The sequence below is a fragment of the Canis lupus genome, chromosome 1 (genome assembly GCF_003254725.2).
Source record: "Canis lupus dingo isolate Sandy chromosome 1, ASM325472v2, whole genome shotgun sequence".
Taxonomy (NCBI): Eukaryota; Metazoa; Chordata; class Mammalia; order Carnivora; family Canidae; genus Canis; species Canis lupus.
This window is the reverse complement of record NC_064243.1, coordinates 4,686,355-4,828,212: the sequence shown is the minus strand read 5'-3', so window position 1 is coordinate 4,828,212 and position 141,858 is coordinate 4,686,355. Positions and strand designations below refer to the sequence as shown.

The following is a 141,858-nucleotide window of genomic DNA, read 5'->3' as shown; positions in this document are numbered from 1 at the left end:
TCCCAGACTGCTCTTTCCCGGGGCTTCCAGGGAGGTTCTTCATCCTCACCCCTGCATCTGTTTGTGCTCCCACAGCACCTTGTTGCCTTGCGGGATGCGTATGACTTGGCCGTGAAGTCGACTTCAGTGTAAGCCGTTTCCACATGTAGTCCCTGCACCTGCCCCGGGGTGTGGGGATGTCCTTCAGGATGCCCTGGGCTTCACCGTTGCTGGACCAGGTTCCCATGTGAGTTTCTCAGCTCAGGGCATCTGCACCTCTCAGGTGGTGTGATTCACACCCTCCACCTGCACGTGGCCCAGACCCCTGATGACTGTTTCCACCTATGACCCAGAGGGAGAGGCACGCTTCTGAGCCATATCCCCTAGCAGATAAACAGAATTTCCTTAACGCTGCTCACAGATGGGACAGCCTTCCCTGGTTCCCCATGAATGTCAGATTCCTTCTGTGCGCTGAGTGTGGGGGACCGGCAGTGGAGAGAGGGCGCCTGTGGTCTCATCACTGCAGGTGAGGCAGTTCTGAGGGCCTGTCACACCACGGAGTTTCCATTCTGGTTCTCAGCTGTGGCTTTGAGTTCCCTTCTCTTTGGCTCTGGAGAATTTTCAGCCTGGATCTGCATTTCTAAGTGTGTTGTTATTGTTGTTTGTTTTGTTTTTTAAGATTTTATTTATTTATTCACAAGAGACACGGAGAGAGAGAGGCCGAGACACAGGCAGAGGGAGAAGCAGGCTCCATGCAGGGAGCCCGATGCGGGACTCGATCCCAGGACCCCAGGATCACGCCCTGAGCTGAAGGCAGATGCTCAACCACTGAGCCTCCCAGGCATCCCTGTTGTTGTTTTATCAAACATTTTTCTGTTTGGAGCATGGCCACCCTGTGATGGCAGGTCAGGGGTGGGGTTGAGGGTCTCCCATATCAGCTCCACTCACTATGTCGTGTTGACCAGAAGTCCAAGTTCACAGGTCAGAGTTGGGATTTTTCAATTAATAGAACAACCAAGTCCAGCTTGAAAAGCAGAAACCCAAAGATGCTGTCGGGCGTCCATAGTCTATTCTCCAAGCCTGCCAGCTGCAGGGCTCCACTGGGCAGGTGGAGGGGCAGCCTCTATGCCTCCTTTGGATCCCAGAATCCAACCTTGTGCCAGGCCCCATGTAGGTGCTCAAGCAACAGGCAGCTGCTCCTTGCTTGTGCCGCCCAGACGTCCCCTGCAACTCACATAATTTCTGGAAGTAGGTATGTCTTCAACCCCCACTTAAAAATGCAGAGCCTGGTGCCCACTGACATTAGTCACTTGCCCAGGGTCACTTACTGGAAATGGCAACGCTGGGAGTTCTGCCTGAGGTCTGTCTGGGTCCAGAGTCCCTGTTCTTGGCCACTAGGGCACTCTGGAACCTCCTGAAGGTTTGCTGAGCAAAGGAGTATGGAATCAGAAGGAGAATTATTCTGCATGGCCTCGGAGGTAAAATAAAATTCATGGATAGAAACTCCAAGGAAACTGATTCTGACTCATCTGAGAAATTTTTCTACCATTTAAAACACCCTACCCAGGCCCCCTTGCTTGGTATTGAGTTCCTGGGTGCTCGGGAAGCTCAGGTATTGAAGAGCAGGCTGGCAGGGATTCTGCTGGAGGAATTCCAGCAGTTAGCTGATCTGATTAGACAGATGGCTTGAGGTCCTTTCCGACCCCTGGATTCTGGGACGCTGGGACTCCAGCTAAAGCGACTTTCACATCTATTCAGAGCCTGCCATTCACTGGACTATAATGCCTCGTTTGATCTAATTGATGACCCAAATAGCTTGAAGCGGCTCTAGGCGGGTGGCCCACCGCTGTGCAGGGTATCCAGTTCCCAGGGCTGCGTACTGTGGGGGTGTCTTCTCCCACCGCGGGTCCTGCAGGGCAGCCCCCCCCCCCCCGCAAGCCAGGATAAAGGAGCTGGTGGGGGGGTGGGGGGAGGGTGCCCAGCCTGTCCCCACGTGACAGTCTTATGGCCTCACGGGGAGCAGAGAAGTGAGAAGGGGAGGAAGAAGGAGAAGAAAGGAGAGACGGGTGGGGTAGAGAGTGTGGGGGCCCCGGGAAAGAGGGAGGGACAGAGCCTTTAGAAGCATTTTCTGGCAATTGATTTTGATCAGCTCCTTATGCGCCTGCTGACCCAGGGGCTCAGGCGACAGGACGACAGGACGATGCCCACTCCTTCCCCAGTCCAAGGACACTGGTTAGCTCCCAGCCCTGCAGCCACAAGGCAGGACATGAGCCATGGGGTAAGTTCGAGCAAACCCTCAAGCGCGAATGTCCACGGGGCTCATCAATGAGTGGGGTTGCTACATGGGATCCAGCAGCCCCTGTCAGCCCTCCACAGAGCTCTGTGTCCTATGGCTGAGCCCCAGGGATAGGCCCCCCTCTGCACCCCTCATCCCATGCTGGCTGTCATCACGGCTCTCCATGGGGTGCTGTCACCCTGACAGTCCTGCCTTCCTGGGAGCCCCGGTCTCCACCGCTACCCCACCCACTGAGGGGGCTCAACGCTGGGAATGCACTTTTCCTGCCCTCTCTAGAACCCCCCAGCTTGGTGGCCCAAGATGTGGGCACCCTGTCCCAAACCCCGAGGGTGCAGAACAAGCAAAAAGCAGTAACAACCACTAACAAGTAACAGCACCCAAAAGACCTCTTTTGCTGGTTATCAATATAGGGAGGGAAAAATACAGAATGACCAACAAGGATCTGCTGCCTTGTACTCACTATCATCCCCTCCCTCTGAGCACAGCGAGAAAGAACCTGGGTTCATGCCCCAAGCTGTTGGGGAAGCCTGCACCCCAGAGGCTGGTGGGGATCCCGGAGGAGCCGAGCAGCCCCCAGCCTCCCAGTGCAGACCAGTCTTCAACCACCAAGGTGCACCTGCCGCGTGGGGAAGGCAGTGGGGAAATGGTGCCGTGGTGCCTGTCTCAGGACCGAAGCTTCGAGGATTAGCATTTTCAAGAGGATATCACTCTGTATGGATGTTAGAGTCCCTCAAAATTCATACCTAGAAGCCGAACCCCCAGGCAAAAGCATTAGGAGCCAGGGCTTGGGGAGGCAATGAGGGTGTAAGGGTGAAGCCCCATGAGCGGATGGGTGCCGTGGACCAGGCTCCAGAGGCTCCTCACCTGCGAGGGCCTGGCTGGGTGGATCGTCAGGACGTTGTAGGTTGTTCGCTTGGCTCCCTGCACACAGATGCAGTATAGTGAACGGCTCACTGTGCGCTCTGGACAAAGCCTTGCATTTTGGGGGGACGGGAGCCTCCCCCAAAGCTCTGTGGGCCGCCAACGGCTGGGACTCAGTAATGCTGCAGACGGGGTCATCCTTCCTCCTGTGTTTTCTCAGGCGGATCCTCAGGGCCCCGCAGCCTTGCGTCTCTTTGGCCCCGCGGCCTGGGCTCTACTTTCCCCGGCTTCCTGCCCTTTGACTTGGACAAGGACCAGACCCCAGAGCATCTCTCCACTGTTGTCATTGGTGTCCACCCACACGGCCACTTGCTAGATAAAGCCTCCAGACCACATCATTTCACACGGACACAAGAATCTGGGCTATGTGAGCCCTGGGGCCGCAGCAGCTCTTCCTCCCCCCGCCTCGCCCCCCGGCCCCGAGCAGCAGCTCTGCAGACCAGAGCTCCCCCCGCCCCAGCAACAGGCAGCAGCGGGCAACTGGAGGAAGGGGCTCCGGGCCCAGCATCCCAGGTTCAGAGCTGGTGATGCTGGGGGAGTATCTGACACCGAGACCGGGTTGACATGAGGTCCTCATGTCGCCATGTTGTGTGAAGACAATGACCATCTCCAGCCAGGAAACAAGTCGGGTCCCGGGCACGTAGGCAGCAGCGACCCGGACCGCAGGGCTCATGCCAACACCGTCTCAGGCTCCAGGAAACCACCAGTTGGCACTCACCCAAGCACACGTCTGTGCCAGGCCCTGGGCTGTGTGACAGGCTCTGCGCCCCGTGACCCTCATGGGGACAGCGCCTGATCCCGGACGGGAGTCTGAGGCTCACGAGCATGCGGGTGACACGACGTGAATCCACCTGCGCAGGGCAGTACAGGGCCATGAAGTCCGGGCACCAGATCCGGTCTGGCGGTGGTTCACGGCCACCCACCGGGCCGGCGGCCGTGCGAGTGTCCTCGTCGCCTCTGCGGGCCTCTCGCCCGGACCCCAGTGCGCTGCTGGTCAGGTCTCGGTGTGACGTGGGGCGCATCTCCTCTGAGAGCGACCAGAGGGGCGGGATGGAGCCGGCGAGGCGGGGGCGCACAGGTCAGCACCCCTGCATTCCCCTGTCCCCTGCCCCGCACAGACGGGGCTGCTGAGGTCCTGGCCCCCGCCCCAGGGGCCCTGGTGGCGATAACGTCCCCGGGTTCCTCTTGGCCTCACACCAGCCCCACAGCTCATTTTCCCTCTGGAAAGCTCACGGAGAGAGAACACATTCCCACAGGCGCAGGGTAGGGGCTGCGGCCGCTCATTCTCAATCGGCCCCAAGCATCAGCTGCCCAGAGGAGGTTTTCATCGTCTGTGACTTTACTTGGTGTCCCAGACAAAAATATTATTCCCTTATTGCTTTAAGGAGGAAAAAACGTCTCCTTTTTGGTAGCGATTTAAGACTTTCTGTTCACCATCTTGAGGTGCTTGTAAAGACCACGGCCTCGCCTCCCCCCACGGTGCCTTGTAACCCGCGCTCCGGCCCGCGCCGCCTGCGCACCTTCGGGAAATCCTGCTTCGCGAAGAGCGCGGTTTCTCCAAGCAGCGTGGCTTTGGGTTAAAAGGACAAAACACACAAAGCAACAATCGAGGATTTCCGTTGGGGAACCTGGGCGCTGAGCAGCGAGCCAACCCCATGCACAGGCCCGAGCGATGACGACTGCTGACAGCGGGAACATGTGGCTCCGTGTCTCTGGCCCCGGGCACCCAGCACCCGGCACCGCGCCAGCGGCCTCAGGCTCGCAAGAGGAGTCCAGCGGCCTCGCCTCTAGCTCGAACACATCCCTGCACGAGCCGGTGACACTGGCCCCCTGCTGCCCGCCCCGGGCTTTGCGTTCCCAGACCCAGTGGCCGATGCCTGCATTCCCAGCCCTGTCCCGGGCTCCGCAGCTCACTTCCCCCGTCCAATAAAATGCTCACCGCCCGACGCGGCTCATTGGAGTCACGCTCAGGAGGTGAGCTTGTGAACTGCCGGCGTCTGTTGGGTCCTCCGGACTGGCTCGATGCGGGGCTGGCCGGCGACCCCCACAATGTCCCCATCCTAAGTCCTGGAACCAGTGGTTGCTTCCTGATGTGATGGAAGGGACTTTGCAGTTGTGAACAAACTAAGGGCCTTGAGATGGAGAGGGCCCTGGAGGCCTGGCCGACCTACGGAGCGACGCAGGTGTCTTTCCTTCGAAGGGAGGCAGAGGACGATCCGCTTGTGAAGACGAGGAGGTGGGTGTGCAGTGGCCACAAGCCGAGGAATGCAGCAGCTGCCCACGGCAGGAGGAGGAGAGGAAGGGCGCTCTACCCCGGGAACCTCAGGAGGAACCAGTCCCCACCCCTGCCAGCACCAGGACTTCTGGCTGCCAGAAACGTAAGCAAATAAATGTGTGTGGTTTCAAGCCACTCAGGTGGTGGTACTTCGTTATAGAGACTACAGGAGACAAAGCAGGTGGATTTCAGGATAATCTCCCTGAAATGTGTGTTTGCTTCTCTGGAGGGTAGTGCTCAGGGTGGGAATTAATCTGCAGATTGCCAGGGGGCAGGAGCACCCTCACCCACCCCAGCAAACCTGCCTCGGTTTACCAGCATAAAGTTGGCTCCAGCCTCCAGAGAACTACATCAACATCACTTTAAACGGATGGGCATTAGTCTGTTTTTAAAACGTCCTACTTGATGATTTTTCTATACCAGCATCTGGCGAACCCACCAGATGATCATTAGAATCACATGGGGAAGGTTTATTTTTTTAAAAGGCAGATTCCAGAGCGAGCCCCAGAGACCTGATTGGGAAGGCTTGGGGTGGGGCCTGCACGCTGGCTCTCCTGGGAAGTCTCATGCTCAGCCAGCCTGGGGGCAGCTCCGCTGAGCATACTTCCACCTTTCTGATTGGATTGCCTCCCCCCGTTTTTTAATTTTTTTAAGATTTTATTTATTCATGAGAGACGCAAAGAGAGAGACACAGGCAGAGAAGCAGGCTCCCTGCAGGAAGCCCGATTCAGGATTCGATCCCAGGACCCCAGGATCACGACCTGAGCCGGAGGCAGACACTCAACCACTGAGCCACCCAGACGCCCCTGCCTCCCTCTGCTGCTTCCCTAGACTAGATAACATAAGAAACCAGTGTTTAGTCCCAAATTCCCCTTATTTCTTTTTTTCTTTTTCCAAACGCCCCTTATTTCTAACACTCACAAAATCTGTGTTGAATCGGGCCGGCTCCAGAGGCTTGGTTTCCTGCAGAGATGGGATTTCGTAATCAGTTCCAGGAACTGATAACAATCAGGGCTGGGAAAGCCTTCACGCTCAACTTAAATTCCCTATTCTTTACGTTAAGCCTGGCTTGTTCATCTGACATACGTTTATTGAACATTTATTATGTGCCAGGCACTGGGACTATAAGAAGTGAACAGATAGAAAGCCCTGTCCTTTGAACCCACAGTTGGCTGTGGCACTGGCCTGAAAGGCCCCCCCAAGGATGGGGGAACCAAATCCACCCTCTTCTCTGGTCGTTTCCAATGCATCTCTGACCCTGATGCTCTTCTGTGCATTCCCCGCAAGCTGCCCTCTTCCTACACAAACAGATGATTTCGGGGGCAAGGAAACTACTCTGTGGGTGCAGAGTCCTTACACACCTGTCCAAACCCAGGGCAGACCCTAATGCAAGCTACAGACTTTGACAATGGTGACACATCAGTGTCAGTCCCTCCATTGTAACAAAACCCAGCACTGGCAGCAGTGGGTGGGCATGGAGTCTGGAAACTCTGGACTTGGCTCAGTTTTGCCGTGAATCTAAAAGTGCTCTAAAGAATAGTCTTTTTTTCCCCCCTAATGACATGGCTCTAAAAGCTCACACCAACTTCTATAGACAATGGGAGTTTTAAAGCCAAAAGATCTCGAGATCGGTGGTAGGTTTTGGAAGCCAGCTGCATGGGGATTAACTGAGCCAGCTTGGAATTTCAGGACCCGTTAGGACAGCCTGGAAGCAGCCCCTCCTGCCTTACCGCTCCCGAATCATCTACCTTAGGAGCACGTGAGACCTGCAGATTTCCTTCTCTGACCTGGGAAAGCGCTAGGCCACCTTCTCTTATCACTAAGTTTTGCTGTAACAGATTCCAGGCACCCTCCTTCTGGGAGTGGAGGGAGCAGCTCCCCAGCTCCCCCCACAAGGCAGGGAATTTACCGAGAAGATTTCAGGGTAGAGCCCTGGGTAGGACAGCACCAGCACCCCTAGGGAAGGCTACTGTGCCACCCCTATGGATGACCGGTGGGCCCCAGCCGTGTTCCCTCAGGCATCCAAGCCGGGCCTTGTGGTGCCTCGTGGTGCCGGGAGCCTCTCTCCTTGACACTCTTGTCCACTCAAACACCCGACTGCGCCACTTTTCATTAACTGTCTCAGCTTTTCTTTCCCAACCCATTTCTTTGTTTAGGGCCCGATGAGCCTTCTTTTATCGATTCCCGTGTTATTTCTTGCAAGAATCAGAAGGCTTGTTGTCAATTTCAATTTCCAAAGCTGGTAGCAATTGAGAAAAGTGCTTTCTTCAGATCAATACTTCCTCCTGTCTTGACATTGAGCTATTAATAATTACTTCGTGTATGATTTCACTGGGAAAAAAAAATAGAAGCCAATAGAACTGTAATACACTGGCTATAAAATGAGCTGGTTTTCTCTGAGACAGTTTTTATGGAGAAGCCACAAATGCTCAAAAGAAGCAGAGAGATACTCTAGCTCACTGAATTCCCATTATCTACCGAGATTATCACATCACCCCAAATTAGGTCCATTCTGCGAGAATCCCTTCAATGGCTCATTCTGCCCACAATGCGTGATACTCCCTTACCTCTCTGTGACTTCACGTGGGGGATTTTTCTGGCCTTCAGCAATTTACTCAGCATTATAAGTTATTTGTGATCATTAATTGACTGTTGGCATCCCCTCCTAGTCGACCAAAAGGCTTTCAGGTGGTTCCCCATTTTTTTAAAGATTATTTATTTGGGAGAGAGTGAGCAGGAGTGGGGGAGGGGAGAGGGAGCCTGAATCCCAAGCAGACCCCACACTGAGCACAGAACTTAGAGCCTGACACGGGGCTCAGTCTCACAGCCCTGAGACCATGAGCCAAAATCAAGAGTCAGATGCTCAACCAACTGAGCCCCCCAGACCCCCCACGGTGGTTCTACTCTTTCTGTGAAATTCAGTTAATCCACCAGGGGCTGCCCACTCCCACCACAACTGCTCCACTGCTGGCCCCGCCCCCTCAGCCCCCATCAGGATCCCCCCTAGAACTCCAGACCTAGGTGTGGGTTCACCAGGCTCTCCTCTCCCCCTCCCCTGCCTTTCTGCCCCAGCCCTCTGTTCCACACCACACTTCATGAAAGTGAAGCAGAGTCTCCCATGGTTCTAGATCAACGACTAAGGGCAAGATGGGTCAACGGTGAAAATAGCACAGCGGCTGTAAGTCCAAGGGGAAGAGAGCGCCAAAACCCCCACAAGATCCTCACTCCTCCCATCACAAAGCTGCAGGGCCGCAGGATGGCTTCTCACCCCAGTGGTGGGTTCCTGTCGACCCCCTGGGGTTTGCCTTCTGAATACACCCTGAGGGGATTAGAGAACAGGCTAGGGAGGGTGTGGGTTCCCCTCAGCATCTCATCTCCCCTCCCTCCCCGAGAACAAGAACTAGACCCATTTCTGAGGCATCCCCCTCTTAAGGATGGCTGTCTTGACCTCACAAAGACTGCGATAAAGCTTCAAAACTTAGCTTATAAAGGCCTAGAGGCTGGGCCATCCTCTTTAGCTCATGGGTTTGCAGGGAGGGATGTGGGGAACTGGGACAATGTGATTTGTTCTTTCAATTCCATACAAAAAGTCTACATTTTAAAGGAAACTCCCATCATGGGAAGAGAGGTCAGGGAGGACTCCACGCCTGTTCCCCTGGCTTGACTGTCTCCCAGCACTGAATGTTCTGCAAGCTTTGGCTGATGGGTTCCACCGGTGTGGCTCTGCAGTTCTGTCCCCAATCCCCGCCCCCGTGAATGGTCCCCACCCCCATTCCTGTGCTAGCCTGTGTCATTTATACTCGCAGCACCTCCATGGATGTCATTTCCCAAAAATAGTACCATCTTATTTAATATTGTCTTCTCCAACTCTATGCAAGCTATTTCTTTTGTAAGGAAGGGCTATCGTTCATAGATAAATAGACAGGGACAGATGATGGATAGATTGATGGACCGATTAATGAATAGCTAAGATAATAGCTTCCTTCTCCAAACCAAACACATTCCAGCTATTTCTTAGACCTTCTGGTTTATTAGCTTATTAGTTAAAAATAAGCCTCCTGTTTTCATCTTCAGACTCAGCTGTTCACTCAAGATGCATTGACAACTTGGTCAGGGACCTCAGGCCTAGATGTTCCAAGGAAAACCCACACTAGAATTCATTATGAGCCCGCATGGACCCTGGGAAACAGCAGGAACATCTGTCTTCTGACGCCCTTGCCAACGGACCTGAAAATTACTTGCACCATTGACCTCAAGTAGAAAGTTCTTCACCCACCCTTCCCTGAACTTTCCAAGTGACCATATGGTGCTTCCCGTCCTCCTGTGATCCCCTCCCATTCTGGTCCCCCCTATGGGGAGGTTACGGTCCTAGGAAGCTCTGGAGAACAGAGTCATGAAGACGGATCCAAGTACAAAGGTATGGCCAAGACACAGATGTGCATACGTACGCTTCCAGCAGACTCCTGCACACCAGCTAATGTTGGACCAGAATACATGTGCTTAGTCATAGCTTCTCTGTCCAAAAAGGATTGCAGATACATCACCACAGCCTTTGCTTGTGGTTTGACAGTTAATATAGATCTCAAGTATCCTCAAGCAGAAAAACCAAAAACCGAACCAAAGCAAAATAAAGTATCAAAGACCCCAAAGATACTTTCGGTGAATCGCCTGCTTTCTTTCCTGCCTTTTTCTAGTTTCTTTTTCCTAACTGTATCTTGAAAGTCCTAAGAAGAAGCTTCACAATTCCAATACCCTTGATCAATGACACTCTAACGACAGCCAGAATCTTGCCCTGTCCTCATGGAGAGAGAAAGATTTTTAAAGACACATAATTTGTCTCTATTTATATTTAGGCTTGCAGCTTACTAAAAGTAAAATAGGAGATTAAATATTTCAGAAAGCTACAAAACATAAGAAAAGCAGGATCTAGAGTAAAGTCAATTTTTACCTAGTCAACATATTTGAGAAAAGAGTGCCTTGAATTTTAAAGCATTTTAAGAATAAGCAATAGGTTCAAACACAGTTGACTCCTGAACGAAGAAGGGGTTATGGATGCCAGCATCCTGAAAGTCAGAAATCTGTGTTTAACTCTTGACTCCCCAAACTTCTAATAGCCTACTACTGACTAGAAGCCTTCCCAAGGACATACGGTTGATGACACATATTTTGTGTGTTATATACTTCATATACTGTATTTTTACAATAAATTAGAGAAAAGAAAGTTATTTAAAATGTCATAAGGAAGAGAAAATGCATTTACAGTACTGTCTGTACTTAGAGGAAAACATCCACGTGTAAGTGTCTCCATGCAGTTCAAACCCATGTTGCTCAAGGGTCCGCTGTACTGCAGTTTTCTCTCCAGATGACATAGTCTATCACAGAAGCTGTGTCCGTGTGGGGTCATAATTACAAGTATGATTGTAAGTTTCAGAAAACATGAAATCAAGCCCCTTACATGAAAAAACAAAAACCAGCAATGCACCGCTGATGTCATTTGAAGATAAGTAGCATGCACTTCGAATGTGAGAGCAGAATTGCTTTGCTTCCCAACTCACGGAACTGTACCAAGGATCTGAGCAAAAATAACCTTGATTTTTATAGACTTGTATTTTTTTCCCAAGGCCTTGGCCTGTAATCTTATTAAATTTAACAGTTCAAAATAAGTTTCCCTGGGAAACTGAAAACGGACTCTTGGAAAACTTTGAAAACCTCTACTTTTAAAATATACTGTCATTCATTTTCAATGGCCCAAGTGATCATTACGAAAAATCAGAACTACAGAATGTAGCAGGATATAATTATGAAATAGATATCCACCCTTTGCACCCTCTCGCAGAGATGGTCACCATCAGTTTTGTGTGTATGCTTTCAGTTTTTAAATACATATCTTTGTTTATGTAATGTGTACACACACGCACACACACAGATGTGGGGTTTTTTTTCCCCTTTTAACAAAAGTTGAATTATATGCTAGGAGACTAGATCTTAATTGCTCCCACCACGAAAAAGGAATGATAATTATTAATTCAACAGGGGTGTCATCTAAGTTGTGATGAAAACCATATTGCAATAGATGCATGTAGTGTATGGACATGTGTTTTATCTTAAGCTGCACAATTTATCTGTTACATGCCCATTATACTTCAGGTTTCAGAAATGAAAACAAATTGAATGGTAGTAGGCCCTTTGTTCTGCAGCTCGCTGTTTTCAATGAAGGATTTATCGAGGACATCTCTCAGGGGTGGTGGGGTACCAGACACAGATGCCTTGAGGGGAGGGTGAGCACCTGGGGCTCTGACTCCAGGGGGAAGAGAGCAGTGGGGGTGGGGAGACCAGAGTCATCCCTGCAGACACGGATCTGAGGAGGCCCTTAAAAGGGCGCTTCTGGAAGTGGTCGTGCCTTGGAGAAGAAAAGCTCCCTCAGGTTGGAGCCCAGGCGACCAGGCTGCTCCTGGGTCCCAGCTGAGCCAACCAAGCAAGGTGCACACTCTGGCCCTCAGCAAACTGGATTGTAAATACTCCAAAACAACCAGATTGCTCTACTTTTAAAGTTCTGTGTTGTCAAACTATTTAGATAATTGGACCATTTTCTGCCCAAGAGGCTGCATACATTACTTTATTATGGGAAGCAGAACATCGTAATAGTTTGTTTCTTAGTGAGGAGGTTGCGTCCGGAATCTGCTCCTGCTTCTGGGGTGCTGGGAGCTCTTCCCACTCAGGTAGACGTGCCTCAGGTCTCTATAAATAGCTTCGCCTCTTTGCCCTTCCCCTGCTGCCTGTGCTGGCTGCAGCCTCACCTTCTAAATGACTGTGGTGCCCCTGGCTGATGAGTTAGAGGGTATCGACTTTTTCTTGCAAAGAAGCCGTCTCCTCCAGAATTAGAACTTCACCTGTCTGGGTGTCTCCTCCATTTCTGTCAGACTCCTCCAAACAGAGCCTGAGGAGCGAGGGCCTGCATCCAGGGAGGGAGCCTCCGGCGTGTACCCCTGCGTTCCCCGCACACAACCACCTATTCCCATCACGGGTCTAGGAGCATCTTCCAAAACCAGCTTGGAGGGTCCCAGTGGGACAAACTGGCACCCCAACTGATGCCACCCCCATTTTTCTATGCTGTCACGCCCCCAGGGGGCAGGTCGAGCTTCACCAGGAACCAGAAACACGGCTTCTGGCTGTGTGCTCTGTCCCACCCCACAAGCTCTGGGGCCACCGCCTCATCATCCTGGCCTGATGCCCAGGTCCGGGTGCGAAGCCGGGGCCCATCCCCAGAGCTCACAGCCTGGCTGGAGGGGTGGAGAGAGGACAGCTGAGGATGTGGGTGGTGAGAGGGGCCATTGAGGAGCTTCAGAGAGGGGACCCCAGGACCAGCTGCCGTGGGAGGGGACTCGGGGCCAAAGGCACTTGACATGGTCCCTACGGTTAGCCCCGCTGCCTGGTTTCTTCCTGCCCATGGAGACTGCGGAGAGCACAAGTCATAGTGTCCTTGGCTCTGAGGGACACTCCACCCCGACACCCTGTTGTCGTGCCAGGGTCACACTTGGAGCCCATCGTTCTTTTGTTGTCCTGTGAGCCTTTGCGGCCGTGTCCCTGAGGAGCAGCACCTGCTGGGGCTGAGTTCAGGGGCAGCGGTCTCTCCCTGCCGCACCTGCAGCGCTGGGCACAGGCCCCGAGAGCTCCGTCCTCGGGGCAATCGTGCCCGCAACTGGTGTGCTACACGCAGGTGTCCACGGAGCACTGCACCTGGGCTCGGCCTCCAATGGTGTCCGTCCCGTGGCTGCTCCCACTCTCTCTGCCCGCCTCAGAGACTGGTGTTGGGGTGCGGGGCTGGCGATCAGGATGAAAGGCATGACTTCACGGGTCCCGCACGCTCCGCCAGGGAGCGCTGGCCTCCTGCAGACGCCCGGCCCGGCCCGGCCCGCAGCCTGCCCCCCCACCCCCCATGCCCCTGCCCCGCTGTTGGCGCCGCCACGGCCCACGCAGGCTGCCTGCCGGAGGAGGGGGAGCAGCCAGCTCAGAGGCCCCTGGGGCTCCCTTGAACCATGACCTGTAGGTGGATTTGGACGAAGCATCTCACCTCTGCCCGTGGAGGCCAAGGTCAAAGCCGGCTGGCAACCAGCCTCAGGCGGCGCATTGGACCTGACCTCTCTCATACCGGCTAGTTCCAGCCACAGGGTTTGCCGTGAATACATAAGCCAAGCAAACCTGCAGCACATGCTCCTGCAGTAGAGCGACAATCGGGATACCGTGGCCGCGGTCACCAGCAGGTGTGGACACCCCATGCCTGCACCCACTCGACCCCACAGCCCGAGAGCAGCACCCTCAGTGTGCAGACAGGCAGATGTGGGCTCCTCCTCGGTTTAATTCGCGTGTCTCACAGGGGCCAGAGGCGACAGAGGGGACACGTGGGGATGGCCCTTCCTTCTGCCAAACTACCATTGCATCCAGGTCCCTGCCACCTGCTCACTGTTATCCTAATTTGGCCCCCAAATAAGAGCAACTTGACCCTGGAAGGACTCAGATCTTCTGGTCTTTGTTTCCTATTTTACCGACTTACTAATTATATGTGTTTGAAATAAATGCATAGGTACAGACTCAGTGGTGCTGTCGGAATTCCACCCACGCGCCCACCCAGTCCTGTCCTCGCCCCGTGTGTCCTGACCTGAGACCCCTGACTCTTGGGGCCGCTCCGCCCTCCCTCCTGTGAAGTGGACAGGATCCAATGCTTCCTTCCCTGACTCCTCACTTCTCAGGACGCTTACGTGGCATCAACATCCAGTCCAACTCACCACAGACAAAAACGGAAAGGTCCTTCCTCTTCCTCTTGCTGTTCTCAGGGAGACCTCTTGCCACCCTACATGGTGCATGTCCTTGAGCTGCCTTCTGCCCTCTGCTTCTGGCAGGGACTCATGGCTAGGATATTAAAAGTCCTTCTGGAACTTTCTGAGATGACTGACAGATGTCCAGTTGCTCACGATGGTGCTGGGTTCTCACACAGGAGAAGCTTCTCTCACAGAAGAGAACTGCCTTGCCAACCTTGGGGACACCTTCTGTCCCCCTCTCCTCCTCCAGCTTTCCCTTCCGAGATGATAGAAAGCTCACGCTGTTATTTCCTTTGCCTTTTGCGCACCATGTGGATCCACTCTGCCTGGAGGCACTCAGCTCAGGTGATCACACCTGAATCTTGTAGCCCCTGCAGCGCCACCACCAGCTGCTCTCATCATGAACCCCAGGACCCTCGTCGTGAACCTGCTGCCTCGTTGTGAACCCCAGGACCCTGTGCCCGCCTTGTTGTAAACCCCAGGACCCTCACCCAGCCATATGTGGGGTCCCCAAACACTGCCCCCAGCCCTGACCAAACCAGCACCAAAGTCCATCCGTTTTCCACTCCGTGTGGCTGAAGTGCATGCTCCTTTCTCTACCTGCGAGGCCGCTACCCAGGTCTAGGCCCTCAGGGGTCCCCTTCCTGACTGGGCTCAAGGGGCTTTCACACAATCAGACCTGGCAGTGATCCCCAGAGGTGTCAGCCCTTAGGTCCCCAGCCACACTGTCGGCCCCCAGGCCCAGGGGCGGCTCGCCCTCCATACTCATCTTCAAAGATGAAGCACGGTGTACCTGTGCGAAGTGGGAATTACAGCTTTCCCATATGTTGCCTTGCCTTACCTCAGGGCCAAGGACAGTGGGAAAGCCCAGGACAAACCACAGGCCTTGGAGATCCTGTAGGTTAGGTTCCAGACCGTGGCAATCAAGGTTGCCAGGAAGCAGGTCAAATGAATTTTTGGGTTTCCCAGTGCGTGGAAGACGTATGCACTATTCCACAGTCTAGTGAGTGTGCAATAGCATTTTGTCTAAAAATACAATGTGCATACCTTAATTTAAAAATATTTTATTGCTAAAAAATGCTAACCATCACCTGAGCTTTCAGTGGGTGGTAATCACTGGTCATCAGTCACCATAACAAATATAACTTAGGGGATCCCTGGTGGCTCAGCGGTTTGGCGCCTGCCTTTGGCCCAGGGCGCGATCCTGGAGTCCCGGGATCGATCCCACGTTGGGCTCCTGGAATGGAGCCTGCTTCTCCCTCCTCCTGTGTCTCTGCCTCTCTCTTTCTCTCTATGTCTATCATAAGTAAATAAATAAATATTTAAAAAAGAAAAAACAAATATAATTTAAAATTTTGAAATATTAGGAGAATTATCAAAATGACACAGAGACAGGAAGTGAACAAATGCTGTTGGGAAAAATGGTACCAATAGATTTGCTCGACACAGGGAGGGGTGTCACCAGAAACCTTAAATTTGTAAAAAAAAAAAAAAAATGCATGATCTGAGGAAGTGCAATAGGACAAGATGTGCCCACATTGAGCCTGGTGTTCTGGAAGGGGACCTGGGAACACCCTTTATCATATGTTGTTCCTCTACCTTGCCAGAAGGCTCTGCGGCCCGCCCCCTGCCTAGGATTATTATCCTGGGTGACAGGGCAGGCTCGGGGACTCAGCCCAGCTCACACATGCTGGCCCACACTGGAATCAGACTTCACCTTGGACCTTTGATCCCAGGCCCAGTGAAGTGAATCACAACCAGACTGGGAGCAAAACTCTACAAGGTCGTGGAGCATCCACACAAGGGAAAACTATTCTGCCGTAAAAAGTAAGAGACTCCCTTGGGCAGCCGAGGTGGCTCAGCGGTTGAGCCCGGACTTCAGCCGGGGGCGTGATCCTGGGGACCCGGGATCGAGTCCCGCATCCGGCTCCCTGCATGGAGCCTGCTTCTCCCTCTGCCTGTGTTTCTGTTTCTCTCTCTGTGTCTCTCATGAATAAATAAATAAAATCTTTAAAAAAAAAAGAGAGAGAGACTCCCGACGCGCTACTACATGGATGAACCTCGAGGACGTTACGCTGAGTGAAGCAAACCAGACACAAAAAGACAAGAATGTGGGTGTCCACTTGCAGGAGGTCCCTGGCGGGTCCACAGGGACAGGGAGCAGAGGTGGCCAGAGCCTGAGGGAGGGGGGCTCACGGTTCATGGGTCCAGAGAGTCAGTGTGGGGTGATACCACAGGTCTGGAGGTGGATGGTGGCGAAGGCCATACAAGATGGTGAGTGTACTTAACGCCACTGAATTGTACACTTAAAATGGCAAATCTTACGTATATTGACCACAAAGGAAAAAAACATGGGTCACATTGACTTACTCTTCAAGTACAAGCTCTGTTTCTTCTGCCCTTTGCCTCTTTTCTCCTCAGACCTCGCTGTAGAAATTGGCCCCGATGTAGAAAACCATGTGGGTGGGAGGCATGGTCCCAGGTGCACAGAGTTTCTGCAAAACGAGTGCTACAGAAACACAGTCCATCAGAATTGCTTTTACAGCCTCAGAGTTGGCCTTCCTCGGAGGGAAGCCTACGCATTAACATGCTCCCAGGAAGGGGAGACTCTGGAGGCCCACCCCGGCCCTCAGCTGGTGCAGGCGGAGGCCTTCCCTGAGAGCCCTCTGGGCTTGAGGGATTCCCCCCAGCCACCTCCAGCCGAGCTGGCCACACCCCTCACTGGCACTCAGAGGGCCCCCAGCAGGGGGTGGGGGGGCAGCACAGAGAGGGGGGCCCCAGCACAGAAAGGGGAGCCTCAGCCAGAGAGGGTCCCCAGGACAGAGAGGGGCCCCCCGAATAGAGAGGGGGCCCCCAGGACAGGGGGGCCAGCAGAGAGGGGGGCCCCAGAAGAGGGGGGCCCCCAGCACAGAGAGGGCCCCCAGCACAGAGAGCCCCCAGCCCAGAGGGGGGCCCAGAGCAGAGAGGGAGCCCCCAGTGCAGGGGGCGCCCAGCACAGAGGGGGCCCCCAGCACAGAGGGGAGCCCCCAGTGCAGAGAGGGGGGCCCCCAGCACAGACGGGGGAGCCCCCAGTGCAGAGGGGGTGCCCACAAGCCCGGTGCCTGGTCGGGGAGGCTGCGGCCAGAGTGAGCACCCCCCGCCCCCTGCGGCTTGGAGATCGCAGGGCTCCCAGCGCTTCGACCCAGGATTTTCAGAGAAAATACCAACGTAAAAAGGCGGCCCGCGGGGAGCAGGTGAGCAGGGCCTCAGGGACGCAGACGCGGGGAGCTGGGGCACAAGGGGCCGTGACCTCGGGGGCGGACCTGCCGGGCCCTGAGGCTGGGGTGGGGGTTAGCAGCCCCTCCCCGAGGCTCCCTCATCGCCCGGAAAACCAGCTCGGAGCACCCAGCGTCCGCGTCCTCAGAAATAGGGGTGAGTCGGGGGTGCGGGGCTGGGGAGAGGCCGGCAGGGGAAGCTGGGAGCTGGCGGGTCCTCCTGCGGGGGGGCCCCCCATCCCCCGTCCCAGGTTTGGGCCCGCCCCTGCCTCGGGCTTCTCTGGGGGTAGCTTGCTGTTCCCCAAACCCCGCACCTAGCCTGGAAGTCGCAGAAACGCCAAGTGCCACCTCCACCTCTATCGCGAGCGCGACTGGGCAGCAAGCCATCATTTTATTTAAAGATGATCTTTTATATAAAAACGAACCAAATGCCCTGCAGGTCCGGGGAGAGTGCTTGAGGACTGTCAGGGTCAAACCCCAGCCGGGGGTGCCCTGGGCCACCCGATAACCGCCTCCAGAATGAAGGGTGTCGCCAGAGGTGGGGAGCGGCTATACCCAAACTTCTGGGGTGCACCAGAAACCTTGGGGACGGGGAGCAGCCTCTGCCCCTAGAAACCCTGATTGCAGACCTTGGAATGTGCATTTTGAAGAGGCTTCTGAAGCTGGTGGTATGGACAGCAGAGGGGAAACGCACTGTTGCTGGGTTTTTGGAGTCCAGCAATCTTGTTCACACAGAGCTACCGCGACGCCAAGGTTGCAACGTCACACCTGCCAGCTCCAGCGTTTGCTGCCGAGACCCTGCTTTGCATGGACCAGCGTGTTCTTAGGATTGGGTCCAGGACCGACTCCCAATAGCAGTTACGGCCCATGCTGCTTGTGTAGACATTGCAATCATCATCCTAATCTTAATCGTAAACAGCTAAACTTTCGGGGCGTTTCCTACGGGCCAGGCATCATTCTTGACACAAGAGGTTCCTTCAGGGGTAGACTGAAAACATGAGAGGACAGCTGACTTTGGGGAGTTACAAATAGGTCGAGGTGTCTTCCACACCTGTCACGGGATGCCTCCCCTCTCCGCCCCATACAGGGCCTCGCCCGGCCGACCCCACCAGCCCCCTTCTGCTCTGGCCTTCGTCTTAGGGAGATCCCTTCGGCAGCATGAGCCACGACGACCACGGCGCTGATTTAAATGGCTGATGTGGATTAAAATCACGCATTTCAGAGGGAAACTCTTGATCTGTGCATTAACCCCTGGCAAGTTCCAGACCCGTTCAGCCGATTTAGCTCATTCAATCCCCTGGGGAACATTTATATTCCATTTTGCAAGAGAGAAGATGGAGGCAGACAGTAATTGCCTCCTGAAGTTATACAGCCAGCTAGCGTGAGAAGCCGAACCTTAACCCAAGGCTCCGGCTCCAGGCTCGGGACCCCACAAGCTCAGCTGACTTAGATTCCAAAGCCCGTTAATTTGCTTGTCCTGACACACAGCAATAAAAGGAAGCTGGGCTAGAAAGAGGAAATAATTTAAGGTGGCCATGAGAAAAGTCACTCCTCTTGTGAAAACCTACCCAGATGACAAGCGGCTTTGGAACCACATGAAGGTGAAGACTGGGGTGTTTCTCCCAGTGCTTCTCTCTAGAAAGTTCTCTAAACATGTTTTGTTTCACTGTTACCCAGAACTGTGCTGACCAAACACCTTGCACTTGCCAAGGCTGTTGTAATTTCCAGTAAGTGCATTTCTTTCCACAAAATGACTCTGTAAATGCTATCATTGTGTACTTTTCATATTAAATAAAAAATCTTTAGAAAAAAAGTTGATGATTTATTCATGACACAGGCAGAGGGAGAAGCAGGCTCCCCATGGGGACCCTGTTGTGGAACTCGATCTCAGCACCCCAGGATCATGCTCTGAGCCAAAGGCAGATGCTCAACCACTGAACCACCCAGGTGCCCTCATGTTAATCAATTTTAAAAATCAGAACTGCCCATCTGTCCTGAGTCTTGCTTGATCCCAAGGCAGCAGTTTGCCCCTCTCCTGTTTCTGCTACAGGAAGACAGGACGGAGAGATGAGGGTGGGGACCCCGAGCCTCAGTACCCCACGGGTTTTTCCCCACCTGCAGCCCTGGCTTGGAAGGCCTTTTGGAAGCATCGAGAGTTCGGGCACTGAGAGCAGGCAGGCCCTGGGGAGACACGGACACACGGCGGCCTCTGCGGGGCCTGGGCCTCCTGATGCCTGTGGCCAGGTGCTAGCTGCGGGTCACGGGCTGTCCCCCTCCCACCGTGCTGGATTTACTGGGAGCCACTGGTGCTCGGCTTCGTGGCCGTGACGTCGACTGCAGGTGAGCCGCCTCTGCCCTGGCTCGGGAGGCACCTGCATGCCCAGGGCTGAGTGGTTGGCAGCGACCCTGCGGCCAGAGGCCCTGTGGCAGGCACAGCCACACTGTGAGAAGCCCTCTGGGCAGGTGTAGAGCCAGGAAGGCCTCGGGGTCAGCTTGGGCTGCTGCAACACAAGCACAGACTCCAGGGTCTCATGGACAGCGCACATCCGCTCCTCATGCACGGATCTCGGGGCTAAATGTCCGAACTCAAGGGGCCAGCCACTTCGGTTTCTGGTGGGAGCTTTGTTGGTGGTTTGCTGCCTTCTCACCGTGTCCTCAGGGCAGAGCCAGGGAGACACAGGACAGGCAGGGAGGAGGCTGCGATGGGGAGGCGAGAGGAGGTGATGGGGGGAGGGGAGGCAGGGCCCAGTGTTGGCCCTCTGGTATCTCTTCTGATGAGCCCACTAATCCCATGACTCCAGTGCCACCCTCACGACCTAATCATCTCCCAAAGGCCTTGCCTCCTTGCACCAGCACCCAGGGCATTTGGTTTCAGGACAAGAATTCATCGGGGTGTGGGGAGGGGAGGCTGGGGGAGCCACAAACAGTCCCCGACAGAAGCTCTCTACCAGCCGCCAGACTGGTGACATGCATCACCCTCTGCTGTGGACATTGTCGAAGGACCTACACCTGGGCCCACGTGAAGTTCTGCTAGACGTGAGGCAGGGCCCAAGCCCCCTCCACCCGGAAGCCCTGGGTTAGCATCAACCCTGTGTGACCAGGGCCTAGGGACTGTCCTCATAGCTCACAGTGAGGTTATTAGACAAAGAGGGGCAGGAGCCTTTGCAGAGAAAGGAGACCAGGAGACACTGGGCAAGAAGCAGGCCTCATATCCCCCCCCCAAAACAGCCTTGCGGCTTCAGATGGCTGAAAATGACCAGTCACAGGGCTCTCCAAGTATGCCACTCACCCACGCACGCTCTCATTCCATCCTCGGCACCCCTGATATACGACACTACAAACGTCAATGTGTTCACAGATGGAGAAACTGAGGCAAGAAAGGTCTGCCATTGTCACAGCGCTGATAAATGGTGTTAACTCAGAGCTTTAGCTCGTCTGATCCCTGAGCTTGACCCCTAGACCGCGGGAGTACGGGGACGCTGGCGGACCCAGAGCTCGTGGAGAAGCGGAGGGAGGGGCAGGCATGTTCCGATGTTCCGAAGTTCAGAGACCCCCTGGCACTCCTGATCAGCTGCCCCCTCAGGAAACTCAAATGGGAACCTCAGCAAACATGTGCACTCCCCGGTCCCCATCTTCCTGTGGGATCTCTTGGGAAGCTCAGCTCCAACGCTTTGTAGCAGGGTAAAGTACGCTCCACCCGGAAAATGCAAGGAGCAGGGCTAAGGCCAATGTCAGGCCTTGGGCCAATGTTGAAGACTTGTGCTCGGATTCCAGAGCCCAAAAGCTGAGACAACTTACACGTGTTCCCATCCAGGGTGGCATGTGTTCACCCACAGGTGGGGGCCCAGGCAGGAAAAGTAACGGCTCCTGTATGTGGTCCTTGGATTCAGAAAATTCAAGCCAGGGGCACCTGGGGGGCTCCATTGGTGAGGCATCTGCTTCCGCTCAGATCATGATCCCAAGGTCCTGGCATCAAGTCCTGCATCATGTCCCTGCTCAGCAGGGAGCCTGCTTCTCCCTCTCCTTCCACCCCTCTCCCCTGCTTGTGCTTTCTCTTTCAAATTAATAAATAAATAATCTTAAAAAAGAAAAACTTCCAGCTAAACTCCCCCACCACCCCCAACTGCTCAAAGAACAGCTTCTGAATCAATTAAAAAAAAAAAAAAAGAACAAAAGCTGTTTTTCCAATAATTTAACATCCCAGGCATTCATCCTGAGTGTTCCCGGGAAGCTGGGCAGGCTGGTGTTGAGCATGCTGCTGAGGCAGGCTTGGAGGACTTCTGGGAGGTGGCACCTCTGTGAACTGCTTGCTACTCCCTCCCTGTAACATCAGGGGGCCATCTGACCTCTTTCTGACTGGCTTTTATCACACAGTCCGTAGCCACCCACAATTTCTGTGCAGTTACGGCATGCCCACTGGAACTGTACAGGGCCTACAATCTGGAGTCGTTTCATCAAAAGATAATTTCAATTATAATGTTATCAAGATACATGGTGAAAACCAACTTCTGATGCACCAGCTGTATTGATTTGGGTAAAACCTAAAAAGGAAGAGCCTGCATCTGCTGAACCTACTCCTCTTTGAGGACACAGCTTAGGAGAGTTTTTTTCTACTCTGCGTGTTATTAAAACAAAACACAGAAATCATTTATGGAGACCTTTTCCTGCAAGTAGGGCATTTGCTCAACCAGATAAGCCTGAAACAATCTCACTTGTCACATTAAAAATGTTAAATACTGACACAACAGAATTTGTTCATTGTATTATATACAAGCATTATTTTGCAAGGGTTTGAAATTAAAAACAAAACAAAACCCACAGATAGTTTAGGAGTCCACTGGCATTTCATGGAATTTGCCGGGTGGGATGGGAAGGGAGGGCTCAGTGTCTGTGTGCGTGTGCATGTGCGTGTGTGTGTGTGAGAGAGAGAGAAAGAGAGATAGATGAGGTGGTCAGACACAGGGCATAAGGCTCAAACTGCTGTTTTCAGCAATAAGAACACCATTGTGTCGGATAATTACACGTTGCATAGTCTCCATGATAAACAATAACATTTGCTTCCATTTTGGTCTAAATGAAAAGGAACATTTTCCCTTTCACAAGCCAGCTTTGCTGCCCAGCCAGATGGCTCAGAGCCCACGCTAATGAGGGGCTGCCATCCCAGGGTCAACCCGCAGGAGACCTCTTTGCTGTCACGTTGCAAAAGCCAATTGTTTTAGGAACACAGACCGCAAAACCCCTGCCCCTCCCTTGCTTGCTCACCCTTCATTTCATGCCTGACTTCATGGAAATCTTGCTGCAGAGAAGCTGATTAGTGGTTCGCGGGTTCAAAGAGACCATTTCCACTGCAGAAAACCGCTGTGCAGAGCACAGCCCTGGAGGAGCCAGAGTCTTTGCTCAGAAGACAAGAGCCGGTTCTCCTTTACTGTAGAATCTACCAGTCCGAGGGCTGTGCATCAAACCTCAGTTTTAATGTAGGTCTGCCACAGAGGGGACTTCGTAGGTTTTCCCTCCTGCCAAAGACTACAAATGCAGGGTGAGGCATCCATATGCAGGATCGGAGGGCCCTTACGAACCCTGCCAGTAGTGACAGGTTGGGGGGGCACTGCAGGTGACCACAGGCATTCACACAACAGTGCTCAGGACCCACAGAACGCAGACCAGCTGGCACCTGGAGAAATGCATCCAAATGAACACAAGACTGCAGCCCCTTTTTGTCTGCACCCGGAAGGCGCAGGGCAAGGAAAAGATAAATAGCTTGGAATTCATCAATCTGGGATTTTTAACCTTCAGATCACTTTGTCGTCTTCAATTTGTAAGCCATCAACCATTTCCTTTTCCTCTCCTAGCGTCTTTCTCGATTGACCAGCCGGTTATGTGTGGCACACCAGCTTCCTCCTGGGTGTGCCGTAGAAAGGAGTCCCTCCCCAGGGGATCCCTGGCTGGTTCCCGGCGGTTTCATCCACCTGTTCCAGGAGGGACCTCGTGTCTCAGCTCCTGCAGGAGCTTCACTAGGGCTCGAGGACACCTGCCAGCATGGCGTGTCACCTAGGGCTCTGTATTCATTCATGGACAGGCCGGTCAGCCTCTGACCCTGCCCGAAGTCCATGCCTAACCTCGGCACTTGCACTATCTCCAATCCTCAGGGCAAGTCAACATAGTGCAAACAAGCCTGCAAGTCCTGCTCCAAAGGCAGATGCACTGGGGTGAGCAGTCAGGTGCTCCCTAAAACACTGTCCAAAAACTTCTTCAAATGCAAACTGCTAAATGCTGTCCTTACACATCCTCTCCTTACACATTATGTTTCCTAAAGATGCAACTTTTTTTTTATTGTATTTAATTCCAAATTCCAGCCAGGCAAGCTGTCCCCATGGGCAGGCTGGGGAAAGCACCTCTCTCTACCCCAGAGCCTCACGCACTCACCTGCTCATGCTCATGCTCACGCTCACACACGCATGCAAGTGCACCTATGCAAACACCTGTACTTGCTTGTGTGCACTTTTTGAAATGCAGCCACGTTTGCAGGGAGGCCAGCTGGAATCCCTTGCTCCCAAGGCTGAGCACCAGCAGCTCACACGTCAGGAGAGCACAGGGACAGCTCGTGGAGGGGTTGGGGGGGGCATTTGCAGGGAGGACCGTCTCCTCCTTACGACAATGTGGAGGGGGTCCATCCAAGGCCACGGCAGCAGCTACTTCTCTGCCTCCTGCAGTTCCCTCTGCGTGGCTCGGAGGAGACTCCGAAGCTTCCAGAACACATCAGAGGCTGCTCTCGGGGGGCTGCGGGCCATGCTCCAAGGGTCGGCGCACTCCTGCACCGCGTCCCGCAACTGCCGCTGCAGTGGGAAGGGTATGGCCCAGCTCCCCAGACTCGAGGAGAACCAGTGGCGGAATATCTTGTCGCAGATGACCTGTGGGAGGGCAGACAGGGCGGTTAGAGCGCGCTGCACCCCGGCCCCACCCTCCCCTGCTGCAGGGAGGCCTCCTCCCACAGCGTGGGCCTGACCCCAAAGCGGCCTCCCCTCCAGACCCCGAACCACTCAGCACAGGGAGTCGAGGCTCCGTCCAGCCCCGGAGCAGAGGGGAGGGTCTGGGTGTCCGTAGAGACAGGGGAGCAGGGAGTCCCCGGCAGCGACCCCTGGGCTGCGCCACTGCGTCTCTGAGATGGGCTCGCTCACCCCTAAGAGGGTCACCACACGCGATGACCACCTGACAGGGTTGGCCCGGGGCCTGGTGACGTGCGGGTGACGAGCGGCCGGCACACGCGACCGCCCGTTGAGACGCGCGTGGAGAAAAAGGCTGTGCTGGAAGGGACTTCGAAGCCCTCTGTGTCAGGAGCAGGAGTGAAGAACTAAGCCGCCACCTGGCAACCCGGGACCAACAGGGTCTGGAGGCCCAATGCCACAGATCTCCTCACACCCCACGGAAGCCGCGGCCGCTCCCCCCACCTTTCCTGGGTCCCTCTCGCCGGGCCCGCCGCACCCAGAGCTTCGGAGTTAGGGGGCTTTATGGTTCTGTGTCACCCTGGCCCGGACCCACTGAACAGAGGCCTCAGGGTGGTAAAGCTCCTTCTCACGGAAGACAGGTAACTAACTTCGTTTCCCAATCCCTGCAAGGGCGAGGATTCTTTTTAAAAAACAAATGATCTTAGTTGTGCAGTGATGATACATCCGCTAAAATGTTAAATGTTCCCAAGGACACACCACACAGTCCTGGGCCTCCACGTTGCTCCTGACCGTCAGACACTCTGCGCCGGCCTCTGGGAGGCGACCCCTTCCTTGACTGTCTTTCTAGAGAGAGTATGTGACACACAGGCCTGTACATGCTCCTCCTTCTCTCCCACTTTGCATCAAAGGCAGGATATTACACACCGTTCTACGGCTTCTTCCCATTTAACCAAATATCGGCTTCCACGTTGATTCTTGTACAGATTTCCCAATTGCTCGAATGGCTGCACCTCATGAGTGTGGATAGATCATAAATTATTTAACTAGCTCCCTATTGATGAAAATTGAGGTCGTTTACTAACTTTTGTTATTATGAGCAATGCTGCAATAAATATTTTGCATAAATGTCATTTTCACTTTGCACATGCAACTAAATTTCTAAAATGGAATTTCTGGGCCAAGGGGTATGTGTGCATTTTTTGTTTTGGTACATATTGCCAAATTGACCCCATGAAAGTTGTACTGAGATATATTCTCACAGTAAAGTATGTTGACAACACCTGTCTCCCCTACTGGCCACCAATACGTGCATTGTCCTTCATTTTTGCCAACCAATGGGTGAAAATGGTTTAATTTGCCTACTTCTTAGCAATCAGGGTGAAAGCATTTTGTGCTTCCTTTTCAGTGAATGGTCACGTTAATGTCCTTTGCTCACATTCCCATCAGATTGTTAGCCTTTTTTAAAGATTTTATTTATTTATTCATGAGAGAGAGAGAGAGAAAGAGAGGCAGGCAAAGGGAGAAGCAGGCTCCATGCAGAGAGCCCAATGTGACACTCTATCCTGGATCTCCAGGATCACGCCCTGGGCTGAAGGCAGCACTAAACTGCTGAGCCACCTGGGCTGCCCTGTTGGCCTTTTTCATATTGATTCATAGACACTCTTTGTTTTGTAAGGACATCATCCCCTTGCTTTGACTGACTTCCTGGAGAGTGGACTCTGAGATGGAGGTTTGCAAGCAGGGATTTATTGAGGTGTGTGCCTGGGAATTACACCTCCATGGGCCTGAGGGAGATGGAAATCGTCCTGCCTTCCTTACAGAGGCCAGGGACTGGGTTTTGCGGATGCCCCTGCTCCCACTGACCGATCCACAGACGCTGTGCCTGGCACCTGGAAAAGCCATGGCAAAGGACCTTCGGTGGGGAAGGACAATCCTGGGGGCACTGTCTGAGCCTTGACAGCGGCTGGAGCACAAGGCCCCCCTTGCCCTCTACTCTCCTGACCCGTATGAACAACTGCAAATATGTTGCCCATTTTCTCATTTAACTTTTTTTTCTAAAGATTTTATTTATTTATTCATAAGAGTTTCTCATTTAACTTTTAAATATTGCTCATATTTTGGGGGGATTTTCTTTTGTTTTTTTCTATGTGGATTTCTTTCAAGATAGTTAAATCTGTCACTTGTTCTTCCTACGGCCTCTGAGCTTTGGTCCAAACTCAGAAAGGCCTTCCTTACTCTTGAATAATATCTAAAATTCTCCCAGTTTTCTTCTGGTACATTTAGGATTGTATTTATGAATAAAGACTTGAGCCCTCTAGAATTTAGTCAGCAGTGAAGCAGGAGCAAATGCAATCATTTGTTGTGCCTGGTTACCCGGTGACCAGCACTATTCTCCCTACAGCCTGGCCACCTCCTGCCGGCCCGATAGCTACCTGTTTTTATGTCAATCTCTGAAATTTAAAAAAATTCTATTCCTTTGCTCTTCAATCGGGGCAGGGATATATATATATATATATATATATATATATATATTTTTTTTTTAGTAGAATTTTAACTTAGAAAAGTAATACATTAGGAAGAGATGGGGAACCCAACATTGGCTCAGCAGACCGCTCCATCCATTAGACCCCCATTGTTGGTCATTTGCTAACAACCCATAGGGGCAGGCAACAGGCAAAAATGACCACCGCCCCCTCCACCAGTCCCTGCCCCCACTGAGCACATCCAGCCTGAGTGGCATGGAAGGGGTGACTAGGCCACATGAACGGGGTGCCACAGCACAGAAGGCAGTGGCAGCTCCAGAAAACAGTGTCCCCCAGCCCACGTGGTGGCTGCTGCTTACCTGTAAGTTGCTGTTCACTCTTTCTGCTCCACACTTGTTGACTCGCAAATCACACTTTGAAAAACAGTCAAAGAAATTACAGTCTTCATCTCCTGTGCAATTCTGCTCGAGAATTTCCCTCATTTTGGGTTCAAAAAAGGCCATGTCCACATCAATGGCCACCACCTGTAACCAAAACAGCACATGGCCATCAAAAGGACTCCAAGGCTCAGGGCAGTGGGAGCTGGCGCATCTCTGTTCCCCACTTGCAGTGCAGGTGCCAGCAGGTTGTGGGATCACAGAACCCTACCTGCCAGAAAGAGGAGCCCAGGCCATGCTGCAGGGCTCTTGCCTTATTTACACAAGCACGTGGCATTGACCATATTGCAAGGCTTTTGTTGCAAAAAGGACTTTTGCTGGTGAAAGCCTAGATCTGGAACTATAGCTGGAAGTATCATTTTTCAACTTTAAATACTTTTTCAGCTTTAAAAGTAGAATCTCTGAGGGGCACCTGGGTGGCTCAGTCGGTTGAGTGTCCAACTCTTGGTCGGGTCATGATCTCGGGGTCCTGGGATCCAACCCCGGATCCAACCCACTCAGTGTGGAGTCTGCTTGAGGATTCTATCTCTCTTGCCCATCCCCTGGCTCTGTCTCTTTCTCTCTCTTTCACACAGACACATAGACACACACACACACACACACACACACACACACACGTATAAATGAATCTTTTAAAAAAAATAGAATCTCTGAAATGGCTTAAAAATAAATTCCCCCTCCATTGCTGTATCACTTGGGTCTCTGACCCTCAAGGATCATCATTATAAAAGCTGTGAGACACAGATAATTTATCCCCATAAATATAAGCAATGAAGGAACTGATGTCCCAGAGTCTGTAAGTGTGATGGTAAAAGTGGGTGGCGGGACCTATGCTGTCCACTAACAGCGTATCTGTGACCCGAGTCAGCTGGTTTCCTACTGACTGGTTGGATGGACACATGGCTGCAAAAGGCAGCATCAAACCTCTTGCATGAGAGTTGATGCCTGTGGACCCTGATCCAACAGCATCGAATACTAAATACCACTGTCAGTGTGAGCACGTGATCGACTCCCTGGAATTTCAGATTTATCTTCTTGGCTTCAAACCAACTAGGCTTCAAAACCAGTAAAAAGAATACCATCTACATTATGCAGATTTTCCTCCACCACCTGAATTTTTAAAAATAATAATAATAAAAAGGATTATCTCAAACCTGATAAAACCTGGAGTTTGCCCAAATCAAGCAGTTCATAGCTTCAAGGTATTAAAAAAGCTTTCTGAAGACTTGATGAATTTTCTGGAGCCGGTGGCGTCTCACAAGCCTTCACAGGCCACCCTCTAAACGTGAGCCCTTCCTTCTGCCTTGGGTAGCATCTCAAAGAGGGCTCCCTGGCTGGGGTCCATTTCCTCTGCAACTCGGCAGAGTTAGAAGCTACATTCCCCAGTTTGGGATTTTTGTTTTTCACTCAGGAGGGATGCCAGTCGGTAGTGAACTTCCTTGGGAATGATTCAGTAGAACAGAAGAGAGAAAATAATCTCTTTCAAAATATATGGAGAATAATGAAAATGAAGAACAGGGAAGTTTTCTCTACTTAAGAGCTTTGCTTAGTTACTAATTCAGACACAGCAAACAGAAATTACAATTTTAATCCATTTCTCCTATTTAGCCAAAAGAAATAGCTACGTTGGCTATTTACCTTAGCTAATACAGGAAAAATATACTAAGTCTGTGCTCATGAATCTATTGTCTTTTTTTAAAGATTTTATTTATTTATTTATTCATGAGAAATACATAGAGACAGAGGCAGAGACACAGGCAGAGGGGAGAAGCAGGCTCCCTGGGGGGAGCCCGATGTGGGACTTGATCTCAAGACCCCAGGATCATGACCTGAGCCAAAGGCAGATGCTCAACCGCCGAGCCACCCAGGCGTCCCAGATCTATCGTCTATATAATTTATTGTCAGGGCTCCAAGGTTCCCTTCTTTCCATCCTTTCTGGCAACCTCCCATGGCCCCCACATGTCCTTTCAGCTCCTGTGACTTTTCTCTCCCATTTCTGATCTTTCCCTTCTCATCTCCCAGGGAGAGCCAGATTTATTTTTTAATTTTTAGCGTGCAGTGTAGAAGGGATTACAGCTATTGTAAGCATTAGCTCTACGCATCTAAAATAAGAACAGGAACCAAGCCCACCAAAAAACCTGCACAGGGTTTCTTCAATCATGTTAGGAGAATCAGCACATTCTTCCTGCAGGATTCCTGCAGGAATCACCTAACTCACATCTTCATCAGACTTTATGCTGGCATCCGGCTAGAAGGGGCTGATGAGAACTGTTTCCTCCTAAGTAGGAAACACGTCTGGCTAAAAGGAGCACCTGCTGGAGATGGTTTGGGGGCATGAAGCAAGGATGTTTCCCAGGTATTCCTTTACAACCACTGGGTAAATTCTCAGGACCTATAAGTGGGGACGGGGACTTACAGAGAAAGTGAAGGACTGCAAGTCTCTGAGTCGCAGCCCCAGAGTGTCGGACCCAGTAGGTCTTGAGGGCAGGGGAGGGCAGACAGAGGCAGATAATTTGCATTTCTAACAAGTCCTCTGGTGATGCTCATACTTCTGGGTTTCACTTAAAGTCGTGAAATCATAGGTAAAGTTAACTTCTTGAATGTCCACGTCTGTGAGGAGGTCAACAATGGTGGGGTTGGCCAAGGGGGATCTCTGTCCTTCCTCCCCCACAGCCACCCCCCTGCCAGAAGAGCTCAGGCAGAGGAAGGGCCTGTGTGCCCCAGCACGGTCCACAGGGTGCAGTCTGGGGCCAGGGCAAGAAGTGCAGCTATTATTTCACTGGACAAATATTTCGCATCCATTACGCACAAGACACTGGAAGGCATAACTCTAGGGCAGTGCACAAGCCAGCAACGTGCCATGTTTCCCTTTCACCAAGGAAGACCTGTCAGCCCCGCCGCCTTCCTACAGCCTTTCCAAGGGAACTCAGCCCAGACAGCTTCACAATCCCCTCAACTGTTGCTGTGCCTGTTGAGTTCCACTCACTGACACTCCATGACACTTGCTGTCAGATGAGCCCTGGTCCTAGAACTGCCAGAGCGGACACACCACACTTCCTTTCCCAGGGCCCTGGGTGCCCGGGTTCCCAGGACTTCTCTGAGAAAGAGAACAGTGGTCCTTCGTGTCCATCACATAAACTTTCTGCTCATGAATTAGGGAAGCTTGGCTGGGACTTCACCTCGGAAAAATATGCTGGCGGGGTCCCTCCCCTTCACAGCTTGGAGCATGGCTAGGGGTCTTGTGGAGCTCAGGATGTTGCAGATGGAGCTTAACTCTTCCAGAGCTCACCACCCAGCGTGCAGACCCTCTAGGAACTTCCCAGAACCTTCTGGAACCTCTCAGCTCTTTCCCTTCCACACTTGGGGCCACCCCAGCTTATCAATCTCTCTGGAGCAGCCAGGGACAAGGCGTCAGGACCAAGCAGTTTGGGCAACTTGCTGCCCCGCTCTTCATGGTGACAGAGGCTAGACTGGAGAGGGGTTTACACAGGGGGCAAATTTTGTTTCCTAGCTTTCAGGCTGTTGTAAGAAGGCATTCCTCTGCTACCTGCTGCCGTAGGTAGTACCAGTAGGTAGTACCTGGCCGGCAGTAACAGAACCCTCCCCCACAGCCACCTTCCCAGGCCTACCCCACACCCACAGCTACTTCTTAAGGGGTCCCGACATGCTCCCCAGCGCAGGGTAAGGACACCTGTGTTAGGGCACCCAGATCGCCACGGCATTAACCTGACACTTGGGTTTAGCCTAGCTGGAGGGGACCGGGGGAGGGGGGGGATGACGAGGGAAATGGAAGGGGATTAGCTCCTAATAAAACACTGGAGTCCCTCCTGCTGCTCCTCCACCACACTCAATTCCTTGTGCACCTGCATGGCCCAGAGGGGAGGCAGACTTCACCTACCCCACAGAGCAGCACAGAGGCAGACACCTCCCCCAGGCAGGTTTCTCCCCTGGGAGAAGGCTCCCGAACTCTAGCTGTCCCTCTAGAAGTCTTACCCACAGAAGGGAAACCATCTAGAACCTCTGCAGGAAGAAAGCACCAGAAAAAGCCTCACACCATCATAGACCCTGGGCACTATGAAAACAGCATCCTCCAACCGGCTGCTGTACAAAAGCCCCCAAAGGCCACCTTTCTTTGTCATCCTCTGTGGCTCCTTGTCTCCTGAAGATTGTTTGCTCCACTCGGCAAGAGCTTGCTTTCAAGTTAGGTCTAAGAAGCTGCTACGCTGCTTTGGAGAAACCAGAACAGCCATTAGGGAGGACAAACCTGGCCCTGCAGGGTCCCCTGCCCCTGCCCCTGCCCCTGTCCCTGCCCCTGCCCGTGCCGTAGGCGCCTTCACTATCATTCCCCGCCCTGGGTGCTGCAAGGTACGCGGGTTCTTCAAATCCTCTCAACGCCCCCCGCAGGGAGGTGCTCTGGCGGGTCTGGGGTGTCCAGGCCAGGAGGTGGCACATGGTTGCAGCGGTCTCCCAGGATTGGCAGACACCCCCTCCTAGATTCTCTGCCCACCCCCACCCTCCCAGGGCCACTCACCGTAAAGTCACTCCTGATGGCAAAGTTTTCGGGCTTGACATCGCACAGGTGCAGGCGGTGAGCAAAGTCATCCTCGAAGTGGCTCACCATGTCCAGGAAGCTGAGCGCCATGTCGCTGACGGCCCTGGCCTGGCCCCGGCCACCCCGGGGGACCCCCGCGGCCCCCTCGAGCGGGAAGAGGGCCCGGTGGCGGGGGCTGCCCGCGGCCAGGTACTCCACGGCGTAGAAGTGGCCGCAGGAGCCCAGCACGGGCAGGGCGTGCCGGCTCAGGTCCTGCAGGAGGCTGAAGAGCACGAACTCCTCCTGCTGGAGCAGGGCCCACAGGCTGGCCAGCTGGCCCCGCCGCCCCCCACCGCGCCGCCCCGGCCACAGCGGCCCCAGGCTACCGCCCGACAGCTCCAGGCCCAGGGCGTTCCTGACCTCGCCGGCCACCAGCAGGTGCAGCTCTGCCTCCAGGGCGTCCGGGCCGCCCTCCTCGGCCGCGTCCTCGGGCAAGCTGAGCGGCTGGAAGCTGGAGAAAGCCTCCTCCTTGGACTTGAGGATGATGGGCCGGCCGCGCCAGGTGGCCTGCAGCACCTTCTTGCCCCGCTCGTAGTACAGACAGCGCTGGTACCGCAGCTGCCCCGCCACGCACAGGTCCTCGCAGAGGTCGCCCACCAGCACCCCGCCCTGGTACTCCTGGCACTGGAAGGAAGGGAACAGTGGGTCACAAGGCGGGAGGGGCCGAGTGGTCACTGGGCAGCGAGAGGTGGGTCCCTGCACGCGGATGCTCCTCGGCAGCTGTGGAGACAAACCCCACGCGTGTGAACGTCATGGGCTGAGTAATTAAGTGGAATCATTCAAGGAGTGTTTTATATTTATCACATTATTCAAGCAGGCCCAGGTCTTCAGGATCAGGAGGCCTGGTGAGACGTGGGGCCCGCCACCCCGTCCCCATTCTGGCCACGTGATGCCGGAAAGGCCTTTCACCAGCTGGTGTCACTTCCCTCAGCTGCAGAGGCAGGGCTGGCCGGGCCAGGTTCTCGACGCCGGCCCCACCACCCGGCCGCCCTGGGGAGACTTGAACGGCCAAGTCACACCTTGGAAGGTGGGTCCCCAGCGAGCCTCACCTGGTGCCAGGGCCAGCCACAGCAACGACCCTCTGGGCAGGCAGCCCCTCGGCCTGCTGTTTGTGACACCAAGGGGTGTGGCCTATAAGGCCAGGGGATCTGGAAGGACTACAGGGGTTCGGAGGAGCATCCTCTACAGGACACAGGAGTTAGAAGAGGCCTCGTGGCTGGTTGTGTCACCAACAAAAGCTTTTGGAACACAGGAGCCCTTCTGGAAGTGAAGGGCGTGTTGGGTGCCTGGTGGCGGGGAGGAGGGTCCGGGAGCCCTCAGATGGGCTTTCTCCTAAACTTCAGCAGCTCTCAGGATGGGTGCCACACGAGGGGACCCAGTGACTCCCCCACACACAACCACCACCTATAAACATCCCTGAGAAGACAGTCGAGCCAGGCCCTGGCTGTTGGTCCTGCCAGGACGAGGACAGGAGGGAGGGCAGAGCTAGAGCAGAATAAAGTAAAATGGAGCATTGTTGCTCTGTTCTTTTTTTAATTTTTCAGGAAACCTAAGGGCACCTGGGTGGCTCAGTGGTTGAGTATCTGCCTTTGGCTCAGGGCGTGATCCCAGGGCCCTGGGATCGAGTCCCTCATCAGGCTCCCTGCATGGAGCCTGCTTTTCCCTCTGCCTGTGTCTCTGCCTCTCTCTCTGCCTCTCTCATGAATAAATAAATAAAATCTTAAAAAAATATATTTCAGGAAACCTAAACCCCTAACCCCATTGTTATTAGGAGCTTCCCTCCATCTGTTCCCCCACAGATGTGTCTTTTCTTCCTAGAAGTTCTGCAGCACAGGAGACAGGGGCTCCCCTTCGTTCTCACCAGATGATAAGACAAAGGGAAGCCACCACGCTGTTTCCTTCACTCTATCTTGTGCGCTACAAGTGCCTTGAGTGACCAGCTGCAGCTGAAGAGCAGTAGAGACCATGGGATGTGGCCAAGAGTCACAAAGCTCCAACCCTGGCCTGGCTCTGCCGTGACATCCTGAGCAAACTACCCCACCGCTCTGAGCCTCTGACTCCCTCCCTGCATCACCAGTCTGCCTCCCTTGCTCGGTTTTTGGACAGGCGGACTGAGAAAAGTATGTGAAAACCATTCATTTATTCAAGCACAAGGCATCACAACATGGCCCTCCAACAATGGCCAACTATATGATTGCACGCTTTCCAGACACTCTGGTCCCTTCATGCTGGCCCCCTTTGTATCATAAGCAGCTCAAAGTCAGACAACATACTTCCAATGCCTGGGTATATGAACAATTCCAAACTCCTAAAAGCTCTGAAAACTACAACTTTTTCATGACTCATTGAGACTCATGTGGTACCAAAGCCCAACTGAAAAGTTGCAAATCTGTAGTCTAAATGTACTCGACTCGGTGTGAATTTCCATACCTTACACTGCAGAATGATTCATTTGATTACTGGTTCTGCTTCATATGCAACATATAAAGTAAATGATTAATATTATTTTTCTAATGCCCAAAAAAGCCTGACTTCAAAAAACATGCCTGGTCCCCAAGCGTTAGATAAAGGACCGTGGACCTTTATAAATACTCTAGTTTAATTGTTCCAAGCATGCATTACTAAAATGCTTATTTTTTATATTTATTTATTCATGAGAGACAGAGAGAGAGAGAGGCAGAGACACAGGCAGAGGGAGAAGCAGGCTCCATGCCGGGAGCCCGACGTGGGACTCCACCCGAGGTCTCCAGGATCACGTCCTGGTCTGAAGGCGGCACTAAACCGCTGAGCCACCCAGGCTGCCCCCAAAATGCTTATTAAAAAGAAATACTCCTAGTTCTTAAAACAAGTATATGGAATTTCGGGACCATTTCAGGCCTTAGCTGGACAAGAGCCGGAGAGACCCAGGCCACACCATCTCACCTGATCCTAGGGCTTTCTGCTGAAGGAGGCTCCCAGGAGCCATCTCTCCTCTGGGGGCTTTCTTGGGTGGTGGGGGTGTCACACTGACCAAACACAAGGATGTGCGTGGTCATGAATCTGACCTGACCACCTTGTTGCTGGGCTGCCTTGTTGTCTTTGGCAGACACCCGTGATTAAGCTGTGTTAATGAACACCCACAAAACTGCGTTAAACACACGTGATGCTGTGTTCATCTTGCAATTTAACGTAACACAATGCTGGTAAAATGTCATCCTTTTAATTCCAAGCTTTGGGGTCAAGAAATGAGTGTTGAAAAGATCAGGACCCTTTGAGTCACTCACTCTCTGCTCAGAATTGCTTCCATTTTGCCCCTTGTAAGAAATAGCAGCTGACTCAGGCTCCCGGAGACCTCTCAGAATATTCTCAGAGGAAGGTGGGGATGAAAAGGTGAAGTGTTCTAGATAAGCAGGAGCAAAAAAGATATGAATGATGGAAATAATGTGGGAGGCATTCATTTCCCTTGTTGGTGGTTTTTTCCCTACTCTATCTTGTATTCGCAGAGTCTCACATTTCTTCAGTAAAACGGATCAAAAAACATTTTTAAAAAAATTTCGGGGATCCCTGAGTGGCTCAGTGGTTTAATGCCTGCCTTCAGCCCAGGGCGTGATCCTGGAGACCTGGGATCGGGTCCTACTTCGGGCCCCCTGCATGGAGCCTGCTTCTCCCTCTGCCTGTGTCTCTGTGCCAATCTCTCTCTCTTTCTCTGGGTCTCTCATGAATAAATGGATAAAATCTTTAAAAAAAAAAAAGTCCTTATAAAGCCCCCAAATTCCTTTTTGCATGATTCCAAATCATTTGATTCAATTCCATAGACATTTTTGGAGTGTTGTCACATTTAAAGTCTAATAAAAAGTGCTTTTGTATGAAGTACAGAACAGGAAAAGAAAAGCAGGTGACAGAACCGGTCTGGTGGGAGGAGGTGAGTCCTGAGCCGAGAACTTCAGAATCCTGGGAGAAGCCAGGGTAAGAAGGGAAGAGGCAGACCGCACTGTAAGCGGGAACTATGGAGGCATCGATCACAACAGACCAGGGCCTTTACTTTCATCCCTAACTGTGGCTGAAATTGCCACAGGAGAGACAACTGTGGGCTCATAAGACAGCTCCACTCCTCTGGGACCGGGAATGGACAAGGCCTTGCTACTTGGGCCACACCTGGCCACCTTCAAATCAACAAAGTTTCTCTCCCAACTTAACCTGGCCTATGTGAGCTGAGCCACTTTCCAACTATAGGTACCAAGCTCAGGAGCTCACAGAACAGAGGTGGTTGCCTTCCAAACTCATGAATGAGAGCTGAGTATGACCTGTACAGGGGTAGGTTCACAGCCACACTTGGCTCTGGGCACCCCGGGTTTGCTTCCCATCTCTGCAGACCTAGGAGCTGGTGGCTTCTGTCCAGGTCTGTACCATGCTGATACAGGGTCACAGGAGACCTGTGAAGGTCAACCAAGGTCACAGATACAGAGGACCGGGTTGTCTCAGTGGATGCTACTTCTCTCCTACCCTCTGCAGCCCTGGCCATTAGAAGGCAGAGGAGGTGGGGGAAGGGGGAGGGCAGAAGGGGGTGCGGTGGGCAGGGAATCCTGTTCCTGGACAGATGCACCTGAGCCCAATTTTGAAAGCCTAATTGCAGTGTGCCTAGCAGATGGGGGGCGGGGGGGGGGGGGCAGTTCCACTGCAGGAAACAAGCTGTGCAAAGAGCCAGAGTTGCAAAGTAGCCTGGTGTGTTCAGGGGCTTGGAAAGCAAAGTTAGTACCAGTAACTGTGTGTGACAGACTGAGCTGTCCTATGAAAAACTGCCATGTCACTGCCAGATAAAAATGCTTCTACCCTGCAAGAGCCAGATCAACCTTCCCCAGGGGACAACCCGCCTTCTCCAGGGGATCTTCGTCTCTGTCCTCCGCCCCCAGCTCCCAGTCCGACAGACTCACTTGCACTGTCCTCTCTCCCACCGGCTCCCCACAGCACAGTGTTTTCTACAAAACTATCCTGCACTGATGATATTGAGTTTAAATCAAATTAAAATCTATACGGTTTTGCCCCTGCAAATTTGGATGGCAATTCCCAACAGGAGTTACAAGATATTTTGAACAATGGTATCATCATCGAATTGATCATAGAGCCTATCACTTTTGGAGGGGAATGTTATTTGGGGTGTCTTTCTGAAGCTTAACACATTAAGGTATAAGTGCGCCTCCTGCATGGCTTATGGGGTGCAATGTCGTGCATCAGAAAGGCCCCAAGTGGAGGAAGGTGCCCAGAACCCCAGAGGGCCTGCCAGCTACCATAGGGGAGGTCTCAGGTTTATGACCAAACTTCTGGTACCCCGTCACCTTGTTCATCATAGGGGGTAGTTTACACTAGAGCAGGGTATACACGGTGTGGTGACTACAGAGCTGCTCTCGTCACCATCCTTTAGGATGATGTGCTTTTGGCATTTCAGTTCCTACTCTCTTACAGAACGTAAAATTCACCCACTGCAGCTATGCTGGTTACCAGTGTTGGAGTGAGTCTGCAGGATTTTTTTGCATGTCTGTGCCTCCTAAACAGGGAGAAGAATTCACCTAGAATTTTTTAACAAAACAGTGAATTTAAAATTCAAATTACAAGTTTACGAGCTAATTAAAAATTGCCATCATGGTAGAGACAATAGTGAACTTATTTTATGAGCAGCACATCCTCCTGAAGTAGCTATGTTTTAACTCAATAAAAGTGGTTTATGCACTTTAACTCCGTGTTTAAAATCACTTTTCTCTGAATACAAGGAGGAGCTGCTAGCATGAAGACACGTGCACTTCTGTGCCCGAATGTGTAGGCATACAAAATCCACAGGTATCATGTTTTAAAATAAACTGAAAAAAAAGTTAATAAAGTCTCCTTGAAGTGGACTGGCATTTTTTTAATTACTTAAACTCAGGGTGGATTTGTGTTTCCAGACTGTCTGCATGCACACAAACGCACACTCCTAGAATTCTCAATTCTGAGGAATGTCTTAGCGGCTGTTCCTAGAATCTTTCCAGCTTGTATCACGGTTCTCAGGCAAAAACAAAACCTGTCCACTGAGTCTGGGAAACTGTTGACAGGGTCTCAAAGGTCATGCCTAAGGGCTGGGTTTCCTTTTGTGTATTTGTTTCTGTTTTTAAGGAGCATGAAGTCTCTACGTAGTGAGCAACATAGCACAGGATAGAACTCCTTTCCTGAGCAGTTAGCTGTGCACTGCAGAATCTCCGAGCATTTAGCCAGTCTACTGTGCAACCCCTCTTGGCCCCTGGATGGCTTAGAAGATACGCATTACAAACATGACCAGAGCACTCAGGAAAATAGAGTCATTCCCTGCTACAAAATCTTTCTGGATGCTGTAGTCCCCCTGGGGCCACGGGTTTCTACCACAGCAAAGAAAGATAAGCCTATCCTATGAGAAAGCAATCTCCACTGGAGGCAACTAAATTAAATCACATCAAGACCTAAAGAGCCAAAAGGGAGTTAAGCCTTCTGACTAACAGAGCCTGTGAGAATATTTTTGAGATGCCTTGAAAATGATGTGTGGTGGAAGGATTAAAAATACCTCATTGTTACTCAGGGTTTTCATCATTGGGGAAGCCACCTATTGTCACGGAGTCTCTACTGTCACACTGGTCAGGAGTCTCATACTGGCTGCACGACATACCAACTGTGTGAATCAGGATAAATGACACTACCTCTCTGAGGCTCAGTTTTGCCATCTGTGGCATGAGGATCATGTAAGCGCATCCCTCGCAGAGGTTACTGAGGGGATGAAGTGAACAAACACAGGAAAAGTTACATAGCCCAGGGCCGGCCCAGAGTCAGCACAGCACAGCAGCAGCATCTATCTCTCTGCCTCTGTGTGACAAGCTCTGCCTGCAGAACCGGGAGCCAGGCTTGGTGAGTATAACCCTCACCAGCCTGGGATGGGCCCTGACACAGCTCACTAGAAAAGAAGGGCTCTAGAAACCATACAGAGAAGTCAAAGATGGCTTACAGATGTCTCGATTATGAGATGTGCTGAGAAGCCACAGCACAAAGGAGCACAGCAGTCTGACTCAAAAAATCCAAAGCTAGAAGGTCCAGGGCTCAACTCCTTGGAAAAAGTCCTGTTGGCCCTTCCAAATCTCTCCTCTTCCAGGGCCACGAAGTGTGCTGAGCTCCCTGGGCAGCCGGGGTGCCGCGTGAGGTGGTGCTAGCAGGCCCGGCTCCCAGCTCCTGAAGCTCTGCACCTGTGTCTACAGGCTCTCCCTGGGCCACCGGTGGTACCAGTCACCTCGAGGCCCAAGACTCCAGCAGGAGTTCAGGGCTCCCCTGGCTCTGCCAGGGAGGGAGAGGGCTTTCTCTGGCTCGGCTGCAGTGACGCCCTCTGTGCTTGGTATTCAGAGGGAAAGCTAATGAGGGTCTGGAGAGCAGTCAGGAAAATCACAGCCAGTTTTCTTATTAAGGACAAAAGCCAGGCAGAATGAATTGAAAGTGCTTGGGAGCCTAGAGACAGAGGGTCGATTCAGCTTGAGTCCTGGGCGGCTACAATGCCAGCCTCTGCGTGGCAGCCAGGGCCCAGCAGCATCTGGGTTGTGCAGCCCGAGGTGCTGTCAAACCCGCACTAGTTCACAGAGTGCTGGAACACAGTGAGCCAGGGTGCTGGGCAGAGCGAACACCCACAAATCCAGAATGGGGAAGGTGAAAGGGGACGAGGCAGGAAGAGAGGGAGAGAAAGCCAAGCCCTGAGCACTTGTGAGGAATAACGGCCTTGAACAGGGTGTCCAGATGACGCTCCTCAAAAAATCTGTTCACAGAGACAACACCAGATGATCTCCAGGAAGATAGACAGAGGCAGTATTTCAAATTGTTCTTTTGGCAATAGGCAAGATTGGGAGCCTTCGGAAGCAGAGCCCATATCTTCAGCTTCATGTCAGATTCAAAACAACCCCAGCTGGCTGCCATTAGAGATATATTGGTAGAGCCTCTAACCAGAATCAGATTTAATTTATGAGCTAGAATGCTGGGAAAGTTATGATTAGCAATTACCTAAATTATATTAGGCCATATAATTTCCATTAGTCCTTTTCCCACTTCACCAAAGATAAATAAATGAAAATAGCATTTTTATTTCAATGTAAAAGATTATATTATTTTTGTAAACAGGTATTCCATCCTGGGGGAAAAAAAAGCTATTTTTCTTCATTAAAATGAGTCAATCAGTCCCCCAAAAACAGAGGTGGGGAAAGAAAGCCTCGTAAAGAGAATTTTTGTATGGGTAGCTGAGAAAGTTGATGAATTGTTGCAAGGTAAAGAAAACTTGATAGAACTTCAGTGTCACCGTCCATAGATGATTGATAATAGATGACTGAGAGATAGGATGGAGGGGATCATTGATGAGGGTCCCACTGGCATTGTGATCAGTTCATAATGACACATGTCAGACTCAATTCGGGAATATTTCTTTTAGTTTGTATGTTTCACTCACTTCTTCAATTTTTCCAATCTCACCTAATTTTTTTTTAATTTTTAGGCTATGAAAATTTGAAAACCTACAATCTCAAAAACCCCACTCATACGTAAGCAATTGGACTGTGAACGTCCCATCGTTTTTTGAGGATTTCTTAGAAAATAGATAATTTTTCACAGCAAATGCTTAGATAGATGGTCACTGTTTTAGGAAGCGAATCCTCGAATAAGAAACCAACGGGACAGTAGTTGCCCCTGTCTTCACCTCTTCGGCTTTCCTTTCGGGGATTCCTACCTTATCCCAGTCTCCTAATGTGCATGATCTTCCGGACCAAACGGGGAGAGACCGAGGAGCGGCCAACGTTGGGAGTGAACGGAGGAGCACCTGGGCCCAGCGCACGGGGCAGCTGCCCGCGGAGGCTGCGTCTCTAAGTGCCAGCCCGCCGGGACCGCTCAGGCCCACGCCTGCAGGGGGTCGCCGCTGACCGCCGGACGCGGGTCTGCGGGCCCCGCTCCCCCGAGCGCGCTCTGCCTGGGGCCCCAGCGGCCGCGCGGAGGCAGGGGCGCCTCCACCGGTCTGCGCGGGGCTTGGCGAGACGCGCCCAGGCTGGAATCCCGAACCGCCGCCGAGCGAGGGGACGGGCGGAGAGGCCGAGGCGCGCTCCCCGCCCCGAGCCCCGCCGCAGCGGCCGGGACGCCCCGAGCAGACCTGCAAACTTCCCGGGCGCGGGCGCGGGCGCGGGCGCGGGCGCGGGGGCGGCGGGAGAGCGGTCGGGCAGGAACACTATCTTGGGACAAAGGACCAATTTTGGCGAAAGGGGAGAGACCCCTCCGCGCGCCCACGGACTCGCGGGCAAGAGACCGGGTCGCACGCACCGGGCATCCCACGCACCGTGTCGGGACCCCCCCCCCCCGCCACCGCCGGTGCCACGACCGCGCCCGACTGCCCCGCTCCCGGGGCCCGCGGAGGGTGTCCCGGCCCCAGGCCCCCGGAGCGCGGCGCCGGGCAGTGCGGCGGGACCTACCAGCGCGGCCAGGATGCGCCGGCTCTTCTCATCCGTGCAGCGCTCGGAGCGGACGCCCGGGTGCGCGCGGAGCAGCAGCGCGGCCGCCAGCACCCAGCCCGCCGTCCACGCCGCGCAGGCCAGCAGCGCCCCCCGCCCGCACCGCCCGCGCCGCCCGCAGCGCCCGCAGCGCCCGCAGCGCCCGCGCCGCCTCCGCGCCATGCCCCGCCGCCCGCGCCCCGCGCTCTCCCGGCGGCTCCGCGGCCCGGCCGGCCCGGCGGGGGAGGGGGCGCGGGGGAGAGGCCACGCCAGGGGAGGGGGAGCCCGGCGGCCCGGCGGCGGGGGGGGGCAGGGTGCAGGGGTGTCCGCGCGCCGCGCGCCCTGCTCCACCCGCCGCACCCACCACCTTTCCCACTTTTTGCTTTGCACCTTTTTCTCCCGCAAGAAGACCAGTCCCCTCTTAAACAGAATCCGCGGAACCCGCGTAGATTTAAAAGCCCCCCGGCCCCGGCCCGGCCGTTCAGACTCCTGGCTCCCTTAGTAACACATCTTTAATTCAGACAAGACCTCCGCCCCCCTTCCTCTCTGGGCGGCCGAGCCGAGCTCTCCACAGACCCCGCATCCCTGGGTGCTCCCGGCGGCAGTCTGTCCCGCCCCCCCCCATTGACCCCCTCTCTGAGATTCCTCCCTCCTCTGAAACCAACTTGGGTCTCCTCCGGGCCCTCCAGGGGGTGAGACCCCCCCCCCCCGCAGCGTGCCTAGAGCCAGGGTTTGGGACATGCGGACGTCTTGGCGACACCCCGCACACACACACATTTCCCGGGCAGCCTCCTAACCACCGCCGTGGCCCAGGATGCCGAACGACGCCAGGGACGGCGGGTGCCACACTCTTGAAACGTTTCCGCTTACCCTGGCTGGGGCGGGGCGGGGGGGAGCAAGCGTTCACTAAATGCCGCTAAATCTGTATTTATGTATATTTGTAACATCATCTGGGGGAGCAGCTTCCAAAATCCCAGTCGTTATATAAAATAGGCGGGCGCCTCAGCCATCAGAGCTGTCTCTGGTTCTTGCCAGCCCTCTCCACCCCACCCTGGGCTGCTCCTCTGTTCCCTGGAAGGCTTTCTCCTCTAAGGAGGGTCCGAGGTGGGTGGTGTCCTGGGAGGTGAACTGTCACAGCTGAAGGCCTCTGGAAGCTGCCCCCCCCCCCCCCCCCCCCCCCCCCCCCGGTGGCTCATGCATTCGCTGTGAAAGCTTATTCTTAGCTGGTTCCCTTCCAGCCCAGAGCAGATCACCCTCCTGCCTGGTCTGTAACGAAGTTCCATTCCTGGGTGTAGGAATTATAGGAACTACTCCAGCCTGATAAAGCACTCAGTGATGTCCCTGGGGAACTGGCTTCTTAACCTTGCACATTCTGCAACTTACCGTTTAACCTTCATGGCTTGCTGGTAGAAGTCTCTAGAAATTGTGAAACATCAAAATAACAGAGGCCACCAAGTGAGCACTTAAGGTATAGGGCCAGTGTTCCCTGATGCAACAGACACTCAGATCTGGGGGTCACTTAGATAGCAGTGATGTGAGCCAGAGTCCCTCCTGCCACTGCCACCCTGCTTCCCAGGGTACACCCCAACAGAAGTCCTGCGGGGAGGATTTTGGTAAGCTGGCCATATCATTTCAAAATAATTGTGGAAAAAAAAAAAAAAAAACAAAATAATTGTGGAGCCCGGAAGACATCAGAGGCTATTGCTCTAAAATCTTGACCTGATGGTGCAAAGTCGATTCCTTTTCCCAAGAATCTGGAGTTCTGGGGCAGGAAAAGAAGGAAAAATGAGGTAAGGACGTGTGATCACTTATGCTTTACAACCTTGGGATCAAAATCACAGGAGGGAAACAGAACTTGAAATCAGAGTTAACAACATTGTGATTTGCAAAGGTAGCTTTTACCGTTGTTAAGGTTCTAAGAATGTCAATCACACTTCTTGTGGCGTTTTATAAAGAAAAAAACAGAAGAACAAAATTATAACCCCACAATAAAGAGATCCTTTAAATATTCAGCATTGTTTTAACACAGAAGTTACAGTACTTGCTAGACCAAAATAAAATCCTCAGAACACAGGACGATGCAGGCTGCCATCCTGCTGTACAGTTTGCACACTGCACAAAGCCATGGAGAGGTGGATGGCGCTGAAGTCCACCAGAGCTCAGCCCCCCAAACCTTTTGTCCCCCGGGGGCCTCATGCAGGGGCATGAGGCTTTTGAATTACCTGTCCAAAGGGGGCTTTTTGGGGTATTCACATATAGGTGACTCATAGGCCAGCTGTACCCTTGATGCTAAAGATATTCCCCTAGAGCTGCAAAAAACAAACAAATACATCCATAATTGCGTTAACAACAGAATGTGAAGCTTTGGCTTCATGAACCAAGAAAAACAAGTTAGGTCTCATCTCCCAGAAGCCCTGCCTGCTGCACGTTGGTGCCATCAGCACGTCTCTGCAATTGTGCTGCATGATTCAGAATGACTGGCAGCCTTCGTGGGGTTGGCAGGGGGACCGCAGGTCAGGAATAGGGGTATGGGCAGAGCTGGGGAGTGGCTTGGCCCGGCGCCTGCTTCACATCAGATTGATTTGAATAGGCTCTGACTCCTTAAAAAAATTTTGTGAAATCCAAGAACTACTTCCACCTACTCCCTTACCTGAACTATGAAAATGAGCCATAATATTAGAAATGGCTGGGCACAGCGATCCCTCTGGCCATGCTGCATTCACACGGAGTGGTTTTCCTCTGACTTGAAGGAGACGGAAATTTTGCTCCACATGCCACCCGAGAGAAAGGTCTGCAAGCAGATGACAGGCCACCCTGTCCTAGAGTCCAGGACCCATGCCCTGTGCCCAGGCCTCAGGCACCCACGGAGAGGAGGAAATGCAGCATGTGATCAGGGTTTGCTCATTTTAAATAAGAAGTTAGACTAGACTGTATTAGTTCATTTATTTCTTCCACTAGATTGGAGGCTACTTGAGGCTAAGCACTGTCTCATTTTATGTTGTAATCCCAGCACCTTATCTGGTACCCGAAACAAAGGAGTATCTATCTGCTGAAGAAAGGAGTGAAAGGTCAGAAAACTTTGAGAATCTCCATGGAATTCTTCTTGAAAAAGTTCTTTGAACACATAAATATTTCTTTCTGATTTCCTGAGGCTAAATTGAGCAATCCAGCACATCACAGGGTTAGGAATATGTTTGAACATATCCTTTGGGTTCTGAACTCATCTATTGACAGTTGAACTTGTCACCAAGAAAAAATATGAGCATTTTCACTTATAGGCCATTATTAGGGGGGAAAAAGATAAAATTCTATAGTTTTCCGACTTTGATTATACTAGACAGACAGGTTTCTTAGTGCATGATTCTGCTACATTTCCATATACATTGAGCTTGTAAAAATATTTTTCTTCCTAAAAGGACTTGGATAACAACAAATATGCCTGTTTTTAATATAGTAATTGATATATTCACATACATTAGCTTATAGGATTCTCTGAGCAACCTGGCAGGTGGATCGTGTGAATGCCACTATGGAGTATTTCATAGAAAAGGGCATGACCTCTTTTATAGGACCTGTTAGTGGCAGCGACAGTGTTAGAAGCCACTCACCTGCTTCTAGGCTTGAGATCAATTCCTGTTTTGATGTTGGAACAGTCCTCTCTAGAAGTGAGAATGTAAAATGTTCTATATGTATCACAATTGTTTGTTGACATATCCTGCCACAGGCCAAGAAAGTTTCACACATTTTGTTGTCTTACCAGTCATTTGCAAAAGTTATCATTGGAACAAGATTTTAACTCATGCCTTCCTACTATCTGTCTCTGTTTCCCATCCCAACAGTGGCTGCCATGTTTGCCCGATGGTGAACCACAGAAAAGGGGAGGCCACCCTTCAGAAGACGGCGTGTTTCTGTTCACTTGTTATCAGGTTGTGGGGTGAGGGAGGGTAAGTGTGAAGAAAAGAATGGATAGTCCTACTTCCGACTCCAATAAAATAAAAAAAAAAATCTCTCCTCAAATACGTTCCACACTTCAGAAAGGCAAACGGCGTCATCATTTGGATTTTCCTGAATCCATGTATTTACTTTGCTCTTATCTGAAGTGAGATCAGCCCTAGTTTTAAAATGCAAGTTGTGTTTGGAGAGGAAGGAGAGGCGATCCTGTATCTGAGCTAGCCTGGGTGGGGGATCAGGGTTTAGGTATCTCTAGGAATCCTTTACAACCAGAGGCCAGGGTTCCAGAATGTGAAGGGATAGAAGTTAGGATGGTTAAAAAAAAAAAAAAAATTACGATCTTGCCTAGAGTCCTCAGATCATATGGTTTATAAAGCTCAATAACCATTTTACCACAACTTAGAGTACAGCATTCTTGAGTGCACTGGGCAAGGCTGATGCATCAGGATTTCCCTTACAATACACTTTATAACAATAACAAGTGGGAAGAAACCCCAATGTGGATAGTAGGGATCGGTTAGATAAACTTCCTTCACCCCTAAGTGGAAAACATATGCCATCACCAGAACCTGGGATGTGAAGTCTATGTTGACAGGGGAGGGATCAGAGAAGAACTTCCCACTTTCCCCTCCCTTGTCAGCACACACTCCACATTTCTTCAGGGAATCAGCCCTCTCCCTCTCAGTCCCCAGGGTTGATGTCTACAGACAGTGGCAGGTGAGCCTGCTGAGGACAGCAGGCACCTTCCCCAACCAGAAGGGTGGAACCCCAAAGGGCCACCAAGAGCCAAGGGGACTCTGTTCTTGTTGGAACTGGTGGGAAAGAGAGAGCTTCTCCCCCCACCCCCAGGTGGTCAGGGTCTGTGGATGCAGGCACCAGGGACCACCCAGGAAGAACCTGCAGGAGAATGATCAGCTCCAGGAAGGATTCCTGAGGACTTGATTTGAGCACCTGACTTTTCAGTTGCCCCTTTGTGGCTTAGCAAGCATGCGCTGGTTTTCTGTCATTTATGATGGAAAGAGTCTTGACCGGTACAGACGCTTATAAGATGTCACTGAATGAAGAAGCAGGTTTCAAAACATTATGTCCCATCTGGGGCACCTTTTAAAAATCCAAACCATATATTTTTGCATGTACACAAAAACTGATGGAAAGAGACACCAAATTGTTTACAATATTATATCCAGATGGAGGAAGGACAGGTGCTTTTATTTTTTATGTCAAATTCCTAATTTGATTGAAGACAACCGCCCATTACAAAGAGATAGTAAAAAAAAAAAAAAAAAAGGCATTGTTATTTAAGATGAATCACTGCAAGAGAAGCCAATCTCAGAATTCTGGTATCCTCCGAAGCTTCTGGTCTCATCAGCTGCTGTGATGCTAGACATCCGAGAACTACAGGCCTGGGCTACCCTGAACCACTTTAGAAGTGCAAGTTCTTCATCTTCTGTGATCTCACAGTCTTGCTCATTGTTCTGTAATAATGCTTAACATGGTAGGAGTTCATGCATTCATTTATTCGCTCATTCATTCATTCTATAAGTGCCACTACTTTGGTGTCAAAGATGTAGAGGTGAAAGAGCAGGGTCTCAGCCCTCCTTTGGTGAAAACAGTTACTCTTCAACATGGGATTCTCTGCAGGAGGATATGCTGCTTCTCTGCCCTTCCCCATGCCCGCTGGCCACCCAGGACCCCCAAGGGTCCCTGCCAAAAGATGGTCTGCAGCTGTTGTTACCAAACCCCTGCTGATCCCAGGACCACCTGCTAGGTGTTGCACTCCAAGCATGCACAGTGACCCTGAAAAGGATGGGCTGTGAGCCATGGTGATGGAGGGGTTGCGGGCCAAGCCACAGAATTATATCGTTTTTTTCTGTTTCATGTTTGTCATCTTCCAGGGACCAGAGGAAATCTCTTGTCATCCCCCCAGAAACTGGGGACAATGGCTCTTGCCCATATAAAGAGGGCAAACAGTTCCCTCTGTTCTAAGGGCAGGCAGCCTGCTAGACCAGACATCCTCCAGCCCATGTGGTCTCAGATTACTGGGTTCCAGTCAGCAATCGTTAGTCTTTAACAGATTTATTGAAGCATAATTTGCGTGCATAAACTCTCCTCAGTTTTAGGCATATAATTCAATGACTTCTGGTAAATTTACAATTGTGCAACCATCACCACATCCAGTTTGGAACATGTCTATCACCCCAGAAAGATCTCTCTTGCCTGTCTACCTTCACTGCCTTTTCCCAGCCCCAGCCCCAGGTAACCATGAGTCTACTTCCACACATTTGTTTTTTCTAAACATTTCATATAAATAGAATTGTTCAATAGGTGTCTTTCCCACCTAGTTCTTTGCACTTAATTCAGTTTTTCTGAGGTTCATCTATGTTATGAAGGTATCAGTACCTCATTCCTTTGTATTCATGGATAGTATTCCATTCCACAGAGATTCACCATTTGATGGACATCAGAGTTGTTTCCACTTTTTGGCTATTGTGAATAATGCTGTTTTGAACATGTATGTCTGTGTCCTCACATGGAACATATGTTTTCATTTTCCTTAAATGCCTAAGCATGGCATTTGTGGGTCTTATGGCAAATTTATGTGTAGCTTAAGAAACTGCCAAGCTGTTGTTTAAAGTGGTTGCATCACTTTACATTCCCATCAGCGATACACAAGGGTTCCAGTTTCTCCCCATCCTGGCCAACAGCCGTGACGTTGGTGATGGCCATCGTAGTACATGTAAAGAGGCCTTTTCTAGTGATTTAAAAATGTTTTCCCCTAATCAAGACTCTTCATTTTTATTTTCAAGGACCAGAGGTGGCCTACGATGTATGCAACCGTGCCTTCATTGTCCTGCAAGTAGGTCCTGTGATAACAGAATCACATTCTGGAACCTGGAGTCCAGGTCCTCTCTTCTTCACAGCACTGCCTGGTTTGAGGTGGTGGAAAGAGCCTGCATGAGAGGGAAACCATGGCTCGTCATGGATTTGTCAGTGGACCTGAAGCCCGAGAACATGGACCACCGTGTCCTTTGTAGGTGCTGCAGAAATTCAGCTCTGGCGAACACACACGAGCAGTGTTGTTCTTTGGTCTTAGGACACCAGCGATATTGGTTAGTGAACTGAAAACGGACAGATGCTCAGCCTTATTTCCTTATTTCCTGTACTGTTTTTAACGTCATACATCCGGAACCACTTGCTGCAGTCTTTGCGGGGCTGTTTTGTTGAGGTCTTTGTTGTTCATTAAGGTTGGCCAGAAATCTTTGCACAAAATGAATCACGGTGTTCCTCACAGGGCTCACCTTGGTTTATAAGCCTCTGGGGTTCCCTAACCACCTACAGTTGCGCCACATTGTTTGGGACAAACTTTAGGAAATGTCTAACCTTTTTTGGCATCTCTTCTCATATTTTCATTTCAACTCAAGACACAGCTGCTTGGTGGGATTTCCCTCCAGTGCAAGAGGGATGGGAGTAACCGTGCAGATGCTGATCCTTCTCCCTCCTGCCCCGCACCCTTTGTCCAGCTGGCACTTAACACACAGACTGTCTTCATGTGAGCACATGTGAAAGATCCCTATCGAGCCCATTCTATTCACATGGAAGCACGTCCCAGGGAAAAAATGTATCATGCTACTTGGCAGTGAGACTCTCACACAGGGGTCCTTAGCAAAGGGGGACATTCCAGAATTTGTTATTTCCCTTTTGGCAAATGACATGCAACTCTGCAGAGAGCAGTGTGCTTCTGTAAAGCAAACCCGAAATAGTCTGCAGCTCTAACTGCTCACCTAATTAAGTAGGTCTTTTTCACTGCAGATGAAAGGAGAAGGCTCTCAGCTCCCTGACGAGTCTGAGTTGTTAAAATCAGAGAAGTCGAAATGTCTTGGCTGCGGCTGCTTTGCCAAATAACCATCCTGAAAATACTGGTCATCCTGGAATTAGATTTTATTACCAAGGGTCACTAAGTGTCAGCAGGGAGAAGCCCGGGTGTCAGATCACCCCAACTTCCCCTCACCCCCATTAGTCCCGGGTCTCCAAGTTCCGCTGAAAGATAGTAGTGGCTTTCGCACTATTACATAAAAGAGGTTGTGCCCTCTGAGCCCCGCTCCCCAGAAAGCATCTCACGGCCTTTGATCCGCTCAGATAACTTCCACCTTCTCTGGTCAGGACATTCCTCTGGGAGCTTAAATCCACCAATGATGTCACAGTCCACCCAGTTACCTCTTAGTCCAGAAACCCAGGGTGATCCTTGGTCCTACCCTTCTCTCACACCTAACACTGGATTTTTTTTTTTAACTAGACTATTTTTTAGAACAGATTTAGGTTCACAGAAAAAAATGACAGGTTTAGAGGTTTCTCTTGGATGCACAATCTCACACATTATCAAGAACCTGCCCCTACCCCAAGTGGTGGTACGTTTGTAATAATGGATGGACCTCCATGGACACATCAAAATCACCCACAACCCAAGGTTTACATTAGGGCTCACACTTTGTGTTGTACATTCTATGGGTTTGGACAAATGGACAAACAATGATCTGTATCTACAATTATGATACGGAACAGGGTATTTGCATTTGCATTTGCACTGCCCCAAAAATCCTCTGTGCTGCATCTATTCATCCCTCCCTCTCCCCAATTTCTGGCAGCCACTGATCTTTTTACTGTCCTCATTGTTTTGCTTTTTCCAGAATGCCCAAGTTGGAATCATACTGTACATAGCCTTTTCTTATTGACTCCTTTCATGTACTACTGTGCATTTAAAGTTCCATCATGTCTATTCATGGCGTGATAGCTCAGGGATTTTTTTTCAGCACTGACTATCCTTCCATTGTGTGGATGGACCACAGTTTATTTATCCATTCAACCTACTGATCCTCCTCTCCTGTCCACACCCTGCCACTGTCTAAACACCTTTCTGAGATACCTATCTGGTTGTGTGCCTATTCTACAAATCTGGTTCTTCCACTCCCCGAGGGACTTCTTGAGGGAAAAGCAGTGCTGTGTATCTTGAATTCCTCAGCTTCCAGCCCATGGCTCTGAGCAGGTCCTCAGATGTCAGTGGGGAAAGGGTCCCACAGCTCCTCTCCTTGACCCCACCTCGAGACTGGGAATCAGCAGAAGATCCTTCGGAAGAATACTTTATAGACAGTGAACTTGTGGGAGACGGCACCCCAAAAGATGCTTAAGGGAAATGAAGCAGTTTCAGAAGCTGGCTAAAGAATTACAGCATTATTTCTGTACTGTCCCCGCAGATACATTTGCACAAACAAGACACAGAAACAAGAAACTTTCTCATTGTTTAAGGTTTCTTCTTCATATCCCACCACTAGCTACAATTTTTTACAGAACTAAACAGAACCTTAAAAAAGGCAGAAAAGGGAGCCACGAGATGATTCGCTAAATCAGCAGGCACCTTAATAAGTTTTTAAGCTAATTCTGGCACTGAATAAATAAGCAACAGAGATAAATAGTTAAGGATAAACTATGAAAATGGTTCATAAATAGATTGATGGTATTATGTATTTTTCTTTGGTGATACTAATTTTTAACAATAAAACCAGTGCCTGAAAGATATGTGTTTTCCCATTAGAAAACATGATTTTTAAAAAAATTATGGTAAATATATAACATAAAATTTGTCATTTTAACCATTTTTAAGCATGCAGTTCAGCGGCATTAAGTGCATCCACACTGCTGTGTGGCCATCCCCACCATCCATCTCCAGAACTTTCTGTCTTCCCAAACTGAAACTGTGTCCCTGCTAAACACTAACTTTCCCCTCCCCCAGCCCCTGGCAATCTCTATCTGACATTCTGTCTCTAGAAGCTTGACTAATTGAGGTACCCCATAAATAGAATCATACAATTTTTGCCCTTTCGTGTCTGTCTTATTTCACTTATGTCCTTAAGATTCATCCATCTTGTAGCAAATGTCAGAATTCCCTTCCTTGTTAAGGCTGAAGAACATTCTGTTGTATGGATAGACCACACTTTGCTTATCCATTCATCTATCGACACTCAGGTGGGATTTCATCTTTCGGTTCTTATGAATGATGCCGCTGTGAACATGGGTGTACAGAGATCTGCTTGGGTCTCTGCTAGAACACAGGATTGTTTAGTAAAGAAAAATATAAGCAATAATGAAAGAGAGCCTTCTGGTAATGCCTGGTTGCCTCTGTGAAGTCAGAAAATGGACTCTCTAAAGCATAGGGTATGGCTGTTCTGATTGCTACTAACGTAGACCAGTGGTGCTTTCTTAAAAAGCTATAAAAACTGTATTTTACACGCCTGCCAATGCACAGGATTACTCAGGATGAAAATCGCGTATGACAAATGCCAGTCAATGCAAGTAATCAAGTAATTCCAGCCGGAATAAAAGTTGCCTTTCATCCCTGCAGGCCAATTAGCTCAACAGGGTCTTCACCCAACTCCCTGGCGGCCAGCCTTCCTCCCACACTCCCCAGGCTCCCTTTCCAAGCTCCCTGCCAGGCTCTCCTCATTCCATCATCTAAGTTTTTCCCTTATTCACTCACTCCTCCTGCCAAACGCACTTAATCCTTCTTCCTTCGCAGACTGCAGTTGTAACGGGAAAGGGTTGTGGAGTTGTCTATGCGCCTTCCGTGCCCTTTCACAAATGCTGTGGTTGTGGATCGTAAATTCCAAGGGGGCAGGGAGGGCGCTGGTTTGATCTGCTCTGAGCTGGGGAGTTGCCCGTGGGTCCTGCTCCTCTACAAGCAGGGAATGGACAGGGACATCCCAGAGCAGGTCCCAGGCCCCCCACCCTTTGCTGCACCTGTCCCATCAGAGGTCAGCACCTCATCAGCATAAAGAGCCCCAAAGGTCCTCTCACCAGGGGGTCACATCACAGATTTCCAGGTGTTGTCTTTTTGCTTTTTTCACAGCAATACCCCTGGCTCCAGACATTCTTGGCTATTCTCACAGCTTCATCACTTTCAGTGCCAAACAATAGCCTCCTTTCTAGGTGGTCAAGAGTCCTGTTTAACATTAGAGCTCCAGAGTTCATTCACTAAGTCTCTCCTTTCCTGGCTCAGGGCGGCCTCAGGCCAGAACATCTGCACGGAGGAGGGGCCTGTGATCTCTCCTCTTCCTATTTCTTAGTCCCCCTCTCCCCAACTTGCAAATCAGGGTGCTTTGGTTTCCTTGCAATCCTTATGCGCCACCCCCCAAAACTCCTTTCAGGCTTTTCCAGAAGTGGTAGTAGTAGGCATCCATGTCTTGTTCCCACATTATTTTATTTCCTGTGACTTCGTCAAACGTTTTCTTTGTGTAACTGAAGAAATCGTACAAATGTTACTGGGAGCTGTAAGAAATTCTGCTCACATGAGGGACTTGCAGGGACTTAGGGTTTAAACAGCACAGGGAATGCAGTCAATAATATTGCAACAACTTCGGATGGTGACAGATGGTAACCAGACTTATTGCAGTGACCATTTTGCAATGTATATAAATACCAAGTCACTAGGTGACACACCTGAAGCTAATACAATATTTATGTCAATTATTCTTCAATTAAAAAAATAAATTAAGAAAGTGCATGATAAGAATCATCCATACACATCCTAACTGATAATTAGCTTCTATTGTGTTATTTTTAAAGGAGAAGACAAGACAGTGGAATCGCCTCGTGTGAGTGTGTTCCATGCTATGAATTTAAGTACATGTATAGATTCACGCAGCCTTATGCACAGAATAATCCCATCATCCATGCCCCACCAACTGCCCTTCTACATTCGTCTCTACCTCCACCCCACCCCCTGGTAATCACAAAGTTTTGTCCTTTTGAGAATCACTGAATCTCACAATATAGATTCATTGTGAGAGATCGGACTTTTTGAGAAGGTTGTAGAAATGGAACCATACATTTTTAAAACTGGTCTCCTTCACTCCAACATAATGTTTTGAGATTCATGTAAGTCTTTGCATGTATTAACAATGTATTCCTTTTTATTATTATGGAGTTGTATTCCACTGTATAAATGTACCACCGTTTGTTGAAGAATGTTTGTGTTGTTTCCAGTTTGGGGTGATTACGAACTGAGCTGCTGTGAATATTCGTGTCCAGGTTTCTGTGTAAACACACATTTTTATTTCTTTAGGAATTTCATACCCAGCAATGGGATCACTTAACTTTCTTAGAAGCTGCCAAAATGTCATCCAAAGTGGCTGTACCATTTTACAATCCCACAAGCAATGCTTAGAGTTCTAGTTGCTCTGTATCCTCATGAGGCATTGATGTTGTAAGTATTCTTTAATTCTAGCCTTCCTGGCAGGTTAAATTCCCTGCCCTCTTGGAATTTGCTATCTAAGACAACATTGGTATGAAGGGGCACATGAGACTTATAGACAGCAACTGTGGTTTTAATTTGCATTTCCCTAATATCTAATGATGTTGAACATCTTTTTATGTGATTATTTGTCATCACATATTCTCTTTTGTAAAATGTTCAAGTCTTTGCCTGTGTTTTATTTGACTTCCTTACTGTTGAAGTGGAGAATTCTTTACAGATTCTGGATGAAAGTTCTTTACTGGAAATGTGGCATGTAAATATTATCTCTCAATAAAGAGCTTGTTTTTACCAGACAGCTGGTCTCACTTTTTAAGTTAATTTTTGAATAAAGCCTGAGGAGGAAGATCCCTTTGCTGCATATGGACATCCAATTGTTCTAATTCCATTTGTTGAAAAAGGCTTCTTGATTTGAAATTTCCATTGAACTGCTTTTCTACCATTGTCAAAAATTTGCTTGGTCATATTTATGTGGATCCATTTCTAAACTCTATTCCCTTCCATTGATCTGTGCGTTTATTCCTTTGCCAATATATATTGTTATGATTACTATTGTTCTACAATAAGTCATGAAATTTTAAATTTGTCTTCACTATTTTAATTCTTTTGTCTTTCCATATAAATTTTAAAATTAGATCTGCAAAGTAATCCTGCTTGGATCTTATTTGGAATTGTATTAAATCTGGAAATCATTTTGGGAAGAATTAACATATTTGCTATTTTGAATCTTCAAATGTTGTTTTTCACAGATATCATTTATCAAGTTAAGATGCATTTTTAAAATCATCAATGGATTCTGATTTTATCAAAGGCTTTTCTCTTACATGTATTGATATGGTCATATGGTTTATCTCATTTGATCTCTTAATGCAGTAAATCAGAAGTATAGATATGCAAATATCAAAAAATCTTTGAATTCCTCTGAATCCAATTTGATCATAGCTTATTATCTTTTTTATGCACAGTCAAATTTAGTTTGTTAATATTTTATTAGAACTTTTCATCTGTAATCATGGGTAAAATAAGTCTCTCATTTTCCTTTAATAAACTGCTTTTTTCTGGTGTGGGCATCAAAATTATAGTGGCCGCATAGAATGATTTGAAGAGCACTTCCTATGGAGGAGTTTGTATAGGATTGGAATGATCTGTTTCTTGAAAATTTAGAAGACTTGTGTAAAATCTTCTGGACCTGATGTTCTCTTGTGTGAAGATTTTTTTTTTTTTTTTTTTTTTTTTTTTGTGTGTGTGTGTGAAGATTTTTAATTATACCTAACTTTCTGTAGTAGTTACAGGACTGTTTGGGTTTTCTATTTCTTATAGACTTCTATTTCTTCTTGAGTCACATGTAGTAAAAGTTTCTAATAGCTCCTCTATCTACTTCATGTCCTCTTTTTCATTTGTAATATTATCTATTTTTAACTGCTCCTCTTTTCTTTAAGTAATCTCCCAGAAGTTTAAAAGACCAACATTTAGCTTGATCAGTCTTCTTATTGCTTTGTTTTCAATTTGGTAATATATAGTCTCTTTTTCATTATCTCCTTTTTTAGACTTTATGAAGCTCTTTGTTCTTTTTCTAACTTCTTAAATTGGAAACTTAGTTCACTAATGTGATATTGATATGTCTTCTTTTTAAAAGATACAAGACTGGGCAGCCCGGGTGGCTCAGCGGTTTAGTGCCTGCCTTCAGCCCAGGGTGTGATCCTGGAGAGCTGGGATCAAGTCCCACATCAGGCTTCCTGCATGGAGCCTGCTTCTCCCTCTGCCTGTGTCTCTGCCTCTCTTTCTCTCTGTGTCTCTTATGAATAAATAAATAAAATCTTTAAAAAAAATAAAGGATGCAAGACTATTTAAAGCTATAAATATGTAAATATTTATACAAATATATGATATAAATATAAAGTCTCTGAAAGGATCTTGTTCACACTACCTGCAACCTTACCGGGATAAATCCCACTCAGTTATGCTATATAATTGTTTTTATATATTGCTAGTTTCCACTGGCTGTTCTTTTGAGGATTTTTGTGTTAATATACTATCAGGCATATTGGTCAATAGTTTTCTTGTGCTCTCTGTCTAGTTTTGGTATCAGAATAATACTGCTTTCATAGAATGATATTGGAAGTATCTCCTGCTCTTCTATTTTTTGGAAGAGCCATGAAGGATTGGTATTAACTCTTCTTTTAATGTATGGTTGAGTTCACCAGTCAAGGTAACTGAGCCTAGGCTTTTCTTTGTGGAAAGTTTTTAAATTACTAATTCAGGGGGGATTCCTGGGTGGCTCAGCAGTTTAGCACCTGCCTTTGGCCCAGGGCACGATCCTGGAGTCCCGGGATCGAGTTCCGCATCGGGCTCCCGGCATGGAGCCTGCTTCTCCCTCTGCCTGTGTCTCTGCCTCTCTCTGCCTTTCTGTCTATCATGACTAAATAAATAAAATCTTTTAAAAATATAAATTACTAATTCAATCTCTCTTTACTTGTTATTGGTAGATTCAGATCATTCTCACTGGTTTCTGTCTACCTAAGAATTTATCCATTCAATCCAGTTTATCTAATTTGTTGGCATACAATTATTTATAGGATTTCCTTATCATCATCATAAAAGAGTGGTGTCTCCTCTTTTATTCTTGATTTGAATAATTTTTATCATCGCTCTTTATATCTTGGTCAGTACAGCCAAAGATTTATTTTACTGATCTTCCCACAGAAGCAACTTCTGGCTTTGTTATTTTTCTCTATGGTTATTTAATTATTCTTTTTAATGTTTTACTCTCAATTATTTCCATTCTCCTGCTTGCTTCAGATTTTTCTTTTTCTTATCTCTGAAGGTGGAATCTCAGGTTATGGATTGAGATCCTTCTTCCTTTTTAATATGGGCATTTATCACTATTAATTTCTCTCCAGTCACTACTTTAATTGCATCTCATAAATTTTGGCATATTGTGTTTTGTTTTAATTCATCTCAATGTATATTCTAACTTTAGCCAATTGGCCAATGTATTTCTTCTTTGGCCAATTGATTACTAAGGAGTTTGTTGATTTTATTAATTTTTTAAAAGATTTTATTTATTTATTTGACAGACAGAGAGAGAGCAAAAGAGCACAAGCAGGGGGAGTGGAAGAAGGAGAAGGAGAAGCAGAGTCCCTGCTAGGCAGGGAGCCTGATGCAGGGCTCCATCACAGGACCCCAGGATCATGACCTGAGCCCAAGCCAGACCCTTAACTGAGTGAACCACCAAGTGCCCCTAAGGAGTTTGTTGTTTAATTTCCAAATATTTGTGAGTTTCCCAAACTATTTTTACTTATTGATTTTTTTACTTCATTCCACTATGATCAGATAACATACTTCATATGCTTTCAGTCCTTTTAAATGTACTGTGGCTTGTTTTGTGTCTAAGATGTTATATCTTGGAGAGGGTTCCACATGTAATTGAGAAGAATATGTTTTCTTTGTTGTTAGAGACAGTGTTCTTCTACATGTCTGCTCAGTGTAGTTGGTTTTTGGTGATGTTCAAGTCTTATATTTCTTTATTGATCATGTAGTTGTTCATCCATTATTGAAAGTGGAGGATATAAGTCTTCAGCTATTACTATTGAATTGTCTGTTTCTCCCTTCAATTTTGTCAGTTTTTACTTCATGTATTTTAGGGCTCAGTTGTTAGGTACACATGCATTTACAGTGGTAACATCTTCATGATCATTTACCTTCTTATCACAGCCCTGGCCTGTGACATGAACTCCTGACCTATTTATCTGTGTCCAGAAAGATAACTAATAGGCATCGCAAACCTAACGTGTCAAAAACTGAGCTCCTAATATTCCCTAACTATTCCTTCTGCACACTTCTCAAGCTCAGTTAATAGCAACTTCATTCTTTGCATTGCTTAGGCTAAATTTCTTGGTGTCATCTTTGAATTATGTCTCTTACCCCCAAATTTAATCCATCATCAAATCCTGTTGGCTGTACCTCCACATATATCCAAGATTCAGTCACTTACCATTGCCCTACTGTCACCCCAAGCTCCATCCATACCTCTACCTGTAGCAACCTAACTCTTCACCCCGCCCCCATCTTGCCAGTTCATTCTCAAGAACAGATAAATATTTCTCTGCTCAAGACCCTCAATGGATTTCCATCTTGCTTACATTAAAAACTAAAGCCTTACCTTATTCTACATGATGTGCTCTTAATCACTTCTCTGATCCCATTTCTTAATTCTCCTTCCCTTATTCTCTTTATGGTGGCTCCTCTGGCCTCTTTCTGTTCTTTGGATATACCAGACACATCTCCATCTAAGGATCTTTGCACTTGCTGCTCCCACTCATGAGTACATGGGTTTTTTTTCCATTTTGTCATTGCCATATCCAGTGTCTAGATTAGTGCTTAGAACATGGAAGACACCTGATAAATATTGTGGAGTAAATGAGTAGATGCATGGACTCCTCACTCAGCCTGGATTTGGTCTTGCCCTGATTTTACTCCTATGGACATCTAGATCATCAGTCTTGGGCAATGATGATCCAAAGGCAATGACTGGGGCAAGAGCAGTGAGCTTACATGGGTTTTCCCTTCACCTATTCTCCCCTGGCCAACACCAGCCACCCTCTGTGGCTATAACCACACTCAACCTATTCCACTCCCACACCAGCCACGGGTCTCCCAGGGAATTTGCATTTGCTTATTTGTTGTTGTTTTGATTCCATGTTTCTCTCTATAATCCAAGGTTCATTAAAGGAAAGAGTACCCAAAGTCCATGCTCAGCCTCCACATTAGCAGAAACTGGAAACTCCTCTTCCACTTGTTAGCTGGTGTTTCAGGAACTTACAGTTGTGGAACAGGAGATGGAAAAGAAGTGAGAAACAGTGCTACAGACTGTGCATTGCAAAACTCCGTAGGGTGACTTTCACATGCATATGGCAGCCTCTTGAGGATGCTTATGATTTGACACTGAAGTTCTCTATGTATGGCATATTTCAAATGCTGATTTCGTTTATTAAGAGAAGCGTTTATGAGCTCTTCAGAGATAACATTCCCAGGGCTCTTACCTACAACTTACTTGATTATCTGATGCTTCCTCTGACTGTCTGCACTTTGTGCTCTGCCCTTGCTCTGGGATTACCCTACTTTTGGGTAGATTCTCATTCAAGATGATCCAGTCTGGTTCCCTCCTGCAGGATCCACATCTGGCCCACAGGAAACTCTGGAAGCAGATCATTTCCATTCCAGCCACTTCCTCTAGTCTGCTTAGGGCAGCCAGTGCTGTAGGGATTGAGCCATAAGCTTTTCCAGCATGAATCAGACACTTACATCAGTAGACTCATGACAAGCTTTCCAAGTGGCTCCAGGTCTGTCAGGCACCACCTCTTCTCCTCAGTGGGGAAGGGAGAACAAATATGCAGCACTCAAACAACTTACTCTAAAGAACTTCTCATCAACTCCCTCTTCAATCTCTCTGAACATCTTTGGCTTTGCCTGTGGAGGTGAGAAAGGAGGAGGTTAATCTCGGTAGGGACTACTTTGGACACCTCCTGTGCAAGTCCTTGGCTGCAGTGGCCCCCACACCAGGGTGTTAGAATATCTGGACCTATTGCATTGTTCTCATCTTATAGGTTTATGTCACAACTGCAAAGACTATAGAAGAGTCACATTTGACATCTGATTACACACATAAAATAAGACAGTTATCAACAAAAGGAAGGTGGGAAAGAAAGGCTGAGCATTTCTACTGATGTGAGCAACCTGAAAAGGAAGCCTGTGACTAAGTCAAAACTCACCATGCAGAAACACAGACCCCAAAGTGTTCATCTGGGGCACTGCAGAGTTAGACTTTCCAGACGGGTGTTTGATTGGGGTTTGTTCATTTCCCAAGAGACTCCTCCACTAGTAGTACCTGACACATGGGGGAAGCTGAATAATGACAGCCCCCAACAAAAAAGGCATCCACATCCTAATCTCTGAAACCTATGATATGTCACCTTATATAGTAAAGGGGACTTTGCAGGTATGATTAAGGGAAGAAACTTGGAGAAGGGAGAAGGGACTATGAGCCAAGGGAGCACAAGGTGCCTCCAAAAGCTGGAAAAGGCAAAGATGTGGATTTTCCCCAGAAGCTCTCAGAAGAAACCATCCTGCTGACACCTTCATTGTAGACTTCTGACCTGAAACCTGTAGGAGAATGAATTGCTCCTGTTTTAAGTCACTAAGTTTTTGTTAACTAGTTACAGTAGCCACAGGAAGCTAATACACACGATTTTTACTGACCTGAAGGTAGGAATATTCTCAAGACATCTCAGGCAGTTAGAGAATGGGCCGTACCGATAGGACACCCCTTGCATGTGGGTGCTGAATGCAAGTGGGTGTTCAGCTGTGTCCTACAGATTTCCAGCATACTCAGAAACCTGAGCATTGAGCCCTGAGCACAGCAGGCTCACTTAAGGATGAGTTCCTCACGTTCATAAAACCAGGCTCCAATTTCTTTTGTTTCTTTTTAGAACACAATGAATAATGACACTTGAATTGTGAGCGACAACAACTGTTTACAGTTTGAAAACCTGCAAAATAACCCACGAACAGATTGCGTCTCTGAACTCAATGCTTCATTTATCTTGCCTGCATTCACCCAACGGGAAACAAATGTTTTAAAGGGGAATAAAACTTTGTTCAGTGTTCCTGGTAGCATGTAACAACTGAACCCCATCTGTTCAATAAAAGCTTTAATTGGAAACTCATTGTCTTTACTTGTATTGAGGGAGTTCTCAAATCCACCAGATGGAAATGTCGCCCTATGCCTTGGGTCTTAGCACACTAGGATTACAAAACACGGACACAGCTCCCCTTTGTATTTAGTATTGTGGCACAATCCCCCACTCTGCTCAGTACTATAAATCTGCCTACCCCATGGTGCCCCCAGTTGCTTTTCAACATCTCTGATGGAGTGACCTAGGGCCCCCACTGTCCACTGGCTGCAGGCAGCACCCCAGACCCCTCAGCTCCAGCACCTGCTGCCCATAGAATCCCTCAGCAAACCCCTGCCCATCACGAAGACACCGAGGTCTCCTCCAGGAGCTGATGTTGGGGGCTCAGGTGCCAGGGTGCCACTGGCCTTGGGGAGCAGGCAGGAGAGTGGCTTCCACCCTGATCTGCAGCAGCATCTACAGAAAAGCAGTACCCCCAGTCTAGCCCTTGTTCCACTCCACACAGGCGCTCACACCCCATCTCACCACATCCCTCTACAGACATCTCATGCTCAGGGTCTGAAGGAAGTGCAGCAGGGATGAGATCCTCCTGCTGCCCATCTTCCCTGAGGTGCCCCTGGCTCCTTCATAGCCCATTACCCTCTGGAAAGTGCACAGAAGTCCCCTCACATCTTCCCTGGACAGCCCCTCCCAAGCACACAAGCACACTGGGTAGGCAAACTTGGATCACATCAGTGGCCCTCGACCCAGGAGCCTTGGGAGCCTCAGGAATCTTGACGCTCAGGCTGCATCCCAGACCTGTCACACCAGAACCACTAGAAACCCTCAGGGACATGATCTGGTTTTTAAAGCTGCCCAGGGCCCAGGGGATTCTTCCAAGAGGGGAGGTAGTTCTCAAAGATAACCAAGAGCCCGAGCTACAAGTAATCCTGCGATAGCGGATACCGATGGTTTCTCCAATTTTATTTTCTGTAAAATGAAGTACAGTGAAAAGCTAAGTGGGCTTTCAAAATGAGGCAGCACACTACACATCACAAGGAGACAGCAGACGCCCCTGAAATGAAGCCCACATGTCTTCTGGAATGACCTGAGGCAGCAGCTGGGACCCAGAGCTGGGTGGGCCTTGGACATTTTGCCTGGTGGTTCTGGGCAGCTCTACCATCCTTCATGAGCCCAGGCTGGACCCCAGTTTAGGGGGCCTGAAGGATTTGGAATTTACAAGTTCCCTGTAAGAAGACAGATACAAAATCACGAATAAAAACTCCCTGGGTTCTAGGAAGCTTCCCCTGCACTCACAGCTCTTCCCAGGAGTGCCTGGCCTGCTGCCCGCACAGTAGGGGATGGGAACCGTGGGCTATGTGCCCCACTGCACAAGCCCCACATGATTCCACCCGAGTGAGGCCCCTGGAAAGCCCCATCTGGCACTATTCCACCTATACTTTTGTGCCTCAGAGATGACCCCAGAGACAGCCTGTGGGCTGACAAGTTGTGCCATTTCTCACTCTCGGGCCAGCAGCTGATTTGGCGCCATGAGGCAGCCTGACAGCCAGGGGTTTGCTTTGTCCTCTCCCTCCTCAGTGTCTTGTCTCCGTTAGTATTCCCCTCCCACCACTTTTTCCTTCTATCTGTCCTCCTATTTCCTCTTTCTCTTTCTCTTCTTCCTTCTGGAAGCACTAGTAGATGTCAGGAACTGCTCTGGACGCTGATCATCGGGGAGTCTGTTTGGCTGACTCTGTGAATTGACCTGCCAGAGGGATGGGAGCCATTGGGCAGAGGGGGAGACCTGGGGAATGGTCTGTACTGTGCACACGAAGGTGACTGCGAGGGGCACCCGGCTGGCTCAGCGGTTGAGCCTCTGCCTTCAGCTTGGCGTGATCCCGGGGTCCTGGGATCCCACGGGGAGCCTGTGTTTCCGTCTGCCTATGTCTCTGCCTCTCTCTCTGTCTCTCATGAATAAATGAAATCTTTTTTAAAAACAAAGAAAAAAAAAGAATAAGAAAAAAATAAAAACGAAGAAGAAGAAGAAGAAGAAGAAGAAGAAGAAGAAGAAGAAGAAGAAGAAGAAGAAGAAGAAGAGAAGAAGAAAATGACCGCAAAACACACATTCACCAGGTTGCGTAGTGTCCCCCAAATTCATGTCCACTTGGAATCGCAGGGTGTGGACTTCATTGGAAACGGGATCTTTGCAGACTGGGAGGAGTTCTGACTGAAGGGGTGGGGGCGTCCTTACGAGAGAGGAGAGGACACACAGGTGGACATGGAGACAGAGGCACCCGTCGCAGTGGTGTGGCTACAGCCAGGGAAAGGCCAGGACCGCGCAGAGCCAGCAGATGCTGCAGGAGGCAGGGAGCCTCCTGCCCTGGAGCCTTCAGAGGGCTCACATCCCTGCCAAGGCCTGCACCTCAGACGTTTGGGCTCCAGACCCATCAGGAGGCGGTTCACTCCTGCTACGCGGTATTTAGCGGCCCCAGGAAACTCACGAGCAGGTTATTAAATGATTTGAAAATAACAGTCCCAAGATAAGACCCAAAGGCAAAGGGCAAGGGAGCAGTAACGCGGTAACACACTGCTTTACCCTAGACTGGCTCAAAAGGATGCTCCGAGCCCCGCGTGGAAACCTCACCTGGCCCCAGAGGTGACAGATACCTGACGGCAAACAGCAAATGCCATTCTCTGGGGTTTGGATATTTTCCTACGTCCAAAGAAAAGACAGGTTCGCCAGAGCCTTTGTAACTTTTGTGCGGTAAATACACAACGCACAGGATTGTGCATTTGCCTCCCTCCCAGCTCTTTGCCTCCAGCCCGTGGACAGATTGCTATCACCTAAAACACACAGAACTCTTGATATGTGCTGGAATGTTCAGCAGTTTCAACTTTCTTTTGCTTCGCCAAGGGGTTTTAATGCTGTTTATATTCCGAAACAGGATCTGGTTTTGTTTTGTTTTTTTTCTCTCCCCCTCCCTCTTACATAAAAAACAGGCCGGGAAAATAGCTTCAAACTGCCAGTGAAATGTCAACAAATGATGAATTTTTAAAGTCTCCCCAATACATGGGTTCCTTCTCAAATAAGATAAGGAAAGGTAACAGACGAGTCAATTGATCACAAAATGGAAAACTGAACTCTTTATCTCCTCACCGTCCTTACATCATAAGAATAAACTGTACTGGCTTAAAAACAGGCAGAAATGTAAAGATCACAGACCACTAAATACAACTCGTGAGAGCTGTTTTGGCAGAAACGTACTGTGAGTTATCAGTAAGTGGGTATAATTTTTGTTGAGCACACATGTTTCTGTTATGTTTTATACCCTTTATTTTAAATCTAAAGTCAGCTGCAGTAAGTGTTGCATGCTTTTAATTAAATTCAGCATTTGGATCCTTTTTAAATAATCAGTGCAAGATGAGGAGTCAGGGGACAGGCTGAAACATTGAAAAGTTCTTTCTTGATTAATCAGTAAATATAATCCTTATATATTTGGGTATTCTTAAGTATCAATGAGAAGTAGATAGTGGTATTCTTGCAGCTGAGAGAGGATTATAAACCCAGGAGGCTCATCACCAGCTCAGAGGTGAGTCCTGAAAATGGGCCACCTTACAAAGGATGAGAAATCCCAATTAGCATTATTAGTTGCAAAGCTCCAAAATCAGTTTGAAATTCTTACAGCATTTAGAGATTCATACAGGTGAGTAGAGTGGAATCAATGCAAAAGACTAAAATGAAAAATAGTTTTTATCCACATCAGTGTCATAATAAAGGTATACGTGTAAGCAGAATCCCAGCAAGTGAGCTTGATCACCTGTCTTCCTCGTCCCTTATTCCAGACCTTTCTACTGTGGCAGAATGTGACAGAGCCACATGTTCTCCGACCTCACCCCTGTGCCTGCATGGGGGGTGAGTCTTGCAGGTCTCCAAACACTCTTCAGTTTTCCCTTCATTTGATGGGTCATCGTGTAACTTCGACTCTCTCTCTACTTTTCAGGCACACTCACAAATGCAATGCCACAGTTTATGTTTCTCGGACAAGGTAACGCTTTTCTCCCAAGTACAGAGAGAGAAGGACTTTGTGAAGTCTGCAGTTAAAAAATGCCTGAGGTAACTAAAATACATTTTGGACTGTTTCCACATCTCTGCTGTTGTAAAGAATGCTCCATTGAACAGGGGAGCACAGATATCTTTTCAAGATCCTGATTTCAATTCTTTTGGGTAAATACCCAGAACTGGGATGACTGGATCCTATGGTAGCTCTAGTTTCAGTTTTTTGAAACAACCTAAATATCCACTGATGGATGAATAAATAAAGGAATATGATACATACGTGCAGTGAGATATTACTCAGCATTAAAAAAGGGGGAATCTGGGGGCACCTGGGTGGCTCAGTGGGTTAAGCCTCCAACTTGATTTTGGCTCAGGTCATGATCTTGGGGTTGTGAGATCGAGTCCCACATCAGGCTCCAGGCTCAGCATGGAGTCTGCTGGGGATTCTCTCCCTCCTCCTTTGCTCCTCCTGCTCATGCGCTCACTAGCTCTCCCTCTCTCTCTCTAATTAATTAATTAATTAATTAATTAATCTTTAAAAAAAAGAAATCCTGCTGTTTGTGGCAACATGGATGAACCAGGAGGACATTGTACTGAGGGAAATAAGCCAGACACAGAAGCACAAGTACAGCCCAGTCCCTCTTACGTGAGGGACTGAAAGTAGTCAGACTCACCGAAATAGGAAGGTAGGTTGGTAGATACCAGGGCCTGCAGGAAGGGACTGGAAATCACTGCCCAGCAGTTAAAAGTGCCAGTGATGCCAGGTGAATAAGCCTTAGAGCTCCGTGGCCCATAGTTAGCAAAGCTGTAGAGCACACTTAAGAATTGGTTCAGAGAGTAGATCTTCTCTTAAGTGTTCTTACCACAACAAAAAAGAAACTGGGAATTCTGTCAAAGTGAACTTTTTTGTATAAGACGTAGCTGTTTTCTAAAGGCAAAAATTCATGGATTCCATGGTCTTTTAGAGTTTTTTGCTAAGAAACAGGGTGATGCCATCACAACTGCAGACGAAGGCATTGGCCTTCTTTGCCACCCCCACTCCACCCTGCATCGCACATGATACATCACATTGAGAAAAAGGAATAGAAGGGTGGCGGGACACAGAGGGAGAAAATACTGTCTCACAGTGTGCTCTGAGGATCAGATGACCTAAGGAATGGAAATGTGCTCTGTGAACTATTAAATATGGCAAGTTTGGAAACAGTGCTTTCTAGTAGGGTTTCTGCATTTTCCCTATATTCAATTAATGCAAGAAACCCAAAGGGAAGTTACGACAATTTAGTTTCAGACTTAAGTCTAAAGATCTAATTCAGTGATACCTGGAAACAGAAAACCATTTGGAAGCTATGTAAATACTGTCACACACCCAGCTGATAACTGCATCTCAAAACCTGTTAAGGAGAGGACTCCTGGGTGGCTCGGTGGTTGAGCATCTGCCTTTGGCTCAGGGCGTGATCCTGGGGTCCTGGGATTGAGTCCCACATCGGGCTCCCTGCATGGAGCCTGCTTCTCCCTCTGCCTGTGTCTCTGCCTCTCTCTCTCATGAATAAATAAATGAAATCCTAAAAAAAAAAAAAAAAAAAAAAAAACTAAAAAAACAAAACCTCAACTCAACCCGGTTAAGGAATTGAGACAGGGGCCTTTTCCTCCTTCTGTCCAAGGACCATGTATATGCCAAAATTTTGGTTTGCATTGAAATCTTGGCGGGGGGGGGCAGTTGGGAGGACCTTGGACTTCCTTTTTGCCTTGTCTGGAATTGCCATAGCGTTAGATTGCCTACAGATATTTAAAACTTGCAAACGTAGGATTTTATGCATTTATTCCTAGGTCTGGCCTCCGATGATGAGTAAGCAACTGTGAGCTTGCGTCTCAAGCCTTTCCAGTAAACATATAATTTTGCTTGACAATGCAGGACAGCGAGGGGGCAAGGGAGAGCGTTCTAACTTTTCTTCCAAATCAGTGCAGCTATAAAGTACAACTGTTGGAGAGCAATCCAAGGCAGGCGTGAGGAAAGAATAGTTTTATCCCTCCATTTGTCCAATCACTCTTCAAGTCCCTAATAAGCACCTACTGTGTGCCAGGTACTGGACTTGTCAGTACTTGAGACTGAAGTGCAATGTGTTTAGTTACAGCTTCCTGTTGGCATGCCACGACCGTGGCTTCCAGAACATTCTTTCTAAAAGTGTTCCATTGCGAAGATCTGTGTGTTGCTCGAACGCATCAACAAAAATTTACCTCTGAAACACCAAATGTTAAAAAAGAATATCTAGCATTAAACTGACAATAAGGCTCCTGTTCAGACACACAGCTGCCTAAACCCATCTTTATTAAAAACAAACAAACAAACAAACAAACACAAGGCTAAGAATGCCTGCAGTAAAACAGAGAACATACTGTCCATACTGCCTGAATATGACACCAAAAGACAACAAGGCAGGATCTAACTATAACCATAGGCAGGGGTTACTTAGAGCCCCAGCGCTGGGATCAGAGACACCTGACTGAAACAGAAGCCAAAATCTGAGAGACCGAAAACTTTGCCCTGGTCCTTTGAGTCTCCAGGGCTCCCCAGTTGCTGTCACAAACAATGGGGTGTGGGGCCTGACAGACATGCTAATCCTGAACATCCTGCAGGTCAGAGGAAATGCAAACATTTCAGGCTGAAGAAAGGGCTTGGCTGATGCCCTGGGAATGAAAGCAGGGCAAGAGAGGAGGCCAGTTCTGGGGGGGCCAGGCTTTACCAGCTGCTTCAGGCTAAGGAAACGTAGAGCACTGCAGAGCATTTGTTGCTGCTCCATCCTGGTCCTAGCCTTCTGGTATTTTGGCTTCTCCTCTCTGCTGTCCTACTTGGCAGGTATTTTCTTAACATAGTCTCCTCATGTGTCTCTGCAGCTACGGTACTGGAGGGTAGTTACATACTCCAAAGTAGCCTCTGTGCCCAGGAAAATTTTCAGTGTTCCAGAGGGATGGGTGCTCCGTGGCTGTGTGTTCAGGTAAGCTTAGCTCCACACAAGTGACTGATATTCTGGATAATCAAGCTCTGGCTCATGCTGGGAACTGGAAATGGTGGTAATTGGAAGTTGGATCTAATGCTCTTATGAGTGGGTCTGGAATGAAGAGTAAGTCATAATGCTTAGAGTCCCAAGATTCTCAGAATAAGTCACATCATTTCTCTTTCTGAAGCACCCAACCCCTGGTCAACTGTCCACATACCTCTTTCCTCGTTTTCTTTCATGGTGGCCTGTTTCCAGAAAGTCCAGCAGAGAAGAAGAGAGAACAACTTACTTAGCAAAGGAAGCTCAGATCAGATTCCTTGCTACAAAGCCATCCGCAAAGCATCCTTTGGATTGCAGGGCCACCTGCTGGGGATTCTGAGCTGTGCACACTTAGGTTCAAATATCGGCTCCTTTACTGAATAGCGGTGTGAGGCAGTGGTCTGCAGTCTGATACCTGGAGTCACAGCAGAACTTCTAAAGGAGGCCTCAGAGTTTTAAGGGCACCAGTTTCCAGCTGCTCAAAGTCCACATGTCCTCCCTCACAGGGCAGGTAGGACTGGTACTTGCTATATTTTTCACGGAACCCTGCCTCATTCCAGCAATAATCTCACTTATAGACATCTGAACTAATTTCTTAAAAAGCCCAATAGATATGATTAGAGGATACATTTCCAATAAGTTACTTTCAGTATCTAAAAATTCTTTGCCAAATGTATATAGTTGACCCTTGAACATGGGTTTGAAATATATATATATCCACTCATTTGTGGATTTTTTTGGATACGGTACAGTTCTGTAAATATATTTTCTCTTCTATTTTTAAGATTTTCTTTTCTCTTACCTTATAGACTATAATACATATAACATACAAAATATTTGTTAATCAACTATTTACGGTATCTGTAAGGATTCCAGTCAACAATGGGCTATTAGTAATTAAGGATCTGGGGAGTCAAATGGGTTTTCGATTGCAAGGGCAATTGGTACCCCTAATGCCTGTGTTGTTCAGGGGTCAACAGTAATACCTTTAGGTGGGGTTTTTTTTTTAAGATTTTATTTATTTATTCATGAGAGACAAGAGAGAGAGAGAGGTGCAGAGACACAGGCAGAGGGAGAAGCAGTCTCCATGCAGGGAGCTCTATGTGGGACTTGATCCGGGAACTCCAGGATCACGCCCTGGGCATGACAGGTGCTCAACCACTGAGCCACCCAAGGATCCCACCTTTAGGTGGTTTTCATCAACCACGTATGATGATTATGATGAGAACTTAATCCAGAAAAAAAAAAAAACTTTAACACTTAGAACATTTAGCTATAGAAAAGTACATATTAATTTAAATTTCCATACATATCCTCTTGCAAAGAGGTATGATAGGATCATCAATAACAGACTATGAAGTATTAAAATGTTTGATGGTTAATATAAAAAGCCCAAGAAGTAACATGCATTGGTGAGAATGTGCAGAGCAAGGAACCTATGTGGGCATGTAAATTGGTGCTATATCGGAAAAAAAAAAAAATTGGTGACATTGGTAAATTGGTGCAAAATGGAAAACAGTATGGAGGTCCCTCAAAAAATGAAAAACAGAAGCATCACACTATCCAGTAATTGCACCTCTGGGTATTTACCCAAAGAAAACAAAAGCACTAATCTGAAGCCATGTACATACCCCTTTATTTACTGCAGCATGATACGGGAGGAGCCAAGCGTCCATCCACAGATGGATAAAGAAGCCGGGAGATATGTATACAATGGGATGTTATCCAGCTATATATAAAAAAGAAATCTTGCCATTCACAATAAACTGGATGGATCTTTTATGGTTAAGACAAAAACTTTGTAATTTCGTCTTTACGTGGAATCTAAAACACAAAGGAGAACAGTCTTAAGTGTCGACAATGAAGTGGTGGTGGACAGAAAGGGAGGTTGTTGGAGCTTGTACAAATTAGCTGAAGGGGGTTAAAAGGTACAAACTTCCAAAAAATAAGTAAGTCACAGGGATATAAACGGCAGCTTAGGAAATAGTGAATAATACTGTAACAGGGATGCCTGGGTGGCTCAGCGGTTGGTCAGCCTTTGGCTCAGGGAGTGATCCTGGGGTCCTGGCATTGAGTCTCCTGTTGGGCTTCCCGCAGGGAGCCTGCTTCTCCCTCTGCCTGGGTCTCTGCCTCTTTCTGTGTGTCTCATGAATAAATAAAATCTTTAAAAAATAATAGTACTGTCGTGACTGTACGACAGACTGTAACACACCCAGGCTGGCGAGGGCTTCCTTATGGTGCTAGTTGTTGAATCAGGTTGTACCCCTGAAACCAAAACGTTCAAGGGCACGTCTACTTCAATTCAAAGCTTTTTTTAAAAAAAACCCAAAGACAAGAAAAAAAGGAAATGGTTAAAAACGAATAATAGACTACTGAAAATAGACATTTGCCCCCAAGGCAAAAGCTCTTGGTACAGTTGGACTTGACGGAGGGAGAATTGGGGCACCGTCCAGTATTCCCTCACTTTTCCAACCGGATCAGCAAAAAGCCTTACAATGTGACATTTAAGGGGAGGTCATTCTATTTCAAAGTATTTACTGCACGTGGGAAATTACATCCTTTGAAGCCATTAAACCTTGCTATTTTTTTTAAAAAGGAAAGAATGCGGGAGGGTTACAGGTTTTGCCCAATTCCCGCGGAGAGGATCACCTGCCCTGGGCCCTGCGGTCACACAGGCGAAAGCTTAGAGCAGGAAGTCAACACGGGCCTCTCCGCCACCATGTCCCGCGATCTCGGGGCCGGCGACCCCAGAGCCAAGCTGCGGCAGGTGGCACCGCCGGACCCTCCCGAGCGGCCCGAGACCTGGGGACCTCGGGGCTGCAGACCCCTCCGCGCCGGCCGACACTCAGCAGGCAGCCGGAAGCGGGGGGCGGGAGAAAGGTCCCAGCCCGGAAGTCCCGCCCTCCGCACGACCCCTGAGCGGCGGGCGGGGCGGGGCGACGGCGGCTCTACCCACAAGCCCGGCGGTTGCTAGGCGGGGCGGGGCGAGACGGGGCGACGCCAGCCCTCCGAGCGAGGCGGGGGATTGGTGAGCGGGGCAGCGGGGCGGGGCGACGCCGGCTCTCCGGGTGAGGCCGGCGATTGGTGGGCAGCGAGGGGCGCCACGCCTGCCCTCCGAGCGAGGCCGGGGATTGGTGAGCGCGGCAGGCGGGAGGCGGGCCCGCGCGGGGGGCGTGGCCGGGCACGTGCTGCGGCACCGGCGCGGCGGCGGCGGCTGAGGGGTGAGGGCGGTTCGCGGGCCGAGGCGGGCGGGACCTAGTGGGCCTCGCGGAGGCCCGAGTCGCGCCTGGGCTAGTGGGAGCGGGGCGGCGGCCTGGCCCCGCGGCCGGCGGGGACAGGAAGGGAGGATGTCCCGGTTGGGAGAAGGCCGCCGCGAGGGTCCGGGGCGCGGCGGACCTGGACCGCAGCTGCTGGCTCCCGACGCGGCCCGCGGGAAACGAAAGCCTCCCGTCGCGCGGCGAGCCCCTGGCGGGGTCCCGCCGGCACGGAGGCCGGGAGATGGCAGCGTGCGTCCTGGCCCCGGGCGGGGTCCGGCCGGTCCTGCTCGTGGGACCCGGGGTCACGAGGTGTGCGGCCGGCGTGCAGGGAGGAGGGGCTGGGAGGTTTGTACGCGGGCGTGTGTGGGGGCGGGGGGGGCGGGACTGTCCGGCCCTGCCGCGGGCGCCGGGCAGGTTCCCGGGTCGCCGGGTCACAGGCGTGTTTACCCCGCTGGTCCTGCGGGGCCGCCAGCCCCTGGGTCGGTTATGTCACTCCGCAGGAAATCGGGAGCCCCCGGCAGTTACTTGGGAAGCGCAGCATCAGCTGTGGTCCGCCCTCGCGCGGCGCGCTTACCTTCCCCGGGGCGCTAGAGGGGCGGGCTGGGGCAGAACAGCCCAGAACCGGGTGGGAGGGCGCGCTCGGCCCTGGCAGGACCTGCTTCCCTAGGTTCTGATTCAGAGAAGGAAAGAGCCAGCCCTGCGGACGTGGCCTGGAGGGCCGAGCCGGCGGCCTCTGTGTATTCTTGGGTGAAGTGCCCCCAGGTAGTTCGTTGTTGGAATGACCCAGCGGGAGGCCGCCGGCTCGCCCTGCCCTGAGCGTGAGCTTGCCCGGCCCAATGACCGGCCCATGACCGACCGCTGGTGCCCAGAGCGGTGTGTGGTCGTAGACGGCTTCCCAGTTTTCATGAGCGGTGACAGACGAACGCTGGACTTACTGGTGCTCGTGAAATGCCTCCCCAGCATTTGTGGACGGTCTTGTTTTTCAGATAAAAGCCTCAGCTTAAGCAGGCTGAGCCTCCCTGCTGGGACGTTTGTAAATATTTTATGCCCCGTCATGGGTGTTTGAAGAGGGGGAAGGAGGCCCTGGGAACGAGTAGCTTGATCTGTCCTGACTGAAATCACACTCCAGGGCTGAGGTGACTTCCTCAATCTGCTCAACAGCTGCCCCGCCTGGTGTCAGCGTAGATAGAGTCACTCCTCTGTTTAGCAGTCACTTTGGAATCCCATACCAAGGAAAAAATACTCTGACTACAGCGTGTGGGTACACAGGCTTTTAGAACTAGGTAGATGTCACAGGATCCTGTGGCTATCGCTGCATTTCTGAAACCCTCGGTATCACTGTGGTACAGCCGAGCTCTGCCCACTGCTGCGTCGGGCCATCTTGCCACTTGATGGAAACTGAGATGTCAGTGCGAGAAAGGAGAGACAACCAATTTTAAAGTCCCCAGACCAGAATCATTTTTGTTTGCTCTTCATTCCCATGTTAAAGATGGCTGGTCAGATGATTTCGTTTCCCCCGTATTTGTAATGTGGAGCAGAGTGTATTAGGTCTCACACATGGGAAACCATGTTCCCAATGAACCCTGGAGAGAGGCTGTGGGCTCCACGAAGGTTCCTTTATCCTAATGAGGCCTCTGACCATCTCTGGGCTCAGATCATCGACTTGTAAACACAATTTATCTGCCTCCCTTCTGTTTGATTGCTGTGTTAATGGGTTTGTGACCGTAACAAACAGGATGTGACATTTTTGCTGAGATCCTTGGAATGATTATTTCCTCTGTGGTAATAGTAAATGGGAAGTTCTCTATGTGCTTTAAAAAAAAAAAAAATGTTAAGTGCTGGTAAATGAGTGTTACCAGGAACTACTTACTTCTGATTTTCATCAGATTGTCTTCAACTCAGGCCCTTCCTGCAGTTACTTGCCATTTTTACACACAATTTTGTGTGCATTTTCCTTGTGAAAAAAGAACAGATCACCCTGAGCCTCTAACTGCTTCCCCAAGCTTGTGTGTGCATAGTGATCTCTGCTCACTTCCTGGAGTCCTCATGACCGCTGGAGGGTGGAGCAGCGCTTCATCCACCTCCACAAATGCCTTCCTGACCACGCTCAGTCGAGCCCATCCACAGGCAGGACTGACAGGCTGTTTTTCCTTCCAAGAACCTTCAAGGTGGTCTGGTTGAAAGATGTCGGCCCTCACTACCCTGTTTAAGTATGTCGATGAAAATCAGGATCGCTACATTAAGGTAAGGGAATGTTTATTGTAGTAAACATTAAAATCCGGTTTAATGCAGTGGGGCTCAGAGAAACTTTCAAGAAACTAATAGGAGCTGTGCCATTTAAATATGAAGACTATCGTCTAGATAGTGAGACAGATACAGTGTGATCTCACATATATGTGGAATCTTAAAAAGTCAATGATACAGAAACAGAAAGTAAAACTCTGGGTGCTGGGAAATGGGAAGATGTCAGTCCAAGGGTACAAACGTTCAGTAATACTGTGTTATATGCTTAAAATTTGCTAAAACGGTAGATCTTACTGATCTCTCACCATACAGAAGAAATGGTAACCAAAAAGTGTGTGTGTATCATCTGGAGGTCTCCTCTTTTGCCTCATTCCAGTATGCAAGTTATATTTTGGGCTTTTGACAGAAAATCTCAACATATATTTGTTTCTAGAAATAGCAAAGCTTATCAGAGATTTTAGTTTAATCTCCATCTGCAATTTCTTGTGGTAGATATAGATTAAAGAACTCTTAACTTTTTTTTGGCATTTCATCTGTTTTGAATGATTTGGTAATGTAAATAAAATCTTTTTCTTGACATTAAAGAATTGTGCTTTGCAGTTATTTTTGGAAGACACATTTCAGATGAAATCTTTAGTTCTCATTCTAAAAATTATATTTTAAAGAACTTGGCCATTGTGAACGTGAATAATAAACTAACTTGGACTTTGAAAATGTTGGGTACTTTGTTTCAGTTGTGATTTTGGTAGATTTAGTTGTAAATTTATTTATGGAACTTTGTACATTTCACATTCATCTTGTGCTTAATGGTTAAAAATACACATTCTGACATTTTTCTGTTATGCTGTAGTTTTGCATACAGGGTCAATAAAGATAGTTTTTTAAAATCTTAAAAAGCAAATGTGATAGCTCTTCTCTTTGATATCTAGCCATCATATTAAAAATGGACTGGTTGCAGGTAGCAAGTCAACTTTGGGTGCCTAAAACCTGGCAAATTTATGAATATCTTTCTTCCTTAAGGAGCACCTTTTTAGAATTCATTTTTACTTACTATCCACAAACAGAAACTCGCAGAATGGGTTGCCATCCAGAGTGTATCTGCATGGCCTGAGAAGAGAGGTGAAATCAGAAGGATGCTGGAAGTTGCCGCCGCAGACATCAAGCAGTTGGGTGGCTCTGTGGAATTGGTAGATATTGGAAAACAGAAGGTATGGCGCTGGCATTCTTGGAATTACAGAACCACAATGAGCAGACCTACCTGAGGGCCCAGCACGTTCTTTTCTCTCTCTCTCTCTCTCTCTCTTTTTTTTTTTTTTTTTTTTTTTTAGGACTTGCTTATTTGAGAGAGAGAGAGAGAGAGAGAGAGAGCTGGGGGAGGGGCAGAGGGAGAGTAAGTCTCAAGCAGACTCCCCACTGAACACAGAGCCCAATGTGGGGCTCAGTCTCACGACCCTGAGATCATGACCTGAGCTGAAATCAAGAATCAGACACTCAACTGCCACCCAGGTGCCTTGGACCCAGCATGTTCTTAAACTTCATCGTTTGCTTCAGATAATCTTCCTGTCTTTAAAGTAAACAGAAAAGGCCTGATTTTCATACTAAACTATATCATTTCCTTAGTTGGATGGGGGCAAAATTTTTGTAATACTCAGCAATTTTCTCCAGGTAGGAGAGCTCTTGAGGTTACTCAGAAGTAAGTTAATTTGGGGTGCCTGGGTGGTTCAGTGGGTTAAGGATCTGACTCTTGATCTTGGCTCAGGTCTTGATCTCAAGGTCAAGAGTTCAAGCTCTGAGTTGGGCTCCACACTGGGTGTGGAGCCTACTTAAAAAAAAAAAAAAAAAAAAAAAGGCAGCAGCAAAAGAAGTATGTTAATGTCATGGCCACTCTTAGAAAATCTCTGGGATTCCCCCCTAGAAAGCAGTGTGCATTCAAACTAGGAGCATGCACACTGAACGTGTAGATGTGAAAGTTATGAAGACCCCCATTCACCACGCTGTGTCCCCTGCATCCCAGGGAGAAACAGCACTTTTTTATGACTTGGTTCCTGAAAAAAGAGCTGTTTTTGTATTTTACTGGCCCAGCACAGGCTTCTGACAAGTGATGGTTCATTTTCTTCCTGACATGAATGAACCATCTCACTAATAATACATTATTCTACTTTTTTAGTTTCAGATGATTTCAAGTCCCATGCTAATGACATGTTTCATGTCCTATATTTTCTAAGTTTGTAGTATTTTTTTATATTGCAAAGTGTGACAGAGTTCTCTTGCCTGGTGATTTAAGTGTCCGTTGGTATCATAGTCTTGGGGGGTTTTTTTTGTTTGTTTTTTTGTTTTGTTTTGTTTTTTAAAGATTTATTTATTTATTCATTCAGAGAGAGCGAGAGAGAAGCAGAGACACAGGCAGAGGGAGAAGCAGGCTCCATGCAGGAAGCCTGATATGGGACTCAATCCCGGGTCTCCAGGATCACACCCCGGGCTGCAGGTGGCGCTAAACCGCTGTGCCACCAGGGCTGCCCCTAGACTTGGGGTTTTATGTGTGGACATTTAGCCACATTTGGTGTTTTCAAAAATAGAAGAACCCAGAGGCCCAGATGGGCTGTGTCTCCACTGAGCACCCACAATCAGTTGATGATGAAGGGGATTCAAACGTGGACCACCTGATTGCCGGTCCATTATTGTACGTATGAGATTTCCTTTGGCCACAAGTGTAATAATTGACTTAAGATGTACTATAGCTTCCCAGCACTTTTCCCCACCTGTGAGAGAATAAATCAAGGGTCTTTTTATTGTTTTATTGGAGAAGCATAATTGATTTGCTTCTCCTCCATTTTTTCCTAGTATATGAAAAAAAAAATCTAGGTGACAATAAGACTTGTTTCATTACAATAGATTTATTCTATTTAACACTGACGTTGGAGTGCATTTCTTCAGGAAGGACAAAAGACAGACCAATGACTGCTATACTCTTGAATTACATAAGACCTATTTTTTAAAAAATTATTTATTTATTCATGACAGAGAGGCAGAGGGAGAGGGAGAGAAGCAGACTCCATGCAGGGAGCCTGATGTGGGACTCAATTCCGGGTCTCCAGGATGACACCCTGGCCCAAAGGTGGAGCCAAACCGCTGGGCCACCGGGGCTGCCCCATAAAACCTATTTTTATCAAGGAATTGACAGATTTCATCACTGTTAGAAAAGTTCTACAAAGATCCTTATACCATGGGGTAATAGCACGTTGGAGCTTCTCTTCCTGTGGTAGCAGTATCCCATGTTTTAGGAAGCCATGATGACTTGGGGCAGTTGTGGAGGTGGAATTGGATGTCATCATGTGTACACGCAGAAGCTGGAGCATCCTCAGGCTTACGGGGGAAAGATGACATTTGGAGTTCCAGGTCCTGGTGACGGACCTCAGAGCATGAGTCGCTGGTGGGCCAGGCTGGAAGGCAGGCATGGGCCGTGGGAGAAGCTGACATGGGGCTCTTTGGTATCAGGCCCACTGCCAGGGCTGGTGCGGTAACGTCAGGTCCAGCCCCTCCACTTCCACAGCCACTGCCCAGGCAGTAGGACAGAAAGGCTGCAGGGCCAGGAGATAGGGGGGGACCCGGTCACCAGGGGCCTGGCCTCCAGACAAGTGCTCAGAAAGTGGGAGAGTCATGTGTCCTCCCTCACAAAGTGGTGAGGGACAGGAAGTGAACAAAGCACTTGGGACGGAATAGGGCCCATTGGGTGCCGGTACAGTGAGTGTAGGGCTGGGAACTGGACTAGCAAGGCGTCCGTGGGGATGGAACAGAAGCAGGGAGACATGTGGAGCCCTTGCCAATGACTTGTGCCCATACAGGTACTCTGGTAGAGGAAGGCATGGTGCCCCTCAAACACCTGATGGTGTTGCTCAGCCAGACATCATTCTTTCATGTCCTGAGAAGTTAGGGGTACCCAGGCAGAGATTTGCAACATGAATTTCAGTACAAATTTACCTGGGGGCCCAAACGGCATCTTTTGATAAAAAAAGGGTGAAGTATTGGAGTATTTCAATTATATAGAGTAGAAATTTACTTAGAGAAAACCTGTCATTTAAAAATCATTATTTTCCTGAGGCCAGTGCAGGGCCAGCTGCAACTATAGTGTCACGTGTTGTCATGTGTGACCAAGACAGTGAGTCGAAGGAATGATTCTTTACCCCCTGTGGCTGGGGCTGTCCTTCCGGAACCTGCGGGAGAACCCAGCCCTGCGGGCGGTTCACGTGGACAGGTGACCTTGGATCCCAGGGCTGAGCATGGGTCCCCTGGGGTCCCCAAGACTTAATGCAGTGAGCATTTCTTAGTGCATTTCATTGGCAGGACAGATCCTGCTAGAGTCCCGGCAGCCTGGCCTGTCAGCTAGAGTATGATCCGCTCATTGCTGGCTCATAGCCGCCCCCACCCCGTTCTTGGGGTCCCCCATTCTTGGGGGTGTGGGAGACTGGGTCGGGCATGGGAAGGGAGCCCAGCAGGAGCACCGGCTCTTACTGTTCCCTTCTGTCTTGGTCTGCGTCCTTTTCTGTGCACACTTGTGATCCACAAGCAGAATTTTAAACGTGTATCTCCTGCTTTAAGACGGTGGTAGTTTTCATCCATTATTTTAGAAGATAATGAAAGTCGTATTTAGCATCTCGTACAAACTTAGCCTTCATAACATTTTGTTAACGTAAAATTTAAAAAAAAGAAAATCAGCCTTTAAAAATTCACCAGACATCCACCAGCGCGAGCATGAGGCCCGCCCAGGGCGGCTGACTCTGCCAATAAAGTGGGCCTGCGTCAGCGCCTGTCAAAAAAAAAAATAAAAAAATAAAAATTCACCAGACTGCCTGTAGTTGGTGAACATGACACGGTCTCAGTGCTCAGGATTTTGGGAAAGGAATTTCCTGTTCATCACTGACCCGGTGGAACACTGTGTTCTTGACCTCTACAGTACCAGCTGCTTGATGAGAACAATAGAACAGTGAACACAAAATAGAAATTCTCCAGGTAACATCTACTAGAAGCACCAAATTTTTTAAACAAAGGCTGTCTTCAATTGGCTCCTTCTTGATTCTTAGCTCCCCGATGGTTCTGAGATCCCACTTCCTCCCATTTTACTTGGCAAGCTGGGCTCTGACCCGCAGAAGAAAACCGTGTGTATTTACGGACACCTAGATGTGCAACCAGCGGCCCTGGATGATGGCTGGGACAGTGAGCCCTTCACCTTGGTGGAGCGTGACGGTAAGGGATCCTCTTCTCTGGGACAGGAAACATCTGGAGGAGCCTTCCTGCTCTCTTACCTGGGGGCTACACTGTGTCTCTCAGAGGTTATCCTTCCAGAACAAGTTATTTTTACATCACGTGGCAGTTCAGTTCTGGAAGTTGCACACATGTGCACCAGTCACTGAAATATCACTGTGTCAGAATTGGGGTTGAGTGAGATTTGTAGTTCTCTCTTGATGATGGTGCATGGTGGGCCCTATGTATGACCAGGTTGTCTGCCCCTAACTGTGACCCACTGGTTGCAGAAGTAGATATGAAGTAACTAGCCAGCTAGCAGTGCCCTCCTGGATCTGGCTCTGCCGTCCATGCCCGAGTCAGCAGGAATGTGTCTGCTAGAAGGGGAGGGGAACTTGGGAGCATCCATGTGGCTTGCTCTTAGGTTATGGTGAATTTTCTGGTAGATCCTAACAATAGTGTAGGAGGGAGACTCGGGGCTCCTGACAGAATTAAATTGGGGCTTCTGATTTGAAGAGGGAGTCTTAGGATGCTGCATGTGGTTGTGCTACGCTACCAGGTGTGCTCCAGAAATACACTTTCTTTTCTATTTCATTGTGATTGTAACTGGAATTTGCTGATTGCTATTCTAGGCAAACTGTATGGGAGAGGTGCGACCGATGATAAGGGTCCAGTGGCCGGCTGGCTGAATGCCCTGGAAGCCTTCCAGAAGACAAATCAGGTACTTCAACCCCGTCTAACTACCTGGCTCCATCAGAACGATACAAAGCAGGGCTGTTTTCTCCTGGAACGGCCTGTAGAGATTACAGATCACTGGGATATGAGAAAGCAAGGTCTCCCAAAACCTGTGTATCAGCACAGTGCGATCAGATATAAGGTTATAGGTTTGTTTTCCAGCTTTAGGAATTGTAATTGTTTTACAGTCACTCAGAGGTCATAGTACTGATGACTCAGCAGAAATCCAACCAGTGCCTGAAATTCGAGTTTTCAGCCACTGATTCTACATCTGGGACAGGAGACCTTGAGGCCACGTCCTGGACTCTGTGGTAGTGGGCGACTCCTAGCTTTCTCAGGGAGTGGTTTTATCCTTCTAAAAAGTCCTTATTTTTTAGAATATATTTCCTTAACTGTGAAATACTGCTCATGTCTAAAGTTTGTAAAATAGAAAAGTAGAGAGGAAAAAGGTGCCTAGAATTCCAGCAGTTAGAGACTTTGTATTTTGTTACTTCATGATCTTTTCAACTGTTTTTAACCTAATCCTGATCATTGTGTACAGATTTTGCATCGTGATTTATCTCGTACGTGATAAAATAAAAATATCAAGACAAGCATTTTTGTCAGAGGGTAGAGTGGTAGATCTGAAAAGGGACTGGGACTCACTGGTCCAAGTGTCATTTTGCACAAGAGGGAGCTGAGGCCCAGACCCTCCGACAGACTGGACTTGGGGACTGGGAAGATTACCTCTTCTCCAGGGCCCCTCGGGATCTGGAGGTGACCGAGGGGGAATGGCTGTGTGCAGGGCAGAGCTGCCAGGGTCCCAGGAAAGGTTTCATCTGAGAGACAGAAGGGGAGAGGCAGTGGGGAGTGCGGGGAGCTGTCCAGGGGCAGTTCTGAGCTAGGCCTCCCCGGATTTGCGTCCCTGTGGGGCCTCTGCTGCTCTGTGGCCTGTACGACCTTTGGCGAGTCACCTTGCTTGGGTGCGGCTTCATTTTCTCACGTCTGGAAGGAAGGCCGCCTTCCTCCCTGCACGGCGCTGGGGAGACGGGGCCTACAGAACAGTGGGCGGCATCTCGCGGTTACTGTCCGCTCCTCAGAAGGCCCTTGGCGCGTGGAGAGGCCGTGGTGCAGAGCTCCTGAAATAGGAGCGGGCCCCTACTCGCTCTTGCGTGCGGGGTACGTGACTGCTCCCTGATGCAGGCAGAGGCTGGTTTTGTCTGTGTCATGGCACGTGCCATAGAGAGAGCAGCTCAGGCTACCTTGGAGACCCCTGGTTGGCGTGTGGATAGGACGTGCGGTCACCCTGTGGACTCCTCCTGGGCAGGAGTCCTCGGTGAGGTTGTAGCTGCAGCCGGATCCGGGCTCGGCCCCTGACAGCCCGGCACCCGAGGACCGAGGATCCCTGCCAGGCACACAGCCCGTCCGAGTGGTGGGTCTGGAGGAAGTTGAGGCTTTGACATTTGTGATTGCAGAGCACTTGGTGACTTCATGTCCCTAGTGTTCAAGAAATAAAAGGACCTGAGAACTGAATGCCTCATTTCCCTTCCATAGGAAATTCCAGTCAATGTCCGGTTCTGCCTGGAAGGCATGGAGGAGTCAGGCTCCGAAGGCTTGGACGAACTGATTTTTTCCCGTAAAGACACATTCTTTAAAGATGTGGACTACATCTGCATTTCTGACAATTACTGGCTGGGGAAGAAGAAGCCCTGTATCACATATGGTCTCAGGGGCATTTGCTACTTCTTCATTGAGGTATCCTGCATTTTCCGTGTTTCTTCCTGTTTCTCTGAGCCTGTAATCTCCTTTGCCCTTTGTAGCGCGCAGCTGGTCAGTCCTGGAAGGCAGCCTTGCAGGGAGAGGCCCAGAGCCTTCTCTATGTGCCAGGTCTTCTGTGACACCACTTCGGGGTCCTCCAGCCACACTTAGTTTCTCACCACCTCAAGGCACAGGGGGTATTTGGAGAATTGGCTGGGAGCAATTGAGGAAGGATGAACTGCCACTCGCCCATTTCAGAAGGTTGACTTCTGCAAAGCACTATAGAAAGACTTACTTTGATAAAGTAAGATGTTCACATTTCAGCCCTCAGGCTCTGCCTGGACCAGAGATCACGAGGGACCTGGGTGGTTGTGGTCCACACGGAAGCCTGGCACAGGCATGGAGTGGGAGGGCCACGGACAGCTGAGCCCGGGTCTCCTGCACAGACAAGGGGGGTCCTAACACACAGGGTGACTGATGCCTGTGAGGGAGTGTTGTGCAGGCTGAAAGTGCCAGAATCCTAACTGCTGCCCTGAGCGCTTAGTCTCTCAGGATGACTTTTCTCAGGTCCGACCCGAGAACCCAGTGGCTGTGAGTCAGATGCTTCCAATTTGCCATTTTACAGGTGTGGAGAGTCAGGCCTGGCGAGGGTCCAAACCTGACCTGTCACAGGCTGTGGGGTGTTGAGGGGCCTGGCCCCAGGTCCTCAGGCTAAAGGTCCTTGCAGGCTACTTTTCATGGTGGGTGTTCCCTCTCAGCAGAAAAGCGCAGGGTCTCCACGAAGCCTCCAGAAACGGCTGAGTGTTCCCACCCATAGTCAGCGTTTCCAAGAGTATATTTGTCATTGCTACCAAAGTTTTATAATTTAGGAACTGCCTTGCTTTCCTCCTTGAGGGAACAAATCTTGATTTTGAAAATTGTTAGGTTTCGTGAATGTTCTTGGTTCAATTTACTGTCACACGATCAGGCTAAGTTCCCACTGGATAGCAGCTAGAGTGGTCTCTTTCCGTCCAGGTGGAGTGCAGTGACAAGGACCTCCATTCTGGCGTGTATGGGGGCTCGGTGCATGAGGCCATGACGGATCTCATCATGCTAATGGGTAAGCACGGTTTCAGTCACTGTTCAGTGACTTGGGAGAGAAGTTGGAGTGACCTTGTTTCAGGCGGTCATCAGCATTTGGCTCTTGTCACCGTTCTTTGTGGAGCACCTGAATCTCCTTCACTTTCTAACTACTTCCTTCTGCTCTCTGTTCCCATTGAAAGATGGACATGCTTCATTTCTGCCTGTCTCCCTGGATTCCTCCATGTGTCCTCAAACCCTGCCTTGCCTCCAGGACCCACCTGGGGCAGCCCCTAGTGCCATCAGGCCCCATCTGAGCCGGCCTCTAGGATCACGTGACCACCCTCCCCTGAACACAGTTGTATTTTCCGTCCCTTGGAGGGCACCGGCTCTATTTTCCACCACAGCACCCCAGCAAGGGCTCCTTCAGGCTCAGCTCTGTGGCAGTGAGGCCCAGCCCAGTCCTTCTGGCATCCTGCTAGTTTAAGCCTGCACATAGCTTTGCCTCATCCACATTTGCCTAAGTTCTGTTCCCTTCCCTCTTGGATAACAGGCTTCCATATGTGCAGCCTGTCATCTCTGGGCCCAGAGTCTACTCTGTTCTACTCGTCCTTGCCTCCTTAGCTAGGGAGCAGCTGGTTTTTTGTGGAACGTGTATTAAAAAATACTGATCAGTGTAGCAGCTTTTATAGGAAGCCTGCTGGAGGCAGTCTGCGCAGTCTGCGTTCTGGTCTGTGACTGTGGACAGTTCACCTACCCTTCCAGATCAGGATCTTGTGTGTTAAAGTGGGAAGATGATACTGCTCACCTCACTGAGTTGTTTACATATGTAACTGATTGTTGGCAGGCCATGCTCGAGGGCTCATGTGTGCCCAGGGAACATCACTGCAAAGCTCTCAGTCCTCCTGCACCCTGGGCCCCAGGGGCTGAGTGGGTGGGGGGCCATGGTCTCTGGCTGTGAGCACAGCTCTGTTTGTACCACCCGCTGCTGAGCACTCCTCTTCTGTGCCCTCCCAGGCTCTCTGGTGGACAAAAAAGGAAAGATCCTCATTCCCGGCATCAGCGAGGCAGTTGCCCCCGTGACAGAGGAGGAGCTGGAACTCTACGACAAGATTGACTTTGACATGGAGGAGTACACCAGGGACGTGGGGGCAGAGACTCTGCTGCACGGCTGCAAGGTGCCTTGTTTGTGTCCACGTGTCCCCTATGTGCCCACCGTGCCCTGTGCGGGGGACCGCCCCCTCCTGTGGGAAGGAGCCAGAGGTGCTGGCAGAGACCCAGGCATATCTGTGTGTCGGGAGCCCTCAGATGGTACAGACATAGAAAAGCAGCACCTTACTGGGCTTGAAATTAGAATTAGGAGCTTTTTAAAAATGTCGTATGTTGACTTTTGACAGCCTGGGAGCTGGAGAATGTGCACAGAGAACACATAGTAGCAGGTAGCTTTTGCCTTATTTGCGTTTCTGGAATCATTGTGTACCACTGGGATCAGAGGTGATTAAGGCTAACCCCACAGCCAGTCCCCAAGGTGGGAACCATTTGCATAAAATGCATTAGCCTAGATCCTGGCTCCTGAGTCCGATAGGCAATGGTAGTCAAATTGTAGCAACAGGCCCTAGGGTGCAGGAGGAATATGGCCAGGCCCAGCCCGGGAGCTCCGATTCTCAAGGAGAGGAACGCACAGAGAAGTGTAAAAGGAGGCCAGGTGCCTGGGAGGGATGTGGCCTGAGGGGATGGGAAGGGTGTGGCCTAAGGGGGACAGGACAGGCACAGGCGAGTCCAGCTGCTCGTGGGGAGGGCCAGCTGGAGGGGCTCGGGGATTCAGACTACAGAAGCCTAGCTGCAGGCCTGTGACACCCCAAGGAACCCATGTGCTCCCCTGGAAGATGGTGGACGTGATGGGTTCGTGCAGAGGGATGAGCTGATCAGACCCACCTTGCGGGCAGACTGTTGGAGGGGTGCTGAGGGCTTGGGGCTGGGGGACTGGTTGTGCTGTTGCAGGGGGCACCCAGAGCTGGCAGGGACGCACGGGGGAGAATTGGTGGGCCTGAGCAGAGCAGGAATCCCGCAGTTGGAGGCACGGGTGGGGGCCTTCACAGGGCGGCTGGCAGTGGGATCCTGAGGCCAGAGAGTAGAGTGTTGGAGGGGGGGGGGGGCGGCTGCATCTGGGAGAGCTGGTTTCTGAACAGACTTCAGTTCGCTCCCACTGTGGCCTCGAGTTAGTGTCTGTATGTGGGAGGTGTCTGCATTAGGGCCATGTCTTCCTTCCAGGTGTCCCTGAGCCTGTTTCACAAGCAGGAAGTCCACACGTTAGGTGGCCAAATCACAGGAGCCCCGGGGCCCTGTCAGGTTTCTCTTGCCAGCCTGTCATTTAGGGGCCTCGTGTCCTCTTGACTCTTCTGGCGCTGCTGCTGGGATACGTGAGGTGTGGGAGGTGGTGGTCTCAGTCCTACACTGGGGAGATGAGGGCCTGCCTTGTGCCAGCCCACTTGGCAGAGGGTGACGATGCTCAGTCTCTCGTCACCTGGCCCAGGACAGGGTGGGCGGTCCTGGCTTTCCTCCCAGTCGGAAATGCCCTGGGGGAGCCAGGGGGCTCACAAATGGCCTGCCTTCTCCTGCCCTCTTCCTCCTGGCTCCTGGCATCTCTGGTCCCGCAGGAGCTCTGAGGTCTGTGGGACCACAACTTAGCCCTGAATTCTGCGGGGCTGGTGAGAACCCCACGGTTCTCAGAGCCAGCGGCAGCCCTGAGCTGCAGTGAGGTGGGGAGATGCCACACTTGAGGCTGTTCGGAGTGTGGCAGTGCCCCCCCTTGTGGTGTACCCCCATAGCAGGTACTAGAGCACATTGAGGGCAGGCTCATCTCTCAGCCTTCCGGGGGCTGTACTTCCTGCCTGGGATTGTGTGGACCCCAGGCCGGCTGATGACCAAGAGGGACCTCTCAGATGACACTGCCAGCTCCTTCATCCGCAGACAGTGCTATCCCCTACCCCCCTGTGTTTTCTGCAGAAAGACATCCTGATGCACAGGTGGCGGTACCCGTCCCTCTCTCTCCATGGGATCGAAGGCGCCTTTTCTGGATCTGGGGCCAAGACCGTGATTCCTAGGAAAGTGGTCGGCAAGTTCTCCATCCGGCTCGTGCCAAACATGACTCCCGAAGTTGTCAGCGAGCAGGCATGTGACGGAGCTGGGATGCGGGGAGGGGCCACAGCAGAGACTCGAGCACAGAGGCATTTAGCAGGGCACCAAACCCCGGACCCACACTTCCCACTTCTTGACTCTTGCCAACTCAGTAATTACTAGAATAAGCAATTCAGAAACGGTTCGAAGATAAAGGCTACATAAAAATCCTCACATATGACCTTTGTCACTGCTGAGGCATGCTATAAATCTGACCTGTGACCTCATCCTAAGGCTTCAGGGCAAATGCTAACTTTGGGCTGAGTGTGTTAAAGTGAGAACCCACAGGAGCCGCGTCTGGGCCAATGTGAGGAGCGGAAGGGCAAGACTCCAGATGGGGAAAATTCTGGAGGGGGCAAACATGGGGGCAGCCACCCGCCCTCATCTGAGAGTTCCCCAAGAGAAGGAATCAAGGACTTCCTTAATGAGAGAAAGCGGGGACTGAGATGTTGTCACCAGCTGTGCCTCAGTGGCACGGGGCTCCACTGCTGGTCTAGATGTGGTTATTGTAAAACAAATCAAGGGAAATTTTTTAAAGACATTTAAATTTTATCACATGGGAACATCTGTGTAAAGGGTGAATTGCTGGAAATGAAAGCATTACCATTTACCTTTAAATAGCTGGATTTTTTATCTGGGTAAAATCCCTTTTTTTGTTACCACAGTTAAGCTCAGTGTCAGCAGCAGAAAGTGAGGCCCATTGCAGACTCCGTGTAGACTCCATGCAGATTGACTGCAGGGCCCCCGCAGACTGCAGAGCACCACAGGGCAGACCTCTAGCGCTGGATCAGATGCAGGCTTGGAATCCACTGTGTCTTGTTTGTGACCCAGGTCACGGGCTACCTGACGAAGAAATTTGCTGAGCTGCACAGCCCCAACAAGTTTAAAGTGTTCATGGGCCACGGTGGGAAGCCCTGGGTGTCTGACTTCAACCACCCTCATTACATGGCTGGGAGAAGAGCCTTGAAGACAGGTGAGACTTCTCCCGGGGCCACATGGGCTGCACTCGGGCTCCGGACTGGCCTTGCTGGGCGGTAGGTGTGCCGTGACCCCCAGCCCCGCAGCCTCACAGCTCACCGTTTCTGTTGTCCTGTTCGCCCCCAGTGTTTGGCGTCGAGCCCGACTTGACCCGGGAAGGTGGCAGTATTCCTGTGACTTTGACCTTTCAGGAGGCCACGGGGAAGAACGTCATGCTGCTGCCTGTGGGCTCAGCTGATGACGGCGCCCACTCCCAGAACGAGAAGCTCAACAGGTGGGGGCTCTGGTCCCTCTCTCCAGTCCTGCCCCTGGGTGGCTTTCCTCATGGCTGCCTGTGAGGAACCCCAGGAGAGCCCCAGGGTGCCCTCCAGCCCCTCCTGTCCCCTCCCTGGCTGCTCCCTCCCCTCCCCCCCACTCCCTGTAAGGCTGCTGGGAGAGGAGAACAGCGGGGGGTGGTCTGTGGTTACCCGAGGGCAGTACTCTGCTACCGTGGTCGTTGGGCAGCGAGCGCTCAGCGAGCGCTTCTGGTGGAAGGCAGAGATGGGGCCGTGGGGAGGTGGCGGGTCCTCACAACCAGCTTTGGCCAGTGCTCTGTGTTTGTCTCAGGACATCATCCAGGATTCCTAAAGAACCTCCAGTTATGCCTGTTTGGAAAATAAGTATGCTTGCTGGCTCCATGAGCCCCTTCTAGATGTTCCTGGCCTATGCAGACATGATGGGGGCTCTTTGGCCAGCAGGGATGGAAGGTTGGCTCTAAGCTAGCAGCCGCAAGGAGGGGTCCAGTGGGCAGAGGGCAGCTGTGCGCAGTATAGGAGGGGCTGAGGAGGACGGAAAACAGGAGCCTCTGGGGGCCACAGGGGTGGGCTAGTTGGGGCTCAGACAGAGGCCCAGGCCCTGCTTGGAGGGCAGCAGGCAGGGGTCGGAGACCCAGGTGTCAGGGCATGGGGTGAAGCCTCTTGCCCAAAGGGAGGGGCTGTGATTAAAGTGACGATTTCCTTAGGAAGACCTGGGAGGGGCCCCGTGTGTTCTGTTAGACCAAGACCAGGACTGGTCCCCAGTGGGGCTGTTGGACTGATCCTGCACTTGGGAACCTGGGGGCCAGTTCTCAAGGCCCCAAAACGAGAGGGTAGAATTCCCAGAAAGAATGCCGTCTGCATGCCTGCACCTCTGGACAGCAGCTGACATGCTGGCGTGTTCTTCTCCATTAGGCTTAACTACATAGAAGGAACCAAGATGCTGGCTGCGTACCTGTATGAAGTGTCCCAGCTGTAGGAGGGAGCGGGTCCCCTCACTCGTGGAGCGCCGTGGGAGGAATTGCTTCTGCCCTCGCTCCACCCCGAATGTTCAGGAGGCTGTCAGCGCGATGGTCTCCGGAAAGTAGCCAGGATCTAACAGCGCACATTCGTCAGAGGTTCTGGTTGCCGTCCAGCTGGGCTGCATGGGGGGTCTTCCTTCCTGCCCCCTCTCTGCCTCCTGACTCTGGCTTGGGCACACTTAGGAGATTTAGTCAGGGGCACGTGATGCCCTGAGGGGCCACCCCTTCTCGTCCCTCGCCCTCATGTGGGTTCTGTCCTTGTCTCCAGCCTGAAACCAGTACTGCTGTTTCCTATCTTCTCTTTATGATGATTCCTCAAAACCTAAACCTAACCGTAAGGATTACTTGTTCTCAGTATGTGCTACCAAATAAAAAGGTACAAATGAAGCCTCTTGGGAGCGTTCCTGCCCATCCGACTCACTGGCGGGGGCGCAGGGAGGGGCTCACCCTTGCCTCCTCTGAGCAGTCCACACGAGGGATGGCAGGGTGCTGGTGGTGTTCACTGGGTCCCCCCACATCACACCGAATAGGACAGAAGGGGGACGTTGGAAGTCACCCTTGGGGCCCTGGGGCCTCTCTCTACCCCCTCATGCCCCAGGTTCTCTGCAGTGCCCTGGGGAGCCCGTGTCCCCCACAGCCTCTTCCCCTTCTTTCCCATCCCTCTCCTGACACCACTTGCCCACCATGGACACTCATGTGGCTCATTCCTTTGAGCCGCCTCTCGGGGTCTCTGCGCTCTACCTCTGGTTTCTAGTTGGGGGATAGAGTTCTGTGCAGGATGGGATGGTGTTCATCGGTCAGCTTTCCAAAAGTTCTGTGCCTGGGGGAGGCTCCAAACTGCTGGAATCCAAAGCTTGTCCTGTGTTAACTCCATTGCAGGAAGCTGGCCACCAACAGAAATACAGCCACCTCATCTCATGTAGAAAAAAATAGAACTCCCCGACCCTAGGGAGAATGAGCTGAGCCTCTCCCACCTGAAGGAACTGGAGTGTCTCCACATGACCCAGGGAAAGTCAAGTTCATTCTGCCCTTGTTCCTCTTGGTAACGGTGTCAGGAAAAGGCGACAGACATGTCCAAATCCTCGACCACAGGTATGAGTGAGGACATAGACCAGGCCACTGTAGCCACGATGACCACTGACACGTCTCCCTGTCATGTCCTTGCAGGCGGGCCCAGCTGCTGTGGCAGCTCTTCTGCCCCTGGAAGTCCACTTTCCTCTGCATAGTCCAGACTTAGCACTTGTTCCTTATCTCAGGAGGTCACGTGGCCACTCCCAGCTGCACCAAGGCCAGGACGTGTGCCGGGCTACAATTCCCTTCACTAGGGAGGAGAGGAACTGGGAGTACACAGCAGTTACACCATGACATTCGTCCCAAGGGAGCCAGGGAGGAATAAAGGCCACAGAGCCCCAGATAGGGGAAGGATTCACGGAGTACACTTTGTTACTCATTTTTCAGAGAAAAAAAAATTTTTTAACTATTTATTCATGAGAGACAGAGGCAGAGATTCAGGCAGAGAGAGAAGGAGGCTCCATCCAGGGAGCCTGATGTGGGACTTGGTCCCGGGACTCCAGGATCACACCCTGAGCCAAAGGCAGATCCCCAACCGCTGAACCACCCAGGCGTCCCATTCAGAGAAAATTTTAACATCTGCAGCAGCCTCTGTGGCATCAGGGAGCGTGCTGCGTGGGGCTAGGAAGTAACCCTAACCGAATGGTGTTCACGCCTCCCTGTCTTTTCCTTTACACTGCTTCCCATCAACACGCGATGTGGGCCAACTCGGGCTCTCAGTGAAGCCTGGTACAGCCCTTCCCTTCGGGTCTGTGGCCAGCGTCATCCATCACCTGAGTTTGGGAGAACCTGTTACTCTCTGGCCTAAGACAATGGTCCCTGTATGGAACGATGCATACAAAGAGGGTTTGCAGAATTCTGCTGACCTGTGTTATTTGAAATGGTCTTTGTGGAGAAGCTGCCTCCGTGCTCACCTTGAAAAGTCATTTAGGAAGAAGAGAAGTTCCTTGGAGTAGCAGGCGGTCATGGGTAAAGCCTACTGGAGAGGGAACAGTGTGGACTTCGGATGCTTGATGGAGATGGTCCTGTAGCCCCAACATGCACATGAGAGAGATCAGGGGCCACCCTACCCACAGTAATCCTCGGAGATCCAGATTCACCATCTGGGGTGCTTTGAGAGATCTCTCTAGGTGATTTGGAGACAGCCCAAAAATTGTACGTTGAAGTCCTAACTCCCGGTATCTCAGAAGGTGACCGTAGTAGGAAATAGGAACTTTGCAGATGCAATTAATTATGACGAGGCCATTCTGGAGTAGGGCAGGCCCCAACCCAAGATGACCAATGTCCTCACGGAAGGTGGACACTTGGGCACAGACACAGAGGGGGACAAGGGTGTGTGAGGATTAAGGCAGAGGTTGGGTGGTGTGTTTGCAAGACAAGGGATGCCAACCAGCCAGCAACCAGCAGAAGGCGAAGAGAGGGAGGCCCAGAGAAGGCTCCCTTTCACAGCCCTTAGAAGGAACCAGTCCCGCCCGACACCTTCATCTCCTGCTTCCAGCCTCCTGAACTTCCAGCACCAGGTTTCTGTTGTTTCAGGCCCCAGTCTGCGGGATGTCCTTGCAGCAGCCTGAGCAGGGCTCATGAGGCTGACGTAGCTCACGTGCAGCATCGGTCACCGGGGCCTGCGACAACAGAGCACAGGCTCTGCCACCTGTTCAAGGTAACAGGCTGTGCTCCTGTGGCCTTGGGCACGTACGCTTACCTCCTCTCAAGGGTCACCACCCCCCACACATACCCAGTGAAGCACCTGTTATGTCACCCACGGCCTGAGCCACCCCGATGGCCTTCAGGAACATCAGATGACTTCCGGACCACTACCTCATCCCATCATCTGTGCATACGAGATGCATTGTTTCTTCCTCTGCCTTCCAACTGAATGAATATCTGAAGCATCTTTGTTTTCCCAATGTGAATAGGTCTACTATACCAGCCCTGTCCTCCTCCCGGGGGCAGGAATGGAAGCACAGACCAGCAGTTCGCAGAGAGACAGCTAAGGTGGCCAGCTGAAGGCCTCTATGAGACCTTCTCTTCCCCTTTGAGGTCCAGGGAATTCCTAGGGGCCACAGAACTCCAGCCCAATGGATCCCAAACTTGGAAGAATGGTGAGTAGCCCTTCCCACACTCAGAGGCTGAGAGACCAGACACTAGACTAGACTTCGTTTGCCTAGGGAGCGTGTGTGCTGTAGCAGTATGCCAGGTCAGCAGAGCGGATGCTCGTGTGGCCCTTGAGATGCACCACTGGAAACGTTCTTAGGTGCTCGCTGTCTCCTCTGAGGGAGGTGGTCTTTGGAAGAATTTCCAGTAGCTTATGCAGTGCCTGGCATGTGGTTGTGCCCGGTGAGTGCTGGAGCCAGGTGTGGCCTCGGATGAGCCCCCAGAGCCTGCTCCAGGTGGGGCAAGCTAGGACAGATGACAGGGTGCTTCTCCATACTCATTTTTTCTTCCTCAAAAGGTAATATTCATAATAAAATCACAGAGCAGAAACTCTAGCTATTGAATGCAGAAGGTGAGGTATCACTTAGAAGAAGATAGAAGGTGTGGAGACTCCTACACATTCAGGTGCAATTTGCTGCCTTTCTCACTAAACCCTGAACTCTCCCCCGGCCCCCAACGTTCATGTGCATAGTTTTGGAGTAGGGGCCCAGGAATCTGCAGTTTAAGTGTGTTATTCAATTAGTTTTAGTAACACACTTAGTTTTAAGTGTGTTATTCAATGAGTTTAGTTTTACATACTAAAACTCACAGATACACAGATATACATCACCGCGTTGATTTTAGGATATTTTCATGACCTTGTGAAAGAAATCTTGTACCCTTAACGTTGACTTCCCTATTCCCTGATCCCTACCTCTGGCCCTGAGGAAGCTTCATCTGCTTGGATCTCTTTTAGGGCTCCCTATGGTGCAGGCAGTCAGCTACTTATCAAGAAGCATTTCTGAGGGGACAAAAATAAAAGTTTATGATCAGAACAAACTCCAAACTCTGTTTTTGAGTCTAGAGGGCGATCAGTTGAGAAGATTTTTCTGGATGTTAGGTTTGGAGCATCTTTATTTTTTTTTTTTTAAGATTTTATTCATGCATTCATGAGAGACACAGAGAGAGAAGAGAGAGAGGCAGGGACACAGGCAGAGGGAGAAGCAGGCCCCATGCAAGGAGCTCAACGTGGAACTCGACCCCAGGACTCCAGGATCACACCCTGGGCCAAAGGCAGGTGCCAAACAGCTGAGCCACCCAGGGATCCCCTTGGATGCATCTTTAAATGGTGCAGTAGGTGTGATTCTGATGAATTCCGGCTTTGCAATTGGAGTGATGCTGGTGGTGGCGCCGGGTATTCTAGCGAACTTCTTGCATGGCTCATGTAGCAGCAGGCAGGAAATGGTGCCCGCACATGAACCACTGAGATGATTTCTCTGAAGTTTGTAGTGCTTTGGGGAAAAGGGAAGTAGTTCTAGTCCTTAGTGATTGTAAGTCAGAAGGGTGGAAGAAAAATGTGAATATTCATATGGAGAGTTGTAGCCAGTTATTGGAGGAAACAAAAAGAATCTGGGACCCAGTCTGGTCTATAGGTGAATAACAAAACCTCAGGGACGGTGACTAGGGCTAGGACCTGATAACAGGGGCGCTACAGTTCTTCACCGAAACATGCTATTGTCTTCACCGCCACCTCCATTTCTATCAGACATAAACACAGTAGGATTTATTTGTTGCTAACGTAAGTCTACTCGCATTACACTGGACCTGGACATTTACCTAAGTGCAGCAAGAGTAGCTATTGGTTGTATAGGTTCTTTTTAAGTCTGCTTTGCCAGAACTTTCAATAAAGAATCTCTGATTAGACTTTTAAAGTCTCTCTAGACCAGGAACTCAAGCCAAGGACTTGCCACCATTCTTCTCCTGCAGTACCTACAGATTTGGGTGAATGCCTCTCTTCTTGAGGCTCCCCAATATATATTTTTAACTAATTATTTGTTATTGAATTATAATTAACATACAGTGTTATTTTCAAGTACAAAACGTAATGATTCAGCAAGCCTAGACATTACTCAGTGCTCACTGCAATAGCAAAGTCACCAAAAAAATGTTATTACTGTAGTATTGACTCTATTTCCTAGGCTGTACTTTGTATCTGTCAGTTATTTATTTTGTAACTGGTTTGTACCTCCTAATCCCTTTTATCTATTTCACCCATCCCCCACCTCCTTCTGGCAACTGCTATTTAAGAGTCTGTTTTAACTGTAACCCTGTAAGCAAGGGACCAGGCTGGTTTTGTGGGGGCTTTATTGGTTTGATAAAATCAACTTTAGTTCCTTTAAACTGGTCATATCTGATTCTATGCACATCATTCTCAAATATGACAATCCAATCAAGACCTTGGCAATTAATGTTTTAAATTATATTCTCTCAAAGGAAGAAAGATTCCTATTTAGTAAATGCATTTGCCTATACACACACACACACACACACACACACGCACACACATGAATTATATTGCCATGAAAATAAGAGCGCTCAATAAGAATTTACAAATTCTGGAGGGATCAGGCAGGGAGAAAAGCATAAATATTTCAATTCTGTTTACAGAAATGATTTATCAGATTACTATAAGTTAAAGATAGTTTAGGAAAAGAAAAGGGAAAAGGGTTTCCTTAATCCTAAAGGAACCGGCAATACTTCAAACAAAAAGTTTTTTAAAAAATGATAATCATCCTCAACAGTTCGCTTAGTCCCCTATAGTTAACTTTTTGTTTTGCTCGATTCTGGTTAGAAGTTTTGTGACCACATCAGCTCTTTCTTTTTCTGGAAATCCTTGCTCAGCCCAGTGGCAGGGTCACGGAGCTTTTCTAGTGATGCCAGCATGGAGCATTCTTGCTGCAGCTGATTACAGATATTCTGGGAAAAGAATCAGAATGAGGCAGTAATGCTAATGACAAAGACAGAAAAATAACCATGGTTAAAGATGTATTGAAAGTTCATTTTGAAATGATGGAATTGACCAAGAAATTTGTTTATTTCCGAAGGCACACAGCATTTAAAAATAAACATTGGGATTATGATGGATTATAAGTACAGTAAAAACATGGACAGATTTCTAGAAATTTTATAGAGTATTTTAAATACTTATATTAGTAACCATACAAATATAACCTAAAGAAGGTTAAACATCACTTCTGTTTGATAATGCTTTTTTATTTTTAAGATTTTATTTATTTATTCATGAGACACAAAGAGAAAGAGAGAGAGGCAGAGACACAGGCAGAGGGAGAAGCAGGCTCCATGCAGGGAGCCTCATGTGGGATCGATTCCGGGACCCCAAGATCAGGCCCTGGGCTGAATGCGGCTCTAAACCACTGAGCCACCCGGGCTGCCCTTGTTCATGCTTTTTATGTAATTTAACATATCAGATAGGCCTAATTATACAAAGTTTAATATCACTCTCAAATCTTTGAGATTTTTCCAGGGACCCTCTTAAAAAGCCCAAAACTAGTTATAGGTCAAAAAGACTTCATTTAGAATTTGACTTTTGGAAGTTGTCAAAAACATCCAAAGGTTTAAAACTCAGTTAAATATTATCAAAGGTCACTGTGAAGTAATACTTGATTATCTATTTAACCAGAGTGATAACTTCAAATTTTCAAGGGCAAATCAGAAAGTTGCATAGTTTGGAAAAAGATAATAACCCCCCAAACTTTAGTTCTTTTAATACTGAGAAGATTCGACTTTCTTAAGTAATCAAGGACCTGATTAAGCAACATAAAGAACAGGAGGTTATTTTAATAAGGCACATAATCTTTATTTTCTGGGCAGATTAGTCAACATGTGAAAAACAGTCTTTTACAATAATCCAAAAAAGTAATGTCCTTTTAATAGAGGAAGATTATTAAATTCTAGTGTTACATAGGCACCACTATGCTGTTGATATGGAAGCTCTTTTAGAAAAACTTGTAATAAATTCATTTAATTTTCACCAGTTTCACCACACAACATAAGATTTTCTTTTTTTTCCCCCAACTTTTGATACTTGTTTCATTTCTATTTTTTATTCTCCTGGTTTTTAGATTTTGAAACAACCTTTAGATAACCCCTAACTAGGACAAAATCACTCTTCTTTGAGTAAGAACATATCTTCACACCTTATATACTTTTTCTTATCAAAAGCACACCTTACTTTCCTTGTGTATTTTGTAAACAGAGTTTATTTCTTTACCCTAGTTATTCTTAGCAGTTTCACTTATATGCATGGATTAGAATTCTTAACCCTTGTAACTTTGATAGCTAGTGAACATGAGGAGGTAAGCAGTTGTGAGCTGGTTGTTACATGCATATTCTGTAGTAAATTAGCAACTTTATAAATACATCATCATAATTTCTACAGGCCTGCGCTTCCTCACAGTACAATTTATTTTCAATGTAGCAAAGGAATATGTTTACCAATACATTCATATACCTTATCTCTCTGTAATAAGAAGCCAAAAGTAGATAAACTCATATTTAAAACATGTTTATAAATTGTATCAGTATTTTATCTTATTTAGAAATGGTCTGGATATTTAATGAGTATACATAATTTAACTTAGTATAAGATTTTGGGAACTTTTGAAGCAGATGTATTTTTAAAACCTAAGCACCGTGTGGGTTTACCTGGGAGGAGAATGGAGGTAGGATGTGCCAGTCCTCTTGGACTCTCAGGGCACCCACACAGAGCTCCTGCCTAAAGGGGCAGGCGGGTGGAGAGCCTGGACCAGCTGTTGTAGTCTCACTAATTCGGGGCAGATAAGAAATGCTGCAGCAGGGATCCCTGGGTGGCGCAGCGGTTTGGCGCCTGCCTTTGGCCCAGAGCGCGATCCTGGAGACCCGGGATCGAATCCCACGTCGGGCTCCCGGTGCATGGAGCCTGCTTCTCCCTCTGCCTGTGTCTCTGCCTCTCTCTCTCTCTCTCTCTCTCTCTCTCTCTGTGCTATCATAAATAAATGTTTAAAAAAAAAAAAAAAAGAAATGCTGCAGCAGGAGCAAGTGAGCCCCACTGCACCCCTCCCAGCCCTGTGCACAGAACAATAGGCAATTCCCATACACTGGGTGCAAGGGACTCGTCCCCAAAGCACCTCTCCTTGCTGGCCCCTGTAATTCCTCAAGTGCCCCATATCTCAACTGCTCTTTCAAGTGATTACAATCCTCCCCATTCAGAAGTGCTCTTGTTGGAACAGAGGCACCTTTTCTGTCTATGCTTGATGCCCCTGAGAAGAACCACACTCAGCTTCGGCAGCCACTGGCACACAAAGTTGGGGATGCTGTTCCCTGTCTACCCCTGAAGGAATGGGGTACAGAACACCCTGAGGGAGTGAGGAGCTTGTGAAAGGAAAGAAGCCAGAGGGAGTGTGCACAGGTGGAACCTCCCAAGGATTGTAGGATGATGAGCAACCCCAGCACCCCGGGCTCCCGGAGTCGCCATACTGACATTGTGGGTGGCATCCTGTTACCTAACTGCACACCCTGTACTGTGTGCAGTCAACGGTTTCTGCAGGAGCACTGGGTGGGGCAGTGACCTAGAGCCCCGACCCTACTGACCTAGCCCTTGGTTTAGATCCTGGACTCACAGTGCTGGGCCCACAGTTATTACTCTATCCCCTGTCCTGGTCTTGGAGGCTGTGGGTATCTGGGACATGGACGTTTATGTCTTTTAAGGCACAGTAATTGCAGCTCACAGCCTTTCAGGGAGTTCTTCTTCATGCTAATCCTGCCCAACCCCTGGACTTGGGAAAGTGTGCAGTGAGGCATGTTTGCTGTGTGTCTGTGTGTGGACACTGCTCACTGAGGCTTGCACTGGGCCAGACTGGGGAGCCCTTGCCTTTCAGGAGGCAATCACTGTAGGGACTTCTGATCAAGATTCATTGAGTTCACTCTTGAACTCTCCCATCCACTCCAAATACCCCAATTACATGTGCTCTAAATTTTTAATTAAAAACACATAGACTCAGGGGCATCCCAGGTGGCTCAGTGGTTTAGCACCGCCTTCGGCCCAGGGCATGATCTTGGAGACTCTGGATCAAGTCCCACGTTGGGCTCCTGGCATGGAGCCTGCTTCTCCCTCTGCCTGTGTCTCTGCCTCTCTCTCTTTCTCTCTCTCTCTCTCTGTATCTCTCATGAATAAATAAAATCTTAAAAAAAAAAACAAAACACATAGACTCAGAAACACAATAAATATCCCTACTGAACAAAAACAGAACCAAACCTACAGAGGTGATCTGGGGCTGAAGCTGCTGCTTTGCGGGACTTTGGGTCCGAAACAGGCCATGGCCTCTGGAAATGAGACTCCCACAGAGTCATAGGACCAATAGTGCCCCACACAGAGGGCAGCCAGGACCACTGCCATTGCAGAAACCGAGGGACTGGTGGGTCTCCCTGCTGGTGACACATCCCAGCCTCACTGCACAGTTTGGGAACGCTAAGCCACCAGCTTAAAACCTGATCCTGGACCAGGGGTCCTGAAGTGCCAGGTGGAGGCAACCTCATCAGTCCTAGGCAGAAATAATCATGAAGGAGAATAAAACAGCTGTCATTCATGTAGAGTCTTCAGGTGAAGATCCCAAAGAATATAAATTCACAGTAAGAAAGCCCACAAATTAACTGAGAAGCGAGTTTATATCCTCTGAAACGCAAATAGAACATGTTTAAAATGGATGCAAATGATGTATGTTTAAATTCAAGAGATTGGTGATCGCATGTAGAAGACCCATATGAGCCAGGAACAGACAGATATGAAACACAACCAGTTGGAAGTCCTGAAAATGGAAATTAGTAATTGGAAAAACTCTATGGTTCAGGTAAATGCATAACTGGCCACAAAAAGGGACTAATGAGTAGTCTTCAGTTTGCTAAAGGATGCTGAGGATTGAGCAAGACATGGAAATATGTCTGACACATCACAGTGAGGCCGAGAACACTGAGGAGTAAGAGAAAATCCAAAATCCCTTCGGGGAGGAGAGGCGCAGGCAGTCGGCAGCGATGATCCCCCTGCATGAGAGGTGCTGGTTGTAGATGCCCCGGCACCCAGAGGGCCTCCCCATTCAGCTGCAGCAGATAGTGTGCACTGTGCGGGCACAGAACTGGGGGTTGCGAGGCTGTGGATTATGGACAAGGAAGGAGGGCCTCATGCAGAACGATGAGCAAATCCACTGGTAGGTTTTCAGGAAACCTTGGAGACTCTTGAGATTGCTGGGAGGGAATGAAATCAGCCCAAACTTGTATTTACACTTCCCTTGTTCATGCCACAGCTGAAATGGTCTTATCAGTGGACAGGTTTTGCTTTTTTTCCATGTGGTGTTGAGATAGTAGTGGCGTCAGTGAAAGTCTCAGTATCCTTCAGATCTGTGCCTGTAATTGCTCCCTCAGTGTTGGCTGGGGTCTTATTCTGTGACAGGCACGCGGGGATATGGAGATAAGGGAGGCAAAGGCCCCGGCCCTTATACAACTTATGTCCAAGCAAGTCAGATCATTATTAAGTGAACACAGAACAGAGTAGGAGATCATGAGAAAATAAAGAGCAGGTTGTACTGGGTCAAAATGCATGTCCACCTGGAACCTCCAAATGGGACCTTATTTGCAAGTGGGGTGTTTGCAGATGTAATCAGTTAAAATGGGGTCCTACTGGAGTGGGGTGGACCCTAGAGCCACTGCCAGTGTCCCTCTGAGAAGAGAGAGGGCACAGAGACACACCCAGATGGAGGCGGGTGGAGCTGGGGTGCAGATCAGAGCCTTGCAGCTGTGAGTCGGGACACCCCCCCAGGATGGGGAGCTGGGCCTCCAGTTTGGAGAGCTGGGGTTCCCCCAGGATGAACTAGGGACACCCAGGATGGGGAGCCAAGGTCTCCCCAGGATGGTGAACCGGGCCCCCCGGGATGATGAGCTGAGCCCCCAGGATGGTGAACTGGGCTCCCCAGGATGGCAGCTAGCCCCACTCTCTCACAGCTCACTCGCTCCTGGAGAAGAGGCAAGGAAGGCCTCCCCTAGAGCCCTCTGAGGGAGCGTGGTCCAACTTCCCACTGCAGAGCTGTGAGAGGATCCGCTCTGCGGCTCTGAGCCACCCCGTCAATGGCACTTGTTCCAGTAGCCCTAGGGAACTAATATACAGGGCTCCCCTTGTTCCTGAACTTTCTTTTTTTTTTTTGAAATAAATTTTATTATTTTATTTTTTTAATAAATTTAATTTTTATTGGTGTTCAATTTACCAACATACAGAATAACCCCCAGTGCCGTCACCCATTCACTCCCACCCCCCGCCCTCCTCCCCTTCTACCACCCCTAGTTCGTTTCCCAGAGTTAGCAGTCTTTACGTTCTGTCTCCCTTTCTGATATTTCCCACACATTTCTTCTCCCTTCCCTTATATTCCCTTTCACTATTATTTATATTCCCCAAATGAATGAGAACATACACTGTTTGTCCTTCTCCGATTGACTTACTTCACTCAGCATAATACCCTCCAGGTCCACCCACGTGGAAGCAAATGGTGGGTATTTGTCGTTTCCAATGCCTGAGCAATATTCCATTGTCTACATAAACCACATCTTCTTTATCCATTCATCTTTCGATGGACACCGAGGCTCCTTCCACAGTTTGGCTATTGTGGACATTGCTGCTAGAAACATCGGGGTGCAGGTGTCCCGGCGTTTCATTGCATCTGTATCTTTGGGGTAAATCCCCAGCAGTGCAATTGCTGGGTCATAGGGCAGGTCTATTTTTAACTGTTTGAGGAACCTCCACACAGTTTTCCAGAGTGGCTGCACCAGTTCACATTCCCACCAACAGTGTAAGAGGGTTCCCTTTTCTCCGCATCCTCTCCAACATTTGTGGTTTCCTGCCTTGTTAATTTTCCCCATTCTCACTGGTGTGAGGTGGGATCTCATTGTGTTTTTGATTTGTATTTCCCTGATGGCAAGTGACCATTTTCTCATGTGCGTGTTGGCCAAGTCTATGTCTTCCTCTGTGAGATTTCACCATACACAAAGATAAACTCAAAATGGATGAAAGATCTAAATGTGAGACAAGATTCCATCAAAATCCTAGAGAAGAACACAGGCAACACCCTTTTTGAACTCGGCCATAGTAACTTCTTGCAAGATACATCCACGAAGGCAAAAGAAACAAAAGCAAAAATGAACTATTGGGACTTCATCAAGATAAGAAGCTTTTGCACAGCAAAGGATACAGTCAACAAAACTAAAAGACAACCTACACAATGGGAGAAGATATTTGCAAATGACATATCAGATAAAGGGCTAGTTTCCAAGATCTATAAAGAACTTATTAAACTCAACACCAAAGAAACAAACAATCCAATCATGAAATGGGCAAAAGACCTGAACTTTCATTTGTCGTACTATGTGTTGGGCACCACAGGCCACCTGCAGACGCCTGATGCGTTCGGGGGGCCAGGCCTGGAACCTGCGCGCTGCCCTGGGCTCCGGTCGTGAAGACGAGGAAAGCCTGTGCTTTGAAGTCAAAGCAAGTTCTCTGTGAGCTCCAGGCTGACATTCAGGAGTATGGAGGCGACTAGAGGTTTCTGGACAAACTGCCCAGCAACTCCCGACACCCTGAGCACCTCGCTCGCTCTCCTCGGTCAGCCCCGCTTCTGGGCCTGGTCTGGGTCTCCCTCCTCCGCCCCCCCGCCCCCCGCCCCGGGGCCTTCCGGGTGCTTCTCTGTTAAGCTGCCGCCAGCACCCCGATTTCTGTCGTGCCCTGAGATCCGTCAGTCACCCTGCAGGTGCTTCCATTCATCCTGTTAACCCTCGTAGAAAAGTCGGTCAGGTGAGCTTCAACGGGAGAACCCTGGCCCCCGTCTACGCACAGCCCGGAGGCCCGGAGACACAAAGTTGGCCTGGGAGCGGGCGGGCAGGACCACTGATGCTTTGGGACCTGCCCCCCCAGACTGAAGGCCGAACCCAGTCTGGGTGCAGAACCAGGGGCAGTCTGGCCTCTGAGGAGCCCCCATCCAGCTCCTGCCGTGATGCTGCTGTCGGGGCTGGTGCCCCTCAGGTGTGACCTGGGGTACCTGCACACCGTGGGAGGCAGTAGGGCCTCTCCCCCCTCCCCTCCCACCTCTGCTCCCAGCCTGCCTGGGCCCTGCTTGCGGGTGCTGGGAGGGGGCGCCCTGCCAGGGGTCAGCAGGCTGTGGAAGTGCCGCGGAGCAGGACCCTCTGTGCGGGTGTTTGGGCCGGGACCGCCCGACTGTGGGGAATACAATGGCCCCAAGAGTCTCTTCTGTCGCAGGCGGACAATGCCTGCTTTCTCCTTCCCTGAGGCCTACGTGGGGCGCAGACCAGAGGGAGGGAGAGAACCTTGCAGTCCCCAACAGCTCGGTCATGGGACCAGCAGTCTCAGGCCCAGGATGGAGCACTGTGTGCAGAGCCCAGGGCAGAGGAGGGCCCGATGCCGTGCAGGACCTCAGGCCTGGGCCTCCGGAGGGCGTACGGGTGGGCCTGTGCCGCCTGCACCCTGTGACCGCACCCAGCTCCTCCTCCATCCCCTGGCTTCTGGCCTTCTCTGCTGGAGAAACTGACGGCTTTGGGACTTTCCAGGGAGTTCTGCTCTTTGCAAGCCTCTCCTTCACTCAGGCTCCCTGTGAAAGCCACGCCCCGGGCTTGCTCGTTCTTCCAGACTCATTGCCAGAGCTCGTTAATCTCTACAGGATCACCCGGTTCAGTTGAGCACCTGCAGGGGAATTAACAAGACTCCGGAAAAGCCTAGGTTTGGGTTTGGGATTTTATTTTGAACCCTGTCATGGTGAGATAAAGTAGGTGAATCCTAACAAATTCATCTAAGCAGCCACCGGGCAGAGCAAGTGCTGTAGGACTGTGACACAGGCCTTCCCAGGAGACTAGGTGAGTAGAATTCTCGGTGTGCACGTCCACCCTGGCCTTGAAGTTTCTTACAGGCCAAAAAGGGTTTGGTGGATGGGGAGGAAGCTGGGGCACCAGCCTGGGGCAGGAGGGCAGTAGGGAGGCTCTGAGGAGGTGGCGCTGGATTGGGGCTGGGGGTGATTTACATCGCAGACCTGGGCATGACATCGATAAATCTTAAGAGGTAAAGTGTTTAAAAATAAGATTTAGCACAGGGACACTTGGGAGTTAGTTCCAGATCAAAGAACGACCAGCTGGAGTTAGCAGAAGCCTGTGGAGAGAACAAGGTTTCCTCTGGGCCGCCCCTAGCCTGGGGTTGGGCAACCTGCTTCCCCAAGAAAACAGGTTCTGCCTCCATGACCCCATGCTTCACCTTCCTGTTCCCTGGCAACCTTCTAAATCTTCAGGATTTTGTTGGGTGATTAGTTCAAGATCAAGTGTAACTATAACACATGGAGACAAACAGGAAGGAAAAGGGACATGAAGGACTCTGGAGCGGGGCAGACATGCCGCCCGGGGTCCCACCCCGGATCCAAGGGCTGGTGCACAGAGTAAGTGCCCGTGGGCCTGATGGCGAAGGACAGCAGTGCTCCGTCCCTGCATCCCTGCATCCGTCTGCCATGCAGGGATGGGGGAGTGCGGAGTGACGTGTGTGCAAGCCCCTGCTCGCACATGGCCGGGGAGCAGTCTTTCTGGAAGCTCAGTCCTCAGCCTGAGAAGGGAGGTGGTTCCCACAGAGACTGGAAAGATCCTGGGTCCTTGCAGTCACCCTTTACCTTCTTTGCCCGTGGCGCCTTCTTCTCCAAATTCCTCCTTTTATTTTTCATCAGAGAGGAGCATCCAGCAAGTTTTCATGAAAATTCAATGAATGAATAATAAAAGTTCAAGTATTAATTTAGGTGTATCAGCTGTGAAAAAAAATAGCCTACTCCACTTCAAAGGGCTTTTCGCGGGTGCCCAGAGCTCCATCTTCCTGCCACTGTGGGTCAGAGGACTCATTTCCTCAGAATTTATTTGTAACCTTTGGCTTCTGGCTCTGCAGCCACAGAGCTGAGCTGGATCCAGCTGCACTCCTACCAGAACGCAAGGCAAAGGGATCCCGCTCAGGGAGGCCCACTGGCACCATCTACTGGGCCAACTGCTTCATCTGTTCCTGAAGGAGCACGGCTCCAGCTCCTTTTATTGCATTTTTACCTGCTGCTTCACTTCCTCTGTGGACAGGGCTTCGATGTATGACTGCTATTTTTGTACCAACTGCATTGCACTAGAACTCACAGGCCGTACTGTTCACCCATTTCAAGTGTGCACTTCTAACGCCTTTTAGGATATCAAATTGTGTGGCCTCTGCCACAATTTCAGAACATTCCAGAAAGAACCCCCTGCCCACCAGCACTCACTCCTCCCAGCAGCCCTAGGCAACCAGCAAGGCGCTCTCCGTCTCAGGATTTGCCTCTTTTGGACACTTCACATCCACGGACTAGTGCATCTGTGGTATCTTGTGTCTGGTTTCCTTCACTGCGTGCGGTGTGTTAAAGGTTCTTTGGTGTCGTGCATGTGTCACTCCTTCGTCAGTTTTCATGGCTGAGCAATATTCCCTCGCGTGCAGACACCACATCTTGTTTATGCACTCCTCCATGGGCGCTCGCTTGCACGAGCTCTACCTCTTGGCTGCCACGAAGAACTCTGCCCCAGGTCATCCTGGACAAGTTCCTGTATGGCCCACGTGTCGTCACTTCTCTTGAGCGTGTATAGGAGTCGAACTGCAGGGTCATACGGTGACTGTGTGTAAGCATTCGAGGGCCCGGCAGCCTGGCTTCCACAGCAGTGCCTCAGTTTACATCCTCCCCATCGGTGCAGGAAGGGGGTACTCCCTTCACATCCCCACCTATGCTTGTTCTTATCTCACTTCTTGATTTTAACTGACGCTGGCTCATGTGTATGAAGTGATTTTCACCTCCCTGATGCCTAATGATGTTAAGCATCTTTTCATGTGCTTATTGGCCGTTGGTATATTTTCTTTGGAGAAATGTCTGTTCAAATCCTTTGCCCATTTTTAAACTGGGTTAGTGTGTATTTTATTAGGGAGCTGCAGTTTCTTGTGCTGTCGACACAAGTCCTCACCTTGACCCTGCTCATGCCCAGAACCAGAGGCCAAGAGGAAATCGTCTGAAATGGTTCTGTTGTAAAAATGTGCAAAAAACCCAGAAGGAAGAGCTGGGTGGGAAGAAGAAAATTAGTGTAGCTCTGACCTTGCTCGGCCTACCCTCATCTGGACCTAATTTTTCTGCTCTGGGCCCAGCCTGAAGCCTACTGTGGGGATGGAGGGATGGCTGGGAAGTGGCCAAAGGGGAGGGCAGAGGGGGGAGGCTGGGGTCTCAGGCACGTCCCATGTTTACAGGCAAGGTAAGGAAGGGCCGCTCAGAGACAGAAGCAGAGGGGCCAGAAGGATTTGCAGGAAGACCGGAGAGATGGGCTGAGGTTCCCAGGCAGAGAGAGTGGCTAACAGTATCTAAGTGTGATTGCTAGGGCCTCTGTGTCATTTATCACAGCATGGCTTATGAGTTTCTTTTGAACGTCCTCTACCTTCAGGAGCGGACGGGAGAAACCCACAATAATACCACACAAGATTGTAGAGAGTCCTTAAAATATATATATATATATATATATATATATATATATATATATATTAAGATTTATTTATTTGAAAGAGAGAGAGAAAGAAAAAAACCGGGGCCAGGAAGAACGGAGGGAGAGGGAGAGATAACCTTGAAGCAGACACCTTGCTGAGCACACAGCAAGCCATGGGGCTTGATCCCAGGATCCAGAGATCACTATTGGAGCTGAAATCAACAGTTGGCCACTTAACCGACTTAGCCACCCAGGTGCCCCCAAATATTTTTTTTCCTAATAAACTGGTTGATCATACAAAAAAGTTTTATTTTGTTTTGAACTGCTTCACACTAATCTCTCTTATTGCCCTTACCACCTAGGGTATAGAGTGCCGACTTCTCTTCTCAGGAAGAGAGCCAGTAGGAAAGATTGCATGGCAGGGAAAACCTAAAAGAGAAACTTGGTGCTAAAAGACAAACTTGTTTACTTGATTCCTGTCTTATTGAAATTATTTTTAAGATTTTATTTATGTATTCATGAGAGAGGCAGAGACACAGGCAGAGGGGGAAGCAGGCTCCCTGCAGGGAACCCGACATGGAACTTGATCCCAGGACCCCGGGCTCCCACCCTGAGCTGAAGGCAGATGCTCAACCACTCAGCCCCCCAGGCATCCCTTATTGAAATTCTTAAGCATTGAAAATGAAGCATTTTGGTGGAGATATAGCAAAAAATATATTTCCTGTTCTACTACTTTTGTTATTTTAGTCCAAATGGCTGGAAGCAGCTGTGTCAGATAAAGTAAGCTTTCTTGAAGTATTTGGAAGGTTAGAAGTCCCAAATCTGGTGTTTATTTTTGCTGTCTCTCCCCTGTGGCCCACTCCAGGCATCCTCTCTTCTTGCCTCCCTGCTGCTGCTCGAGGGAGGCATGTTCTCTCCATCCTCACCACCTGCCGGGCTGTTGGAGAAGGTCTTCCAGTACATTGATCTCCACCAGGATGAGTTCGTACAGGTAGGAGAAATGGTACACGCAAAATGCTTGCATGACAGATCCTTTGGGTATCTCGGTAAACGAAGCCTTATTTGCGGGGAGGTGTGGATTTCTTTTCTTTTTTTTTTTTGCCTGAAAACTTAAGTCCATTTAAAATGCCTGTGGCTCCTCAGTGAGTTAAACGAGTAAATATTTGTCAGATTGAGGGAAGAGATCCTCTGCAGCCTTTCCTCCTAGAGAAGGCCTTCCTAGCGTGTTGGTCAGACTGTCTGAGCAGTGATGATGCCCGAGGAGCCCACACTGGCCCTGGACCGTCCTCAGAACGCCCATTCCCCCTCTAGAGGGGCCTTTGATGAGGTCCCTTCCTGCAAGGCCTGCTGAGACACCGCCCACCCCCAGGACACCCTCCCAGAGCCATTCCACCTGCCTACAGCCGGCTTCAGGTCCAGAGTTCTGCCAAGTTCAATGTCAACGCTGTTAGGTAGCCCTTGCGCAACACACACTTTGTCTCCTCCCTTGTAATCCTCTAACTCACTACATGGCAAACTGCACATGGTGCACATGGTGCACATCCTGGGGGAGAAGAGCTGGAGCCTGAGGGCGAAGACCAAGTGGAGAGGGAGGCTGGGAGCCAAGGGATGGGGGCAGGGAAGGACTGTAGCCACCGTCAGCCTGCAAGTCCCCTTCTCCTCCGCTGACCCTCTTGTCCCCGGGCACATGGTATGTCCACTGCAGCCTGGGGACTGTGTGACATGTCACGGAGTTTTGGACCCTGAGCCCCCATGCCCTGTGTGGCACACAGTTGGTGCTCAGTCTGTGCATACTGGATCAATCAGCCCCTTCTGGCAATATTCATGTGCGGACCACTGAGAAGAGTTCATGTCTCGCGCTCTCACACAGACATGAATGGCCAGGCCGCTGGTCCTACACTTGACCTTCACGGGATCTTTCCTGATACTCCTGAGCATATTTACTTGACATAATGCCTCCTGGGTTCTTGAAGCCCACGTGGGGACTCCACCCGTAGGTTGGAATTAGCAGTGGAGAGGGACAGTGTGCAGTGGAGATGTGTGAATTTGGGTCTTTGAGCCAAAACTCTTCTTTCTGCAACTTCCTCACATGTATCCAATCTGTTACCTTTAGGGATTCCTTGGCAGCATCTGCTCTGTAAATTCCAGCTTAAGAGTGTAAAAATCAGTACTCCTTAGGTTAAATTCATTTCTTCATAATAAAAACAAAAGTGCTACACCCAGCAAAGAGATCAAACTAAAATAAATTGGGGAATCCAAGATCAGTCACCCAAAGTATGTGTGGTTTTGTTATTTTTTAAATAGTTATTTATTTATTATTTATGATAGACAGAGAGAGAGAGAGAGAGAGAGAGAGAGAGACAGGCAGAGGGAGAAGCAGGCTCCATGCCAGGAGCCTGACGTGGGACTCGATCCCGGGACTCCAGGATCGCGCCCTGGGCCAAAGGCAGGTGCTAAACCGCTGAGCCACCCAGGGATCCCCAGTATGTGTGGTTTTTAATAAAAATGGTGGCTATCCCAATATGAACAACTCAAGCGCCAATAGTGGAATGTGATTGATGATTATTAATCTCCAATATTAGTTGGTGTTTATTGAGTGCCCAGTAGGGGTCAGGCATTGAGCTAAGTCTTATGCACATTGTCTTCTCTAATCCTCGTGGAAAAGAATGCTTGTTTTCTTTGATGGTTCCCCTCACTTTAGTGGCCAGATGTGTGTGTTTCCCACACATCAAGCAACTGTCTAGTTCTCTGGACACCAAAGGGGCACCCCACAGTGCAACTCCCTCTGACACCCCCTGCCTGGTGTGAGCATCACCCTCCTATCCTCAGCGTCAGTGGGGGATGCCAAGTCGCCTGTAGGTAGAGAGGCCCCTGGTTACTTACATATTCCAAATTGGCGCTCCCACGAACCCACTCAGGGCCTGTCATTTGCTACAGCAGCTCCAGAATTCAGGAAAACAATTATGTTTGGAGTTTGTTATGTAATTAAGGACATGATAAAGAGTAGATGTGAGCAGCCTGATGGAGAGGCATGCAAGGCAGGGTCTGGAAGCAGCTTTTGTCCCCCTGGAGTTGGGGCATGCCACCCTCCCAGGCTGCAGTCACCAACCTGGAAGATCTGTGAACCCCATACTTTCCGGGGTGCTTGTGGAAGCTTCATCATGGAGGCAAGATGATTATTAACTAACCTGCAGCTCCTCTTCCCTCCCCAGCGGATGCGGCGGGGGCAGGGAGCCCCCAGCTTCTAATCACAGCTTGGTCTTTCTGGTGAGGCAGCCCCCACCCCGGAGCCCACTAGAACTGCCCCATTAGAACACAATATGCTCCCGTCTCCCAGGAAGTTCCAGGGAGTTAGGAGCTCTGTGTCGGGAACCCAAGACAGAGACTGAATCTCTGAACAAAACATGCTCCTAGCACCCTTATCACATACGAAGTTAGAGGTCATAGGGGCTCTGGCCAAGAGCTCAGGACAAAGATCAACATGTGTATTTCTTGTCGTGTGACAGTATCACACTCACGGTAGCCTGCAGGTAGAGAGCACGGCCCTCCTCGTGCGTAGGAGGGAGCTGAGGCTACCAGCTTGAACACATGCAAATCCTACACCTCCAACGGGCAGAACCAGGTACAGGAGCCAAGGCCGCCTGCCTGCCTAGCCCTGGGGACACGGCCTCCTGGATTCGGGAGGTGCCAGACCTGCATGCAGAGGATGGTCGGGGGAGCCTGCAGCCCAGCTGAGGCCACTGTGTGGTTCCTAAAGTGAGTTTCGAGGACCAGAGGCCTCCAGGGCACTCGTGGGAGGCCCAGAGTCCTGCACTAGGGGCTGCCAGCCAGCTGCTCCCGGTTCCTAATGAAGCGGAAGTGGTGTGTCCAGCGAGGCACAGGCCCGGGTCCTGGAAGGCAAACTTCGACCCTGCCTGTCCTGCCCTATTCTTCCTTCTTAAGCAGACGTGTCTACCTCTGGTTCTTGACCACAGCAGCCCACCTGGCAGTTACTTTGGAATTGCGTGTTTGCCAACTCAGCCTCCAGCACAGGTGGGGAGCGCTGGGCACCTGGTACCTCCTGCCCTCGAGTCACGGCTCGGTGAGGTGTGTCCCACCTAGAGTGGACGCTGACCCCCCTCAGGCAAATCACCTTGTCACCTTTCCTTCCAGACGCTTAAGGAGTGGGTGGCTGTGGAGAGTGACTCGGTCCAGCCCCTGCCCCACCTGAGACAAGAACTCTTCAGGATGATGGCCCTGGCGGCAGAGCAGCTTCGGTGCCTGGGAGCCAGCGTGGACTCCGTGGACTCGGGTTTTCAGCAGGTGCCGGAAGCCCCCTCCCCGCAACGTGCTGTCGTTTCTGTGCATCGGCTGTGCCTTCCCTTGGGCGTGGCAAGACTGGGACCTGCTCCCATCTGATCGTCCACAGAAATGCCCCCATAATCTCGATTCCCAATAGGGCTAAAAAAAAAAATCTTGTCCCAGACAAGTCGGCATTACTGATTTCTCGTGGTGTCGGGGCAGAGGGGCAGGCGAGAGTGGGTGGAGTGGGCGAGCAGAGCCAACCTTTCAGAAAGACCCCCCCCTCTCATGTACTAGCCTCATCCTTCACATGTGGTTTAAATTTCTCCTAAACTGTCCGTCCCTTATGTTCACATGTACCTTTCTCAAAGGATCCAGTCTTTCATCAGAATCCCCGCTTATCGCTGTGTCCCGGTGATAAAGGGCAATCTTTTCATTTAAGCGCCGGTGGTGCCTCCTTCAGCACGGCTGAGTCTCCCCAGTGGCATGTGTTTTCCAGAACCATGTCCATCTAATTTAAGCCACCTAAGTCTGAATTCATATCAAAGAATGTGCTCAATTAAATTTACTGTTTGTCACTATGCATCCAAGGAAGCACTTTACTTTTAATTATCTATTATGTTTTAATTCAGTGTCTCATGGCACCCATTTTAGAGGTAAAGTGATGATTAAAAGAATTATGTAGGCACGACAAAAACCCAAGGGTAGAAACAGGACTCCTGGTGTCATGTCTGAATTTTCTGGGAGAACTAAACAACATTTTTTTTAATGTGATGTTTGGTTGATTTTTTCTTTTTTTATTTTGCAGCTGCCTGATGGTCAGACTCTCCCAATACCTCCCATCATCCTGGCTGAACTGGGGAACGATCCAAAGAAACCCACTGTGTGCTTCTATGGCCACTTGGATGTGCAGCCTGCTAGACGGGAAGATGGGTGGCTCACAGACCCTTACACACTGACAGAGGTGGATGGTCAGTGGTGCATCAGTGCTGGGTTCTTTGCAGATAAGGGACTCCCCACAAGGCTTAGGTATTGAAGATGTGACTCCTGTCCCCAGCTCCAGGACTTACCCTGTTTCTTGTTAAGAATGAACAGAATACTACCCGTTTCACAGTCCACCAGCTGTCCAACGAGGCTGGCTTTGTTCTCATTTGTGAGAGACCTATGCATACTTGATGCATGCCCCTGGGCGAATTGACTCCCATGATGGCAGTCCTTGGGAGGAAGAAGTTGTCTAGGTCACACATTTTCCTTTTTTAAAATACTAAATGTAATTATGTTTTTTTAAAGAAAAGAAGAAGAAAGGTTAATGGAGATACACTCATACCCTTTTTTTCATTCTTCTACTAATTATAAAATCTTGAAATGAGAGAGGCTATGTTACATGACATCCTGCAATAAATCCTCAGGTCTGTTTCAACGAACTTGGATAAAATAGCTAATTCCTGGTAAGGCCAAAGGGATATGCATATTTCAAATTAGTTTATATTATCTGATTAGCTGATGGCCATACTGTTTGTACATAAGAAATCAGACTTTGTGACCTTGGAGCAAGATTTGTGCCTGGAAAAATAGGAAGCACTATTAAAATGATTTCCATAAAACAACCTTTGTTTTTAACTCACTCAACTTGGCAGAGGTATCTGTGCTTTTCTAAAAATTCTTCCCTCATTTTTAAAGGAAAACTTTATGGACGAGGAGCAACAGACAACAAAGGCCCTGTTTTAGCATGGATTAATGCTGTGAGCACCTTCAGAGCCCTGGAGGAGGTAGGGAACCAGCCATGTTTGGGAAGGGATGATGTCGACAACAGTGACTGTGAGGACAATGATGATAATGACGATGTTGGTAGTGAAGGTGATGATGATGACAGTGATGACAATGATGATGGTGACAATAAAAGTGATGGATAATGACGATGGTATTGACAATGGAGGTGAGGATGATGATGATGACAATGACAATATGAAGGATGATGATGTCGGCAATGATAATGATGGTGATGAGGACAAAAACCATAATGATGATGATGTTGACAATGATGGTGAGGGCAGTGGTGACAACAACAATGATGATGGTGATAATTATGACAGTGATGATGAGGACAATGACAATCATGACAGTGATGATGACTAGGATGATGAGAATGACAACAATGTCAATGAAGGTGATGACAATGACTATGATGGCAATCATGGTGATCATAATGACAGTGAAGGTGATGGCAATGACAATGATGATGATGACAATGATGAAGATGACGACAACTTCCTTCTCTCCTTCTATTCCTCCTCCCTCCCTCCTCTCTCTCCATTTCTTCCTTCCTTCCTTCCTTCCTTCCTTCCTTCCTTCCTTCCTTCCTTCCTTCCTTCCTTCCAAGGAAGCAAGCAATATTTATAAGAAAGTTCCCATATAAAGGCCAAAATCTGCTTTGCTTTTTAACTTTCCACTCTGAAATGTACATAATCACAAACAAAGCATAAGAAATGTTCACTGCTGTCAGACAAATCAGTTGATCTCTCTGAGCCTCATTAACCTAATCTGTGAACTAGGAATAGTTATTTCTGCCTCAGGAACCTGGCATGGAGTAGGTAAGGTAACACATAGAGGAACCCCAGTGCCTGTGAGTGCGAGGCCCTTTATGTGGGTGGGCTTCTTCTTTTCTGGTGCCCACTGTTCTTCCATCTTCCCCTCTTCTCCTGTGTTGCTAACTGAGCACTTGAATACACCTCACACCACTGGGTTAGTTAACTAAGAGGCAGACACTTATTAATACCCATATTGCATAGATAGGGAGGTGAGTGGCCAAGAGGTAAAATGACTTGTACCAGGCCCCTTGTATGTCAGTGACAGAGAAGACACCAAAACTGAGGCCTGGCAGTTGGTCTGTCTTCCTCCCCCAACACATAGTGGTTACTGGTGTGTATTTCATTAATCACATTTTACCAGAAAATTTTTAAGCTTTCCAACTACTTCTCAGCAATTGTTTTCTAGTTAAATGTTAAATAGAGCTTTCAAATATTAATATATCAGAACTTTAGCTTCACTTCTTAAGACACATAGAAATAAATGTGTGCAAGGGATACATTTGAACAAATCATTATCCCAAAATGTCCTTAACCAACTGAATGACCGAAGGTCACTTACTTTCTAATATATAATCCTCTACTCATCCTGCCTTTGTTAATCTTTGGTGAGTCAATCCCACTCATTAAAACTAATTAGTATGTTTGTGCTATCGTTTATCTGAATAGAATTACTTCTAGAGTTCTCCTGTGTGTGTTTTATGCTCCAGGAAGACTTTGACCTTCCCTCTCAAAGATATGAAGTTATAAATTATAAAGATACAAAAAGATCAAAACCAAATGGGGGAAAGGCACATTGTAAAAATTTTAAAGGAGCTATTCTGTGCCCTAATATTAACCAGAGGAAAAACTCAAGTTCCATTTTGCTGTAAGATCAAAGCTTTGAATAAGTTAAAAGGCAGATAGAACTCAAAGCTGAAAAATAACAGATACTTGAAATAAAAATTATCCTGGGGCTTAAACATTAGACAGTCTTTCAAAGGAAAGAGCTCTCATTCATCATACTCAGAATTATGAGGACAGAAAAGAGATTTGTAATTGAATAACCTTTCTCGAAAGGTTCCTTCTGGGGAGAAGGAGGAAAGCGTCTGTCTCCGAGGAGGCCCAGCAGAGCTTCGCAGCGTGGGTATGGCTTTTCCTGCAGGAATTCTTCCCTGGAATCATCCTTTAGGGTCCACATGGAATCCAGCAGGGTCATGCTGGAGGCCAGACACTGGGTCTTCCCTTGTATTCTCCTTCACAGTCTTGGTTATAACTCCTTTGCTGTGAACGGAGCTGTGGGGAATGTGGACAACCCGTACATTGAATGTGTGTAATAATTAATGTATTTATGTCACATGCAAACTAATTCTGGATCTGAAAAAGATGAATGGGCAAGTCGTGCAATTTTTCTGACAGAATGGTTTGTCCTGTTGTTCATTTGATTCAGGATCTCCCTGTGAATATCAAATTCATCATTGAAGGGATGGAAGAAGCTGGTTCTGTTGCCCTGGAGGAACTGGTCAGAAAGGAAAAGGATCGGTTCTTTTCCAGTGTAGACTACATCGTAATTTCAGATAACCTGTGGCTCACCCAAAGGAAGCCAGCCCTCACTTACGGGACTCGAGGGAATAGTTACTTCAGGGTGGAGGTATTTGCAAGCCCCAGTAAGGTGGAGGGAGGAGTCCATCCTGGGATCTCGGCAGGAAGAGAGAAAGCTTTTGGGAGAGCAGAGTTCTGACCTGGAGACATGGCCCTGGGGCCCACAGGTCTCGGGACTGGGGGATTCCAGAAGCTTCCCACACCCAGGGGCCGTTCTAGGATTCAGGGATCTGTGACTCAAACACCAGAAGGCTGAGGAGGCATGGCTGTGGAGTTTGGGGGTGAAAAGAGCAGTGCATGGGGGTGAGGACACTGCCTGGTCAGGGGCTGGGCTGTGGTGCCCTGGGGAGGAGCTCTAGATGCACAGATAGTTGCGGGAGGGGCAGGGGTGCTTCTTCCCGAGCCTCTTCTGTGCAGGTGCACAATGGCTTTGCAGAGAGAAGACTTCCAGAACATTCGTCTGTCTTGCTGTAGTTGGCCTCTGGGTGTTCCACTGAGTAGGAAGTTTGCTTACCTGCCGAGGAGCGATTGCTGGAAGTGGTCTCCATGCAGAATGGGTGGGAGGGCAGATTGGAGCACGATCAAGTGTCAGGCGGGATTCAGGGTGTAGAGTCCCCGTGCCTATGCAGTTGGGTGATCCTTAGCAGCTATGCTCAGTAGCCAGAGATGGACAAGCAGGCGGGGTTGCTGCAGGGTTGACTGAGGTCATTCTATGGGAAGTGAGGGAAGAAGTAGGAAAAAGTGAAGCACAGTACTGACACAGACAGGTTGAAGCAATGAACAATGTGGGGTCAGGGGAGACAGGAGGACAACATGGGGGGAATTTGGGATGGGTCAAGTGAGGCCAAGAGCAGGTGGGGTGCAGGAAGTGACAAGAGAATGGGTGAAGGGGGATGAAGTTGGGAGTAGAAGGTGGGATAAGGCAGCTTAAGGTTTCAGAGGCGGGGCTCTGCAAACCCCAAAGTGCTTTAGTTAGTATGACCGCCCAGTGAAACAAAGGTCTTAAGCTGAAGTGACTGAACAGGCGATCCATCTGGCAGTGCTTTAGAGATGGCCTGGAGCTGGTGGGGGACCAGCCAGGAGGAAAGACAGAAGGAAGAAACCAAAGGGACAATTTAAACAAAACTCGTTAGGAATTGGTAGTGTACTGGATAAGGTGTGCACAGAAGTCAAAGATCATTTTAAGGTGACAGATTTATAGGACTGGGGTCATTTCTTATTTTGGAAGTGGGCCGGCTGGTAGGGAGTAATCATAGGAGAAGATGCTGAATTCCCTCCTACATCCATTGAATTTCAGACATTGGGAGCATAGCAAAGTATTATGCACCGCCAGCAGCCAAAATCTTTAGGTCAAGTGAGTAGGTGAAAGGTCAGCCCTACAGGGATGAGTGTGTGTGGTGTGGAGACAGTAACTGAAATCCAGGGAGGCAGTTCTTGAAGTTCTGTGTGTAGAGGAAGAATGAGCCAGGGCCTGAGCTCTGGGGTGGGAGGCTGGGAGAGTGGAGACAAGTGGAGACACCAATAGAATTATAAGAAAAGAATAAAGAGAAGATGGTTTCTGGGAGGAGGGTTGAGTGACAGAGGATGGGCTACCTGGACCACTCAGAGAGGGGACTGCTGGCCCCAGCAGTGTTGTCTTAGAGGAACAAATGGGTACAGAAATCAGTTTTGGGGATTCAGGAAAGAATGAGACTGAAGACATGGGAGGAGTAGATGCTCAAACTCGTGTGACTGGGAGGCACCCACCCAGTCCTGGGGGACAGTGCATGGGGCTGTGCGCCACCACGTGAACGCTATCACCAGAGCAACCACAGAGGTAAGTGCCTGCCTTTTCTTTCTCCTGTCCTATAGGTGAAGTGCCGAGATCAAGACTTTCATTCAGGAACCTTTGGTGGTATCCTCCATGAACCAATGGCTGACTTGGTTGCTCTTCTTGGTAATGTCTTATTTCATTTCACTTAAAAAAAAAAAAAAGATTTATTTATTTATTTGAGGGTTGGGATAGAGGCAGAGGAAGAGGGAGAGAGGATCTCAAGCAGACTCCCTGCTGAGTGTAGGGCCTGACATGGGCTTGGGGCTCCATCTCTTGACCCTGAGATCATGACCTGAGCTGAAACCACAATTCGGATGGCTTAACTAACTGAACCACCCAGGTGCCCCTTCATTTCACTTTTTAAGCGTCATGGAACCTACTAGAATGCATTTCTGTTTGACTCCATGCCACTCTCTTCCCTTGGCCTCCAAGCCAGTTCTGAATAAGGGTGGAGTAGAAGAAAAATCATAGTCTTAGCTTTCCCTCCTTTGGCTAAATGTTCCTTAGGTTTATTAGGTCCACATTACGTTTGCTGATGGACTGAAGCTCTTCCTCAGTCCACCCCATTTTCTTTTACTGGGTATTGTGATCTGGCCATACTCAGGGGCAGAGAGAGTCCTCTGGAGAAGCATCTGGAGGAAGCATCTGAAGCAAAGGCTCCAGAACCATTTGGCTTCTGTTTCCAGTTCTGTGGCCTCAAGTGGCACAGAGAGGCCATTGGTTTGCTCGTCTCTGTCTGCTCCTCACCTTCTGTGGTGTGCCCAGAGTTCACAGGCAGAAGTCATGTGTACGTGTATGCTTTTCTAGAGAGCCAGTTTGCCCACCCTGACCACCTCGATTCATCTTGTAGCTCTTGCTCGCATTTAGGCTGGATCCCAGGAGTGAAGGAAGCTGAGTCTTCGGGAGCCTCACTTGGAGTCCCTTTTACAGTCCTGGCAGGGACCCTGCACTTTTATGTTCATCATTTGGTGTTCTTTTTTTTTTTTTTTAAAGGTTCTCAGGGAAGCTTCAGCCCCACAATACTTGGATCTGTCTCCTTGGCATAAAGGGTACCTTTATGCAAATTTTACCACGTGCCCCTTTGGGGCAGACAGTGCCAAAAAAGGGCATCTATTAGCAAAAGTCTCTTGTCTTTCTATGTTGACACAGCTTTACCTCTGCCCCACTCGCTTGCATCCCTTTGGCCTTGGCAGTCTCTGACGGGGCAACTGGGCCACCTGTTGGGAGCTGTCCTCAGGGTCTTCAGAACCATCTTTAGTTGTAGAGCTTTGTGCTCCTTCATTCTCCAAAGTGAATAATGAAATCTGTGTGTCTACCTGTCGTGTGATCTAACTCTGCAATCTATCTTTCATTTATCTCCCATCTGCCTATTCTTTCCATCTACTTATCTACCATCAATTTCTTCCTTTGTGGCCTTCTAGTTTTCCTAAAATATAATTCTTGGGCAATATTTCCCATACTGGACAATTTCAAATGGAATAAAACAATCCATTTTCCTTCAAAGTGTTTAAAATGTTTCCAAAAGAATTCAGATAGCATACAACTCAATATTTTGAGGAGGAGGAGGGAAAGGGTTATGTTTCTGTTTTATCAGAACTAATTTTCTCTTCCCTAGGAATGGCATCATCAGATGTTTATGGTACATTTCAATTTCCCCCCAATAATGATTGCTGCGTTACATTCTCTTAGATGGTACGGTTTCACCCAGGCATGGAATTCCACTTAGTCCTGCAAATGCATATGGCTCTGCTAGGAAAAATCAGATTGGAATCATGAACAGAATGAAAAGCATATGGTTTCACTTTCTTTAATTTTTGAGACAAATCAAATAATCCATAACAAAGTGATTCTGGAATGGATCATCTATGTGGCTTTCATATGCTTTGTACAAAGACCTAAGGGCATGGGGTTGAGCTTCAGCACTGATGACAGGCAGTAGCGTCTTGGCTCCTGTGCCTTCCATCAGGGCCACTGCAGGTTAGGATGTCCTGGGAGAGCTGGGCCTGTGGGGTCCTCCTCCTGCATACTGGCAGGTGCCCTAAACATTAGTCAGGGAGCCTCCTGCTGCTGTGCGACCTTGTGCAACTTCCCAATCTCTCTGTCCCCTATTCCTCATCTGTAGATCCTGATAGCCAGGGTCACTAATAGGTTATACGTGTTTATTGAGTGCCAACCGTGTGAAAGGCGCGGGAGTCTCCAACCGGGAGACACAGTGAAGGGTGATGGTGGGGGTGCAGATACCCAGTTTGCACAGAGCCCTCAGCTCCTGGGCTTTTCTCTTTGAGGACATTCACCTTCCCTGAATGCTCCTAAAATCCACAAAGCAGGATTTGGGCCTGCTTTGATGGCCCCAAAGATCACTGGGCCCAGGGCACTCTTCTAAGCACCAACTACACCATAGTATTAAAATGTTAAATTCTGAGAGGACTCCTGGGGATCAGGATTACATTTGCTTCCTGTGTGCAGTTTTCAAAGGCACCACCCTCTGGGCCTCCTGTGCATTTCCGGGCTGGGCTCCTGGCCGAGGAGGAGGGGGAGAGGGAGGGGGAGGGGGAGGCGGTGGCAGCAGTGGCCTGGTTCAGGGGATCATAATTTCAAGTGGGAAATGAGGAGGGGGGTGGGGAGATGAACTCCTTCAGCAACATCCTGTTTTTTTGGGAATGCATTCAGTGTTGAAAAACCCTGGCAAAGAAGTAGCAAGAACAGGGCGTGTAAGGCAGAGGCCTGGCCAGCACGCTGGGCGCTTTCCCACCACCGGGTCCTGCGGTGACCTCTCGCAGCCCTCCCTGGAGCAACCCCTGCTGGCGGGTGGAAGGGGCAGGGAGAGGAGGATGTGCTCTCCTCTGCTCTGGGGACACGCATCTGCTGGCACTCTTTGCAGCCCGCAACTGGGAGGGCTGCCCTGCGCCCTAAGGAGACAGGATCCTGATGCGACTCCATCCTGAGCCCTGGCCGGGCCAGTTGTGCTGGAGAGGTGCAGTGAGTGTGTAGAAAGGCCACTCTGCTCAGACCCCAGCTTCACTTGCTAACGACCTCTGCCCCCCACCCCCACCCCCCACGGCAATACCTGCAGGGCCAGCTGGAATGATAGAGAAAATGTCTAGTCCTGGGTCGGGACATGGATGCTGAGCATCCTGGCTGCCAAAGTATTTCAGGTCTTACTGGTTGCCAACCTTGACCCTCCCAACACTCTCTTCCCACTGCCAAGGCTGCACAGACCCTCCCACACCACCTCTGGGGCCCAGCCATGCTGCTGCGCTGGCTTTCCCGTGCCCCTGCCCCTGCTTGCAGACCCCCAGCTGTTTCTTTACCGTGGGTCTGTTCCAGCCGCATCACCAGCAGGGGCTGCGTCTCACCCACGTTTGCAGCTCTGTTCTCGCATCTGAGAATGTCAGCAGAAGTCGAGGGACAGGCACTTGAGGGAACACTCAGTGATGGTATTACTGGTGGCGCTTTTATGTTTGGTTTGGATTTTGCTGAGGGCACGGAGGGTGGACTGCAAAGCACTGACAGCCAGGCCCAGCCATTGGCACCCAACTTATTTTTTTACTTGAATTTTACAATGGGTTTATACCTTCTATTTACTATATTCTACACTTGTTTGGGCTAAATGCAGAGAATTCCACAGTTCAGTACTGCAGGGAGGCTTGTACCTGCACAGTGTGGTTGTAGACTTTTGGCTGATTTATGCAGGGGGCAGGGGTAGGGGCTAGGGAGGCCATGTTTAAGCCAGAACAGTGAAAACTTCCCTTCTCATTTTGCTGCCTCAGCACCTCAAAACTTGAGGTTTTGCTTTCTGGGATCATCTCAAAGTTCTGGGACACCCAGTATATACTGCCATTCCTGTTGGTTCTGGAAGGGTGGTTACTTTGGATCCTGTTGTGTCTACACGGAGAGCCAAACTACCTACTGGTCAGCCCAGGGAGAGTCACATTTGTCATTTAGCCTGTGCACCAAGAGATGGCGCTGTTGCTGATGAAAGTGGGGTCTTCAGGAATGGCCAGGTCCCCAGGGTTCATCAGGTGGCTTGACCACAGCAGGTACCAGTAATGAGGGGGACAGCTGGATTCTCCCAGAGCCTGCGACCCGGGGCTTTGTAATTGTCCGCTGTGAGACCAAGATTTGAAAACATGGTGGTTCATGATGTTTTTTTGACATTGTCAAGTTATAGTCCCATTAAGAATGTGGAGCATAGGGCACCTGGGTGGCTCAGTGGTTGAGTGTCTGCCTTCGGCTCAGGTCATGATCTCAGGGCCCTGGGACCGAGTCCTACATCGGGCTCCCCGCAGGGAGCCTGCTTCTCCCTCTGCCTATGTCTCTCTGCCTCTCTCTGTATCTGTCATGAGTAAATAAGTAAAATCTTAAAAAAAATAAAAGAATGTGGAGCATATTTTTTATGAAGTGTCTTTACTTGAATGAAAGGCCCCAGGTGGCCTGAGGATGAATTTAGATGCCCTGGATACATTTTTCACCATTTCTGCTAGTCTCTGCTACTTTGATAAGTATGTTCTGAAGGTAGTGAGCAATGTTCACTAAACCTCTGCTTCTACTTCCTCCGTAGATATTTGATGATTTCACCCCCACTTCTATTAATCCCCAAACTCCTTCCTAAATAACAGACTAGAATATCTGCTTATTCACTCTGAAGGCATTTGTGGTCATGATGTAGGCCTCCTAGACTAGACCTCAAGGTATTATGCTTTTGATCAAAGGTGAGTCTCTATCCTATGATAGTGTGTAGGGGAGAGAAGCTGAGAAGGAATGAGGATTTTTGGTTCCTCAGGAATGTCTGTATAGACCTATACATACGTATTTAAGATTTTTAATAGTGAACATACATTGCATCTTAACTCAGGATAAAGCAAAATTTCAGAAAGAACCTGATTTGTGATACAGAAGGTGTAATTGAGAACTGGTGTAATGCAGGTAAGCCATCACCTATGACCTTGTGTTTCCATCTCTCCGTTGATGAGATGGACAGTAAAATGGATCTGCCTCAGCCTCAGCCTGTGTGTGGGACCAGCTGCGTCCTCCAGCCATCCCCCTGGAGATGTGAGTGGTGCCAGTGGCTCCGCCAGGGGGACCAGGGCCAGTCACGAGGCCCACTGTGGCCCCTGGTCCTGCTCCAGGCCCAGAACATCCACTCACTCTTACCTTCTACCTGGCTTTGGTTGCAGGGAGCCTTGTGGACTCATCCGGTCATATTCTGATCCCTGGAATCTATGACCAAGTGGCTCCTCTTACTGAAGAGGAGAGAAAACTGTACAAAGCCATAGATCTGGACCTAGAAGAATACCGGAACAGTAGCCGGGTTGAGAGATTTCTGTTTGACACCAAGGTATGGTCCCAGGTTGATGGCTAATGTGAAAGAGGAAAGGCAGTAATAAATTCTATTTTTCCAGTTCCTGATTTACTGTGGGAGGCTCATCTGCACATTTCAGAACTGAAAGCAGATGTGAATTCTGAGGCAGATTTGTCCTTTCACAGCCACTTATTTCCCTCAGGTCTAGAGCAACCCAGACTTTATCTGGGGTCCAACTGGCCTCAGGTGCATAGCCTTGGGGCAATCCCACATTTCACAGACACGTTTTCCGGGGTTTCTTAGACTCAATCCCAGCTATCTCTGCTTCCTATCTCCTTAAAGGCTGAGAACAATCTGAGATTATTCCAGCCCAAAACCCCTAATTGTTCATTTTAATAGAATTAAGAGCCTTAGGGACTAATCTGTACATTGCTATATCACTGCCTCAGGGTAGTCAGGAAACCACAGCCCAAAGCCATTCATTTCTGGCAAATTTGGATGTTTTCTTTCTCCTTCTTCTTCTTGTTTTTACAACCTTTGCCTGCTATGGTGAAGGATGGTTGTGGCTGGTTCTGGACAGGGCTGCCAGGAGAGGGAGAACCAGGTGGAACAGAGGCAATGGAGTTTATTATGGGGAAGTGTATCCCTTCCCCCGGACCATAAGCAGAGTTCTTTGCAGCCTTCTGAAAAAGAAAATGCATTTACTATGCAACTGAGTGTTGTAGTGATTGGGGATAGAAATTTATAATCAAGCCCCAAATTCTGAAAGCTCCTTTGCCATCTATTAACTTCAGAGCTTGGGTGAAGAGGGGCCTGCATCAGTGGAACAGGTTGGTTGGAGGTGGGGAGGGGACAGCAGAGGGTCTCAGGGCCGGAGGGGAAAGACTGCCTGTGTTATCGGTCCAGGCGTGTCTAAGGAAGGTGATAATTAACTTGTCATGAACGGTGGCAGAGATGTATAGGAGTCGGTGATACAAGCAATACAATTCAAAGAGTTTTAATCAAACATTCTTTTGTATAGTAAAATAATTTTATTTTAATTCAGGAGGAAATTCTAATGCACCTATGGAGATACCCGTCTCTTTCAATCCATGGGATTGAGGGTGCGTTTGATGAGCCCGGAGCTAAGACAGTCATCCCTGGCCAAGTTATAGGGAAATTTTCAATCCGTCTGGTCCCTCACATGAATACATCTGTGGTGGAAAAACAGGTAACAAATGCGCATTGTTCTTCCTACGGCACCATTTCTGAGCGTCACATCCCACAGTGTAGTGAGCTATTCAGTTGTTAGTGCTGAAGTATCATTTTCCCCCCAATATAACTGGAACAGATGTCAAGAAACCAATATAATTTTTGTTCGGTAAAAATCTCTTTCTGCAATTATACGCAATTACAGTAGTCAGATAAATAACCATTTGAGGTTGGAGTGATGGGAAGTATTTTTACATTAAACAATTGACATAAAGGCAAGATTGGTTTACACACAGATGGAGAAGCTGACTGCCTATGGCCGCATGGAGCTGGAAAAGCTCAAACCCATAGTTAGTTTGCCCTTGTTGTCTGAAATCAACACTCTGAAAGCAGCTGTTTTAATGAAAATGTTATCTGGAAGGAGTTACGTGTCTAAATTATCAACCTGTTGTCAGTTTACCTCAAGTTCAACAGAAAGAAGGCTCTGAATGAGTGAGCTCCAGGAATGCCTCATTCCAAATCTCTACAACACCTTGACCTTCTTTATTGTCTTTTTAGCACTAATTACATCTTAAAATGCCCTCCTTCCCTATCTCAGTCCCTGTTTTTCTCCCTCCCTTCCCCCGTTTTGGATGCATCGTTTCTATTTCTCAAAACATGGGTTCCATCAGGGCAGCCCCCTTGGTCTTGCTCCCAGCTGCGTTCTCACACCTAGAACTGTTCCTGCCAACATGACAGGCATTCAACCAGTGTTTGTCAAAGGAATGAATGAGAGGAACGTTTCAGAGTGTGAGGAGTTTTTCTTGGGAGGATTTCCATGGTAGCCATTGGCCTGGAGCCCAGGGGACAGAGAAGGATGCTGACAAAAGCCTCCTTTATAGCTTAGCCTGGCATCACCGCCCCTCCCCCTTTGCAGGAATTTCCAAATGCCTAATGTTCCGAAAATAGTCATTAAGGTCCTGACAAGCCCGAAAAGAGGGATATCCAAATTGAGAAGTTGTATTGTGTTTCACAATGACCACGCATTAATTGTCTGACACTGTGGTCAGAATGGGGCGGGCGCAGGGCTGAGGATTGGAGGGTCCCTGGGTAGAAGGGGTGTAGGACTAGGGTTTTTCTCCCTGCTGAAGGCCTCAATCCCAGAGCCCCTGCTCACTCTGTCCATCCTCTGTGAGGACGAGGGTAAAATCACAACACTTGGACCTATTGAGCTGGGATTTCAGTTTCTTGATGAAAGATTGCTGCACATTCACTGCATGAGAGAATAACTTGAAATTTTCTCTTACAACTGAAAATGTTCCTTTTCAGGTGAAGCAGCATCTTGAACACGTATTCTCCAAAAGAAATAGTTCCAACCAGATGGCTGTTTCTATGATGCTAGGACTACAGCCATGGATTGCAAATATTAAAGATAATCAGTATCTTGCGGCAAAAAGAGCCATCAAAACAGGTTAGACTTGTGATACTTGGAGTTGCCAGTTTACAGTGGGACCAGAGCGTGGTGTGTGGTGGGGCAGCGGAGAGGAGAAAGCAGGCACGGTCAGAATTTTCGTTCAGCTCTCCTTTGCCCGTTGGCTGTGTTACTGAATGTCGGCTACACTCCAGGGCTCTTTTTTTTTTTTTTTTTTTAACCACCAGGGCACTTGATCCATACTGTCTCCTGACCCCTGACAGCCCTCCCCAGTTGACAAAGTCTGTCTGGAAGAGATTAGGGAATTTGCTGAAGGGCACCCAGCTGGAAGTGGCAAAGCCAGGTTCATGTCTGGAAACCTGAATTTTGGGCAAAATGATGGTCTTGCAAGCCTCTGATACTTATAGGAATGATGGCCAACATATAAAAATGCCCTTTAAAAGGCTCAGCTGGATTTGCATGAAAGTAAAGGAAATCTGGGGTTAAAAATAAAGGAGCTAGGGGCGCTTAGCTGGTGCAGTCATCTAAAGGACTGACTCTTGATTTTGGCTCACACCATGCTCTTGGTTGTGAGATTGAGCCCCGTATCAGGCTCTGGGCTCCCCACTCACTGGGGAGTCTGCTTGAGATTCTCTCCCTTTCTTTCTTCCTCTGCCCTACCCCTCCCATAGGTGCATGTTCTCTCTCTCTCTCTCTCTCTCTCTCTCTTAAAAAATCTTATTGGGCAGCCTGGGTAGCTCAGCGGTTTAGTGCCGCCTTTGGCCCAGTACCTGATCTTGGAGACTCGAGATTGAGTCCCACGTCAGGCTTCCTGCATGGAGCCTGCTTCTTCCTCTGCCTGTGTCTCTGCCTCTCTGTGTCTCTCATGAATAAATAAATAAAATCTTTTAAAAAACCTTATTAAAAAAAAAGAAGGAGCTAAAATATAATGGAGAAGGCTGACCCTGGGTTGCCCTGTAGGATTTGTTCATCTTGGTCAAAAGGAGGTTTGGGTTTTTAGGTCAGCAGAAGTTAGGGAATAGGAAGTGAGACTCACTATTTAAAGCAGGGCATCCCCCAATCGCCCTTTATAGCTTAGCCTGGCATCACCGCCCCTCTCCTTTGCAAGAATTTCCAAATGCCTAATGTGGTTAGGGAGGGGGCTGACCACAGATCCATCCTCACAGGGTTTGGGTCTTTAATCTCCACTCTCCATGTGGTCCAGTTCTGATGCAAACAGCCCCACTGGCAGGCCACCTGGGATTTTTCACAGAGAGGCCTCCTGGGGATGCTCATTTTATAAAACTACCAAACACAAAAACTCAATTCCAGCCTATCTGACTCTGAAGCTAGTGATGTTTTCAGAGCCACTCTGCTTCCCTGGAGGTAGGGAGGGCAGCACAGCTTTATTTGGAATTTCTTTGGTGGTGCCTATTTTGACTGCATATACTTCCAAGGCCTGGGCAGGGTCCTGTTGTTGGTGTGCACAGGACACATCCCTGGGCTCCAGCTGCCCAGGCAGGGAGAAGATCTATCCAGGCTCTTTGGCTTCTGCAGCAGGAAGGTGACGCTGCCAATTGCAAAATAGGGGACTCTCTAAAAAGCAGGGGGACTTTCAGAAAAAGCCAGGTGGGGAAACACTATGGACTAATGGCACTCTCTCACAGGTGAGGCCTCAGGCCACATCCCTAACAGAGCACAGCTGGAATTGGAGGTCCCCACCACCTAGGAGCACTAACACTTGATCAGGGTTATCTGTACAAAGGACAGCGACGTTAAACATTAGAGGATAGGTCTGAGACTTGGAGCCATACTTTTCTACATAATTATTCCTACTGCTCCCATTTGTAGCAGTATTTTACCAGTAAAATTTGGTCAAGAAAGGAGGAAGAAAAGTTCTTAGGAAGGTAAATGTAATCCCAGCTGAAGAGTGATGTGTGATTGAAATGTCAAGGTCAACAGTAAAGCCCTGAAATATTCTTGCAGGAATGCATAAGGCACCTTGTGGTTTACTGTGTGTGAAACAAGTTCTTCTAACGAAGCATATCATCTTTACTAACATTCACACCCCAGTCTGTGGATAAAGAAGACATGGCATATTACCTTTGTGTCTTCATTTTATTTTGCATTTCCAATCCATCACTGACAACTTATCCTCTCCCCTGGAAGGCTTGAACTCACCACTCCTTAGACCCTAGGATATCCATTACATTTATTTCATGAGATACCTTGACAGTTAAGCACAAACACCACAACATTCAGGTGATAGTTGAATACAGCTGTTTATTTGTATACTGGTTATACCACCAAAGAAATCCCACTTTCCAAATATTTAATTCATGAAGCAACCATAAAAGTAGGTACATTTCTTGTAATACTCTTGCCAGAAGTGCATGACCTCTTCCAACCATGAGAAGATATCAAACAAGCCCAAATGAAGAGACACTTTACAAAGCAACTGATCAGAACTCTTCAAGAAGAGTCAAGGTCATGAAAGACAAGGAGAAACTGAGAAAGTTTCACAGACCAGAGGAGAGTTAGAAGAAGTGACAAAACGCAGTGCAGGATTCTGGATTGGATCCTGGAATGGAAAAAGGGAAGCACTGGTGAAATTCAGATAAGGTCTGAATCTAGTTAATAATATTTTTCCAGTGTTAACTTCCTTTTCTTTAAGATTGTACGATAATTACATAAGATGTTAACATTACAGAAAGTAAAGTAAGGAACATATGGGAGCTCTCTCTGTACTATTTTTGCAACTTTTCTATAAAATCTACAATTCAAAATACAAATTTTCTTTAAAGTTTTTTTTGAAGTGGGTAATTATAAAGAATGCAACCATGGTTTTCTTCGTGACTCTATTGTCTTCAGAATATAAACTGCATGCTATCAAGAAGCTTACCTACCCCAGACACCAAAGTTAATGATTAAATAAAAAAGAAAAAGGGAAAGATAAAGCCAACACTACACTTGAGAAGATTATGAGGGATGGTCTTGTCATTATTTTATTCAAATGCCTTCTTTCCCTGTGCTTCAGTGTTTGGAACAGAGCCAGACATGATCCGGGACGGATCAACCATACCGATTGCCAAAATATTCCAGGATTCCATCCAAAAGAGTGTGATGATGCTCCCGCTGGGTGCTGTGGATGATGGGGAGCACTCTCAGAAGGAGAAAATCAACAGGTTAGTGGATTCCTGTCAGACGCCAATTCTTCACTGCTCAAAAGCCAGGTCTCCACCTGCTATATATTTTAGATTGCATTCACATCACCAAATCTTCCTATTTACATTGTAGGCAACTTTCCCCCATCACCTGAACCGAAGTAACAGTGTTTCTCTTTATTTCTTCCTTTGTTAGGTGGAACTACATAGAGGGATCCAAATTATTTGCTGCCTTTTTCCTAGAGATGGCTAAGCTGCATTAATAATGATGAACCTTCCAGCTTAAATCTGACCTACTGACAGATACCTTCTTCTGCACACCTGGACAGGAACAGAATCTAAGTAACCAGGGAAATATTTCCCAGTCCGGGAAATAATGCTTTCCTTCCCATTTAAAATGTCTTAGGACATTTGGACCAGAAATAAAATATCTTAAAGGCACAGACATTGGGAATGGTATACTGTCCCCATGGCACACCTTTCTAAAGTCACCACTACCTGCAACATCTCCCCCAGTTTGGCTCCAGGAGCCCCAGGATTGGACTCACTCTTTCCTTGGAGCACAAGGACATTCCTCCATTAGACTCTCCCTGGCAATTTGATAGGTCTGATCACACCAGTGTGCTTTTAGGTTCTGAGGTGCTCATGACACATCATCATTCCGTACAGTGTTTATATCAACCTTGCTTTTACCACACATTTCATTTATTAGTAAAACTGTTGGTTCCACCACTGGCTACCATGATTTCCCTGTGGGTTCATTTGTAGAGGAGTAACTAAAGCATGATGTCACATTAACCTCTTGCTTCCCCTTCATTTATTTTGCCTGCTTCTTGGAAAGTTCTGAAACAGAAATGATCAGTAGTTGTGTCCTTATGCCACTTGGGATTCCCTGTATGAAGATGAGTACTTTTTCTATTCCAAGGTTCTTTACCTTTTCTGGGATTGATGCCAACCAACCACCCCTCCCGCACCCTATTCTTTGTAACCCACCACTGAAGCCCGCCACCCCCCCCCCCCCCCCGCAATCTGTGCATATGTAAAGTCACCACTGCAGAATCAGTCCTGATAGAATTTCTCTCACCCTGTTGGAATTTTACTTCAGTGACTACATCTAAATTGCTCAAAGCTTTTAATAGCATCAGTTTTAGATAGAGAACGAATCTAATCAGCCCTGACATCAGTAACACATTCTAAATTTAAAGCCATCAGCTAATGCTGCATTCAGTAATCATTTTAGTTAACCATCTTGTTTGGCTTGATTGCATTTGATGGTGTAAACAAACAAACAGAAAGAATATAATTTTTCTCCAGTTGAGTGTATGTAAACAAATCAATTTAATCTTTATAAATTCATTATTTAAATCACATTAATGGAGAAGGATTTAAGAGTTTATTAAAAGATGTTTCTCTTATGATTCCAAATAAAATCAAAGTGTAACACATTTAATCTCTTTGTGGGTTCTTGAAACGTTAGTTTTAAAATTTGCAACACCACATCCAAAAGGGCTGCATTATAGGGCCAGCGATTCAGCTTTACCCTGAGTCTCGTCACAGCAATGGACTCGGATGGGGTGTGAGTCTGGAGGTATCCATGAGTGACCTGCTTTCTCTCTGATGCTAGAAAACATCAATTCCTGTTTCTTGAGTATTGGCAGGTGTTTGATACTTTGTTATGCTTGGTTCATGCTTGCCACATTATGTTGAATGGTGATGTTTGGATCTTGTGGGACCTACCTGACGTATTCCGTAGAGTTCCCAAGAATTAATTGTAAGAGGTTTATGATGCCAATTTATATTCTTAAAAGGGTGTTCATTAGTGAATGAACAAAAACTGGCTGTAGGATATATTGTAAGCACTTCTGTGATGGTGTGGGCCATAGTGCGAGAGCCTCGCTGGCCATACATGTTCTCTGCACTTGCAGCTGGAGGAGGGCAGTGGCCAGGACACATAGAGGACTTGATGTGGCTCTCTTCTCCCTCCATTTGTTCACTTCACACCCTTCTCTCAGTCTTTATGTTAGCAAGATGCCCGTGACTGCCAGCACAGCCCCACCCAGCTCCCTTTCCTAAGAACCGGACCCCCTACCCTCCTGCATAGTTCCTATCTGAAATTGGACTCATCTCAAATGGAAACAAGTCTTATTCATCTTCCCAAACCTGTTTCACCTCCAGTGTTCCTGGACCATTGGAATCCTGACTGTTCTCTGACATTTCCCCTTTCAAATCCAGTTCAGTATCTAAACCTGTTGACTCCATTTCCACTGTCACTTCCCACAGCTTGAAGGCCAAATCCTAACTTCTGCTGGGTTATTGCAAAGCCCCTCCCGAACCTCTTTGCATAAATGCAGCCCTCTTCCATAGAAGTGTCACACTGCAGTATGCACACCCCAGCAAAGTGCACTGTACATAGTAGATGCTCCATGTTGCTTGCTGAAATCTTCCTTTTGAATCTGTAGCTACATTTTTGAGTATCCTCTAGTAGGCCTGCTGTGCCCTGTACAGACCTCTATCTTTATGCTCTTCCTCTCAGGCTCTTCCTAGTTGAAATTGTCTTGGGAATAGCCAGTGCTGGGGAAAAGTACATTAGGATGTCACATTGAGGCGCCATTGACTGATAATGGTTCACTCATGTGTATCCTGCTGGGCAGCACTTGTGTCTTCACGAGGATCATGCTTTAATTCAGAGGCCACAAAACAGCAGTCTGTGAGCTCCAGGCGCCATTTACCCTGTTTCATGTGGCCTTCACAATGTCCTACATACTTTTGAATTGGATGCCAGCATTTCAAAATTAGTAGACTGATTTACACAAAAGATTTCTCTTGAGCAACCACAAGATTGGGCCACACTGAGCTGCTGTTCACACAGGCTGGTGAACACACTGAGCTGAGAGGTGGTGCTAAGCACAGTGCCTGGCCCATAATATGCACTCAACAAATTTCTAAGATATGGAAAAGAAGGAAGCTCACAAAAGATGATGATGCTATTCAATATGGTTTCTTACTTCTACTGATAGCTCCTTTCACTTAAAAAAATACCTCAAATGCCATTTTATGATAGGGCCAAGTGACTTTTAAATACCATACTATTTTAAATATCTAGTTTAAAATGTATTCAACATCATCTAGCTTTTGTCTTTTAATTTTTTTTGCCTTAAGTTGTAATATTAATTATGTAGTAGCTAAAGAATTAAACAATGATTTGAGGTCTTGATTATATAAGATGAAATATTTGTTTCTGTGATGATGTATTTATGTCCGATCTAATGTAGTTATCAGCCTCAAATACCCATGCCTTTCATGACAAGCAGTAAAACTTAAACCAAATATGTGCCTAATCCTTGCACATATTATTTTTGTTCTTCCACTGGCCAACTCTAACATCCACATTCTATTTTGTAGAGCTTGTGACATTCAAGAAAGATAATCTTCCTCTGTAGTACATTGAAAAGAACTTTCCTCTTTAGAAAGCAAGCTCTGGGAGGCAGAAACTGGGTTGGGTACAGTCTATGTTTTGCTCAGCTGCCCAAAGGCACAAACAATTGATGACGTACAAAGAGAAATACAAGAGATTTCCTAAAGAAAAGTGATGCATTCTTTCTTTTCTAGCATGATGTGGAAGAAAATGGCTGGTAGGTGTAATGACTATAATTTCTTAACAGTTATGATAAGTAAATGCTTCTGAGCTTTTTTAGCTTGGATAAATTGAACAGAAAAATATGTTCATTACATGGAAAAATTTTATTTAAAAACATTATGCTAGTATAATTTCTTATCCAGAATGAAAAAAAGATGTCAGAAAAATTATGCCTTTGACTATGATAGAAAATGTGAAGTTTGAAATCATCTCACCTCCCACATTAAAATTCAACCAAAACAGCATTCAAAGAGAACGTAGATTTAAAATTCTAGCGTGGGTGGTTAAGTGTTTGTAGCACATTCTGACTGTTCTTGTAGGTAGGCATTTCAATGTAATGGCAGAACATGTTAATTTGAAGGAAATTAGAACTTTAAATGACACTGTTAAATTAATTACTCATCAAAATTGATAGTCACCAAAAATGACCAATGCTTTCTCTCAAATTTTAAATAATTATAAGCAAATAAAAGAGGTCATAGAAACTTTATTTAAAACTCCACTTAGAGAACCAGAAAACAAGGAATCCTAGGTGGTTCATTAAGTTAAGCATCTGCCTTCAGCTCAGGTCATGATCTCCTGCAGAGGGCTCCCTGCTCAGCAGGGAGCCTGCTTCTCCCTCTCCCTCTGCCCCTCCCTGCCGCTCATGTTCTTGCTTGCTCTGTTCTCTCTCCTAAATAAACAGATAAAAATAAATAAATAAATAAATAAACTAAAAAAAAAAAAAAAAAAAAAGAACCAGAAAGCAGAGCTCAGGGTTACTACATTAGCCAAAGTGAGGGAAGGGAGGTTCTGGAAAGAGTAGTCACAAAGGGAAACACCAAATTCTGTATACTTTGCCTAAATTGGCAGATGACCTCTGCACCATGCACATGTAGGGCAGATTCAAGCATCCCAGTTAAGGCTGAGGGAAACTGAATGAGATTTCAGCTGCCACCATAACAAGAGAGACAAAGTATGGAGTATGAATACAGCCAAAATAACTGCCCGTTAATACTTTGTCAACCACAGACAACTTCTTCAGAGGAACATAACTGAATCCAGAAGATCTACGTTCCTTAAATATCTAGAATACAACTCAAAATTACTAGACATTTAACAAAGAGGAAAACATGACTCCTAATCAAGAGGAAATTACTGACAATTCCAAAATGATTTATATATTGGAATTAGCAGATAAAATGTGAAAGCCACTATTATAGTTTTGCTCAAAGACGTAAAAGAAAATATGCCTTCATAAGTAAACAAATAGGAAATCTCATCAGAGAAACAGAAAGAGCTGAATAGAAATTTTAGAATTAAAGGTACAATATCTGAAATAAAAAAAAAATCACTAGCCGCTTCTAACAAGTGATTGGAGATAACACAGAAGAGAAAATCAGGTAACATAGAAAATAGATTATTCAATCTCAAGATCTGAGAGAAAAAAATGAAAACAAAACAAAAAAGGAGAAAGCCTCAGAGAGTTGTATATATATATATATATTTGATTGGAGTTCAGGAGAATGAGAGAATAGGGAAGAAGAATATTTGGAGAAATAATAACCCCTACTTTTCCAAAGTAGGTGAAATACATAAACTTATAGATGTTAAAAGGTCAGAAAATACCAAGCAGGTTAAGCATGAAGAAAATTATGGCCGGACACATCGTAATGAAACCACTGAAAGGCAAAAATAAAGAAGAGAAAAATGTGAAAGTAGTGAGGAAAAAAAAAAGGCAAATTACATATAAGGAAACATCAAAGGAAGGAAAGATCTGAATGATGTCTGCTCCATCAGAAACAAATGGAGGCTGAAGACATGATCATTTTTAACAAAATCTCTGTGAGCAGCACATGGGGCTAAGATACTCTTTTTTAACCATTCTGGCAATATCTTCTTTTTAATGGAGTATTAGTCAATAACACTTCATGAAATTATTAATATAATTAGATTAAGGTCTCCCACTTTGTTTTCTGCACTTCATCTGAAAACTCTTTTGGAAATCCTTTATATTGTAGGATAAAGGAGACCAAAATAAAAAATGAGTGCAAAAATACGAGTAAAGTCTGATTATTAGATAAAAGCATTGTATCAGCATTAATTTCTTGATTTTGATAATTGTATTGCTATATAAGAGTCTATCCATGTTCTTAGGGCATGTACACTGACATGTGTAGGGGTAAAAGGGCATCATGTTTGTAATCTATTTTCATATGGTTCTGAAAAAAACATGTATGAAACAATGAAGTAAATATGGTAAAATGTTGATAATTACAGAATCTGGTTGGAGGAAACATGGGAATTTTTTGTACTTTCAAATTTCAAAATAAAACATTATAGAGTAAAAAGAGATGAGGTCAGAAATGAAATGTTCTCTAAATTCTAGTTGAGTGTGAATGATCAGCTTGTATGAAGGAAATGAAATATATTATTCTTGGCTTTTTTTTTTTTTTTTTTTTTTACTTAAGGAAAACAGACACCATCACCAATTTACATGAGTAAAATGAGGTCCCATTGACTTCCTTAAGGTCACATTATGATGTAAAAGTCCTGTTTCAGCAAACTAATGACGAAAATGATAAACTCAGATTTTCTTTCAAGGCTCAAGAAAGATGCTCAGTTGGTTAAGGGTCTTAGGCTCAAGTCATGATCCTGGGATGAGGGGTTGGCTCCCTGCTGAGTGGGGAAGCGGGGAGTCTGCTTCTCCCTCTGCTCCCCCCTGCCCCCTTGTGCTCTCTCTACAATTGCTCTCTATCAAATACATAAGATCTTTTATTTTTTATTTTAAAGATGACATGTTAACTAACCCGCCCAAGGCAATAAAGGTAGAAATCAATCACCCAAAGCCCAACACGATGCCTAGTCCATATGGAGAACTGCACTAGTTACTGTTACGGTTCAGGGAGGTATCACCATGTCACACGGGACCAACACCGTCGAAATAGATATTTCAAAGTTTGTAAGTCCTACATTTTCAACTAAATTCTAAGTACTTTTTCAAGCGAACTCTTTGGAGAAAGAATCTAATTACTCGTCTTTTACCAGTAATGTTTTCACTCAGTTAATGTTGGTAAATGGTATAAACACAGCATTGACAGGCGGGTCGTCTAAGGAAACTTTCCCACGTCTGTCTCCAGAACTTTTAGTTCGCCGTTAGCGACCTGGGTTAGGGCAGTAGACTGGCAAGGGCGGCTTCGAGTCTAAGGCTGAATCCCCCCGTCACTAGCTGTGGGATCCCGGGATGGCTGGCTCCTCTAACCGGCAATATCCGACAGCGGGACAGACAGGAGGATTCACGGGGATTACAACGTGGAACGGGACCCCCGTAACGAGTATGAAAGTCACTTTAAAAACTACTTTAAAAAGGTTATCATCACCTAAATGTCTGCATTCTTAAACAGAACAGGGCTGGACTTCACCTTGAGAGACGATTTGGTTTAGAAAGCCCATCACCACAATGATACGACCATGACTTTTCAATCCCGTTTGCTTAAAATTCCCTAACTGCCGACGTTTCAACAGGAGTCCCTAGCACGCGGGAGCTGCACGACCCGACCCTGGGTGGCCTTCCCTGCTGGAAAAATTATGCCTTTGACTACGATGGAAAACGTGACGTTTGGAATCATCCCACCTCCCACATTAGAATTCAACCAAAACAGCAATCAAAGAGAACGTAGATTTAACATTCCGAGCTGCCGCGGCCAGGCCGTGCTGGCTCTCCCACCACCCGCGCCGCGTCCTGAACGTTAGTAAAAGCAGCTCGTGCGGGGACATTTCTAACACCGAGGATTTTTCCAGCTTCTCCTGCCAAACTGGCGAACCGCCACAGTCAGCATATTGCCTCCCCGTGGCTTCCCAGGGCCTGCGACCCCGAGGGTCCCTCCCGGAGCCACCGGAGAGTCTTCCTCCGACGCTGGGGCTGCGCACGCGCCCGGCCCAGCACCCGACCCTCGGCCCGCGACCTCGGGGCCCATAGCGACGGCGAGCGCACGACGCGGCGGAGTGGGGAGGAGGCAGGACCCGCCGGCAAGTTCCTGCTCCCGCGCCCTCTGGAAATCAATCCCAAGGGGCCCTCCTGGACCGACACCGCGCGCCGTCCGCCCGGACACGCGTCTCCCCTCGCGGAGATTGACTCCTTCGGCCTTCCGTTTCCCTCTTCGGGGGAGGGAGGGGGGGGAGGGACTTCCGGCTGTATCTCCGAGTGGTTTCCGGCAAGAGCCGATGGGCCGAAAAGAAGGCGGCACACGGGTCGGCCGGCCACTCGGGGCAGAAACGGGGAACTCGATGTGCTTTCGCTAAACCAGTTCCGGGACCCTGTTTCTTGGTCGTGGTGTCCGGCGCTCGGTCCGCCACGGAGGCGACCTGGGAACCGCCGGAAGTCGCTCGCATGAGAGGCAGGAAGTCCCTCCCTTTCCTCCCAGAGGGAAGACGGTGAGCCGGAGGAGTCAGTCAGAGGGGCGAGCAGGAGCGATTCCGTCGGCAAACAGGTAAGTTATTCTCTGGCCGGGGCGGGGGGTTTGGAGGCGGGGACCGTCCAGCGTCAGCGCAGGGCCTGGGGGCGGTGGCTTGAGGGCCCGGGCCCGGGCTGCTGGGCGCCGGGAGCCCCGCCAAGGCCCTTCGCTCTTCCTCCTCCCCCCTCCCCCCGCCTCCGCCCCTCCCCGCTCGCCGGTCCCTCCCGACGCCGCCCAGCCTCGCCCGGCACACGCCCGCCGCCCGCGGCCCGGCCGCCGCCCGGCCTCCGCTCCCGCCCTCCTCCCGCTCGCTGCGCGACCGCCTGCGGCGGGGCTCGCGGGCCGGCGGAGCCTCGGCTTCCCCGCGGGCCGGCTGTCGGCACCCCGTCGCGCAGCGGGTGTGCGGGGGAAGCACCTGCCGCAGCCTGGAGCCGCGGCCCCGCCGGTTTACCGTCCGGGCGGTGGTTTCCTCCTCCTCCTCCTCCTCCTCCGCCGCCGCCGCCCGCCTGCTCCCGGGTCACCCCCAGATGCACCGCTGCGCCGCTGCTGCCCGCGCCTCCTTCCGTTAAGGACGCTGGAGCCCGGGAGCAGCGCGCCTGCAGGGCCGGGTGCCGCGCCTCGGCCCGGCGGCTCTGGACGCGGGGGGGCCCGGGGCTGCGGCGCGGCCGTGCGCGGGCGGCTTCGGCCCGGGCGGAGACCCACCTCTTGCCAGCCCCAGCGCGTCCTGAGCGTGCTCGCCCGCGTCCTCCGGGTCGGGTGCCGGGGCTGCGCCCGGGAGTGCTGACCCCTGTCTGTCGGCTGAGCTGAGTTTAGATGGCCCTTCTGTTTCCCTGGGGAGTTGAGGGGAGAGGAAGGGCATCTCGGCAAGGTTAGCATCCCTCGACACACGTGCGGGAGGCCTAGTAAAGTAACTGCAGGCGATCCCAGCCCTCGCGGTGGCCGCGCTGTCCGTTTGCCGCCCGTGCCGCTGGATTGAGTCCCACCCGCTACGCCCTGCCGCGCGGTGAGGAGTCCGGTCCAGCGGGAGCACGGCGGAGGGAAGGGCCCTGCCACCGACGGAACAGCATTTCTGACGCATCCTCTCTCTGCATGCTTCATTGAGCGCAGCAACCTCGTAGACTAGGATTTAATTATTCCCTTTCTGCCAATTAAAACTCAGATTAAATCCTGCGAACAAAGTTAATGTCAGAATTCAAATCTCAAATGTTTGTTACTCATTCTTCAAGTTTGTTACTCTCGAGATAACGAACGCCTCTTGGCATGTCTGATACACAGTGTGCAAGGTTCTCTAGGAGCGGACGTCTTCCTGCGTGATCTGCAGGCAGGTGTGATTGTTGCTGATAACACGGTTGCCACGGTGCCTTTGTAAAAACATTATTTTGGGATAATTTCAGATTTACAGAAAAGCTGCAAGACAGGACAGGGTCCCACTGGTATTCAGCAAAGCGTACTGACTCCACCTGAGCAAACAGTGGTCCTCGCTTATTTCCACACGCCACTCTAGATGCTGGAGTTAGATTTCAGGATCTGCTTAAGGAGGCAGATACAGAAACAAATACAGTGCCTTTTGCTAAGTGCTGACATGGACATGCACAGAGCAAATGGTGTCTGCCTGGGAAGGAGTGGCGAGGGCTTGCAGGGGACGGGGTTTGGTTTAGGTCTCCAGGATTAGTGGGTATTCACTTGCTCCATGGGACATTTCTCCCAGCATTGACTTGAACTAGGTTTGTGTCGTTAGAGGAGAATTCGGACCTTTATAAATTAGACTCTCACATTTCAAAAGAAGGGGTTTGTATGACAGGTTTTTCAGGTCTCATGGTGGTGAGAAGATTTCCAGTTCCTAAATCCATGAATAGAAGTAGAAATTAAGCTCTTTTTCTTAGGCAGTAATGGAAATGTCTATATCTATACATTTTAGAATTCTTCTTTTTTTTAAGAAGATTTTTTTTTTTAAGATTTTATTTATTTGAGAGAGAGTGCACGTGCAATGCAAGCAGGGAGGGAAGGGCAGAGAGAGAGGGAGAAGCAGACTCCCCGCTGAGCAGGGAGCCTGATGAAGGGCTCCATCCCAGGACCTTGAGACCATGACCTGAGCCACCCAGGTGCTGCATGTTTTAAAATTCTTTGTTTTCAGACTTAAGTACATCTTGTGGTTAGGTCACACATGCTCTTTATGCAAGGATGGGGCGCAGTTCTTTTTCTTTTTAATATGATTTTTTTTTTAATATGATTTCCTGCTTTGTAGTTTGGCAACATAATCCCAATCTAACCGGTTATCTCTCAAATACTTAACTTTTTTTTTATTGCTGTTTTTAAAATATTTATTTATTCGTGAGAGACACACACAGAGAAAGAGAGAGAGAGAGAGAGAGAGAGAGAGAGAGAGGGGCAGAGACACAGGCAGAGGGAGAAGCAGGCTCCATTCAGGGAGCCCAATGTGGGACTCGATCCCTGGTCTCCAGGATCATGCCCGGGGATGAAAGCAGGTGCCAAACCACTGAGCCACCCAGGGATCCCCCAGTTCTTCTGAACTATAATGTGTGTGTTAGATAATACCCCAGACATTTGAGTGAATGCCTTAGCTTGGCTTCTATAACAAAATGTGATAGCCTGGAGAACTGACAACACAGGTATTTACTTGTCACAGCTCTGAACATGAAGTCCAGGATCAAGGTGCTGGTTCCTGATGAGGCCTCTTCCTGGCTTACAGATGGTCACTTATTCCACTGTGTCCTCACATGACAGAGATCGAGACAACTTGGGCCTCTCTTCCCCTTCTTATAAGGACATTGATTCATCTTAGAGACCCTACCCTCATGACTTAATTTAAATCTAATTACCTCTCAAAGGTTGCACCTGCAAATACCATCACGTTGGGGATTAGTGATTCAACATAATGAATTTTGGGGGAGGACACAATTCAGACTATAGTAGATGGGTTTCTTGGAGATTTTGTTTTTACGTGAAATTCCTCCTGTACAGACATGATATGGTAATAAATAGAAAAATCAGCATTTGTATGGTTTTTGCTAAAGCAAACACAATTTTATCTAGATAAGACATTTTAGATATATATGTGTTTTTGAAGATTTATTTGAGGGAGAGCACAAGAGCATGAGTGAATGTGCAGGGGTTGTGGACAGAGGGAGAGAGAAAATCCTGAAGCCGACTCCCCATGGAGCGTGAAGCCAAGGTAGGTCTCCATCCCAGGACCCCAAGATCATGACCTGAGTCGAAGTCAAGAATCAGTAGCTTAACTGACTGAGCCACCCAGGTGCCCCTTATTTTATTTAATTTTTTTAATTTTTTTTTTTTTTTTTTTTTTAATTTATGATAGTCACAGAGAAAGAGAGAGGCAGAGACACAGGCAGAGGGAGAAGCAGGCTCCATGCACGGGAGCCCGATGTGGGATTCGATCCCGGGTCTCCAGGATCGCGCCCTGGGCCAAAGGCAGGCGCCAAACTGCTGCGCCACCCAGGGATCCCCTTGTTTTAGATATATTAAATGCGATTCAGAGACCAGTTGAAGAAAAGAGGAAATTTTAGTTGTTTCATTTTGATGAAAAAGAAAGATGCGATGAAATACTTGGGTGGTCCTTTCACTTTTAGGCCTTAAAGAAGTGACCGCCTTCCTAGATTGGTCAAATCTTTCTCAGGACTGTGGCAATGATCTGTTCCAGTTCCCTGGTTGTCCTGTAAGGAGGCTGAGCGCCCACAGAAGCTGAGTAATCTGTCTCCGAGTTTAGCGGCAGAGCAGGGATTAGAATCAGGCTTCCTGATTTACAGGCCAGTCTTTCTGCTTCCATCAGGGGTTCTCCAAGTTAAGGTGCATCAGAGTCACCTGGGGAGCTTATGAAAATACTCAGCGTCCCCTGGGCTTTTGATTCAGCAGGTCTGGACTGGGGCTGAGAATTTGCGTTGCTGACAGGTTCCACCTGGGTGACATTGAAGCTGTGGGCTCTGAGATCACACTTTGACAGCCCTGGCCATACACAATGTTGCCTTTAATCTCTTAGGAGAGTAAGTAAACTCCCTGGGTTTACACCAGTGTAACCTTTTCCCTGGTACTCAAAGAATGGAGTTGTTTAATTTTGTGTTACCAATCAGCAGTGTACCAAAAACATAATGATTAAATGAAAAAAAAATTAAAAGGATGAGAAATATAGTATTTCTTGGAGGGAGTCATTTTGGCATTTTCAAGGATAATTTTTGGAGATAATTCTAGAGGTCAGAACCACTCATTGAAGAGAAGTCACATGAGCTCTGAGGACCTTCCGTCTTATCGACATTTGCACTTAAAGAGTGTCTGGGTTAATTGCTAGGTTGTATAGGAGTGAAAAATTACTTCCAATTTTATTACTCTATGCTTTTCTCTGTTGTGTTCTGAAATGTTCATTTCTTATATATCAGAATCTTATCAGGCCCTCACACAGTTATGTGCCCATAGTAGATGTTAAATAAATGTAAGTTGAATTAAAAAAGGATTAAGGGGGAAAATAAAGTGGACCATTTTTCTGGAGAGATTTCGGTGTCCTAGGAAAATTACTATACTTTCTACATTATCACAATTACAGGCTTTTATGGAAAAGTTATAATTTATTCCAGTTTAAGCCTTATTTGCAATTATTTGGATTTTTTTTTTTAAGCACAATTTTGGAGGACGCAGCCTGTTTTTATGTTACAGTTAATGAGTGATTTATCTCATACCTTGTGTATCATTCATCTGAAATGATTTATAAACACTTTATACTTTGAAATAACTTAAGAATTACAAAAAAGTTGCTAAAATGGCTCAGAGAGTTCCTGTATACTTTTCAACAAGCATCCATTGATTAGCATCTTATGCATCCATAGTGCAGTTATTGAAACCAGATAGTTGATAGAATTAATCTAAAGACTTTGAGGTTCACCACCGTGTCCCTTCTCTGGTCCAGGGTCCAATCCAGGAGCCCACATTGTATTAAGGTATTCTGTCTCCTTAGTCTCTTCCAGTATGTGACATCTCCTTTTGGCTTTATTTTTTTTATTTTTTTTATTTTTTTGGCTTTATTTTTAATGACATTTATGCACTTGAAGAGTGCTGGTCTTTTATTTTGTAGAAAGTCCTTTATTTTGGATTTGTCTGATGTCCTTTCATGATTAAATGGAGTGTGAAGCATTTTGGCAAGAAGACCACGGTGGTGAAGTTGTGCCCTTCTCGGTCTCGTATTGGGACGTACGTGACATAGACATGTCTTATCACTGGGGAATTTTAACTTTGATCTCTTGGTTGAGATAGTATGTGATAGCGGTGCTCTCAAGATAAATATTTTCCCTTTGAAATTGATTACTTTCATTGCTTTACTGATTTTTGGTACAGAAGTTTAAAAGAAATGAGCATATAATGTCAGAATCCTTTGAGCCTGGTCCCAATTATGAGAAATTTCTTATCTCAGGAGGTTTATTATTATTTGTCAGACACAAACATAGCATGGAAAGGGAAAAGTGTAGGCTCTTGGAAGAATGGTTATTTGCTCAAAAACTTGTACTTGATCTTGGTCAATCTCAGTTTTGAATTGGCAGGAATGGATGCTATTTGTCCCAGTTCTTTTGCTGTGGTTCTGCAATGTCTCACATTTGTCTTCCAGTGTATGACTTTCCATAACTACACTGCTTTTCTTAAAATTCTCCCTAGAGCCTTTTTGTAGAAGATATATACGCTTCAGTTCATCACAAGGCAGGTGCTCTAAGTATTCTCCTACTTCCCAGCACTTGGTAGTGCATAGTGCATGCGTTCTTTTTGTATACCATGGTGAAGTGCTGGATACATTACATATACACATCTGTAAGTTGGTTCTGTTTTTCAAAATGCCCGTGCCTTTTCTATCCCAACCAGAATAATTTGAAGCTATATATCTGGTCTGTCTCCCTGCAAAGCTCGCAAGCTCTCTCTCCTTGGATTCAGGGAACAGATCTCTTTCTGTTTACCAGTGACTTGCTTGGTACCTGGCACACACAAGGCACTTGATATTTATGAATAAATGAATATTTATATGTGCATTTTGTTAGTAGAATATGGTGAACATCTTCTCACATTAACAGAGCTGTGTAATCTGCACGGTATTCCAATGTATGGACATGCCATAGCAGCTTCATCTTTAACCCATCCTGCATCATTGGATATTAGGTTGTTTCTAATTTTCATATTATAAAGAGCTTCATGCTGAATATCCTTAAACACGTATTTTGTCCAGTTATTTCTTGTAGAGTCATTGATAGGTCAAATGTATATGTACACACATAGAGAGTGTGTATGTGCATGTGTGGAGAGAGGGAGAGAGAGAGACAGAGAGAAAAATTACCTTCTAGGAAGGTTTATAGATTTATATCCCAACCAGTACTGTTGAGAATGACAGTTTTCCCACACTTTTTTCCAATGCTTAATTCTCTATATTTTTAAAAAGACTACATTGAGTTTTTGGGATTTTTTTAAAGGATTCTTCCTGGAGTATGGTGGGTTGGGGATCATAGTCTAATTTGTTAATAACTTTCCATATTTTCACATTGGAGTTTTTCAGCTTTTTGTGTGCCTCAATGAGAGAGCAGAATAACTCCCAATAAAGGCCTGAGTGGTTAACACCTAATCAGTATTTTACTTGGGGGCACTTTTTGTATCCTCACAAAAGTTATAGTTGGCTATAACTGGTCTTTACCAAAAAGGAAACGTTTGAGAGTGGGATACATTTTAAATCACATCAAACGTTTTTGAGAGTGGGATACATTTCTAAATCACATCATTCAAAAAAAAATCAACTATAGGTCAACTATAGGCTTAAAGACAGCAAAACTGTGGAACTTTTAGAAAACAAGGTAGGATAGTAGTTGTATGACTCTGATATAGAGAAGAGATTCTAAAACAAATCACAGAAGACGCAGACCATAAAGGAAAAGATTCATAAGTTTGACAATATTAACATCAATAACTTGTGTTTATTAAACCATCAAGTGAGTGAACAGACAAGTCACAAGTGATAATAGGTATTTTCAGTACACATTAGTGATAAAAGATTAGTATCCAGAAAAGTAAATGGCAAATCAATAATAACAATAGAAAAATGGGCAAAGGACCCCACCTCAATAGGCATCTCACAAAACAGGAAACCCGAATGCAAAGATTTTCAACTTAATTGGTAATTAGGGAAAGGCAAATTAGGATGAAAAAGGTATATAGTTTCACACACATTAGGTTGGCAACAGCATAAAAATCTGACAATATCTGTTGTTTGGGAGGAAACAGCTGGATTGCTTATACCCAACTGATAGGAGTGTAACTTGGTACAATAACTTCGGAATTATCTTGTAAAGTTAGAGACCAATGTATCCTTTGACCTAGTAATTCCATTTCAAAGTCTTTATCCTAGAGCAGTGCCTCTAAAATGTGTTCCCAGGATTTCACGGGAACTTTGTAGGCAGATTTTGGGCCTCACCCTACACCTACTGAATCAGACTTTGAGGATGGGCCAGCTTAACAAGCTCTTCAGGTGAATGGGTACATGCTAAAATTGGCAATTCACTGCCCTCTAGAGAAACTGCTGTGCTTGAATGCCTGGCGACGTGTACAAGAACGCTCACTATTGCACTGGTAAAAGGAAAAAACTGGAAGCAGTGTACATCACAGGAGAATGGATAAGTTGTACTAGACTTCTATAGTGAAGGACTATACGGTAGTGAAACTGAAGGATTTTAGCTGCATGCATCACCAGGGATAAGTGTCAGGAAGGTCATCTGGGGGAAGAAAAGATACTTCCAGAAGAATATATATACTATTTTTCGTTTTTTTTTTTTTTTTTAAGTTTGGAAATGTGCAAAACAAATTGTATACTGTTAGAGTACTATTTGCTAAAGTAATTAAGAAAACAGATAAGTTACAGACACAAAGTCCATGTCCGAGGAGAGCTCTGTAAGTATGAAGAGCGAAGGTGGTGGGGGCACCGAGAGGGACAAAGATAAGTATTTAATTTTCTTAAACTGATCTGCACCCAGGGATTTGTTTCCTTGCCCATGGTAAAATTGTTTTTTATATCTACCAAATATTTAAAACACAAACATCTGTGCTTTTTTTTTTTTTTTCTTTTTGCAAAGTCTGTCTGCATGGGACTATTCACTTTTTGTAAAAAAGATATGATGAGGTGATTGTGGTAAAGACGTGTTTTTGCAGGATTAGGATATAAACTTTCAGGAGTAGAGATTTCAAAAAAGAAAATTGGTTTCAATGATAACGATTGTTAATACTTGCTGAGTGCTTACTGCCAAGTACATCATGTGCTGAGTTTGTTTATTTATTTATTTTTTTATTTATTTATCTATCTATTTATTTTAAAGATTTATTTTTATTTATTTATGATAGACATAGAGAGAGGCAGAGAAACAGGCAGAGGGAGAAGCAGGCTCCATGCCGGGAGCCCGATGCGGGACTCGATCCCGGGACTCCAGGATCACGCCCTGGGCCAAAGGCAGGTGAGAAACCGCTTGAGCCACCCAGGAATCCCCCTATTTTTATTTTTTTAAAAGATTTATTTATTTATTCATAGGAGATACAGATTGAGAGAGAGAGCAAGAGAAGCAGAGGCATAGGCAGAGGGCTCCTCATGGGGAGCCTGATGTGTGATTCGATCCCAGATCCTG

At 48.4% G+C, this 141,858-nt stretch overlaps 4 protein-coding genes and 3 long non-coding RNA genes across 9 annotated transcripts in view; 3 read left to right on the top strand and 4 right to left on the bottom strand.

Moving 5' to 3' along the window:
* Positions 1–22,278: 22,278 nt before the first annotated feature.
* DIPK1C (divergent protein kinase domain 1C) lies at positions 22,279–48,150 on the bottom strand. The gene is made up of 7 exons (XM_049111369.1): positions 48,071–48,150; positions 43,695–43,781; positions 42,856–42,888; positions 41,455–41,890; positions 31,937–32,620; positions 27,328–27,492; positions 22,279–24,449 (listed from the first exon to the last, which is right to left on the bottom strand). Exons 1-7 carry the CDS (start codon positions 48,148–48,150, stop codon positions 24,231–24,233), a joined length of 1,704 nt encoding a protein of 567 aa, XP_048967326.1. The 3' UTR covers positions 22,279–24,230.
* A 13,209-nt stretch (positions 48,151–61,359) lies between these two features.
* LOC112643964 (uncharacterized) lies at positions 61,360–70,350 on the bottom strand. The gene is made up of 3 exons (XR_003126004.3): positions 70,138–70,350; positions 69,120–69,312; positions 61,360–61,643 (listed from the first exon to the last, which is right to left on the bottom strand). It is a non-coding gene; the product is annotated as an uncharacterized LOC112643964 (long non-coding RNA).
* Positions 66,763–69,106, bottom strand: LOC112643963 (uncharacterized). The gene is made up of 2 exons (XR_003126003.3): positions 67,667–69,106; positions 66,763–67,560 (listed from the first exon to the last, which is right to left on the bottom strand). It is a non-coding gene; the product is annotated as an uncharacterized LOC112643963 (long non-coding RNA).
* A 285-nt stretch (positions 70,351–70,635) lies between the features above and the next one.
* On the top strand, positions 70,636–87,615 carry CNDP2 (carnosine dipeptidase 2). Of its 3 annotated transcripts, none has more exons than XM_049111757.1 (12): positions 70,636–70,709; positions 72,904–72,989; positions 74,054–74,197; positions 78,068–78,230; positions 78,860–78,948; positions 80,496–80,696; positions 81,714–81,798; positions 82,776–82,936; positions 84,765–84,929; positions 85,767–85,908; positions 86,040–86,187; positions 87,122–87,615. In XM_049111757.1, exons 2-12 carry the CDS (start codon positions 72,930–72,932, stop codon positions 87,183–87,185), a joined length of 1,422 nt encoding a protein of 473 aa, XP_048967714.1. In that variant the 5' UTR covers positions 70,636–70,709; positions 72,904–72,929; the 3' UTR covers positions 87,186–87,615. The 3 variants fall into 3 exon arrangements, with proteins under 3 accessions (XP_048967714.1, XP_025277783.3, XP_048967715.1); XM_025421998.3 differs by lacking the exon at positions 70,636–70,709 and adding an exon at positions 71,036–71,054; XM_049111758.1 differs by lacking the exon at positions 70,636–70,709 and adding an exon at positions 71,379–71,507.
* A 2,594-nt stretch (positions 87,616–90,209) lies between these two features.
* Positions 90,210–126,575, top strand: CNDP1 (carnosine dipeptidase 1). The gene is made up of 12 exons (XM_025421994.3): positions 90,210–90,401; positions 104,684–104,809; positions 107,971–108,120; positions 108,908–109,070; positions 109,780–109,868; positions 112,114–112,314; positions 114,117–114,201; positions 119,256–119,416; positions 120,426–120,590; positions 121,880–122,021; positions 124,999–125,146; positions 125,322–126,575. The coding sequence occupies exons 1-12, from the start codon at positions 90,378–90,380 to the stop codon at positions 125,386–125,388; spliced, it is 1,521 nt and encodes a 506-aa protein (XP_025277779.1). The 5' UTR covers positions 90,210–90,377; the 3' UTR covers positions 125,389–126,575.
* Positions 126,127–133,390, bottom strand: LOC112643961 (uncharacterized). Its single transcript, XR_003126001.3, has 2 exons — positions 132,122–133,390; positions 126,127–129,435 (listed from the first exon to the last, which is right to left on the bottom strand). It is a non-coding gene; the product is annotated as an uncharacterized LOC112643961 (long non-coding RNA).
* A 7,974-nt stretch (positions 133,391–141,364) lies between these two features.
* ZNF407 (zinc finger protein 407) overlaps positions 141,365–141,858 on the top strand; it is a 439,772-nt gene continuing 439,278 nt past the window's right edge. The window contains 1 exon segment of the mRNA XM_049111754.1: positions 141,365–141,690. The gene's annotated coding sequence lies outside the window, so the exon portion shown is untranslated.

Excerpts from the sequence above, each read along its gene's own strand:
- DIPK1C (XM_049111369.1), bottom strand. The coding sequence starts at position 48,150 with ATGGCCATCACCAACGTCACGGCTGTTGGCCAGGATGGGGAGAAACTG. Across the intron at positions 42,889-43,694 it reads AAAAAGCCCCCTTTGGACAG|AGACTTCTACCAGCAAGCCA; the intron begins GTAATTCAAAAG and ends CACAATTTCTAG. Across the intron at positions 27,493-31,936 it reads CCATCAGGAGTGACTTTACG|GTGGTGGCCATTGATGTGGA; the intron begins GTGAGTGGCCCT and ends TTTTGGTTACAG.
- CNDP2 (XM_049111757.1), top strand. The coding sequence starts at position 72,930 with ATGTCGGCCCTCACTACCCTGTTTAAGTATGTCGATGAAAATCAGGAT. Across the intron at positions 72,990-74,053 it reads ATCAGGATCGCTACATTAAG|AAACTCGCAGAATGGGTTGC; the intron begins GTAAGGGAATGT and ends ATCCACAAACAG. Across the intron at positions 78,231-78,859 it reads CACCTTGGTGGAGCGTGACG|GCAAACTGTATGGGAGAGGT; the intron begins GTAAGGGATCCT and ends TTGCTATTCTAG.
- CNDP1 (XM_025421994.3), top strand. The coding sequence starts at position 90,378 with ATGGATCCCAAACTTGGAAGAATG. Across the intron at positions 109,869-112,113 it reads CCTTCAGAGCCCTGGAGGAG|GATCTCCCTGTGAATATCAA; the intron begins GTAGGGAACCAG and ends CATTTGATTCAG. Across the intron at positions 119,417-120,425 it reads GATTTCTGTTTGACACCAAG|GAGGAAATTCTAATGCACCT; the intron begins GTATGGTCCCAG and ends ATTTTAATTCAG.